We start from the raw sequence: 144,179 nt of genomic DNA on the forward strand, positions 1-144,179 counted from the left end.
AAAAGTGTGCTTATCGATTATATATAAATTTCTTTGTTGGTTCTCCTTTTTCTCTTCTCCTATTTATTTTTCTCTTACCAACCTACTCTCTTTTTAGTTTAATCTTTCTCTCTTTAGCGATGACTCTTTCTTTTGTCACCATCACTCTCTCACTCTCTCTCTCTCTCTCTCTCTCTCTCTCTCTCTCTCTCTCTCTCTCTCTCTCTCTTCCTCACCCCCACTCTCTCCCTCCATCACTGTCTTCACTTCTTTTTCTCTGTCCATCCCCTTCTCCCAAACTCTTTCTTTCTCTTTCTCTTTCGTTCTCTCCACCCTTCGTTCTCTAGGGCTCCCACATTCTCTCTTTAACTTATTTTTTCATTCATCTGTATCATTTTCTTTCTCTCTCTCTCTCTATCTCACTCTCATTATCTCATTTTTTCTTCTCAGCTCAATCTCCATTACTATTTCATGGCATCCTCATTCAACATTCATTCAACGTTTCACTTCCTCTTGAGCTCATTCTTTTTCCTTTTGGCTCATTTTTTCTTTCTATACCAGGTCAATCTCTATATATTTTTCTCCCTCTCTCTCTCTCTCTCTCTCACTTTCTGCCTATGTTGCTCTCTCTGTAATCTTTAACTCATTCTTCATCATTCTTTATCTCTTTAGCTCTCTTTTTCTTTCTATCCCAAGTCAATCTCCACAATTTTTAACGCTCTATTCCTCTCCCTAACACTCTCTCCCTCCCTGTCTTCACTCCTTTTTCTCCGTCCATCTCCCTCTTTCTAATTTTTCCTCTCTCTTTTTGTCATTCATTCTTTCCACCCTTCATTCTCTATGGCTCCCCCTTTCTCTCTTTAGCTTATTCTTTCTAACATGATGTTTAGACTTAGTTCACACAGTAACAACGGGAGAGTGCCTGGCAAGCTACTGCGCCAGAATTAAGATTCTAAACAGCTTTTGGACATCTTTTTAAAATTTACAAATTTACCTTGTTTTCAAACTTGAAGATTTAATTTACAGACTTTAATTTATTCTTAGTAATTAGTTATGTACCATTTTTTTAATTTATTCATTTTGTAAATATAGTGTTATCTTGTGTAATTTTTAATATGTAAATAATTAAGGTTTTAAGTTGAGATAAAAAAGTCAATAGCACGAGCGGGATTCGAACCTACGATCTTCGGCTAAATAGCCGCTGCTCTACACTTGAGCTATCGTAACCTCGATCCACTCGATATCGTCTAAATACATGACATTGAAAAATGGCAAAAAGGAGGGAAAAATCAAAAGGTGGGGTTGAGATGGGAAGTTGGTGTCTGAGTGGATCGAGGTCACGATAGCTCAAGTGGTAGAGCAGCGGCGTATCTAGCCGAAGATCGTGGGTTCGAATACCGCTCGTGCCATTGACTTTTTTATCTCAACTAAAAACCTTAATTAATTGTAATATATTAATTGTTAAAGCGGACCACGAAATTAGTGAACTTTTGTAATTAATGTTCATTTATTTTATATTGAGATTACCATTTACATGTAATCGAAAAGGGAACCTTTACATGAACCTAGAAATAACAAAACTATCATTTCTGATTGGGTTTTTCAACTTTTTGTATATATAAACAGAACAATACAAAGTATCGAAATGAAAGATAAGCAGTTGACACTAAAAAAAAAAAAAACGAAGTATCAACTACAGGGAGGCCAATAGGCTATTCTGGATCAGTAAATAACAAAAGGATATCATCAAGGATATTACCCTGAGAAACTCCTGGCAGACGGAAAAAACCGTCCATTACCAAGAGTGTCACACAGCATCTTAGCATACCAGGCGCATTCGCTGCTTCCGCAAAGTTGAGCCGGCAGTACTTTTTCAACGGTGGCATGGCTGAATTGTAGAGAGTATCATTTGACCTTCGAATGAAGCACGCCGCTTACTGTAAAAATGATGTGTAGTTTCATTTTTACAGGCTATAAAAAGAAAGCAGGTTTTAACATGACGAGGAGCCATTTTTCAATTGGAAGGACACGTTGCCATTTTCTTTTCAGCTCGTTGAAATTAATGCCAATGCCTACTGACTTGTTGAATTGGTCGGTATATCTAAGTACTTGTGCTAAGGAGTATTCCCAATTTTCCGAAAAAATTGTCCTGTACTGTTGAATTTTGTTCCATTGTGAGTTTGATGGTGTTTCCCGGATTCCACATGCATCCTACCATCAACATGTAATGATTAACATGTCCATTTCTCATAATAATAGTCCATAGTTATTATATAGATCTTCTTTTTGTATTTTATTATGACTTTTTAGGGATTTACTTGCGCTTAAATTAAATATTACCGGAATGTCCAAGGCGGTTTTTTTTATTTCCCTAAATTTGCTTTCTGTTACCTCCATTTGTCGATGGCCTTCAGTTTGTACTGCTACAGTGCAGGCCGGCTACACTGCCTGCAAAATGAGCTAACATAAAATACTTATCATCAGTATGATCACTCTTTTCTAGTACACAGAATACATTCTCAAAGTCTTTAATGAGAAAGATCATGACTAAGACATAGAGGTATCTAATCATGCATTACACATTACAAGAGATAACATGATAATTAAGCATTACAGAGGTTGGTAAATGGTAATTCCTTTTTCCTAAACTGATCAGCCCTGATTATTAGAGAACGACCTATTTAAAAACTTCGTATATCAGAAACACTCAACGGAACGTTTTTATTGCATCATTCAAGATGGAAGATAAGCTTTCGGTTAATACTGAATAATCAATGAATGGTCATATTCCTGATACAAAAATGTTATCGATTTCGAGTATATAAGTCATATTGAAATTGCAACATGTTTGGAATCGAATGTAAACATTTGAAATAAGTATATTTTGAATACAGACTTATTAGACGCGAATTCTAGGTCGTATCGGCGAGCTGACCCTAATATGGACTTATATAATAAGCTCAAAAATGTCACAGCACTTACGTATCTCAAACAAATATTTATTTATTAACAGATAAATGCCCACAACCAATGTAGTGTATATACAGATAAATACTGGTAGGTATACTAATCAAACACAATAAAATATACAAATGGTATATATATATATATATATATATATATATATGTGTGTGTGTGTGTGTGTGTGTGTGTGTGTGTGTGTGTGTGTGTGTGTGTAGAGAGAGAGAGATTAGTGACCGTTAATCGATAGTAATTCACATATCGTGAGATGCGGTCGGGTGTGATGTAGGTTTCAGAAGAACATTTTCTTTATCGTGCCAACGTTTCGATCTTTTATTGAGATCATCTTCAGGGCTCAAAGTGTTTATCTTCTGTGTAATTGTGCCATCCTTGCGTGTCNTGGCACGAGAGGGATTCGAACCCACGACCTTCGGCTAGATACGCCGCTGCTCTACCACCTGAGCTATCGTGACCTCGATCCACTCGGACATCAACTCCTCATCTCGACCCCACCTTATGAGTTTTCCCTCCTTTTGCCATTTTTCAAATGTCGTGTAGCGGACCACGAAATTAGTGAATCTAATAAATTACATTTATTTTAATAGATTAACGTAAGTACAATAGACATAAACACTATACAGGGTGTCCTTTTTAGATGGTCCGGCTGAATTTCTTTTCAACCAAACACGCCATCAAAAAGACAAAAATTTTGTGGTCTAGTCACAAAATTTTATCTTTTTTGTAGAAAAATTGTACAGGGTACCTCACGCCCAGTTCAAAAAATTTCAAAGTTTTAAAATTTCAAATATGACTACATATATTTGTAAAATTTAAACAATGTTTAAATCCCAAACTTTGAAGATGATCTCAATAAAGATCGAAACGTTGGCACGATAAAGAAAATGTTTTTCTAAAACCTACGTCACACCAGACCGCATCTCACGATCTCGGAATAATCATTGTCTAACGGTCACTAAACACCACACATTTCTATATTTGTTACGTTCAAAATTTTCCAATCAAATGAGATTTGATACGTACGACTGTTTTATTGTTGTGGTGGTATTGCGCGTCGTGCAGTCAAGTTGTACTCCCAGAAATTTCCTGTTCGCCCCCGAGTAAACCACAAAACGCTATTCGCAATATGAGGAATGATAACTTGCTGACCCAACACCAAGAAGCCAACAGCGTAATTTCGAAGAGGACGTGAATATTTTACTGTTTGTTCGCGAAAATCTGAATTCCTCTGTCCGAAATGTTGGACAGGTTTTAGGCATTTCAAAAAGTAAAATTAGAGATGTACCCTGGGCATACTATTTTCCGTAGAGCCCTCATCGTATCCAGGGACGTCGGACAATGATTAAGACAAGCGTCTAGCGTTCCTTGCACAAATGTTTTGGGAGGAAGAAGAAAACGTTCTTCTATACATTCTATGGACTGATGAATCCATGTTCACCTCTAATGGCATACTAAACCGTTGGAATTTTCGAAAATGGGAAGAGGAAAATCCGAAAATGTCGTACTTTTGTCATCATCAGATAGTTCACAGTATCAACGTTTGTTGTGGACTTTTCGGAAATAAATCGCAAAATTGATTTCTACGATAATAATTTAAATGGTGAACAGTTCCACAATTTTTGAGGGAGGTTTTACCAACATTATTAAATGATGCATCTCTGCGACAACGACAAAGGAGGCTTGATGGATGAACCACACGCAATTCTTTGCAGGAAAGGCGTTATTTGAATCGTCACTTCCGGGATAGTTGGTTGGATCTCATGGCCCGATCTGTTGGCCCCCTTGGTCAACAGATTTAACTCCACTTAATTATTTTATGTGGGGACATTTAAAAAACAATGTCCACGCTAATCTTAACCGAGCAACCTTAGTTGAAAAACTGCGTCTAAGGGTAGAAAATGCTTGTAATTAGAGAAATTAAGCCGGGACATCTAAAAAGGACATCCAGTAACCATGATAAAATCTCATCACACGGACACCTACGTCGTTTTGCCCCCATTAGAAGGGGTTTGTGTGTGTTCTTGGTATGACCTAATGCGCAATCTGGTAAGTATGACTTTTCTCTTTTTAGACCCAGCCTCCGCAGGCCAGGGAATGATGTCTGACTTCTTCAATGCAGAACCGATTTATTCGTTTATCATTTTAACCAACAGTAATTTAATTGCTCATCGTTCAGAAATGTCATCAAATGTTATAATGAAAAATTGCTCTTCGATGAACTTAAGTTTGTTTTTATTAATGTTGGAAATACAATGTGGTAGTTGGATAACAAAAATAAAAAATAATTTAGAACGGTGTGTTTCATCTGAATTACAACGTTTTATTGTTAAGCTTCCGAGTACAGTAATTTTGATGATCCTACGGATTAGCCGGTTGACCCTTTGTCGACCAGGTGTGTCTTAAAAATGTATAATTTCCTTTTCTCATGGTGTAAATTACTCTCTCCGGCAAAGTACAAAGTCCAAAAATGCTAGAACCGTTAGTTGGCACCTAGCAGTCTAGAAGGTCCTCCCTATTGAATCGAGAGGAAATTCCTTTCTACTCCTTCCCCACCCTTCTTCGCCCTCATTGTTTTCCTTCACCTTAATACCCTGGATTTGGCAAAATCCTTTCTACCATCTGTTACCGCTTGCCACTGACTTCCAGGTAATTCTGAATAGTTGTTTTTATCTTGCGCCGTACCGGTACGTTTAAGTGTTACCACTTGTGTGAACGGCATCGCACAAACCATCCTGAAAGAGAAGCTCCAAAAGGCTATTAGCCAATTTTTAATTTACGAAAAACAATATTCGTAAACAATTAAAAAAAACTTTCCAGCCGTATCTATGTTTACAAATATCTCTCTCTTTAATATTTCAATTATGATTAATTGATTCAGAAATTTACTTAAAGAAACACTTGAGCCATTTAATCAAAACTCTTCCATAACGGCCAATTAGGGCGGATAATATTAAAATGATCAGCTTTATCTGAAACAAAAATAAAAAATAATACTGTCCAACATATCCAATTAAATTTGCCTAAAAAATGGCTAGACTAAATTGAACTGTCCTATGTTTTATATATAATTAGATAAAGAATGTATTTTTATTACATACCAAAAATTGAAAAGAGCAAAGTGTAAATAATAAAATAAAATACTTCTTGAATATAACCAAGTCAAGAAGGAAATTTAGAAAGGTTTTAAGAATAAATATTTAAACCTTTTAAATATAAAAGATAATTAATATATGTTTGAGTGTTAATTTTATTTTATTAAACTATTTGATGGATTTTGGTTATAGTTATTATGGATTTAGCAATTAAACAGCTTTCCGCACCAGTTATCTATGAAATAAGGGAAAACGTCACGTACAGCTCAATGCAGTGTAATTTCCTTTTCGTTTAATTTCAGTTTTGTCCGATCAGCCTTACATAATATGGTCCTCCGGGCTGGATCGATTCAAACGATTGTACCAATTCGATAGTAAAATCATCATATCATCTTCAGCCAGGGAATCAAATCATCACTAATCCTTTCCACTACTACATTTGGTAAACTTTTAAAGCATGTTTTCGCATTTTTGATCATGTTTGATCTCGTTCACTGTAATTTTATTTATTTTTCCCCTGACGAACAGCAAGATCTCTAGACGGCTCTCATTTATGTCTTTTCACGCTTCTACATCATTCTTCCCCTCTGCATTTTTTATCTTCTTAAAACTTGGACACATCTCTTCTCATCAATTTTTGCAACAATATATCATTCGTATAGAAAACAAGCATACTACCACTGTACTCTTTATCCGATGATAACCCATCATCATTCACATGGAAACATAGCCTAAAACACCAAGCAGTTCTAGTCTCGCAGATAAATTCGATTTTTCGTCAAGGTACATAGATACTAAGCTATTTACAATTGAAAATATATCGGGGCTTTCGGGGTACTCAACATTCCGCCAATGGCCACACACCAATAGCAAAAACTTAGGTTTCTGGTCGTCGAGGTAAGTGGATATTTCGTCGAGAGGACTCATTCAAATTCATTCAACAGTATTCTCGCTAATAAATACATACATCAGTAATTATAAGACATAAAATATGTGAAGAGGAAGGTTAAATTAGCAATTATCAGATATTGAAAAAAGTTATGCCTGTAATGCATCACTTTTTTTTTCATCTGATGTATGCCATGCCTTTATGGATTTATAAAGCCCCAGGCTCACTAGACGGACTGTCACCGGCGAGGAGGTCATTACACTGGGGGTACATTGCCGCCTACCAGATGAAGACGAGTGTGGCCTATCCTAAGCTTTGTTAGGATAATTCTTTCTTTATTTTCAATTTCATCAAAAGCCCTGGTTTGGCCAAATCTTTTATATTTTTTAATATTTCAGACAATTCAGCCTAGCGGCTTTGCTAGTTTTGATAAGTCAATTTTTTTATTTTTCTCTTAATGTCCACTGGACTGATTGGTTGCTTGACGTTGTCAGTACTTAGAAAATAAGTCCTTAAATAGCCATCTCCTGCTCGCAACTATTTTCTACTTACACCTTTTAAGCCAAATCCGATTTTTTATATAAAATATAAATGCAACATCCATTTTTGAGTATTAATTTTATTTTATTAAACTATTTGATTGATTTTTGTCTAAAAAGAAAGTACTTATCAGTAAATTATTTTAAGCATGAAACACGAGAAAATATAAATAAACATATAACAATTATACAAAGTAATTTATTATGCTTAGGGTGCCTGTTTCATCGACGCGATGGTTAACCATCATAAATTGAAACATAAACACACAAAAATAGATAAAATTTTTACAATAGTACTCGAAATATATTTAATTAATTTAAGTTTAGAAACAAAACAAAAATAAATAAATAAGGTCAAATTCATAAGATCAATTACTATCTTTATCTCTACTGTTAATTTCGTCTCAATTTAATTATTGTTTTTATGTATGTATTTTCTCAAGCTTTATTTATCATTATAGAATTTCAGTGTTTTTTTTTCGCAACAGAAGAGGTTATATGAACCCTCGGGGTGCCGGTGTTTTTGAAAAAAAAAACCATTTGTAAGTTTGTCGGGTTCGAATGCAGGGCCGCTGGATTCGAACCCGGGACCTTTAACTTACAGTTATGAGCGCCGTGTCAACGCCTAAACCGTTACGGCCACCGACGCCCCAGATATTTATAATTCTTTTCATGGTAATAATAAAATCTGTTTATAAAAAATAACTTACAAAACAAATTATTCAGAAATCGTGAGATGCGGTCTGGTGCGATGTAGGTTTCAGAAAAACATTTTCTTTATCGTGCCAACGTTTCGATCTTTATTGAGATCATCTTCAGGGCTCAAAGTGTTTGTCTTCTGTGTAATTGTGCCANAAATAACTTTTTAATTCTTAATGTTTTTATTATTTTAGGACCGGCGAACTACATTGGTAACCTCCAGCAGCCCTCTGTACTTTAGATTTGTATATCTTTTTGTATCTTTCTCCCGGTTGTATGATATAACCTGGATAGGCCCCACTATTCACGCAAATAAATACAGTTGTTCCAATAAATAACACACTACCTATAGTTACAAGGATGTATTATAATTAATGTACAATTACAAATATTTATAGACCTGATATATGGCAAATCGATCTGCGCCTGCCGTCGTGCCTCAAGGCCGCGCATAGGTCATTCGGGATGTCGTACTTCTTTCTTTGAAGGCTTAGTTCTTTGCAATCTTCATCTTTAAAGTATTATACGATGTGGAATTTAGTCAAATAGTCCTGTTTTTATTTTTATTTGTGAAACAATTTATGGAAAGACAAATTTAACAAAAGGACTCTTTGTAGCCTTTATTATGTGGTGATCGTGAGATGCGATCTGGTGTGACGTAGGTTTTAGAAAAACATTTTCCTTATCGTGCCAACGTTTCGACCTTTATTGAGAACATCTTCAGGACTCAAAGTGTGTGTTTTCTGTGTAGATCTGTCATTCTTGTGTGTCGTGTTTGAGGTGACAGTCTTGTAGTCTGTTATTATACAGGATGCCATTTTTAGATGCTTCGGCTCAATTTCTCTAGGACCAATGACGCTATCAAAAACAAAAAATACGTGTTTAATATTTTTTAATCTAGTTTGTTACCTTTATTTGGAGAAAAATTATACAGAGTACCTCACGCCCAGTTCAACTTCAAAATTTCAAATACGGCCCCATACATCGTGACACAATATCTTAAAGGGATTTTTACGCTGAAAACAATGGTGCAATTGGATTTTAAATTAATCAAAAACGAGAAAGTTATGGCACAAAGTTTGTAAAAACGCATTAGCATTTCGTTTGTCTCGTTGTTAATATCAATAATTTGCTTTTTCACTAAAGTAAAGATCAATGGTCTTTATTGTGCACATTCTGTCATTGTTTGTCAAACTCACATTATGGGAGCAAATCTTAATTCCTAGAAATAAATACATTTTAAAATAGTATCTATTTGTTACATTCAGTACTCCATTTAAAATCCTCTTTCCTTCCTTTCACGCTAATAAATTACAATTAATTAAGGTTTTTTGTTGAGATGAAAAAAAGTTAATGGCACGAGAGGGATTCGAACCCACGACCTTCGGCTAGATACGCCGCTGCTCTACCACCTGAGCTATCGTGACCTCGATCCACTCGGACATCAACTCCTCATCTCGACCCCACCTTATGAGTTTTCCCTCCTTTTGCCATTTTTCAAATGTCGTGTAGCGGACCACGAAATTAGTGAATCTAATAAATTACATTTATTTTAATAGATTAACGTAAGTACAATAGACATAAACACTATACAGGGTGTCCTTTTTAGATGGTCCGGCTGAATTTCTTTTCAACCAAACACGCCATCAAAAAGACAAAAATTTTGTGGTCTAGTCACAAAATTTTATCTTTTTTGTAGAAAAATTGTACAGGGTACCTCACGCCCAGTTCAAAAAATTTCAAAGTTTTAAAATTTCAAATATGACTACATATATTTGTAAAATTTAAACAATGTTTAAATCCCAAACTTTGAAGATGATCTCAATAAAGATCGAAACGTTGGCACGATAAAGAAAATGTTTTTCTGAAACTTACATCACACCAGACGGCATCTCACGATTTCCGAATAATTATCGATTAACGGTCACTAATCACCACACATTTTTACAAAACAAATTAATTAAGCGCGCAGGCTGAACCTAATCTGATTAAACCTGTTATTTCTGTGGTGGTTTTGAAAGCAACAGGTCTCCAAAAAGATGTGTGTACTTATTGGACGACTATTTTAGTAGATACGTGTTTCCATTACCGTTTGGTCAGTGTACAAGCGAATTCATAAAGCTCGTTAAACCAGAAATGAATAATTAAATAAAAATCATCTTAGGAGACTTATGTTTGCTTGCAGTCAGTAGTGTTTGGATAAAATGAAAATTATGCTAATATTAACCTATATAGGTTGCCCACACTTTAACGGTCTGAATGAAAGATTGAATCAGACTCTAGAAAACATAATTAGGTGTAAAATAATCCTTTCGGTACGATGAGCAATTAATTTACTCTCAATTCAAATGATAAATAAATCTGTTCTTGGCTGAAGAAGAAGAAGATAAATATATAAATTGATCCTCAAATACGGTTATACTACAAAACTGAAATCAAATCACTATACGGCGGTATGAATATTTTTCGAAATTACAGAATGTATTAAATAGAAACAGAATTACATAATATTTTTTAATTACTTTTTAATTGTTTCTGGAGCCCTAATTACTTTAATCTATTAAAACAGGTCTTATTAAACCAAGGTAGGGACGACGTCCTATCAGCCAGTACAGCTTAAGCCTATTTCTGTTCTTTTTTTCACGTGCTCTTTATATTTCTCCTTGGTATGAAACGGGATAAATCTGTTCTTGGTTGAAGAAGATAAATATATTAATTGATCTTCACTATCGATAGTGAGTAATGGAAGACATTCCACTTTTTTCCTTCTAAAATTTATATGTACAGATTTAAGTTTTGAGCCTGATTCTCCATTTAGATGTCCATTTACTTTATCTTGTTGGTATGGTATGGTAAAAACGGATACTAGGAAGAGGTGTTTGCGCTCCCCAGGCACTGGAGTCTTCCTTTGGCTTATTGTACCTTCCTAGTTCCTTAGTTCAGTGCAATAGACTCAATTCTTCTCCTTAGAAGTATCAGTCATTGACTTTCACTGCTGCAATTTGATTCCCTAAGTTTTTTCCAAACGTTAGGTTAAATGTCCATTGAGCTGTTGCTTCGTATTCGAAGATGATATGAGTGGCTGTTTCTTCCTCCTCATTACATAATCTGCAAATGGGATCATCTTGGTATGTACCCATGTTGTGTGGCTGTCTTCTCAGAGGCCAGTGACCAGGTAGTAGTCCTACCACTCCTCTGAGTTCGGCCCTCTCCAATTGCAGCAATGCTTTTGCCAGTCTTGGTGAGGGTTGTTTCATTATAAGTTTACAATGTCTAGCACTGCTAGAGTTTATCCACTTCTCCTTTTGTTTTGTTTGGATCCATTCTGCGACGGAGGATTCTATATTTGTTTTTGTTATCCCAAGTATAGGTTCAGGGCTTATGTATGGTCTTGCAGATCCTCCTCTGGACTGATTTCTAATAATGGGTGTCTGATTTTGTTGATTATGGTTGTATGCCCGAATTGTTTAGTCCTTTCCAATTTAATTGTTTCTGGAGCCTAAGTGAGCTTTTCCTACCTTCTCCTTGTATGAATATTTCCAGTTTCTTGTGCCCATTCTTTAGGTGTAGCTAGCTTTATTATTTTTTTTTTCTGTGGAATGTTTATTACTTCAAATAAGCTACCCTATAATAATATCAATAATAATGTGTAGTATTTAGTGATCGTTAATTAATAATTATTTAGAGATCGTGAGATGCGGGCTAGTGTGATGTAGGTTTAGAAAAAAATTTTCTTTATCGTGCCAACGTTTCGATCTTTATTGAGATCATCTTCAGGGCCTGGAATTTATAAACGTTGTTTAAATTATAGAAATAATATAAGATATGAAAAAGAATTTATACAATGATGTCCACAATAAAGAAATTTTAGGTTTAATCAAGATCGAAACCATTTATGTTTAATGGACTAATTGATCAAATTACCTATTTCAATTAATTATCCTTTTTATGTAAGGTTACGGTGAGATGAAAAAGTTAGTGTCACGAGCGGGATTCGAACCCACGATCTTCGGCTCAATACGCCGCTGCTCTAACCACTGAGCTCACGATGAATGTATCGATAGCTCAAATGGCTAGAGCAGCCGCGTATTGAATCTAAGATCGTGGGTTCGAATCCAGCTCGTGACTAACCTTTTTCATCTCAACCAAGTCCTTACAGAAAAAGATTAATTAATTGAAAGATCGAAATGTTGGCACGTTAAGGAAAATGTTTTTCTAAACTTACATCATACCAGACCCGATCTTTAAATAATCAATAATAACAATGACGCTTTATTTACGGTATATTGCCTTTTATAGTGAGATGTCCTCTTGAGGTCTGCAGGGTATTGAACCGTGTAACTTTTTCTTTTGTCTTTTTTCGCGGTTTCGTTCTGTCGGACACTTTTCGGCTTCTAACCAACTACCTATCCCTGACCCCCAACTGAAGATAGCAAGAAAACTTAACAGTTTCGATAACCAGGCGAAAATGGTTGTGACCGTCCAAAGAACTGTGCTACAGATAAATTATTCAATTAACTTCCTGGAAGATTCTGTGGGCTTTTGAGCAAAAATCTAATAATTGTCATTCCGCGATTGAATGGCATTAGCAGAAGGTTAATGTGACTATTTTCAAATAAAAATCATTAATAAATTAAACGAATATTAAAAATTCACGAATGTTGCTAACTTAATTATGCTACTGAAGGTATCACTGAAGCGTGAGTAGAAAATAAACTGATCTTGAATCAAAATTAAAATGTATGACAGTCAATAAACTCATTAGTATTCAAATCCGCTTATCTTTGCATTGTGGCATTGCTCGTCAAGATGTCATTTTACGTGTTAATCATCTAGTTAAAATGATAAAACGGGAAAGCTTTGTTGGGATGACCGTCGTTTTAGAGACATACGAAGTCGATTTTTTCCGATTCCCTCGCCTTTAGTCCGGGATGAATCATTCGTCCGGAGGACATCCTTGAACTCTTGGCAATTAGACAAGTTAAGCTCCGCACTACTAATTAGGTCGACCACCGCTTCAAGTATTAACATTACTAACAACTTCCTAGTCGGGCCGTGTCTCTTTAAGAAACCATCACTTGTCCTCCCGGTTCCAGCGAGGCATTTCGCCTGGAATCTGTAATGGCCTTGTCAACGGTTTGCCGGTTTTAATATGAACCACGGATCCCATTGTGAAGCGTTGTTGTATGGACTTCTGAAACGTTGAAGCCCCATTGTGAAATCGCTTCCCTCTTGGATTTTCCATTATTCAGATTTCCCACTGGCGGAATTCCGCGTTTATTTCATCGATTGAATATTCTTGCCTCTTTTATTGCTATACATGCCTCGGAATTGCATTGCTATGTGACCATATTGCCTCACTCGATGAGAATACGATTTTTACAACGGCCAAGGAAAACAATCTTAATCAAAAATATGATGGCTTTCTTTTAAACAAAATTAATTGTTCTAATAATTTAATTTTTTGAAATTCGAATATGTTCGATAGATATTACTATACCAAATCTTCTTAATATGTAACTTTCCTCAAGGTTCTTAAATTTGCTTTGCTTTATTGTGTTTTAGTTATCCTTGAAATAACAAGTGAACAGATAAAACCCTAAACTATATCGACGGGTCTACAAAATTTCTCCTAAATTATGTTTATTCTTATCATTCTATGATCTAGGGAGGCTTCATAGTTGTGAACACTATGACGAGAGTAACTATGACTCTTAACGCTTCGAGAGAGTCCAGTGGTGAAGAGAAGGATCGATGACGCGAAGACATCACCCTTTAGAATGACTTAGCCTCTCTAGATCAAGACAACTCCAACCTCCTCGAGGCCCCGCTGGGGTTGTCTCTTCTCTTTTTGCTGAAAGTGGGTGCTCACCACTTGAAGTATCTATACTTTTGCGATTTTGGTGGTGGTACCCGTGCACAGTAAAAGAGAGGATAACCGGAAAACTGGGACTATGCACGACATACTACAGGCACGAACCGCAATGAAAAGATAAATGAGAATCCATCCTCTGAGAGGATCCCAGTACCGCGCAGAGAGGAAGGTGCCAGCGGAACGGCATCGTTTATCTGCGAAGTTTGTGATGGAAGCTTCACAACAGTCATAGGCTTGTGTGTCCACAAAAAGCGCGCCCACCCAGTGGAGGCGAAGAGAGAAGTAACAGCCCAGCCTACAAAAGTGAGATGTACTGAGGAAGAGATGCGAATACTGGCGACAGAACAGATCAAAGCCGAAAAGAGGGAGCCAGAGAACAAAGATGGTTGCATTCCTGCATGTCAAGCTTTTGACAGGTACACAGGCATTCTCAATAAACTTAAAGGATTCCTACTAACCCTCATTCCCTTCACCCTGAATCCTATTTAAATGACTGCTACTTCCGAGTGAGTTACGGTAACGCACACTCAGATATGCGCGGGGGGGTTCACAAGGGAACAATTGCAGCAGTGAGTTTTCCAGTCTTGGTGAGGGTTGTTATAGCAACTGTGACTAGTGCCCCTAGAGTCTACCCACTGTTTTAAAACCAATTTGTAATGGAGGATTCTGTATGGAGGATTTGTTTTGTTACCCCTAGTATAGGTTCAAATGGTCTCCTCTGGCCAAAGTCTCTAATTTTACGTTACCCAAAATTACTTTGTGTCCTGGCACCCAATATCATCAGGTTATCGTGATTCCCGAGGTTTTGAAGAATTTGGATCAGTGACTTAAAATTGTATTAAATTAAAACATTCTTCTCTCAACACGGAACAGAAGAATGACACATCTACACGGAAAACAAACACTTTAAGCCCTGAAGATGATCTCATTAAAGATCGAAATGTTGGCGTGATAATGAAAATGTTTTTCTAAAACCTACGTCACACCAGACCGCATCTCATGAGGTCCAAATAATTAAAATATACAATTTATAAATAAATGTAATCCCGCTACTTATTGGGAGCGGGTTGTATAAACTCCTCCTTTTAAGTAACCCTTACAAGGAGGAAAAAGCATGAAAAATCGAAGGGTACTTCCCATATGAGTTTGATGCTTATATGTACAAAAACCACCCGATCTTGTTCCTGTGTTTGTTTTTTTGGGTTATAAGCTGGGCGAGACATAAGCACAAGCCTGCTTCTGAAAACAAGTGAAAGAGAAATACACTTGACGGACATCGAGAACGAAAACGACCAAACTACAGGTACAAATTATAAATTTATCACCCCTATGCATCAAGATATCTTGGAAATCTTTAACCACTGGCAAGCATTCTTGAAAACTGCTAAAATGATATGTTTAAAAGATTATTTTTGGAAGATAATGTATTTTCTGCTCTTGCATGGAGTTTTTACAATAAAATTTTTTTAATTTATTTTATAATTTTGCGAAAATACAAAATAATACTGTTGATCGTTAATACAAAATGAATCGAATTTTGCACTGTTGATAATTGTTTAGACGTCGCCAGCCGGGACAATCCCAAACGACGAGGCGACGTTATCTCAGCGTCTGTAATTCAATACTTGATTGTGCAACGGCCCGCGAGAACAATAGCGCGGCTTATGGAATAATTATAAAAGGTGGGACCCAAAAGTTGGCTTTCCGCCTTTTTTCAGGTAGAATAATATCGGGTGGAATTTACTGTTATCCAAAACTGAAATGTGACAGGAGGTGGGCATTGTCCCACTAAGGAGCACTGAACTTATTCCGCCCGATTAAAACCTTTTTACCTGTGGGGGACTTGCTTTCCTCTCGATCCCGCGGGAGCAGTTACAAATAGATAAATCGATTGGATTACAAAAACACAATTTTATTAATTTATGGCAGGAGATTATCTAAACCTAAAAGTTATTGCATTTTCACCATCCTCAAAATACCAAAAGTTTCATTCCTGTTCTACCCAAAAACAATATATAGATATTTATTTAAGAATGAAACAGATCTAACAAATAAATCTGGATTAAAATGAATAAAATACGCACAACTATTTCAATTAATTATTCTTTTTATGTAAGGTCTTGATTTAGTTGAAAAAGTTAGTGTTACGAGCGGGGTTCGAACCCACGAACTTCGGCTGAATACGACGCTGCTCTAACTACTTGAACTATCATGTCGTATTGAATCGAAGATCTTGGGTTCGAATCCCGCGCGTGACACTAACTTTTTCATCTCAACCAAGACCTTACATAAAAAGAATAATTAATTGAAATAATTAATATGATCAATTAGACCACTAAACAAATGGTTTCGATCTTTATTGAGACAATTTTCATGGCCTGGGATTTATAAATTTTGTTTAAATTCACTAGTTTTCGTGGTCCGGTTGACCAATTAATATCTTTCAATTAATTAAGGTTTTTAGTTGAGATAAAAAGTCAGTGTCACTAGCGGGATTCGAACCCACGACCTTCGGTTAGATACGCCACTACTCTACCAGTTGACCTATCGTGACTTCAATCCACTAGGGCACTAACTTCCCATTTCAAATTCAAAAGGTGGGTTTGAGAAGATTTTCAGATAATGAAGGTTTGAAGTTTGAAGTAATCATGTTGCCAGGGAGTAATCCGAATTGAAAATGAGTTTAAAAGATGGTTTTATCTAATTATCAGTTAAAGTTGGAGTGATTTCACTTCGTAAGAGCATACTATTTGCTAATTAGCTGAGTTAAGCCAATCTCAAAATAACTGGAAACTATCTATTAAATTGATTTCACACTAAAAACAATAATATTGACATTTGATTCTATTATGTAAGAAAGTGTCGAAGATCATACGTACAATTTGTCTAAATTTTGAAAACGTTTTAGTGTTAATGTCATAAAAAGTTCACAGTTTATTTAAAGTATACGTTTATTATACCAAGTGAGAGATTCTTGATGACTGCTTGGTCATTCGGTCGTTTCTGTTCTTGCCGGTCGACGTACGTCCGTGTTTAGGTCGCGTTAGGCGATTTTCGTCTTCTTGCCATATTCAGTATTTTCAGCGTGATTCCCCAGTAATCGACGGTTTTACATCCGTGAAATATGTGCAGAATGCTGGTTTCAAAGACTCAGGTTTATGTGTCTTCAGAATAGGTTGAGACGAAATTTGACCAATTTCTGTTTCTTAAGTTGCTTAACTTAAGCCAACATAAAGTAAAACGGTGATTCACAGTAGGATCTTCACTAAGAGGATCTTAACCTTTTCTAATTTTTATTTGGTGCTACCTCCTGGAAGTGAACCCTTTGATAATTGGTTACATTAAGTCATTAATCAATTCTTTCAACGATCAAATGTTTGACTGTTTAGATAATCGTACTGAAAATAAATTAATTCCATTAAAAATCTTATACAACTATACAGTCAATTGCATAAAATCCATAATAGAAACTAACCAATCCGGAAGTTGTTGCAGAACGTTCTTTCTTGTCCCTTCAAGGAGGGTCTTTCTATATCATTGTGATAGGAATGCGCTATTTTGCTGTCTTATTGTTGCCAAGTTTTGATGATTTAACTGGCGTATGAGTATATGTTTACTGTAAGTCTGGGAAATCTCTTCGAGTTGTCATTCCGTGTGTAAAAGTCGGGATAGTGTAAAATATCCTACAAACTAAACAATCCATTTTATTTAGTGATCTATTTGAAAAATGGCAAAAATGAGGAAAAATTCGAAAGGTTGTAGGTAGAGATGGGGAATTGGTGTCCGAATGGATCGAAGTCACGATAGCTCAAGTGGTAGAGCAGCGGCGTATTTAGCCGAAGGTCGTGGGTCGAATCTCGATCGTAGATTTTTCATTTCAACCAAAACCTTACATGAAAAGATTAATTAATTGAAGTACTAAACAATCTTGAACCATTAATGTTGTCATCCCAATTTAAAAACAAGTTTGTTGTAGTGTGATATTAAAACAAATGATAAAAAATAATGTGTGGTGATTAGTGACCCTTAATCGATATTTATTTAGAAATCGTGAGATGCGGTCTGGTGTGATGTAGGTTTCAGAAAAACATTGGCACGATAAAGAAAATGTTTTTCTGAAACCTACATCACACCAGACCGCATCTCACGATTTCTAAATAAATAAAAAATAATAATAAAATAAATGATAAACATAATAATAAAATAAATGATAAACATAATAATAAAATAAATGATAAACATAACAATAAAATAAATGATAAAAAATAAAATAAATGATAAACGAATTAAATAAATGATAAAAATAAAATAAATTATAAACAAATTAAATAAATGTTAAAAAATTAAATAAATGGTAAAAAAATAATAATTTTTGAATTTTATGTGTATTTGGCAATAAAAACATTACTTTCTTCTTCTTTTGGATCAATCCCTATTGATTCCAAATGTTGTACTTCTTCACTTCATGTCCTGTCGATGCCTTTCCTTCATGTTCCTTGTCAAGTTGTTGTCGGATACAAAATTTTTCCAGTTCTCCCTCCACAAAATATAGTAAAATTTTATTAGAAGGATTAGTATTTAGGACTAGCGTATTACAGCCGTCCCACCTCCAATGAGTTTAAAAAGTAGAAACAGATAGCATATTTTCACGTTTTGGATGCGAAAAAAAATGTTTTTTTTTGTACTCACTTTCATACCCATGGTGATATTTAAATTATTTTTTACTATTTTTAGAGCGTGTGGGAATTTACTGATTGATTGCCAGATTGATAAAAGGTCTAATATACCTGTTTATGCCCCTCTTAATAGCAGCACACAACAACGGTTACAATACAACAGAATCAATAGTTATTAATAAGTTTATTAGTTAGATATATAACTAATAATATTGAATGACAAGACAGTGTGTGTGTGTGTGTGTGTGAGAGAGAGAGAGAGAGAGAGAGAGAGAGAGAGAGTGAGTGAGTGAGTGAGTGAGTGAGAGAGAGAGAGTGACAGCGAGAGAGAGATTATGTAAAAATTTGAGATTCATGTCGGTAGAACGACGCTTCATGTTCAGCAAAGAATGTAAAAAAGCCTCTGGGATAAATGTAACTGCATTCACGCGTCTGCAAACATTGATTATTTGAAATTCATGTGAGCCACTCACGAAAATCCCTTGAGTTTACACAATATATCTTTTTTTCGTGAATTGTTACGAAGTGACGCTTTTCTTGTATTTTTTGTTTTATTTCCGTACCTTGCGGAAACCGCTCCCCCATACATAGCATTCCATGACTGCAAGACTGAAACATGTGCTAGTAATAACGTACTTCCAGATAAAAAACCTAAACAATGCAACATTTTGTAAAGAAAATTCCAACTTTTCAATATTACTTTTTTTACCCACCTCCTCCTAAAATTAACCTTAATAATAGTTTAAAAAAAAATGGTAGTTCTTATCAGAGTGGTTAGGTGCACTTTCTAATTTACAATCTACCACTTTTTCTGACCACTACCTACAAAACCAAACTACTTCTATAACAATAATAACAATTTTCCAAAAAAAAAAAGAACAAAAATGTAGTTAGTTTATTCCACTTATAATATAGAATAAAGTATGTATTTTATTGTATTGAATTAAGCATTCCATACACAAAGGGGTGATGTCAGCCAATTATCATTACAGTTTATCCTTTTATGTTGCAAAGACATTATGATGATGATGAATGGAGACTGAAAAGTTTTATGCTCCCCGAGAACTGCAACCTTCTGGCTTATTGTTCTTTTTATTTACAATAGTTCAGTGCAATCGACTTGATCCTTCTCCTAAGAAGTATTGTCTGCTGTTACTACAATTTCTTTCGTTAGGTTTTCTTTGTATCCCATGTTAGGTATCGTTGAGTCTTCCTCCTTATTGCATAATTTATAAAGGGGTCATATTTGAATGCATCCAAGTTGTGTAGATATTTTCTTAGATGCCTGTCACCTGTGTATAATCTTATCAGTTTTCTAAATTTTGCTCTCTCTAATTGTAGCATTGAGTGTGTCAGTTTTTGTGAGCGCTTTTTTATCATAAGTTTGCTGTGACTGGCTCCTCTAGAGTTTGACAACTTCTCCTGTTCTTTTTGGATACATTCTGATATGGAGGATCTCTTTCTTGTCATCCCAAATATACTTTTAAGTTTTATATGTGGTCTTGCAGAACTTCCTCTGGCCAATTTATTTACAAATTTACAGCTATTACAAAATTCCTTTGTGTCCTGTATCTCAATCAGGTTGTTAAGTTTCTCCAGGTTTTGGGATGCATCGCTGACTACTGTTAATGTGATCTTTTTACATGCGAATGCTTTAGTAGCTGTTTGACTATCTGATAAAAAAATAATAAAATAAAGAAATAATAAATTTTGAATTTTATGTAGATTTGGATTTTAAAACATTGCTATCTCCATCTTGTTGCAATGTTAACCAAGTTCAGAAGTGCTCTGAAAAGAGCACATCCTTAAATGTAACTTGAAAAAGGCAGTTTTGTGGTTCCCGGCAAGCCCTGCCTTTCGCCACCCTCGGAGAGATAGAGGCACTCTATCTCTGGCTCCGGTTGGCCGGTACCCTCCAGCTAAGGTACAATTTGTTCACAAACCGCGACCACCACGAGTCCAACCTCAATTAGTAGAGCCGCTTGGATACTCTACCCCCATGGTTCAGGATTATTTTTAAGGTGAGGCTGATCGCCCACCCGGAGTTCATACGAACCCCTACTGATGCACCCGTTGCGGATTCAGTAACCCGGAAAGTCTCTGCAGAAGCAGAGGGGGGGAGGGAAAAGGAAAGTGGTAAGGAAGGACAGGGAATGTAATAGAGAATGTTGCCTCCATCATTGGTTACCCCCAGGCACAAGGGTTGATGGTAGGATTTGGCCTGGGCCCACAAGGTAGGTGTCCCTGTGGGTAGAACAACAGTGTATTAACATATCACACTCTCTTCAGTGTGTTAACAATACGCACAAAAACAAAAGCAGACAAAAAACACAAAGCTAACTTAACCGACCGCATTCACATACACACCCGCGTAAAGACATACAAATTAGACAATCCATTTGATCTATTTGAAAAAGTAGGCGCTAAAACTGCTCAAATAAAATAAACAAACTTGGAATGGACTTCCCAAATGTGTGTGTGTGTGTGCGCGCGCGGCTTTTATTTTTGCTTCCCTCTCCCTATTTCAAATTAAAGTAATTAACAATTACAATTAATCGAAAACAAATGAAATGGCCACGGAGAGCTTTAGTGAAGTGTACTTCATTTTAATTCACTAATTTCGTGGACCGCTTGACCAATTAATACATTACAATTAATTAAGGTTTTTAGTTGAGATTGAGTCGTCGAGAATCCAATCCGATTACACATTTGAAAAATGGCAAAAAGGAGGGAAAACTCATAAGGTGGGGTTGAGATAGGAAGTTGATGTACGAGTGGATCGAGGTCACGATAGCTCAAGTGCAGAGCAGCGGCGTATCTAGCCGAAGATCGTGGGTTCGAATCCCGCTCGTGCCATTAACTTTTTTTCATCTCAACTAAAAACCTTAATTAATTGNAAGGAGGCAGCGTGACGAATAGAAAGAGAGAGAGTGAGAGAGAGGGAGAGAGAAAGAGAGAAAGATTGAGAGTGGGAGAGGTGGAGATTGATTGATTAAACGTTTTATTTAACCACCAGAGAGAGAAAGTGCGAGAGAGAGAGAGAGAGAGAGAGAGAGAGAGAGAGAGAGAGAGAGTGAGAAGGGTGTGTGGGTGTGTATATATATTCTTTATAAACTCTCCTGAACATATTTTTTAAGCCATAAAAATCAAAAATTTATTATATATCAAGATATTACACCCATCAACCATTTACATTAAAATCTACTCTCATTATCGTTGCAGTTCTGATGGTTGGTGGTTTAGTTTTTAATCTGGCATTTTTCGATCGACCTTTTACAGGGGACGTCCTGGCGAGACAACATCAAGCATAACTGTACGCCAACGTCCTCCAACGTGACGGCATTTTCTACCAGGCCAGTATTATATTCGGGTGATGGTTCGGGTCAAATGTAGTTCACGGAGTCTGGTAGAAAATATTGTTTTCGCCACCTATTTATAAACAAACCGAAGAACTGAACTGACGCCAATAGACGATTCGGGTTCGACCGGCGGGGAAAAATATTAAGGAAACAAGCTCAGTAACGAAAATCCGGTTGGAAACATTCGAAAGGACCTTTTTCCTAATACGTTTGTTCAATAAGCTTGTATATTAAACGGAAATAAATCAATCAAACCGAACCAAAAACTCTCTTTAAAAAATCGTGATGCAATTTATGATCTGAACTAGTCTCCCTTGTTCATTCGTGACTTGTCATTGTTCTACGATTTGTGTTGTAAACCAATAAATATGCCTTGAGGTTTGTTGTTTGACGTCATTGCTTTGCAAATGTTGTAATTTATAAACAAATGATAACTTTCTGAATATCTTTATAAAATTTAAAAGTCAAGATCTGTTCAACGTTTTACAGATGATAATTTTATTGTATTTCAATGACAGCTCATCACTTCTTCCTTCTTATGCCGTACTTTATGAAATAATTTGATCAAATTTAAAAATTTGAAGCAAATATCTAGAACTACTAACCATTCGGAGGCACATTTTATAAAAGCAGTGCTAAATTCGAAAATATTTCCTTTCTTAAGTCTTTAAACAAATAACGCCATTATTTATATGGAAAATTTTGAATTCACCAAATAGCAATCTATAAAACAAAATGTCAAGAGCAAAAATTCGATAAAAGATTAATTTTTCAAAACTACAAATAAACAATGCTTTACATGTGTAAATTGGATGTTTCCGATCATTTGTCTCCATGTCCTCGCTGTGCTAGCCTAATAGAATATTTCACATATACATCAGCGGTGTTGCATTCCAAAAACCCAACAATGTGTGGTATTGAGTGACCGTTAGTCAATGATTATTCGGAGATCGTGACATGCGGTCTGATTGACGTAGGTTTCAGAAAAACATTTTTTTTTAATCGTGCCAACGTTTCGATCTTTATTGAGATCATCTTCAGGGCTCAAAGTGTTTGTTTGCTGTGTAGATGTGTCATTATTGGGTTGAGTGTGCGCCCTTTATACGACACTCATTAATGACACATCTACACAGAAAACAAACACTTTGAGCCCTGAAGATGAACTCCATAAAGATCGAAACGTTGGCACGATAAAGAAAATGTTTTTCTAAAATCTACGACAATCAGACCGCATCTCACGATCTCCAAATAATCATAATACAACAATTATGAATGAAATTAAATTTCTTATGAAGGTAAATCTCAAACCTACCTTAAAGACTAAAGAAACTCTGGCGGTTCAGAAAAGCGATGAAGGGCGGACCAAAAAGGTGGGAAACGACCAACTAGGAGTTGATCACCTTCAGACCTTCAATATTTTTTCCATTTTTTTATTATAAGAACTATCGTAAACCTTTTCTTAAAGGTTGAATAGTCAATCACAAATAAACCTACTAATGTCTCAGGGCCTTGTTAAATTGTACGATTTTTCATTAATCAATGAATTTGAGAGTTACTTCGTCTTCAAGTTCCTTAATTGACTGTACTGACTTGAGTTCTCTCTGTGAGTTCCGTAAGAAATTTATGGAAAGGATTTTTCAAGTAGGTCCTCGTACAAACGGAACAACCGGGTTAACGCATCCCACGTGTTCTTTACCTGGCGGGCTGTTACCCATTGTAGCACCTTATGTTTCAGCTGATCCCCAGAGTTATTTACTACTGACACGATTTATGCACCGGCTTAGGAGATTTGGCTCAGATTCCGGGTAGTCGGAGGCAGATCTCCCTTCTAAAACCCGACAGTTGGACAGATCCTTGTCTTTCTCCGAGGGGGACATAAACGCGGGAGAAAGGAGGTTTGGGGTCGTTGAATAAGGATTAAACCACCCTATGGCCATCCCTTAGTACCGTCCGATGCAACCTGTACGTCTTAGGGAAGAACCCAAATACTGGAAAAATCAAAACAATTAATTTTTTATTCTTTTTCTGATCAATTTTCTTTCTCTCAGCTTTCAATTCTATCAATGCATTCCTATTAATATCTAGTCATATCCAAAGTTCTTTTTTCTTATTTACAAGCTATTAACTTGTAAAACCAGTAGGAGGCTTACAAAGTGCAAAGTAAAATACAGATAAATAAAATAAAAATAAAATACAGAATTAATAATTATTCAGAAATCGTGAGATGCGGTCTGGTGTGATGTAGATTTCAGAAAAACATTTTCTTTATCATGCCAACGTTTCGATCTTTATTGAGATCATCTTCAGGGCTCAAAGTGTTTGTCTTCTGTGTAATTGTGCCATTTTTGCCCTGCCATGGCACTTTAAACACGACACTCAAGAAGGCACAATTACACAGAAGACAAACACTTTGAGCCCTGAAGATGATCTCAATAAAGATCGAAACGTTGGCACGATTAAGAAAATGTTTTTCTGAAACCTATATCACACCAGACCGCATCTCACGATTTCTGAATAATCATCTTATTCGATTGACGTATGAAAAAAGTCCCAAAAAAATGGAATTACTGGAAGGCAATTGCAACCGATCCAGGATTCTGTTTTGACTCCTGACAGAGTGACAGGGCACTGCCACTTAAGAAACACATGCACCGGATAGGAGTACATACAGAAGAAACACTATGCAGATATTGCCAAGAAGAGGAGGAAACCACAGAACAGATTTAGATTTATGTTTTTGTGAAGGTGCAGATTCTTGCATCCAGGAGAGAAAAAGCTACAAGCAAGATCCTACACTAAGGAGATGTTAACAAGGCTATGGAGGTTGATTAACAACCTTAAGCTGGCCAGTGAGTTATAAAAAAAACAGGGGAGCACAATAGAGCAACTAAGATTGAGGTGCAGTTGGCACAAATGCCTTGTATACTGTATATGTCTCTAATTATGAATAGAAGCTGGTATGGAAATAAACCAAGGACTAGAATTCATACAAGCCTTGGTTAACATGATACTGTCTTTCAGGCAGAGACTATTGAACAATGTGCCAGTAATCTCAACAGCTGGGTATTGTCAATAAAAGAATAGCAGATAACTAGGTACCAATAAAAGCAATTACCTAATTGGTACTTGGTATTAATTGATCTCACAAGGTACCATTCTTGGTCCCATCCTTTACATAATTTATACTGCTGACCTACCCATACACCCTAATGCCGTTACGGTGGATGATCTACCTCGAATACTATCCAAGCTTCCTCCAACATCCAGGAACACCCTGAGCTTATTAAAGACTGGTGCAAAAAGTGGAGGACAAGTCTGAATGGAGAAAAATGTACTCAATGCATGTTCACATTGAAAACAGTCTTGCCCTATATTATACATGAACAAAGAAATACAGACTTCCATTCAAGTCAAATATTTAGGACTGTACCTAAACGGTAGACTGTCGGAATCCCTGTACAAGACCTAAAAGACAACTCAACAGAAGAATTGGACAACTATGAGGGTCAAAATCGGCGTTGACTGTCAAAACTAAACTAACATTATATAATTCTTTACTGCGACCACTTTGGACATACAGAGTGGAACTGTGGGTTTCTGCCAAGCCATCCAATCCAGTGCATCCAATCAAAAATCCTGTCAAATTTTCAAAGTTCCTTATTACATCACTAACGTCACTATCCCCAATGACCTCACCATTCCTTTTGTCAACTTACTGATCTGTTCCTGATTCCAAAATTTTTACACCAACCTCTTGATCCATCCTAGCCGTACTGCCCATGCACTTTCTACACATTCCCATCCAAGAACCCGCTACGTTGCCTTAACTGACGATGGCCTTGTGACCTCCTAGCCCCTTAATCCTTCACACTGAGTGCCAGCATTCGTAGTAGTGTCATGACCGTGTGAAAAAAAAATTTATTATCACATTTATAATATGTATACAGTACAAATAAAACAATTTAAAGAAACTTTGGTTCTGAAAAAAGTCTTAAGCTTAGCTAAAAGGTCTAGCGGAGTAGTGCTATGCAAGGTTGTAAAAGGGCAACTCCTTTTATTGTTTAACCTTTTATCAACCCACATCCAATAAAAATGTGCAGCAGTGGAACAGTTTAGCTTGGAAAAGCTATAAAAAGGTAAAAATGGTGACATATTTAATATAACATTTTTAAAAAATTGTATTTTGGCAGACGGGCGTTGATATAAATGTTCCATTGAAAAATAAAACCGTACATTAATGTGGAGTTAACAAGTAATAAAACTAATTTTGTACCAATTATAGATTTTATTTAAATATATATATTATATAATGGAACTTAAATAATCTTATCTCATTTTTTTTTCTTTTTTTAAATTAATAACAAATATACACCTATATAAATACAGTGGAATTATAATGATCATCTACACACATAGTACAATAAATTTGGGTCCTCTTCCGATTATTCTTAATCTAATTATATTGATCAAAGAAAGGCACACATCGACTAACTTTGGAAACAGAGGGGGCGTTATTTTACAAGGCAATTTTGATATACAATTGCTACAATGCTAACAATTTGTATAAAATCACATAAAAATTTATTTTTAAAATTCTTCTTCTAAAAGTTTTTAAAATACTTCACATTTAGATTTGTCTTTCTGCAGCAAGGGCATTAATTACTAAAGTCTGTATTTAAACAATTATTATTTTTTAATAGAGAACTTTTATTTTATTAACATATGATAGAGAAAATTGTGGTCCAATGCTACAAACCAAGTCAACAGTATCTGTATACAATAATTAGTTCACTTTACAACCCAAAATTGCCTGGTAAGAAAATAAATTATAAAGTAAAGCAGTTCAGAAAATACAAAATTTGACGTCGTTATATCCTTAGGTAAGGTGGGGTTTTATAAATAAAAGAAAAAAAATTGATTTATCTATCTTTCCGTACATTAAAGCAAACATGTAAGTATTTAAAAGAAGCTAACACAAACATGTTCTTATTATAGTTTCACTTTCCCATCCCGACGACTGCTTCGTCCATAAGTTCGTCATCAGTGATACAAGAGGAAGGCGAATGTGGAGATGGTATGACCATGTTTGGGAGATCTCTGCCAACAGGAGCTGGCGATTTTACAATGTGAACAGAAACGGATGGCGAACCTGGAAATGCGGGTGGCAGAGGGGGAAGAGGTAATGGTGGAGGCGGCGGTGTATTCCTCAGCATCATAAGCTTATCCCCCTTGCCGGGGGCTGAAAAGTCCAAAAGCATCTCAGCCGCTTCTTGAACAGTGCAAGGCAAATTGGAGGAAAGAGGCCTTGAAATGTAATCTTCCTCGTTAATCAACTCAGGAGGCTGCTGCTCAATAAATGACATTGTGGATATGGGTAACTCAATTTTAAGACTACTGAGTGTGTCATCCGTCGAGCCGGCATCTTCTGTCGATTTTACTGGGATGATTGAGATATTAGAAGTCTCTGCACCTTCTGTGCCTTTAGTGGACACTTTTGGACTCAATACAGAAATAGAGGAAGTGCCTTTTGGTTTTTGGTCTTCACTCCTTTGGTACCTCTCCTTTGGAGAATCCGAAGATTTCTCACTGCTTGTTTTTTCCTTTTTATCATCTTGATTAGAATTTCTTGCTGATAATTTTGGTATGTGATATTTCGCATCCAACTGTTTTATGAACCCTTCTACAATCAAGGTTTGATTTTTGAAATCATTTTCATCTCTGAGTGGGCTCATTTTCTTAGCATCAGTTTTTGACGAAGAGAAGACTGACTTCTCAGAAGAACTCTTTGATTTTGGCTTTTCCCTTACTCTACTCTGATCCGAAGAGGTCTTTGGAGAACTGCCACCTTTTCCAGATGTCTTTAGCAAACTGGTTAACGAGCCTGATCTTTTAGAACTAGAGTTGGAGGAAGAAGATGATGTTGAAGATGTAGAGGAGGCTGAAGAACTAGATGAAGATCCGCTTGAAGATTTCAATCCAGGTGAGCTACTCTTCTGACTTGTAGTATGAGTTTTTCTAACACTACTACTGCTGCTGCTTGAAGCTCCAGGTTTATTCGAACTGACTGTTTTTGGTGAACCTGATCCAGAAGACGATGATGAAGATGATGATTTAGCCTTTGAATCTTTAGTTCTTGTTTTGTTTATTGTTATTTTCATACCATCAGAACTCGGTTTCACCATGTATTCACCTGTTTTGTTTTCACCAGGTTTTCCACCACTCCCACTATTGTTGTTGTTGTTACCACTATTTCCTGTAGTACTTGCCTTTACATCAGATTTACTCGAACTACTACTGCTGCCGCCGCCACTTTTTTCCTTTTTTTCTTTAATGGTTTCTCCTTCTCCGCAAGATTGTGCTGACTTGAGTTTGTCAATTACTGCGGATAATGAATTTTTTTTGATTCTTGACTGCCCTGAGGAGGACTTACCCCCATCTCCTGTCTGAGGAGGTGTGGTGCCCCCTGTTTGCAACGACTGAGGCACGTCAATGTTCGTCAAATCGAGTTGTTTGATTTTCACAGAGGAAGATTTTAATTTAGGACTGGAATGGCCTGAGGAAAAACCCTTCCGGTCCTTGTCTTTGCCCTCTTTACTTTTGCTTTTCTCCTTGCTAGGTGAGCTCACAGCTGATTTTAAAGTCGAAAGACTGGGTTTACCCGACGAAGATGATGACTGGTGTTTTGGAGAAGAAGTCCCATGCTTGGGACTAGAAGTTAAACTGTTTTTTGGACTAGATGTACCATAAGCGGGAGAATGTTTTGGGCTTTGTTTAGAAGATTTGGAAGCACTAGAGGGACTTGATTTTGCCACTAGTACTAATTGGTTTGAACTGGTCGGGCTACTAGAATATTTTCTAATGTTTCCCGATGCTGGAGAAGAAGGGCTCGGAGATGAAGAATCCGCTGGTTTAATACTGACTGAAACAGGTTTAGATAAAGGGTCTGGCTTCGGGGGTACTTTTTCCGGTGGGCCCATGGGACTGTCTTCTCTTTTTCTCTTTCTTTTCCTATCCGTCCTGGCTTTATCTTCTCTACTTCTGCTGCTTTTACGGTCTTTTGACCGTTCCTCTGATACGTTTTTTGACGAGATAGGCGTTATTGTAATAGAACTTTGTGTCGGGGCCGGAGCTGCTGAAGAAATTGGAATGATCTCAATACCCGGTCTCCTTTCTAAGCCCATTCCAGAAAGTATGGAATTGAAATTATGAGTTGTCATCGATGACGAGGATATTGGCGTTATGGAAACTGAAGGGGGTACAAGATTTTTATTCTCCAAGTCAAAAAGAATATCCGAGGCTGATTTCTTTTCGTCTTTTGACTTTTTTACCTTTTTGATATTACCTTTTAAAATCTCTTCCACATCTTCAATTTCAGGAGGGTTACCAATAATTACTTCTTCTATATCTAAATCTGAAGCTTTATCACAAGTTGTAGAGTTCTCAAGATCACAGAGAGTTGAAAATTCTAACCCAGAACTAGAAGTAGGTGTTGGAAGTTCGACTGGCTCCCGGGAAGTCGGTGTTCCCAGAGGAGTCGAATCATTACTAGAACTGTCCTTGTCGCTTCTCCAAGATATATCGCCTGATCTTCTTTTCCTTTTTTTCCGTTCGCTACTTGCCATCCCAGACCCTCCACTTCCAGTATCAAGTAGGCCAAGGAAGTTTTTTCCCTGGAGATCAGGAAACGATATCGAAGTCTGGCTTATAGACAGCTCGGAAGTTTCCATCGGGCCAGATGAAAAACTGTCAAAGCCGCCACCAGGGGAATCATCAAAAGAACCGCCTTGGTGTACCAAGCTTAACCCCGGTTCTAGCTTAATTTTCACATCCGGGGTGAAATCATTCCCACCCTGATTCCCGCCTTGTCCACTACCTCCGGTGCTCCCTCCAAGCCCATTATAAAAATTGGTCATTCTCTGACTCTGGGCATTCCATTGTTTTATTAGAGACCTCATTGTAACGGGTATTGAAAGGCATCTGAAACATTCATATAAAATTTCTTGTGAATGTGAAAAAAAATTTAAAACAGCCAAAACATATCTACTAGTTTGTTTTCTTTATACTGTCCAGAAATAATGACAATAAATAAAAAATCACTTAATTTTGTTGTTAATTGATTAAAATGAATATTTGATTTCTGATATATAATAAAAATTATCTACCACTATAACATATAATTATTTTCAAATGAAATTATAATGAAATATTTAATTTTTAATAATTACAAAATAACAGAACAAACCTTTGAAAAACTGTCGTTGCATATTCCGATGAAGTAGAGCCAGATTCACCAGACGTATAAACTTTACACGTTACCCTGTCTATGCTTGTCAAATCGATCTCGACAGTTGCCATGCTCTCTTCAACTGGGTGTTCGAGGGAAATGCTGAGGTGTTGCCAGGAGAGAGGGGTCACTTCAAGCATGATCATGCTCTCTAAATCTAAAAAAAAATTCACATCAGAAATCCAATTAAAAAATTTTTTTTTTATAAACATACCTTGTTTTGTATTTGGTCTGACACAGCTAGCGACGACAGCATTGAACAAGGCCTGCTGTCTTAGATATGTTATAATCTGGGGTACGTGGTTCGGATGTGTAAAAGGTATACTTGAAACTAACACGGCATCTAAGCCCCTTCCTTCAGTCATCAAGTAACAGTGATGTTGGTCCCCTACATTCTAAAAAAAACAAGGTAAATAAAATAACCTATATATTTTGTTAGTGTTTTATCACTTACCACAAAGAGGCCTCGTCCGTTTGCCGAGTCTGCTTTGCCTTCTGATATATGTTGTGAGATTAAGCTCAATATCGGATGAGATCTGCTTACATCTGCGCATTCCAACTGAAAAAAAAATTAATTAATTTAAAAAAAAAGAATAGTAATCAGTGGAAAACGAAATTTGTATACTATTTACCTGAGTGACAGCTTGAATGCTGTTAATAAGTGATAGACATAGTGGCATCGGTTTATTGAGAGTCAATACAAAACATCCTGTAACTGTCAAGCTGTTAGATGGGCTGAGAGGAGCATAACAGGGCCAACTGGAAAAAAATAAAAAATAAAAAATTGTAATAAATTATTAAAAATTATCATGTAACAACAGCATTACTTATTATCTCGGTTAATAGTGACTAGAGGTGCAGTTTGAAGTTTGTGGGCTGAAGAGCTTTCCATGCAGACGGAAACGGACTGGCCAAAGCCGAGCTTCCCTTCTGTAGGTAACTTTCTAACAGTACGGGTCATGGGATCCAGTAAATCGTACGGAGAAACAAAAAATGTTAATTTCATCGCATGGCCTGTAAAAACAGAATTAAATGACCATTTTACCACAAATAAACTTTTCATTTGTACCGACCTCCCCTTCTCTTTTCCAAATAACCGACTGGTGACTGATGTATCATTGTTAAAGTGTCGTTTATGTAAGAGTGAAGGGATGCCAGGGTTAGAAGATCGGTTTCTAATGATGTCAGAGCGTCATAAGCTTTACATTTTACCTTCAATCACAAATAGAAATTACAAATTTATAAAAACAAAGTGAAAAACAGTAAAAATCGACTACCTTTTTCTCAGCGTTTATTTGATAAATTGACGCAAATCCTTCAAGTTGGGCTGTAAAATCTGCAAAATCCCTTCTTGTCAGGCAGGCTACCAATTCATCACAGCTCTAAAAATTTATCTTACATGTAATTCCATCAAAGGATAACAAATATTAAATCTTAAGAAACTGAATTTGAAAACTAACTTGTTGCTCGCCATGGCCTTCATGATGTATTTTGACATCTTTAACTCCACCGTTCATTTCTAGAACTACTTCTAAATAAAACATATCTGAAGAAATGAAAAGATCAAGCCCAGACGGTCCAGTTACAAATTTTAAACTGAAAACGTGGTAAAAAAAAATTGCATAATATAAAAACATATTCGGGTAAAATACAAAATATGTCTGGGAAAAGGAGAAAACTTACCCGAGCTGCCTTGTGACACTTTCTAGCCTTTCGATCATTGCCTGGTGTGTTGTAACTTTGATGTTCTGTTGCAAAGTGTCAAGGCATTTTTGAAGATGTGAACGTTCAATGTTGTCTATAGGATACCGTTTTTCCTAAATTAAAAAAAAAAAAATTACAAGACTGAAGTGCTACTAAAAAACAAAAATTCAATACTTACGAGCATAGTCAGCCTCAGAGTTTTGGAACTTTCAAAGAAAGATCTATACTGATTTGACTTTGCTCTTAACTTCTCCATCAACATCTCCATCTGCCATTCTTTGCTCTTGTCCCTCCCTTTAAGGGCTGTTTAAAATAAGCAGTTGTTAATGCACAAATTAGAAATAAAACAAAAACACAAATTTGTTTGAATAAAAACAGACCAAAACAAGGATAGGCAGACCAAAATTAAGATTTATTCTAGTATTTCTGTTATTTAACTCCCCAAATTTAGAAAGAGTTTAAGTGATTTTAATTATACAACACTACAAAAACAGGATCATTGGTAGGCATATTAAGAAAAGTATGAGTGGTAAAAAGGACCAAGAATACATCCCTTGCAGACATGAGAGTTAAAAACAATTAAAATATATATTTTTACCACTAATTGTTATTATAACACTTTTCCAATCTTGAAAGTTTTGAGAACATTACGAAGAATTTTAGTTTGGACTGAGGAAAAGGATATTACGTTAATAAAATTAATTTATAAAAGCAAGTATGTTTTATTTTTAACATTTATTTTTCTACTGTGTTCTTCAAATTATTACAGAATTCGATTAATTGAAAATTGTGTGCAACTGGCCTTGATTCATGATTGACCTGTCACCTATAGAAGTAATATGTATTTCTGAAAAGGGTGGTGAAACAAAGAAAATTGTTACATATTATAAAATGTCTTACACTTCCTGAATTTGAATATATATTTTCTTTTTTCTCTATATTTGATGCTTAGTGATCACAATTGTCTATTTACCATTCTCTTAATGTAATGGTGGCCTAAAAAGCATCTGAGAGACCAACCCGACAAAAATAGGAAGACCAAGATTTTCTTGTTAGACTCAAATTACAGGTTCATCACCTGGCAAAAGGGTGAAATGACAAAAATAACAAGGATAGTCATACCTTAAATGGTCATAAATGACCAAACTAGGTTAAACTAGATTTATTTAGAACTAGGTTTATTTAGATGATTATTATGATTATGTGGGTTAACAGTGTATTTGTTGTAAATAAACTGCTCAATAATGAATAAGGATATTGCCAATTTTGTAGTTTTTACTTTCACTAGCATTTTTATTTTATTTTTATTAAAAACTGTATTAAAATTTATTTGAAATTATTGTTTTTTACTGAAGTAAAATGTAATTAAGGGATTATGAAAAATAAAATAAAACATTAATTCCATAATTTTGTTTATTGGACACAATATTTTTTTAAAGCAATTCGTACAGTGTACAATGTCTTCTGTTAGCTAAAACCTCTGGGCACCGTTAGGTGTACTGTCAATAAAGTTGTCACTAATTTCTAATTGTCTAAGGAATTTTGCTCTGTAGATGCTGCAACGCTGTGATCAGTTTTTGTGGATCAACTGGCTGCAGATAATGATCGAAAAGCCTTCTCTGCAACTCATTCAATGTGCTCAATGGGATTGACGTCTGGAGACAGTGGGGGAGGGGCAGATGGGAAATTCCCAGGTTTTTTGAACATTGATGAACAACTTTTCCTCTATGAGGTCTGGCATTGCCATCCAGAAATTGAAAATCCCAGCGAAAGGGATCCCTGATTTCAGGGATGTATTCCTCTATTTTCTTTGTTTCTTTAATAACTCTGGTGCTTGGTTTGCCTTTAACAATATGGAGTCCAGTTCGTCCTCCAGTGTAAATTCTTCCAGCCCTGAACATTACACCACCTGGGGCATTATACACAACCCCTGTTCTCAGTAGACTCATCAGAACCTGACCACTATACAGACAGAAACACAAATCAGTAAACATAACAGCATTCCAATTAGTGTTCTTTCCTAAGCACCATATTCTCCTGAGTTGCTAAACGGCGGGCTGTTGCTGCAGGTAGTCTCAAGGTGTATACTTCATACAAGCAATTACGAATGTGTTGATGGCCTTGCCAAAACATCTTGCAATTAATTTAGGATCTGGCAAGCACTATGGAAAGGGTTCCGTCTTGTAGCGATGACAATATTCCTGTCCTCCCTTAGCATCATAATCCACTATCAGGCCTACTATGGGCACTTCCAGTCTCTCGGAATCGGGGTAAAGCCTGGTAGATCATGCCTTAAGAAACATCAACTGCGTTTGCAATACACACTTGCCAGTGACTCGATGACTCATTCTTACAATAATATTGGGAAATTCTGGTTCATTCATGTCATTCCATTGTTAAAGAAAATACAACCGGTTCAAAATGGAGAAAAGATGAGAGAAGGTGTTTGTTTACAAATTTAGTAATCTTCATGTTAACTATTCTTAAGTAAATCCATTATTAAAAATGAGGATTAACATTTGTATGTATTTTCTATTTTGTTTTATCCAAGAATGTATCATTTAATTTAAATAACATTAATAGAATAAGAACAAATTACAAATATCCCAGTTCATTCTGGAGCAGTTTATATAAGATGGAATAACATTTCTTGTACGGTGTTTAGCTTATTTTGCCTGGATTTTTGGATTTCAGATTACTCCACCAAACTTATCTTCAGCTTGGCTGGCAGTTCTGGGTGATCCTATAATCTAATCTTTATATAATTTGGGGATTAAACAGCTTTACAGGTTCTAGGGTTGTTTATTCATGAATACCATCCATGAATTTACATTATTAAGGAAACGAACGTCTTTGACAAAGTTTTACCATGGCAGACTAGAACATATTAAAAGACTCATACTTAATCATCATCATCATCATCATAGATGCCAATATGTGTTCCATGAAAAGCATGGAAAAAGCAAGAATAGCCATACCAAAAAATATGGTAATTCATGTGTGTTAAGAGTTGTGTATTTGTAAATGAATGAGATGGAATAATTCTCTCATATGGCGTTGAAGCTCATTTTCTCTGAATTTTTTAGATCCCAGGTTTCTACACCTAGACTAAATTTATCCATCAGCATTGGTTGGCATTTCTGGGTGATCGTATAATCTAATCTTTATATAATTTGGGGATTATGCAGCTTTACAGGTTCTACGGTTGCTTATTCATGAAAAAAACAACCTTGAATTTACATTCTTAAGGAAACTTTGACAAATTTTCACATGGCAGACTGGAACATACCAAAAGACTCATACTTAATCATCATCATCATCATCATAGATGCCATGTGTTCATGCATGAAAAGCATGGAAAAAGCAAGAATAGCCATACCAAAAAAATATGGTAATTCATGTGTGTTCAGAGTTCACAGTGTATTTGTAAATGAACGAGATGGAATAGCATTGCTTATATGGTGTTGGCGCTTATTTTGTCTGGATTTTTTGAATCCCAGGTTTCTCCTCCTGGACTAAATTTATCCTTCAGCTCGGCTAGCAGTTCTGGATGATTGTTTAATCGAATTTTTAAATAATTTGAGGATTAAGGAACCTTACAGGTTCTAGTTGCTGTTTATTCATGAAAAACCTCCATGAATTTACTTTCTAAAAGAAATGAACGTCTCAATATGTTACATGCTGGAAAGAGGCTAAAACTTAAGCAATTATATATAAGATAAAACGAGCCGTAAAATAAATAAATTGGCAAGTAAAGAAGATAAGATTTGTGAGGATTGAGGTGAAAAACGTTGTGACAAAAGTCGAAGACCGCCCATAGCGAATAGGCGTTTTACTATTTTAAACCAACTAGGAATTTAAGAAGGCCCGTTCGCCGGTCGATTTCCAATAAATTTAAAACTCATTTTGACTAATTGATCGAATTTTTTTTCAAATCCGCCGAGGAATTTTCTAAAAATGCCGTACTCACAGGGGATGGAAGAGGGGATCAAGCCCTCCATTCGGCCGACTAGTCGGTCCTAGTTTCCATTTCGGCGGCCGTTTGGAAAGCGGGGCGTCCATCGTTGGGCCGTTTCCGGCGGGAGGCGGCGAAGCACCCGTCCATCAAACTTCCGTTTTTGTTCAATTCCCCCGGCTCGGAAAGAGAAAAGCGACTGCCACTGGAAAATAGCCGAGGCGTAGCCGTTTTGCGTTCGACCGAGTACCAACTGGGAAAACCTTAACGAGGCCGCAGCCGTGTTTACAACCGCCAGGCTGGCCAACGCACTTATCATTAATTTCCCTTTTTAATAATTTATTCCCTAATTATATTTTAACAAAATTTACATTGTAATTCATTTAACTTATACCTTATGATAAATAATCAAAAATATCAACATCATCATAATAATAATACAATAACTTATCAGTAATGAACATATTTAATAGTTTCGAAGAGTTTCTACCCTCCATCAAAGTTTCACATTTATGGAATTATTTCACCCAAACTTTTTAGTGTTACTTTATAAAATAACTAGCTTTTACCCACGACTTCGTCCATGCGGGACTCTGTTATCTGTTTTAATGTACCTTTTCAATACAGAGTGCTAGTATGGCTTTCTAATATAATGTCTTGATTCTCAAATTCTCCTATTCTTAAGCTCACTTCTGTCTAAGTATGGTAAAAATGTGTTTCTTAGTGAACGGTTGTTTCATAATTTTTTGAAGTCGTGAGGTGCAGTCAAGAATCATTCATCATTCTTGACCACTCCTCACGACTTCGACAAAATATGGTAAAAAATTGTACAACCACTTAAAGATGGAACTTCAAGAAATTCTTTCTTAGCGGCTATCCGTGTCGTTATAAGAATGCACTGTCAAAATTTTGGCGATTTAGATCCACTACTTTGGGCTGGGCATTGTCTGTCAGACAGTCATATACCATTTTATATAAATCAATAAATAAAAATTTAAATAATAAACAAATAAATAATAAATAAAAACAGCTTAATAATAAAAAAATTATTGTGGAAACCTTTTTAGTGATTAGTAATCAGAAGAAATCTACTTTGTTATTTATTTTTAAATTATGTAAAAAATTCAAATAATTTACAAAATGTTACAACACACTAAATATTTACCATGTTTTTTTTTTACCAATGGTAATATATTTACTACACATTTGGCTAAAACAAAAAACATAATTCACAAGCTATAAAATTTTATTAACTGAGTAATTGTTTTTCAAAAATTTTCAACTGGCTGATAAACCCGTTGTTCGGCTTTATGCATGGTCTCAATTGTTTAAGATATTCGTACGCATCAGTGAAAGAACAACATTTTTCATTTATGATATAAGCGATAACAACAGATGCACTTCGAGAGACGCCGGCATTGCAGTGGACATATATTCTCCCTCCTTCTTCATTCGCCGCTTCTATCTGGTCAAAACAGGTATCCAGGTGCCTTAACAGATTCGCTTCGGGCAAATCAAGAAGCTGGACAAACTTGTACACTATGTTTGGAAAATGTTGAGGTTCAATCCCTAGGCTGAGAACGTGTGTTATTTTATTTTCCTTGAGCAACACCCAATCATGAGCGACATCCTGGGATCCCATGCATAGCCAGGGAAACACATGAGCAATTTGTAAATCTGGTTTTACATCTACGACATATCCCGGCGAATTGTTAGAAGTCTTTTCCATCCTGCTAACTCCCTGTGATGTCTCCTCCATGTAAGTATCACCAGTTATAGTCGTCACTTTGGTTTTTGTATGGTATAACTTATTCCGTTTTACTTTCAAATCTTCTAGAAAACTCATTCTTTCTTTACAAGATCACTTTCATTGTATTCAATATTTTGGAGATAAAGACCAAATCCGGGGACTACACAGACTTTTCCATTCCATGAGGACTGGTGAGGATTTGTCAACATAAACTCTATTTCTGCTGCATTCATTCTTCCACTTCCAACTGCTATTAATATAGAAACCATTCGTCGTACCTAAAAAAATACTTCTTTAATGGAAAAAAATAAATAAAAAATGACAGTTTATTTACCTGCTTGTATAAAAATGATTTTCCAGTAAAGTGCAACTGCCAGAAATCAAAATGTTTAACTTCAGAGCTGTCCACTTGTGTTCTTCCAGGTAACAGTTCGATCGACTCGATATTTTTCACAGGATCGACATCTGGGTGCTGCAAAGCCTTATGCATAAAAGTTGTAAAATTATGGGTGCCAACGAATAGCTTTGAGGCCTCTTTCAGTTTTTCAATGTCAATATTTAGTGTACTTAAACAAAAATGGAAATGACATAATATATACTATTTAATTAATTAAAATTTGCATTTTATTTATTTTTTTATGTAAGGTCTTGGTTGATGTTACATAAAAAGAATAATTAATTGAAGTCTATATTTATGATGTCTATAGCATTTTTCAGGCAAATGAAACTTTTTTTCAATCAAATGAAACCTTTTTTCAATCAAATGAAACTTTTTTCAATCAAATGAAACCTTTTTTCAGTCAAATGAAACCATTTTTCAATCAAATGAAACCTTTTTTCAATAAAAGGAAACCATTTTTCAACCAAATGAAACCTTGTTTCAATCAAATGAAACTTTTTCAATGAAATGAAACCTTTTTTCAATCAACTGAAACCTTTTTCCAATGAAATGAAACCTTTTTTTCAATCAAATGAAACCATTTTTCAATCAAATGAAACCTTTTTTCAATCAAATGAAACTTTTACAATCAAATGAAACCTTTTTTCAATCAAATGAAACCTTTTTCAGTCAAATGAAACCATTTTTCAAGCAAATGAAACCTTTTTTCAATCAAATGAAACTTTTTTCAATCAAATGAAACCATTTTTCAATCAAATGAAACCTTTTTTCAATCAAATGAAACTTTTTCAATCAAATGAAACCTTTTTTCAATCACATGAAACCTTTTTTCAGTCAAATGAAACCATTTTTCAAGCAAATGAAACCTTTTTTCAATCAAATGAAACTTTTTTCAATCAAATGAAACCTTTTTTCTATCAAATGAAACCATTTTTCAAGCAAATTAAACCTTTTTTTTCAAGCAAATGAAACCTAAAACCTAATGATAATAATTATGAAGAGGAATAAATAAATGACATTATAGTACTAACAATAATTTTTATGATTGTAATGATTGACTCGTTTTTATTTCTCTGCTGCTTTGACCTATATATTTAATATTACAATCACTACAATTGAGTTGGTAAACCCCGCTTTTTGCCAAGTTGTCTACCTTGTCTTTAGGTTTTGAGAGGATGTTTTTTAGTGACCCCGTACTTCTATATATTTCAAGGCCTCCTCTTCAGCCACTTCAATTTTTCACCCTCAAGTTCTCCCCAAATTGAAGTTATATTTGCCTTTAAATATGTATGCATATACATAGATCATTTTTGTTGTTGTAGTAACATTCTGTGATCTTCACTGAGTGTGTTTAATGTATTATATATTTTAGCAAACACTACTAAAGAAGACAGCTCACAGAAGATACATTTATAATAATAAAAATTATTTTCTAAATCAAACTGAACGTTTACAAAACTAAATTATTATATTTTCTAATTTATATATTGTATTTTTTTCTAATACAATTTTTTTCTTCAAAATTTTCAGTTGACGTAAACTAGGCAAACAAAAATAATCTGTAGAATTTTCTTTAAATAAATATTAAAATAAAAACATTTCAAAGTAAACCATCAAACTCATTCTCATTAATTTGATATTTGTTTATTTCCTGTAAAGAAACCCAAGAAATAAAAAAGTTAACAACCAAAAAAGAAGAGTAAAAAATTCAAAGTAAGAGTCAATAAATAATTTTGGGACCTTGGCGGCCTGTGAACATTTGACACAGCGCTCATCCATTATAAGTTAAAAGTCCTGGGGTTGAATCCGGCGGCCCTGCATTCAAACCATACTTACAAATGAGCTTTTTTTTAAAAAAGAAAAAGAAAAAACCTGAGGGTTGATATGACCTCTGCTGTTGCACACCCTTGTAAATTTTTTTGTTTGTTTTCATTTTTATATATGCCACTTGTGACATATTGATAGTATTATATCGGAAGAATCAAAATTGGATATTTTTTAATGGCCTAATGATGTATGCATACTATTCAAGATCTGAGATAATTATTATGTGTTTGCATATTAGAGGGGGAAGGGCATCGTGAAAAAAAGGTTAGAGGCGATGGTGAGAATCGAACCTACAATTGCAGGGTCTACGAGCCGAGAGTCTTTCACACTAACCACTCACCTGCCACAGTCCCCCAAATTGGATAATTTAGTTTAAAAAATATTTTGTGACCTCAGAACTACAGCCCTTGAGCTTATTGGCTGTACGAAGTAGTCTTTGTAAAAATAATCTACATACACATAAGATTTATGGACCAAAAATACATGGCAAAATGGGAGAAATTTTGAAAGGTTGTAGGTTGAGATGAGGAGTTGGTGTCCAAGGGGATCGAAGTCATGATAGATGAACTGGTTAGAGCAGCGGCGTATTGAGCTGAAGGTCGAGGTTTCGAATCCTGCTCATGACACTAACTTTTTCATCTCAATCAAGATCTTAGATAAAAAGAATAATTAATTGAAATAATTAATATGATAAATTGTGATCGCTAAACATGTACGGATTAATATCATGCCATATTTCATATTTTCATCATGCCACAGCCTGTAAAATAAAACTTCACAAAAATAAACTTACTTAATAAATAAGCATCTGTCTTTTTCAAGTATAGGCCAAGGAAGACAATGTTTTTTATCTGAAATGATTGATAGACTTTCCGGTTTGACAACAGCGAATCTGTACAAATATTTCTTTCTCACTGCTGAATACCTTGCGTGAAACTCATCTGGAACTTCTTTCAAAGACAGAATTCTAGAAAAGGATAAAAAACAATTACGACTCGGAAGGAGAAGTGCAAAGGTGCAAGTCTTACCTAATATCAAAATCTTTTTTTGTTAGATAATAATTAAGGTTAGAGATTATCTCTTCAGTCGTGTTTGGACGTACAAACTCTAAATCAACATGTGCAGCAGCGTGGAGTGCATGCACTCCCTGGTCTGTCCTAAAACCAACGGATTAACTTTATTCTTTTTATGGCACTGCAGTGATGATTACCTGCTCGCAACGTAAATCTTCGGCGTGTTCAAAGGTTTGTTAATAATTTTTAAAAATGCACTGTCTAACACGCTCTGCACTGTCTCGAATTCGAACACTGGCACGCCTTTATTGAATTGTTTCTGCACACCCCTGAAGAAAGACGCATTTTGAGTGCCTTCCGAGTCCGAGTACACGTACTCGGATAAAATTGGTGGAAATATTTTCAAGAAGAATTACCAGAATAAGAGAACTACCTAAATCTTGTGCCGATATATGAGAAATTGATTAAATATCTTTTCATATTTTCAAGCAGATCAAAGATGTATTGTGCATAACCTCCTAGCTGGTTATAAAACGCACACGGCCTGTCAACTGTCACGCCTTATCACGTTATCAACCGACTTATCATGAGTGCATTTTCTATTTTGAAATAAAAAACAATAAAATATTTTAATTTTATGATATTAGCTCTTATAGAGTGACAATATACGAGTAAGTATATGGTTATTTAAGTTATAAATTCAAAATTATACTTGATTGTTCTTTTCTTTTTATATAAGGTCTTGTTGACATGAGAAAGCTAGTGTCACGAGCGGGATTTGAACCCATGACCTCGGGTTCGAATCCCGCTCGTGAGATTGGCATTTTTATCTCAACCAAAGCCTTACATAAAAAGAATAATTAACTGAAATAATTGATATGGTCAATTAGACCACTAAACGTAAAATAGATTATTATATTTCATGTTTAATAAACAGAGGAAAAGCTGCAAAAGTGGCAATACATTTGAATTAGGATTTATAGAAACTGTAACTATGAAATAATAATATCTGGTGGTTATGAGAAACATGGTAAATAATATGACATTATCACTTTGAAACTTTATTATAAAGATAATTTTACCTCTTAATATCACAAAACCAAAGAAAGAAATAGTGTGCTTGAAAATATAGCTTTTTTTTTAATGCATTAAGTCTTTTTCAAAAGCTTGAAAAAATTGAATTTTTTTAAAAATACAATAGTGAAAATAACATTAAAAAAAAAACCCTTAAAATTTAATAGTGATACACCTTTTTTTGAAAAATATATCGGTGCCTGTAATTTTATTTATTTTTTATTTTTTGGCAACGTCCTCATTGTGCTTGACCCTTGAGAGGGCGACGTAGTTCACTTTTGTTGTCAGATCGTGCCATCCGAGGGGTCCCATCTCGCAGTCAGCGCATATGAGGTACTTCTTGTCGTCCATCGTGTTTGAAAAGCCCATGTTTTCAAATGTGTACATGTCCAACACTTCCCAGAAGTCTGTGAGCTCTTCGGCCTGCGACTCGTTATCGCCCTTTTTGTGTAGATAGGGTAGACTCATCTGAATGAAAATAACATGAGATTTAAGAAAAAAAAAAGTAAAGTAATTCTCTGAATCGTAAGATACCTGAATTGATTTGTAAGAGGCGGATTTCGAGTTGAGAATTTTTGAGGGGCAACGGGAGCAGAAAACTGATACCTTGTTCTTTCCTTCTTCAACAACATCTTGTAAATTGATCATTGTTTGTATAAAATTTTCTAAAATAGAGGGGAAAAATAAATTATTTTAGTTTTGAACATTAAAAATAACTATGAAACTAATTTTTATTTAGAGCACACAATGGTTAAATAATTTTTATTTTACCATATTTTATTCCTTTACAGTATATAATAAAGACACTTTACTTTTATTACTAATTATTATAAAACAAAGGCGGGGCCGCGGTAGCCAAGTGGTTAAGGCATCAGACTCTCGGCTAGTAGATCCCGCGGTCATGGGTTCGATCCCCACCGTCGCCTCTGGACTTTTCTGACGCCTAAGGGGACCGATGGCCGCAATTGAAAGAAATTGACATGGCACTCATCAATGGAAGGGGTGGGATCGGATCTCAGCGACCCTGAATTTGGTCCCAACCCCACACCCTGATGACGACGGAGTACCCTTACGCTAAACCCATCTTCACTGATAGATCAAAGATGCCAGAGGGTGTGGGCTGTGCTGTACACATGGAAGGATAGGTTGAAGTTATTTCCCTTCCCCCACAGCGAGCATTGAATGCCATATCCTTTGCACTGAGTGTAATACATTGAAAACAGGAAAAAAACTTATATAATATGCACGGATTCACTCAGTGCAGTCTCAGAATTCAGGAGAAAAGCCTCAGTGGATCCACTAATAAATAAAATATATGAACAATTAAAAGGGATCAATGCTAATAGAAAGAAGGTTATGATGGTCTGGATTCCCGCCCAGACAAAGCGGGTAAAGCTGCATGAACCATCCATCCTGACGTCCAGCAGATGTGGTAAGATTAATGAAAAATAATGTAAAAAAAAATGGAAAAATTGCTGGGCACAGACTTCTGCCAAACTACGACAGATAAAGATTGGCATTGGCCTGGTCCACAGAGGCTGGATAAAGGGGGGAAAGGCTATACTCACATGGCTATACATAACATAGGTCATACTAGGCTTACAAACGGGCACTTGCTGGCAGGAAAGAGACTGTATCAATGCCCTTATATATTGAAAGAGCATATTGAGTATATTTTTCAATGCAGAAAACTAGAAGCCTGCAGAATGAACTACTGAGTCCTTGCTGACCTATGCGTGTCCTTACATCAGTGAGCATGGATCGCTTTTTCAGACCTCAGGGCTATAAGAGTTTTTAAATGCATATAGTATGTGTTTATGTGGTACGTTTTATGTATTGGCTTAAATGTAAATTATTAGCATAGAAGAGGGAATTATCCCACACCCTGAGGAAAACCGGTACTGGGCTGACAAGACCAGACTTGTTTTGTTATGGGAGATGACAAGATATCGGGATCGTCAGAATATCCAGTACCATGCTACAGAATGCCGCTCTCTCACTGGCGGGCCGCGGTGTTTGTGCATTGCAGGGGTTTTTCTACACACTATCAGGGTGTAGTGCAGGGGGAGGGGGTCCCATCATGAAAAGCTTTTTGGTCTTCTCCTCTTAACTCCTAGCTATATGTTGCATTTTGAGACATCCACAGACCTATAATGGTATCTACACTGACGCATTGCTATAAGTATGCCCCTAAATAACAAATTCTGGTCCTCCCACTGACATACTCTATTTTCTTAATATTTCACTCAACATAACTTAAATAATAATGTGTGGTGATTAGTGACCATTAATCGATAATTATTCAGAAATCGTGAGATGCGGTCTGGTGATGAGTTTCATGTTTATTATGTGCACATTTTAACCTCGGCTGAAGTGGTGCGGAGATACAAGGACGCTGGTAATTGTATACGAAAAGAAGAGAATTAATATAACTTAGCTATATAACAATATAATAATATAACAAAGCTAGTTTATAGCATTAGAAGAATTTCTTTTCATTCCATTCATATTGAAGAAATTATGTTAGTATATAGACCACATTTTTACTCACGAATAATCTGGACCTCGGTATGGTCTTGACCAAAAAAGTTTGCCAGAGTATACCGTGATCCAGATTATTCGTGAATGTGCAGAAAATCGTCTTAATTTTTCTTTGATATGTGACAGCGGAACAGTTGGCAACTTAATTTATAACATAATTAGCAACCAGACATGGCTGAGTCATACGGTCTTGGTCCAACAAACACAATCGTGCAGTACTCTGTGCATTCATTCAGCAGAACACAGCAGCCCCGGTTGGTTCTGTACTAATATGAAACTGACTTAGATCACCATGTCAAGCTAAAAACGTGTAGATTGATATAACATATCACAAACTTTGCAATTGTCAGATTTGTTTTCCTTAGTAAATCAATGTATTTATTGGGTTGTCCGGAAAATAATGCAGGATTTTGGTATTAAACAAAAAAAAAGAAACTAGTTACTTTAAAGCAATGTTCTTTAATCAAAATAATTTCCCANGAGTAATCCTGTAAACGTAAACAGAATATTTTATATAGATTTTTTTTAATGAAAACTTAAAATCCTGCATTATTTTCCGGACAACCCAATACAAGGATTTGTAAGAATTAAAAACGTAACATTGTATTTACAAATCCTATGACGTCTTTCAAGTCAACAAAAAAAGTATCGAAACTCGTATTTAATTAATTAATAAAATATAAATTAATTTTACCAACTACTGGTCCTTCTGTTGTCGTCTGTGCTGAAGGTTTCTGCAGATTTGCAACCTTCCAGAAAACAAGGAGGTTCTACACAGAAAAGGGACAACTTTTCATCTTGAGTTAATGCTTTGTTAAAAAGTGTTTTTTTAATAAAATATTTCAGTTTTGCGTACAAAACAAGAGGAAACAACTGTAATTTCGGTAGGACATTTCAATATTTTTAAAGCTAACAATTTTTAAAACAAACAAAATCCCAGAGCATGAAGTGTACAGTTGATCATAAGTATGTTCCATGAAGTAGTAAATTGATGTTGATTTTCACTAATGCTAATTTATTACTAACAAATATGTCAGATCGATGAAATATTGTGGCTTTCCCGATTATATGATTTAAGGTTAAAGATAAAAGAAGTAGCTACAAGGCCTTTTTCATCTCAACTTGAGTAGAGCTACTAGGCTCCTCTGATTTTATAAATTAGTTGCTAACTTCAGATTGTTAATCATCCTCCACAGCTGATCATCTTCTCCTAGTTGCAAGTGCATCTACATGGGTCCTCACAGAAAGATAAAATGTGATCTGCTGTCTACTATTCTTTCTAGAATCTTCACAGTGTTTTTTCTGTTTGTACTACGATACGATGCACTTGGCTTCTTAGGCAGCAGTGCCCTGTCAGAATTTCAACGAGAAGCCTGGTTCTGTTGCTGTTACTCTCAACTTCCTTTTTAAATCTTGCGAATGGTTCTTCCAATCGTTTCGTGTGTCTCATGCCTAAGGCTTCCACCTGGTTTTGGACTCATTAAGGATCTTATTTTGGATGTATCCTGTTTTGTGACAAGATGCTAGACCTCAGTAGGGTTTGGTGCCTAGAGAAATCATATTGAATATTTTTTTGGGAACATTGCCTCTATGTTCCAAATGCTCAGGGACTCATGCCAGGGTCAGGCATTTATATGATTTAATTATTGTCATGTTTGATTTACAGGATAATGAGTTCTGGATTTATTACCGAGGCTGAAATAGCCGAGCGAAGAAAGCTAAGGCAAGAAGAGTGGGAAAGAGTCCGGCAGCCAAACCAGCCATTAGGTACGTAATTATATTTTTTAAAGCACTTTAATCTATTTATTAAGTTTGATATGCAGAGGCCCCTGAAGAAGATTATGATCCTAGATCTTTATACGAAAGGTTGGAGGAGCAAAAAAAGAAGAAGGAGTTTGAATATGAAGAAGCGCATCGATTAAGTACGCCTTTTGGGATTTTTTTTTTCTTGTTTATTATACATTACATTTTTTTTTTTTTTTTTTTAGAAAACATGATTAAAGGCCTTGATGATGATGAAGTCGACTTTCTTGACCTCGTTGACAGATCGAAGATGGAAGAAGAGAGGAAAAAGACTGCCGAAGAAGAAAGGGAAATGGCTGATTTTAGGAACAGGGTCGCCTCGCTCCAAGAGCAGGGACTCGAGCAGAGGATTCATAATGAGATCAGGCAGCCGTTGAAAGTCAACAACAACATTAAAAGGTTTTATTCAATTTTTAGATGGTTGATATTACATGTGGAGTCTTTATTCCATCTCAATTGTACTTGCCATTTATTTTATGTTGTTTTCTTTTCCTGAGCTTTAGTATAGACACTGTAGCCTGTCATAATGTCAGATCTATGGCGACACAATATATTTGTTAATTTTACTTTAAAAATCAGGATTAAGTCAGAATTTTGAAAATAAATTATTTCTGATATAAAATTATAATATTGAAGGCTGATATTAATTATGCACCTTGGGGCAAAATTGGATAAATAAAAAAACTCAACTTTAAACCTTAGGTAAAAATTCAATTTTTGCAGAAACCATTTCATCAAATTCAATATAGACTAGTACACAATGGCATATCAATCCAGGGATGCTGTTATTTATGTTTTTATGTGTGATGAGTCCATAGTAACACCTTAACTGTTCTGACTACTCTGCAATATCAATGTAGTTGTCCCAGTAAATTTATGTAATTATATCTTACTTTCTGGTACTTGACAGTTTTTAACACAAAATTTAGGGCACTTGCTGATTATTGACATCACTTATGCAGTTATTCACATCTGTACATTACATACATAAGACAAAAGGGATTTTCATAAGTTTAACAGGTTTTAATATACTTTCACATTGACTGATTGGGGGGAAAAAAGACTCAGACTTAATCCATTATAGATGCCAACAGCTTCCTTACTGGAGGGACCGGTGTAGCTGAGTGCTCATGATCCCATAAACTTCAGCCAACTCCCTAAAATGAAACAACCCAGATCCACCCTGGAAGACAATTCTGGCTGACCAAAACGGATCATTATCAAACTACAGATACATGTTTTTGCTAAATTTTACTTTTCCTATTTCCAATATGCAGTGATAGGATTATTATTTTTTCAAAATGGAAAGTAGTAATTAATAAATTTGATTATTATTATTTTGAATAAAATAATGTGCACTCACTCATATAAAATTCATTAAAATAGTTACAATGCTATATTTTCAGTGGTAAGGTTTCCCAATCGAAACTCTTAGCAGGAGCGGTTGTTAAAAAAAGGCCAGTCCCTACACCAGCGGAAAGCGAACCAACTAATAAAAAAAGAAGTCGGAATGAAACAGAAGGTAAAACTTGATGTTTCCCTCATGTCTTTGTATTTACATGAATTTGTTTTCAGATAAACCAGATTCCAGATTTAAAAAAAGCGAAGTGACCACAAACGGTTCTGGTAAGGATGAAGAAAACCATGTGGTGAACGACAAGAAAGGTGTCGTTCTTAACCCAAAAGTTTTAAAAGAAGGTAGTCTTACTTGCATAGGTATACTTCCTGGGATGGGAACTTACGATGCGTCAAGCGATGATAGCGATTGCAGTTCGGAGGCCGAAGAGCATTCTGCTCGGTTCGATTTACTCGGACGTCTTATCGAAAATGAATCTGAGAAGTATGTAGATTTGTTTTAACATTATTTCATATTAGCCACCTCCTGTTAATTAAGAAAATTTATTTTATTTTCAGGCAGTCTAATGATAAACACCATTCGAAATAAGGAGAATGACAACAAATTTGAAACTATATTTGGTTTTCTTACGTTTCTTTTTTAAATTTTGGAATAATACTCTCGCCATTCGGTACATAAACAGATCTGACTAATCTTTATTAGGAAACAGATCAAAGTTTTTATGATCAAATGGTGTTTTTTTTAACAAGTAAGGTATTATTTGTCTTGAAAATTTCAATTTATAATTTAATGTGGGGATATTTTTATTTTTTGTTATAAGCTAACTGTGTTTCATAATTTTAAGGCTTTTAAATATTTTTTGTTTATTTTATTTTAACTGTCCAAAGGTGATTCCAGTTATTGTTTAAAAGCCATACAATTAAAAACGAATCCTATTCCACTTCGGACATTCCGAAGTGTTATGTACATATATTACAGTTATTTTATAAAAAATTTTGCTTTACACATTTACATATCATAAGTGATATGCTAATTAATTTCACCTCTTCAATAAATAACAAGAATATTGTATGCAATCCATCCTATAAATTCTGTTGCTACTTGAGGTATTTTTTCAGGTAATAGGAATGCAAAAATGTTAAGTTATTTTTATTAAATAACCCTCTTGCATTATATTCTAATGTTAGCACTAAGTAATTTTGCAAGAAACTGTGATATAAAAGAGCCTTTAGATTAGATTGGCAGCTTAGATTCACAGAGGTTAATGGATTTTTTTTTGTACAATGAATTTTAACTCCTGCATATGTATTAAGGTGTGTGTACAACAATGACCACTCATTTATGAAATCATAGATATGAAATCAGTAACAGTTGTATTATAATTTAAATAAATGAAAGATTAATTAATCAATATTATGTTATCTCAAAAAGTAAAATTTTGGAATGTGCATTCTGAAAATAATTCTGTGCAAAAGGGTGTATTAGTTGTTTATTGATTTAATTAAATTCTATTTATAAAAAAGGGTGTTTTCCTTTATTCATAAAAAATTGAAATTATTCTTTTCCATAAGTTCACAAGTACATTAATCAGCAACAAACATACTTGCATTTTTCAAGAATTTGCTCTAAGAAACGATAGAAAACTTAGCAATTATAAGGTTTTTTGTGTATCTTTGCTAAGATATTTTCTCTGCACATATACATATAATATAAAGCAATAATATAGCTTTTACATGAAGTATAACTACAGAATGTATAGGTAATTTACGTATACATGATATTAGGTATGATGAAAAGATGTATTTATTCACAAAATTGTTTATTTACAAAACATACAAACTATATGAAGCATGTTTTAATATTAAAAGGTTAAAATGATTTGGACTAAAAATATGTAATTTTTATCCTTTGTACAAAATTATTCTATAAAATTACCAACTAGAAGTATTGATTCTATTGAAATTTGTAAATAATATATCACATTTATTTAAATTTATTTGCATCTTATTGGAGTTCGTATAATAATCTATATTAAAATATTGTATTTACTTTTGAAACTATACTCCGAATGGGAAAATTTAAAGTCTACAGTTATATTTTCATCGGAAGAAATTTCGGACAAATATTTTTCCAGGGTCATTTCATCCATGTCTATACTGAAGAGATCAATCACCAGTTCGAGTTTCTTAGGTTGGTTCCCTTGTAAATTTTTCGTGTAATTGACTAGGCTCATAGGCAAGTGTATCTTAATGTGTTTCAATGATTCCATTTTCATTAAGTAATGCAGATCATCTTGCTTGTTCACATCTATCTCTAGGTAGGTCAATCTTTCGAGTCTTGTTAGAAGCTGTTTGGAAAAATTTGAGCAGTTTCGTAACACGAGCGTTTCCAAGTTTCTGAAACCTTTCGAAAAAATATCATCCCATTCGTTTTCTTCTACATCGGAATGCGTTACTTTTAAGTGTTTTATCGGTAAGTGTGAAATTTTCTTGAGATCTTCTGCGTTTATGTAAAATGCATTTTTCAATATAAGTTTACTGCAGTGTGAGACTGCAAGCGTTCCTAGACCTGTGCAGTCGATGTATATGCATTCTGCTGATAAAAACTCGGTATTTCGTTTGATTGGAAGTGAAGGGTAGTACAATTCAATTTTATCGTCGCCGGTACATTCGATGCAAAGTTGGCTGAAAATTTCTCTATTCTCTTTGAGAAGACTAAGCCCAACTTTATTCAGATCATCTGACCTTTCAATTTTTATTTTTAGGTTCCACAATAAAGCATTTGTTAGTAGTGTTACGACGTGGCATTTGTTTAATTGATATTTGGCGATTGTGATACTTTTGAGCTTTTTTGCACATTTTAAAATTTTGAGCAATGTCAATGGTGGCAATGTGTCTGTCTCATCAGCTCTCAGTTCAAGAACTTCAACTTCTGGAACAAAAAATATATAAATAAATATAAATAAAATAAATGTTTGTTTACAATTGTCATGTGTGTAAGTAATTTAGGACTATCAAAAACCGACATTACTTTCTGATTAATCCATGTACAATACTGATAAAAATTATCAGCGCTATTGAAAGTGATATTTAACCATCGTGGGAGAAAAATAAATAAATAAAATGATTATCTTAAGTTTGTAAGTACTCATACCGTACTTACTGATTCTTAAGAGTCCTGGGTAATGGATCTAAAAGGCATTTCCATCGGGAATGAAATCGTTTGTCATTCAGACCGTGCGTTTTCCACGTAATTTGACCGAGTAGGGGTTTTCTTTCTCTAAACAGACTACAATTGAATTGGGCTTGGCTGTTTTCCCCTACTGACTTTCCAACTCGAAAGAAATGAGCAAAATATTTTAAAAAATTAAACCAAACAATTAGATTCATAATCTCACGTAAAAATTGTACAGTTTGCTAATAAATAAAAAAAAGTACTAGAGGCTAGATTGTTCCTAGTGGTAGTTGTTCAAAACACAGTTTAAGGCATTAAATGTTTACGTGTCAGCTTCCGAGGTAAACGGCAAAAATAATCAGATCCAGGCGTGATAAAAAATGGTCTCATCACATACCAACTGCTCATCCAAATTCTCTGAACTGCGAAGAAGGAACGATAGAGAAAGTGAGAGAGAGGGTTTGAGTGAGAGTGGAAAGAGAGAGAAATTTTTTTTAGTTTGTTCTACTCAGTGAACTGCAATTAACTACTAACTAATTAACTACAGTTAACTACAATTTTCTTCCTAAAGTGAAATTGGTTATTGGAAAATTATCGGATACTTACAAATTTTACAAACCAATTGTATTATCTAAACAGCGAAAAGGAGAGGGAGAGAGAGAGAGAGAGAGAGGGGGATGAGAGTGAGAATGAGTGAAGGTGAAAGTGAGAGTGAGAGAGGAGAAAAGAGAGAACGTGATGGAGAAAGTGAGGGTGGAAAGCGAGAGAATTTTTTTTAGTCTGTTCTAGTCAGTTAATTACAATTAACGACTAACTAATTAATTAACTAACTAATTAATGACTAACTAATTAACTAAGTTAACTATAATTTTCTTCCAAAAGTGAAATTGGTTATTGGAAAATTGGGACATAAAAATTTTGTAAAAAATACAAATGATCTTACACCAGCTTCATCGGATACTTACAAATTTTACAAACCAATTGTATCATCTAAACAGCGAAAAGGAGAGAGAGGGGGGGATGAGAGTGAGAATGAGAGAAGGTGAATGTGAGAGCGAGAGAGTGAGTGTGAGAGAGAGAGCGAGAGGGAGAAAGAGAGTAAGAGAGAAATGTTCTTTTAGTTAATATCTTTAAACAGAAACAAGTACCACTTTTCTTCCTAAAGTGAAATGGGTTATTGGAAAATTTGCACATAAAAGATGGCAAAAAAAGAATAATTACCTTACACCAGCCTTATCGGATACATATAAATTATCCAAACCAATAATATTATCTAAACAGCGAAGAGGAAAGAGTAGACTGACATGTTTTCTACAAAAAAATGTGCACACGCAAAAAAGGAACTTTTTCGTATACCGGGTCCACCCAGACTCACTATTATCGCAATAAGTTTTGGCAAAACTATAAATTTAGAAAAAGTCTTCCAAAAGAAGAAAAAAAAGACTTTTTTACAGGTTGAGACGACGAAATATTAAACCAAATTAAAAGCATGACAATATTCGTCGATTCGAATATGACAAGGAAATTAACACATTTAAAATATCTATTAATTAAGAATGGATTATGATAAAATAATAATTAACGATAATAAACCAATATTTTTATGTTGAGACCAATTTTTGTCAATGTCAATTTTTCTAGTTCGATGGTCATTAAATATTTAGTTCAATCCTGTTTCTTTCTTATTTTTTTCGATACGGAAAGCCGACAATAAATAATAAAACTGGTAATCAGAAGAATAATGTTTAATATATGGCAAATAATGTTTTTTTTTCTTAAGCAGTGTATCGCTGCTTTGAGACAAGTAGCCAATCGCGTTCGTCCCGATGAAGTGAAATTTCAGAAATGTGTTCAACCCTTTCTCAAGAAAAGATTTTTTTAAATTTTAATTTTTATATAGCGAAAGGGTAATCTGATTGATGAATAATTCAAGCTTAATTTTACTGCTGCAAAACTGCGCTCTGTTATTTTTTCAAAATATACTCTAATTGAAAACAATTCCTTTGCACAAGGTGATCTCTTTCTTTCTCTCTCTCTCTCACTCTCTCTCTCTCTCTCTCTCTCTCTCTCTCTCTCTCTCCTCTCTCTCTCCCAACACATTTTCACACACACTCACACGCGCGCCCGTTCGCACGCATACTGTTCTGAAACGCTGAAATACCAAACCAACATTGGTAGAGCAGAACAGGATGGATAGATCTTCTAACAGACGTCAACTCAAGTTCATGAAAATTTATTTAGCACACGAATACACACATGGCTTAAATCCCGCATTTCAGTTAGTTACCTTTGCAAAACCGCAAAACATCATCGGCCCTTTTTTTTCCAACAATGCAAACAAACGTCTCGCCTTTTTTCGGAAACCTGGCCGGCCATCTGTACACGCATTTGCCTTCCCTTTGCAGAACGTTGTTGGCCGCGTTGTACCAAAGAGCCGAGACCCCGCTGGCGGCCAGAAGCTCCTCGTGGTCCAGATGGCCGAGCACATTTTCCAAAAGTTCCAGGGGACACTCAGCCCAACCGTAGGTTCTCTTCATCACGGCCTGAAACAATACAAATCCATACAATGACACGACAACGGATAAGATGATGTTTTTGGTAGACCCGATTAGATTAGATTACTTACACAAATGGTCCTTTACCCTCCTAGCATGCGATTATAACATCTTTTATTTTTTCCCAAAGAATTATTTGAACCGTATAAAAACCCTTCGTAAATATTGGAAAGAAGAAGTTAGAGAAAAAGTGAGAGAATTCTAGTTACAGCGTAGAAGTTTCTAATTTCAATTTAGTTGGTGACACCATTTACAATAATGCTTACAATCTAAAAGTTGTTCTGAAAATATATTAACAAAAAATATAATCCGTTCTTCGAATGAAATAATCTTTTACTAATAACATAATATTAATTACATCATAGCTGCAAAGTGTTCACCGATTTGATAATGCTATCATTTATTAAATAACAGAAAGATTAGTTGTATTAATTGCCCTTCGAATCATAGAAAGGGTGTCTTTTGAAACAGTTTTTAGTTTGCAAGATATTGCACTGACGATTTAATGCACCAAATTACATTTTTTCTTAGTTAGTTTTATATTTATTATTTTTTATGCTTAAAAACAAAGTGAAAATACATACATCTTTTTATAATGCGCTTCAAGGGACTGATACCGGAACGGAAAATGGGCTAAAGGAACTCCGCTAAGGGTCAACTCCTACTGGTATACTAACTGTTCCAAAACCCACAAGGGTACGGGAGCTGTAGTCTTCGGGATGAACCCAAAGACCGAACTGACGATAAACCTAGGTAAATATGCTCAAATCAAAGAGATTGGACAATGCGTCAGAGAAATAAAAAGGCTAGGAATACATTCCTGGAAGATAGCCATGCTCTCTGACAGCCAGGCAGCACTAAGGGCTCTAGCTTCGTGCTAGGAGGAAGTGAGGAACTGCATGGAGGCCCTGACGGAAGTGACACTAATGACCTGATCGTGGCATGGGTCCCTGGGCACTCTGGGCATAGAGGCAACGAAAAAGTAGACTGGGTCCTGAACTCTACTGTGGCTTAGCACCCTGCCACAAAAAAGGATACATCTTAAAATGGATCCTTAATGAGTCCAAAACCTGGTGGAACAATGCAAACAGGCTTGAGGCAGTAGAAGAGATAGAAGGACCATCCGTAAAACTCACAAAAAAATACTGGAAGACAACAGCAACTGAACTAGGATTCTGGTTGGACCCCTAACAGGGCATACGTTCCCACTCGGGTCGCAGTGTCTTTTATTAACATTGAGGTTCTTTAGCCGTCAGGCCTTATCACACGTTTAGATTCTCAACTTAAGAGCGACTCACCTCCACGCACAGACACTCTGCTTCTTCCGTGAGGTTCTGTGTAGAAGCCCGCAAATCGACAGAAATGTTGACGTCTCCCGCTTGCCCCTTCCGAAGGGGTGGGTTCACGTTGTACACTTAACCAGTGCCGCGCGTAAAGGGATACCCAAAAGGTGGTCGAAATGCATCGTCCTAGTCTCCCACGCACTCCCTAGATAGAAACGACAACTCTATCTCCATTGGTGCAGGGGCTCCGCTAGCGTCAAAAACTCAGGATATTTTCCGGCCGCGGTTTCGATTTTAGTAGAATCTCTAACCACCCCTAGAGGAGACCATGCACTGGTAAAGGCAGCTCTGACGGCCGCCACCGGACAAGCACCCGCCCCTGTCTGACAGGGCATGCCACATAAGAAGGCATATGCACCAGATAGGAGTACAGACAGAAGAAACACTGTGCAGATACTGCCAGGAAGAGGAGGAGGCCACAGAACACATTCTACGTTTCTGTGAAGGTCCATGTAGGTGCAGATTCTTGCAACTGGGACAAGAAAAACCACAAGTAAGATCCTACACTAAGGAACCGGTGGCAAAGCTATGGAGGCTGATTAATAACCTGAGCTGGCCAGTGAGTTATAAATAACAGGGGAGTACAATAGAGCTATTCAGGTCGAAGTACAGTAGGCCTTATGGCCGCCTCTTTTATCCCTATCCATACAGTGCGCTTCGTCGAAGTTTTCAACTTATAAAATTTTCCAAGACAGTTTTTTATGTTTGACATTGGCCGATTAATCAATCAATCTGTTCAATCACTCGCGTATTTTTTACTTTTCATTTCTCAATCTTTCTTCAGTTTGGGAGCCATTTAAAAAATAAAATTACGTTCGTAGTACCCAAAGCAGGAGTTCTATTTTAACTCCTTAACTAATAACTTCTAAAATGGGTTGAAATCATTGATACCAACTTACTTTAGTTGTTAGGAATGTGCTGGTCCTCCTGTTCTTTAACATGATCTAAATCATGTAGGTCGTAGCGTAATTTTTCAATATTATTTCACAGCAATATAACTGATTGTTTTTTAAACCTTACGTGAAAGCGATTGTTCCATTAAAAATTGCCTGTTAAGTCAATTCGACAGATAAATATTAAATAGAAATTGTTTTCACTCAGTGAAGTCCATCCATCACATCTTCCAATTATTTTACTAGAAAAGCTCAAAGAAGATATTTTTGGTTGGTGGCCAATAAACAGGATTAGAGCTTTTGGCAAGATCAGCTGCTCAATCATTGCCAAGATATGACCCGACGCCCGAATCGCTTAGGCGCTTATGTTTATTGGTATCTCATATCTCCAACTTTCCAAGTTGATGTACAACTAATATTTATTTAGAGGATTTTGATTTTTTTTGGTTTCAGATTAAGTGACTGCGTCAAAAGTTTAATGCGGCGGGACATAATTTCCGCCGTGATGAGGCTGTACATTTAATATTGACCTCAATTGTGAATGATCGATATAGAAATTTTTTTGCGAAACTAAGCAAGGTTATCGTCGTACGTATTATATAGCTGTCACATTTCAAATAACTGTAATGTTGGATTTGGTTTAACGAAATTTTCAAAAATAATACATTTTGAGTATGGTCTAAAATCTTTACAATATGAAGTTTTCTGCTTTGTAAATCAAATTGATTTATTTTTTATTTGATATCTTTTACTAAAAATACTCATAATTACAAGCATTTTTATATTAAACTGAAAATTACTCATTATAAAATATAAAATCGTACTCTTTTTTTCTTGTAACATTTAAGGAACGGTCATCAGACTGTCTGTCAGAGTCTTCAGAAACTTAAATATTACCTTTCAATTAACTAAGGTTTTTAGTTGAGATGAAAAAGTCAATGTCACGAGCGGGATTCGAACCCACGACCTTAGCTAACGCTAACCTAGATACGCCGCTTTTCTACCACCTGAGCTATCGTGAGTTCGATCCACTCGGACACTAACTTCCCATCTCAACCCCACCTTTTGAATTTTCCCTTCTGTTTGCCATTATCTCAACTAAAAACCTTAATTAGTTGAAAGATATTAATTGGTTAAGCGGACCACGAAAACTAGTGAATTAAATATTAACAATTAATAATTAAAGAAAGGAGAAAAGATATACTAAACGGAATATAAAAATAAGCAGTATGAACAATCCATTAGGTTTCGTGGGCCGATTGACCAAATAAATTCTTTTCAATTAATTAATCTTTAAGTAAGGTATTGGTTGAGATAAAAAATCAGGTCACGAGCGGGATTCGAACCCACGACCTTCGGCTAAATACGCCTCTGCTCTACTCACTTGAGCTATCGTGACTTCGATCCGCTCGGAAACCAACTTCTCATCTCAACCCGCCTTTTGAATTTTCCCTCCTTTTTGCCATTTTTCAAATGTCGTGTAATCTACTTGATTCTCGGCGACAAATGAAATTGCCACGGTTTATTTAGCCGAAGGTTGTGGGTTCGAATCCCGCTCGTGACAGTGAGGTTTTTATCTCAACCAATACCCTACTTAAAGATTAATTAATCGAAAAGAATATGAACAATTAGAAAAGTAAAAAAAAACTTAACGAAAAACTGATAATTAAATTCTTTTAGTAAAACGTCATCTGCATAATAAAGATGTTTTAGGGAACGGAACCAAATCTTTCCAGTTACCACACTAAGTAATGAAATAACATCATCAACTGAAAGATAATCTTTTTGAAGGAAACACATTCTTTGAATATCAGTATGGATACTAAAAAGTGGAAAGCGTTTTCCATTTCATTAAAATTACATAAAGAACATTTATAGTTTAAGTTTGTCAGCCAGGATTTGTAATTGAGATTCAGCGCCTCTCCCCGAACTTTATATTCTGCTGAGAAGTTTTTACTCTTACTTAATATTATAATTTAAACGTTTGTACCGTTCGTGGAAGTTTGCTCTTCTTGCGAGCCCTTCAAACCCTTTTTTCTTTGACCCTGCGCAAATTTACCCAATGGAAGGTTAGTTTGACTCGTCCAATATAAACTGGGGTGTACATCTATGATAGATGACTAGGCTGTAGTCAGTTTTTAAAACAAAACGTTTTATACTTAATTATTTCCATAGCTACTATATAACTTTAGGCTTTCCTGGCTGTGATTTAATTTATTTAAAATATAACAAAACTGAAGTTTCAGGGTATAAGAAGAAATTGTGCCTCTTCCCGTTTCTAAATAAACCATATAGTTTGGAGTATTTATTAGTCTGAATAGCTTTTTATAAAGAAACGTTGTAATTTTCCCACCTTTTCATAAGGTTCACCACCCAAGACCTGACACTGACCGCATTAACATTTTATATTTAGCTATTAAACTGATGTGGGTATTCGTGATGAAATCCTTCGGAACAGTTCCAATACTCCGTTTTCCTGCTAGTATTTTTTGTCTGAAGTCTGAAGTATAGTAGAACTTAACTGAACACTTACATATTTATAATTTGCTACCACCTGTATTTCCCTTTTCCTATACAGCCACTTATAATTTTAACAGTTCCTAAACACCACGATCTTTGTTTTGAATTTTTTTAAAATTGACGCGAAGGCACCACTTCCAGCATGTTCACTCAACCGTCTATCATGCAGTTACACTCAAGTCATAGGCGTACAGTAAATGCATCGTAAGGTTAAATTTATGTAGATTTATTTATTAATATTTTAACATTTATTTCATCTTTTTCAGATTAAAATTACGAAATTTAAATTTTTTTAAATCATAATCGACTAGTACAATAAAACATTTATGTATGTTCATCAATATTTTAGCGAATATTGAATGTAAACAACTGAAAAAACTAAAAATAAACTATTTTTTTATTATTTATTCAAATTGTGATTAACGGTAGTAATTAAATTTAGATACAGGTTTTTTGTTCGATGAGCAATTTTAAAAATTCCAACTTCGATTTGTTTGCTGAACACTAACGTTACCAAGATAGCACAATTGATTAAATAAACATCAAAAATCATATTTTTTTGTCAAAAGTACGTATAATTAATTAATCTTTATGTAAGGTATTGGCTGAAATGTAAAAGTTAGTATCACTAGCGGGATTCGAACCCACGATCTTCGGCTAGATACGCCGCTGTTCTACTCCTTGATCTATCGTGACTTCGATCCGCTCGGACACCAACTTCATTTTCATTTCATTTTGTTCATTTCAACCAATACCTTAACTAAAGATTAATTAATTGAAAGAAGTTATTAAGTCAATTAGATCACGAAATATAATGGATTTAGTACGTGTAATATAATTACAACTGTAAACATTACAAAATATTGGTAAAATTCTGATAGTTCACACAATAATCTTAGGAAAAAAATTATATATTTTAATAAATATAAAAAAAATCATCAATTAAAAAAAATAGTTATGAACCTATGAGTAATATTTTACATTTTTGGACCACAAGCTTTAAGATCACAAATTTAGAAATTATTATGGGGAAAAATGCCTAAATATATAAAAAAAAGACGAATGTAATTAATTTTGAAATGTGTGGTGATTAGTGACCGTTAGTCGATATTTATTTAGAATTCGTGAGATGCGGTCTGGTGTGATGTAGGTTTCAGCAAAACATTTTCTTTATCTTGCCAATGTTTCGATCTTTATTGAGATCATCTTCAGGGCTCAAAGTGTTTGCCTTCTGTGCCAGGGCACTCTCAACACGAGACGCAAGAATGGCACAATTACACAGAAGGCAAACACTTTGAGCCCTGAAGATGATCTCAATAAAGATCGAAACATTGGCAAGATAAAGAAAATGTTTTTCTGAAACCTACATCACACCAGACCGCATCTCATGAGTTCTAAATAAATATTAATTTTGAAAATTACATGGTTTCGTTTATTCAATAAAGCCTGTTAAGTGATTATTTACAATTTAGCCCTTAATAATTATTTTGATCTGGCTATTTTTGCTGGAAATGAGATCCAGCTGGGCCATTTATTTGCCTCATCCTGCTTATACATCTCATACAGCACTGAAGATGACGAAATGCCTAAACATTTGACAGGCCAACCCAGTGAGAATATCGAAACCAAAGTGATTGGTAGTGACTGAATTACAGGTTAATCATGCCAGAAACAACACAGGGAAATCTCAAAATTATTTATACTACTTACAAACGTATAATCTTGTAGATTCTGAAAAAACTATAAATTAGTTCCCCCCACATTTTATCTAAAAAATTGTCATCGCGCTGGAAATGAATATATAATATTTTCAGATTGTAAACATAGCCTTTTCTTTAAAAACTTCGGAAATATTTGCTCATGAAGAAATTACTTAAAATAAATAAAAACAAATATAAAGATTTTCAATTATTTTAATTTTTTTAAATAATTTTCAATGTACAAAACGATTACTTAACGTTTATCAGGATATAAAAATTACTGGTAATTATTTACTTGTTATTATTAATGAAACAAAAGCTATTTGCTATATTTTAAAAAATCACAACAATTTGATACAAGTTAAACAATATTTCTCCATTAATAAAAATGAAATACAAAAAATGGTTTAGTTTGGCTTATTATCAATAAAATTACTTACTTTTAGAGTTATGTAAGAAATAGGTTTCTTAATGGAAACGTAACGCCCATGTTGCAAGTCTAACATTCTCGCTTACTGTCATTATCATCATGACTTTCATGATTATCTCGTCTTCTATGATAACTAGGCCTCCGTACCCGGCAGTGCGAAAGGTAGAGACACGGTTTTAGAATAATCAGCCAGGATAGTCTTAGCTTAACGGGATTTCCCTGTTTGTACATATTGCACAGTTACCGGCCGGCCGGGTTGGACGGATCGACTGTCCGTTTATTTAGGAAATGTTTTCCAGACTGCTGACGTTTCCATAATATAAATTTAATGCCGACTGTGCACGTTTGTTGTGGAAAACAATGGATTTTTCCAGACTTTCCAGCAGCAAAAAGCAAAACATTTTTTTGAAACAAATAATACACGAATTTTTACTATGTACAACCCTGTTGCAAGTCAGTTCATACACATTTTTGTTGTTAGTTTTTCTAGCTTATGTGGATATAGTTAAAATTGATGAGATTAGATTAATATATACAAAATAAAAAATTCCTATTTATGTGCATACAATAAGAATTGGTAAGCTGAAATTAATGTGCACATAGTAAAAAATTACTAGTTTATGTGGATATAGTGAAAATTGATGAGATAAGATTAATATATACATAGTAAAAAATTCCTATTTACGTGGATACAGTAAAAATTTGTAAGCTGAGATTAATGTATACATAATAAAAAATTACTAGTTTATGTGGATATAGTTAAAATTGATGAGATGAGGTTAATATATACACAGTGAAAAATTCCTATTTACGTGGATACAGTAAAAATTGGTAAGCTGAGATTAATGTATACATAGTAAAAAATTACTAGTTTATGTGGATATAGTGAAAATAAATAAGCTGATATGAGGGAGAGGGGGGGAGAGAGAGAGAGAGAGAGAGAGAGAGAGAGAGAGAGGAGAGAGAGAGAGCGAGAGAGAGAGAGAGAGGAGAGAGAGAGAGAGAAATTTACTATTTTGTGTTTATATACCGCACATAAAAAATAAATAAAGAAGACAACCAGGTTTTTGCAGGAAAAAATGACCAACTTTAGAAAAACATATATACTTTCTCAGCCTTTTAAGTCACAGGCCTGCACTACGTCCTATTTTTTTTTTGAAAATTTTTCGCTGAAAAAGACGGCTTCTTTGTTTAAATGTTTTCCCAACTTCAGTCATTCATCCGTAAATTCAAAAATTCGGGAACATGTTAATTTTTGCACTTTTTACGAAAACTTGAAATTGAGCTGTGGAGCCAGGAAATGGTCCTTTTAGCAATCGATAGGAAATTTTACTAAGCTTTCAATCGGCCACCTTCCGCTTTACTCGAGGTCTCAACCGTTTTCGAGTTATTCCCGATTTTTGGACAAAAACGTGGTTATTTACGTGTACATTGAAAAAACCTTAATAATCTTAGTCTTTCCTTGATGTGATTTAATGTATTTAAAATATAACAAAATTGAAATTTCAGGGTGTAAGAAAAAATTGTGCTTCTTACCGTTTCAAAATAAATCACATAGTTCAGTGTATTAGTTTTCAGTGTGAATAGTCTTTTTTTTTGTTTTCTTAAATTCACGTTTTTTTTGCCCTAAAGTCGGGAATAATTTGAAAACGGTTGAGAAATTGGTCAAAGTGGAATGTGACCAACTAAACACTTATTAAAATTTCCTATCGATTTTTTTTTTTAATACCTACTATACAATTTTAGCCTTTCCTTCCTATCATTTAATATATTTAAAATATAACAAAACTGAAGTTTCAAGGTGTAAGAAAAAATTGTGCTTCGTACCGTTTCAAAATAAATCATAGTTTGGAATATTTGTTTTCAGTTTGAATAGCTTTTTTTTTTTTTTTTTTTTTACAAAGAAACGTAATTATTTATGTGCTCATTGAAAAAACCGGTCAGACACTTATTAAAATTTCCTATCGATTGCTGTAGGGTGCCACTTCAAGGACGATTTTCTGGCTCCACCCCTCAATTTGATGTTATCGTAAAAAGTGCAAAAATTAGCATGTTCCCGAATTTTGAATTTACTGAGGAATGACTGAAGCTAGGACAAGACCGAGAAAACAAGAATTTCCAAAGTTGACTTTTTTTTTGGACAGTGTAGCAAAAATTGATAAACTAAAATTGAAAACGTTTACTAGTTTATGTGGATTTAGTAAAAATTGAAAGTTGGGATTAAGGTCCGCCTGTTCTCCCTATAGTTCTCGATTAGACGCGTTTTTATGCTATGAAATATTTTATTTTTATTCGTAATACGTTAATTCCTAACAATTTATTCTACATACTCTAATTCTGTATTAAATTAATTACCATACATAGTACGGTTGATTTAAAAAATTGGTGGAACCCGAACTCACGACCTCTGGATCAGTACTCCCCCCCATCGGAAGGCGGGGGTTCGATCCCCTCTCGTGATACTAATTTTTCAACTCAATCGTACTTTGTATATTAATTAAAGCAAGTAAAGTGGTTAATACGACCAACTAAAAAGGTACAATAAATTTTAGATTAAAAACGACCAGCTTCAATTGGAATTCAATTTCTTCGTCGAGCATTCGAGGATTAAATCCACATCTTTTGAAGCTTAATTAATTAATTTGAAAGGTTAGCATATATGGGAACCTAACCTGTTAAGTTATTAATTAAATTTCTAAGACTGATAAAAGGAATTCCTTCTCTTAATAATTAGGCTTATCCCTAATCATCATCACTAATTATATCGGAGAAGATATATATATATATATATATATATTATAGNAAAAAAATAGCCCTTTCTTGGCCCCTACTCCTATCACTGTTTGAGTGTGTGGAGGGGCAATGGCGGTTCATTTAAATCTGAATGTGACATATATATATAAAATACTTTTATTGCAGTATAAATTGCATTATATACATTTTCCAAGTGTAATTCAAGCTTTTAGATACATTTTTTACATTAAATAAACTTCTTTCCGATAAGGTAAACCAATTTTCAAACCTCATTATATTTTTTTAAAAACGTGACAAATACAATGCAGTTATTACATTTGTACGTTAGAACGGCAGTTTAATTATACAGAATACATCACCAAGCTGATTAAGATTTTTCCAATAAATGCGTATGCCTATTAAAACAGTGTATTCGTAATTTCAGAGTATGAGTTTATCGACAAAAATTGTTTCCTTGCTGTATATTTCGTGCGTCAAAAACATTCATTAAAATTTTTGAAAATAAGTTTTTAAGGTTCATTACGTGTAAGTTGTAACTTGAAATGTTCCCCTGAGATGCAGGTACTTGTACAACCCTCAGGCAACGTTAAACTTACAGCTAGGAGGTAAAATTAACTTAGAGTATAACACAATATGCCAACGTTGGTAAACTGAAGTTAATTGGTCTTAATAGCCAATTTAAAATTCAAGAAAACAGTTAATATTTAGAGGTTTTATTTTATTTTTTTTATTTTTTTTTGAAGAATGTGTTAATTTTTGTATAGATTTTAAATGTTTTTTAGCATCTGTTTGTTTAGTGCCGTTTAATAGCCAATTTAAAATTCAAGAAAACAGTTAATATTTCGAGGTTTTATTGAATTTATTTTTTGTTTTCATGAATGTGTTGATTAAGTTTTGTACAGTTTTTAAAAATTGTTAGCATCTCTGTTTGTTTAGTGCCGTTTAACGGTAAATAATTCATCTACGGTTGGTTGGTATGACAAACGCGTTTCGAAATGTCGCCATCTTATTTGTTGGGTCTGGGTTATAATCAGGATGAGACAGGTGGTAAGATTCAACGGGTTCTCCATTGAGACACGCTGAAGATGGCGAAACGCCGAAACTCATCTGACAGACCAACCAGAAAAAGTTGTTAGGCAGACCAAGATGATCTGTAAGGATTAAATTACAGATACAACACTCCGGAAACCACAGGAGAAAATCTCACGCTTTAAACAATTGCTAAAATTTGTGTTTCTCTGAGGCAACATTGGCACAAGTGTTAAATATTAAAACTGCCATTTGCCTCACATTGATTTTATCCCTTGCCCAATACTAGAAATATGTCTGATAAACCAAAATAATCAATTTAAGACCAAATTACAAATTCACCTAGATTCTCATAATTTAGACTTGATAATTTTTAACAAAAACAAAGAAAATCCAATCATTTTATATGAATTTAATTACATTTAAATAAAAAAACGGATATCTTAAACGGTGCTATAATTATGTTCCGTGTGTTTATTTATTTGAAGTTTTAAATGAACCCATTATGATTATGTGGAGATCGTGAGGTGCGGTCTGGTGTGACGAAGGTTTTAGAAAAACATTTTCTTTATCGTACCAACGTTTCGATCTTTGTTGAGGTCATCTTCAGAGCCTGGGATTTACAAACATTGTTTAAATTTAACAAATACAAATGTAGGATGTGGAAAAAAGTGAATTTAAGAATAATACATCTACACGGAATACAAACACTTTGAGTGAATACAAATACTTTGATTGAATCTAAAAAATTTCTAGCATTGTATAAATTCATTGTATTTTTAATTTAAAATTTTCTTGCATTGTATAAATTAATTTTTTTTCTTTCACATCCTGCATGTATTTGTAAAAGTTAAAGAATGTTTATAAATCCCCGGCCCTGATGATGATCTCAATGAAGATCGAAACGTTGGCATGATAAAGAAATGTTTTTCTAAAAATGTGTGGTGATTAGTGACCGTTAATCGATAATTATTCAGAAATCGTGAGATGAGGTCTGGTTTTTCTAAAACCTAAGTCACACTAGACCGCATCTCACGATCTCCAAATAATTATCGGCTAACGGTCACTAAACAACCCACATTATGTATTAGTGGTCTGATTGACCAAATTATTTCTTTCAATTAATTATACTTTTTATGTAAAGTCTTGGTTGAAATGAAAAATTTTAATCAAATAGTGCCACGAGCGGGATTCGAACTCACGACCTTCGATTTTAAATCGTTTTTAATGAAAGGCAAATTAAAGTTAGCTAAATTTGTTTTAATTTTAGTTCTATGAGTGAAAATTGGATGGTTTTTGATTAAATGGACGATTTACAATAGAAATAATCTAATTGGGTGCCCTTCGCCTTTCACTGGAATTTTTTCAAGCAGTGGCCATTCCTCTTGTCGGCATGTTGTAAAATTTTCGCTGCAATCCTAATTCCAATTATAATAATTAAACACTTACAAGCAAAAGCGGAATCCTTTAATTGGAGCCTTTCTGTTACAGTTGTTACTTCTATGCACGGAGCTCCGAGTAGAGCGAGCCTTTCCAAACTGTCTCTCACAATTACTCCAAGGAGGTTTTGAAGTTCTCAATCCCTCAGGTAGTTAGTTAACGGGAAAATACTTTGACGCGGCATTCTCTTTATAACATTCCGGGGCGAATTACTCCTTATTATACTAGAGACTGAGAGAATTTTCATGCTAATAGTAAGGAAAACAAAAATTCTGCTTTTATAGCGTAATTTGGTCAAAAATGATCGTTAGGTAGCTGACAGACAAATAAATTTTGTTTAAAGAGATAAGCTCACTCTCTACTTCTCTTTCACTCCCTCCCTTTACATTTTCTCAATTTCTCTCTCCCTATAATTCAATCTTTGAATCTTCTTGTTGGTACACTCCCTTTCTCTCTCTCTCTCTCTCTCTCTCTCTCTCTCTCTCTCTCTCTCTCTCTCTCTCTCCCCCCTTAATTATTCAGAAATCGTGAGATGCGGTCTGTTGTAATAACATGATATAATAATGGTAATCAGGTCGAACCATTACCCACGTTTTTTCCCATTGTCGGCCCCTTTCGCCCCAAAGAAGCCGACTCTTCATATAAAAATGTCTTTCTATCCCGACTTCCTTCCCCACCCCTTCAAAATACATAATATATTCATAAATATCTCAATGTACATGTACATGCAATATCCCACTGGCACTCTCAACACGACACAAAGAATGACATATCTACACGGAAAACAAACACAGATTGAGTACAAATACTTTGTTTGAATCTAAAAAGTTTCTAGCATTGTATAAATTCATTTTTTTAACGAAAATTTCCTAGCATTGTATAAATTTATTCTTTTTTTTATCGAAAATTTCCTAGCATTGTATAAATTTATTCTTTTGTTAATCTAAAATTTTCTTGCATTGTATAAATTCGTTTTTTTCCTTTCACATCCTACATGTATTTGTAAAAGTTAAACAATGTTTATAAATCCGAGACCCTGCAGATGATCTCAATGAAGAGCGAAACGTTGGCACGATAAAGAAAATGTTTTCTAAAACCTACATCACACCAGACCGCATCTCACGATTTCTGAATAATTATGGACTAACGGTCACTAATCACTACACATTTCTCCCCTTAATATTTTTTCTCGTTTTCCCCCTCTCTTTCTATCTCTCTTTGTTGCTTACATTACATAAATTTAATAGCATTTATCAAACTACATCTTCTCATGTCTGCTCATTTCCTTTGTTTGTCGAAAAACAATTTGGCACACTTATGTTCTTCCCTCCTTTGGCCTTAAGGTCAAATTGCTATATCGGACCGTTGCTCTACTTTTTTTTTATTGATCGATTACGATTGCACACTAATGTACAAATTCAGCGTACCACTCAATTTATTTAGTCTAAAATTAAATCTATTATCTTTCCACCTTAGTTACAGTTAATTGGAATCCATCGTAGTCAAAATAAACGGTAAATAATGTTATGTTTAGTTTTGTACTGATTACTATCATTTGGGCAAAAAGTAGCGTTATGCCCATCCATTCTGCTTCGCCTAAAGATCGTTTTTAGTTAATCTTTTTGTTTCTTTCTTTTCATTTGGTATCATTCTTATTCTTGCACCTTTTTCAATGGCTCCAGTCAGGCAATTGAGTGAGTATGATAATGTCAGGGTCATAACATTATTACAGGAAGGATACAGCCAGTGCGACGTCGCCAGAAGACTGAATTTAAATCACTCTACAATAAGAAGGTTTCTTAGTGGCTTCAGAGAAACAGGGTTCACATTAGAAGGCCAGGACAGGGTCGACCTAGGTCAGTCATCCATCGTCAGGCTCTATGAAGCTGCAGAACTACGGAAATGAAATAAGAAATCTGATAAGACAAGTCCAAAATGTTTCGATTTCCATCAGAAATGTAGTGTTCTATGTAAATAAACTCAGGACCCGGCACCTATTGACCTCTTTCTAGTACAGCTCAGGAAATGGCAAAGAACGTGTGAATTGGACATTGGAAGATTGGGGACGAGGTCTCGTTACAGAGGAGGTGAAAGTTGGCCACAAATCTTCAGATGGGTGTAATTTCATATGGAGACGCTCAGGAGAAAGATACGCCCCATGTTGTACGGTTGCACAGTTGGCATTCCCTGGTGGGTCATTGATATTCTGGGGTGGCATTGAAAACGCTCGCACCGGATTGGCTGTTGTGTGAGGAAGATCTCTTCAGTAGTGACATTTGCCTCCCACATCGGCGAGAGATTCTTGCTAACGCAGGATAATTCCACATTCTACAGCACGTGTTGTGAATGACCTGACAGAAGTTGGAATTGAGTACGCGGCGTGGCCTACTCGAAGTTCATATTTGAACCCTATAGAACACTTCTGGGAAGAGACGTGTACGACGGCGAAACCAGGTCCTAACAACGTAGAAGAGTTGGCAACGGCTCTTCTTGATGAATGGGACAGAATTCCTCAGGATTTTACTAGAAATCTTTTGGAAGGAATGCAAAGGTGTCCAACGGACGTGATTCATGCTGTATATGAAAATATTTGATATTAAAGTGGTCAAATTTTTTTTAAATATTTTATTGTCATTTATTTATTGTCACGTCATTTAACGGCTTCCATGATAGGTATGGATGAGAAGTTGGTGGCCGAGTGGATCGAAGTCACTATTGGTTAAGCAGCGGCGTATTTAGCCGAAATCGTGGGTTCAAATCCCGCTCTTGACACTGACTTTTTTTTCTCAACCAATACCTTACATAAAGATTAATTAAAATAAGGATGAATTTTAAAAGCAGTCACCAGAAGGCTAGTGAGAGTAGATCGGTTCCTAAACATCCCGCCGTCTAGGTTCTGTACTACTGGAGAGGCATCGAGTAGAAAGGCGACTATTCCCAAATCATCATCTAGCTAAAAACAGTTGAACAATGTGAAAATGTTCCACAGAATAATGCCAGTTTGGTTTGTCAGTGAACGTGTGCGGAGAAGACCTGGAGAACACTTTGCTTCACGAGCCATGCGTGAGTTTTCTTTTCAAAGACAGTTATGGTATGGGGTCGAATCAACGTCCATGCTCTGATCATCATGCAAAACGGATCTTCTGGGGATCCATTCGTTCCATTTTTTGAGGACAGCTTCGTGTTAGGGCATGATCATGTTTGACAGCATTTAGTTCAAGTTGTCACCCATTACTTAAAGGATCTAAGGTGGCCATTCACGATTGCTCCAAGCAGTCCAAACGGAGCGACGCCGTTCCACAAACCACGTCATTGGCAAAACTGAACTGGCGTGCCCGGCTGTGCCGAATATTCGACCGGTCCAAACTCCATCACGCCACTCCAAATTTCTACGGCGCGACGACGGCATGGCGCGTTCGTGAATGGGAAAACCTGGCGTGGAGGGTAGGGATTTTGGCGCGCTGGCCTGGTCGTGAATGAGAAAACCCTCGTTTTTTTGGCGCAATCTCCGTCTTTCTGTCACTGAGCAAACATCTCTCAAAAAGTCAAAAACGTTTGTTCTTTATTGGTAATGGCATCCATTCGAGATTTTATTGTTGAGGTGATTGAATTGTATGAAAGTTTACCATGTTTATGAAAGTGGTGGACAATGATTATATTACCACGATAGAAATAAAAGAAATCCGATCCTCAACCAGTTGGTCGACGTTTTCAAAACAAAGGATACAAATGCAATGAGAGATGCGGTATTGACAACCCCTAACAATGATCAGAAATCGTAGGAGAGAACTTAAGTTCTTTGTAGTTCATCCCTGTAGCGAGAAATCGTAATGTGGTTGCCAACCTTTCATGTAGTGATGATTTCTCTCATGGCTGTCTTTTGTTTTCTAATCAAGGGGTAACAAGCTGGAGTAAATATAAATAAGACGTTAATCTTTTTTTTGTAAGGTTTTGGTTGAAATGAAAAAATAGTGTCACGAGGGGATTCGAATCCACGACAATCGGCTAAATACGCCGCTGCGCTAACCACTTGAGCTATCCTGACTTCGATAGTTCGATCCACTCGGGCACCAACTCCCCATCTCAACCTACAACCTTCCGAATTTTCTCTCTTTTTGCCATTTTTTGGTGTCGGAGAGGATCGAAGTCACGATAGCTGAAGTGGTAGAGCAGCGGCGTATTTAGCCGAAGGCCATGGATTCATTCCCGCTCGTGGCACTAGCTTTTTCATTTCAACCAAAACCTTACAAAAAAGATTAAATAATTGAAAGAAGTAATTTGGTCAATAGAACACTAAATATAATGAATAAATAAGATGTTTCATCCATCCTTAAATAGTTCCTCCAATCAGGGGGTTAAAGGGAAAGATCTTTCATCAAACTGATGTGGATATTACGGCTTCTGTTCAGGAGCCAGTTCTTACACCATTTCCTCTTCGATTTTTTACTTTTAATATGTAAATAAACAGAAAAGTAGCACAAGAGATCGTCATCCATTTTGAGAAAGTAATTCACTCGTTGACGTTCGGAGCGACTGCCTGTGGAGCGGTCGTGAATGCCCCCTCAAATTTCAGGCACTCCAAATGGAGCTGTACGGCTTGGCGCGGTTCCATTTGGAGAGATCGTGAATGGCCACCTTAAGGATCTCCACGATGAGTTGGCCTGCACCTTCTCCTGACATGAATATCATAGAACTCTTATGAGACATGAAAAAAAGATGGGTTAGGCATCGTTTTAAGAATGGGCTTCTGTTTTTCAAGAGGAAATCTGATTGCATATTCACTCCATGCCGAGGATACTTAAAGCTTTCCGCGAGGCCAGGAGATGTAACATGTGTTATTGGAGCAAAGATAGGTAATAAATTGTTAATTAAATTTTAATCAATTATTAAATTATTTTTCGGAATTTTGTGGGATTTTCTTTCAAACCATCATAATTAAATAATTTTTATTAGCATCATGAATTTTTGATCTCGTATCTTTTAATTAATTTAATAATTAATAAAAAACACGTATAGATTGAAATAAACAACAAAATAAGAACTTCTGGTTTTTTTTTGTTTCTGAATGCATAATATTTTACTTAATTACCAAAAGATATTGATTTCATGAATTTCAGGTACTTAAATAATTTTGATTGTTCAAAAAATTCAAAATTATAAAAGGGAAACCAATAATTTTTACTGTTTAATTTGGGATTGAGCATTAATTTTTGGTATCGAAAAAAATATTATTTATAATGTGTGGTGGTTAGTGACCGTTAATCGATAATTATTCAGAAATCGTGAGATGCGGTCTGGTGTGATGTAGGTTTCAGAAAAATATTTTCTTTATCGTGCCAACGTTTCGATCTTTATTGAGATTCCTGAAGATGATCTCAATAAAGATAGAAACGTTGGCACGACAAAGAAAATGTTTTTCTGAAACCTACATCACTCCAGACCGCATCTCACGATTTCTGAATAATTATTTATAATTATAAAGGTCTGTTACAGGAGACCGTAAATTTATGCTTTTGTTCAGTAGAAAGAAACGAAAAGTTAAATCATTTTGGCTTTTTTCTCCCATTTATTTGTTGATACAATGGCTAGCGTTGAGATAACAAAAGAATAAAGATGTCATCCCCTTCCCTAATGGAATTTTCTTTACCTTTGATCAATAAAGAAATCCTTTGCCCGTCGGAAAGTTTTCTTCCGAACAGCCTGGAGAGGACGCTAAAAGTGATTTCTGTAATCGGACGAACGGTTATTGAAGAAAAATGCCTTTTCTTATGTAGGACGGTGGCCCTTTTTTTTACTGAGGGATCGCTTCTGGACCACTGAAAACAAACTTGCCTGGATGAATTGTCAAGGGAATTTCATTGTGTCCAATACTGCTTTTATACTTTCTACCTTCAAAAAAATCAATTTTTATTGTAGTAAGTTCTAATAAAATGTGCTAAAATCAACTGAAAATGGTATACTTGAAAATTAATTAAGAAGAATCCTTGAAATATGCTTCAAACGATTATCTTTAAAATCATAGTCAAATCTGATTTCATGAATTATGCAAAGCAAAGTAGACAAATAAAGATGTTCATGTCCGAAATCCAATTGAAAATTTGAGACCGCCTAAGTGTATAATTTTGCCCGGAAGAAACATCCGTCTAGCGAGGAAGACCTGATTAGGTATACAGATTGCGGCAACCGCCTATTTATTTTTCCGGGAAATCATGTCTTTACTAGAAAATAGTAGCATATTTTAAAAATATACCTTATAATTTGGCAAAAGTATGTTAATTAAAGTCTTTGATCTTTTTTTAATTAGATCTATTGAATTTCATCTAAGTAAAAATACCTCTATACGGTCAATAATCCAAACCAGAATATAACCGAAGTCGGTCGATATCATAGTAACTAATTTTAGTGACCATTAATTCTGAAAGGGTGGATTGTAGCTCAGAACAAAAGTGTGAAACAAGCAGCGACGATTATCTGAGAATCTAGGTAAAAAAATCAATTTTCAACAAACTCCCAAATTATTAAAATTTTAAATTTTAATTATAAATTTATCTGTATTTTTAGGACAATAAAAAATGTTAGAAATAAATAAATTCGTGCTAATTGGGAGAAAACATGATCGTTTTGGTTCATGAGCAGTTTTGCTGTTAAAACAATCATTCTGAGTGACCTTACTATTCATGTGTTTCTAGTCTACCTTTTTTAACCCAGTACAAGAAAGACGTTGAAAATTAAACATAAACCAAGAAATAACAAGAATGAATAGAATAACATTTATCATAGTGTGTCACAAGCTTTAGGTATTATAGACACAAAATGTTCACAAAAATTTGCATATATACATAACATTAAAGTTTAAAAATAAAATTCACCAACTTCGTTGACAAACTTAAAAGATTTGTTAAACATATTCAAAGAAAAGAACTTGCGATTGTTGGGCTAACTATTGTAAAGTTTGGACATCCAGTAATTTGTACAATTTTCTGACTTTTTCACTCAAGTGTAAGAACCATATAATTTTAAAGCGGTACGGATGGAATATTTATTTACGTTATTTACAGTTAATTAATCGTTTTACTTTAGGTATTTTGGTTGAAATGAAAAAGCTAGTGTCTCGAGCGGGATTCGAACCCACGACCTTCGGCTCAATAAGCCTCTGCTCTAACCACTTCACGATAGCTAAAGGCTTAGCAGCAGCGTATTGAAACGAAGGTCGTGGGTTCGAATCCCGCTCATGACACTAGCTTTTTCATTTCAACCAAAAAACCTTAAGTAAAACGAAAAATTAATTGAATTAATTTGGTCAATAAACAACTAAATATGATGGAATTATTTACATCGTCAAATTTATTCCTATTTTTATGTAAATCTCATAATAATAAATATAAATACATGGTAAGGTGAGAAGGCGTAATTTAACATTTTTTTAAAACAATTTTCTTATACCCAAGATTGAAAATGACCCGAATTCTTTTTTGCTGTGCACAGATGCTGATTGTCCTCAGACAAGTATACTATGCGTTATGCTTAAATAAATAATACCCACTTTTAATTACTTTTAGGGTACCTGATTCATGACCATATAATAGATATATATTAGAGTTCAGTCTTTCACAATGATTACTCCAATTCAGGAGATGATAACTCTTATTAATCCTAGAAGCTTAACAAAATCCGCATTGTTAGTGACCCCATACAAATTAGAAGAACTAGATCAAATGTCTTTCTTTTATCCTTGGCTAAGATATAACACATTCGCAGGGAACCAATCATCCATCCTTCAAATAGAACTTTTATTGTTGTAGTTTCTAAAAGATTAACCAAATGATCTCTTTTAATGGAAATTGTTATATATAATATATTAATAATAGCATCTGCGTAACCTGTTAAGGAAAGTTCCAGAAACCTCGTAAAAATGTCATTAAATGCAGAACCGGACACCAGATTAGATCCTATGGTACATCAATTTATTCAATCTTTAGATTGGAAAATTGTCCTCCAACACGCACCATTTTGTCGTCGACCAGTAACATTTGACTGAAACAGACCGACTGTACCCTCTGGCAAACCAAACTTATTCAGAAACATTTCAATGTTGTACTAACAAAATTTAGTACAGCATCTTGTAAACTAACGATTATTCGGAAATCTTGAGATGCGGTCTGGTGTGAAAAACATTTTCTTTATCGTGCCAACGTTTCGATCTTTATTTAGATCATCTTCAGGGCCTGGGATTTACAAACATTGTTTAAAATTTAACAAATACATGTAAGATGTGGAAAAAAGTGAATTTATACATAAACGTACATACGTATAAATTCACCATACTGATTTGTGTCCAAAAAATTATTTGATTACAAACCAACAACTGTTGGTTTAGAATTTTCTCAAAGATTTTAGTAAAAACCGGCAAAATAGTTATTGGTCTATAATTTGGCATAATCATATTATCACCTTTTTAAAAAAGTGCATGTACAACTTCTATTGTCAAAAACTCTCGAAATTTAAAAGTTTAAAGAATGGTTGTATGATATAAACAATAATTTAAATAAAAAGAATTTATGGCCCTAAAAGTCAGGTACATTAGAGATTTTAAGGTTATCAGTAGTTTCCAATACTGTACATGCAGAGCAAGTTTTAAAATAAAATTAACCACACTGAACGTCACAGGAAAATACCAAAAATTACCATTCATTGTATTAAGTGACTGGACGGTAAGAAAGATTTTAGTAAAATGAAGGCACATTAATATAACAAGGTTTAGACATACAAAGAAAAAACATCTGTTTTTTTTTTTCATAAAAGTAAGTACAGTAATTTTTGTCATACAGGAGGGCTTTAAAGTCTAACATCAGGTCAAACAAAGGTCAGACCACCTCAAAACACATTTTTTCATTTTAAACTTAATCAAAATTTCAATGATTGTGCGGTATTTAAGCCCAGAAACGCAAGCGTGTCAAATAGACGTTGTACTCGGTCACATTGGTCCTTTTATACTAATAATGTGTAGAGATTAGTGACCGTTAATCGATAGTTATTCAGATATCGTGAGATGCGGTCACCGCATCTCACGATATCTGAATAACTATACTAATAATATTGATAATTAACTTTATAATTAGATCATAAAAGTGCTCAACTGACAAGTTTTTAAGTTGATAACTCATAAATTCAGAGCTGTTTTTCAAAAAAGTGACATTTCTGTTTATGAAATGGTTGTATTATGTAATTGTTTATACTATTGCAAAATTCGTTAAGTAATAGTGATTATGTGTCGGCAGAAATAGGAAACATGATTTCTAAACAGGCATATTGTTGAAAAGAAAAATAAGAAAATAGATCCAATTGAGAAATTCGGTTAAGTCTGTTTTTATACTAATTGAAAGGCAGATAAAATTTAAAAATCTTGGATCGACTGGCTATCCTCGTTGAATTGGTAAGACAGGCGCGGGTCGCTCTTGCGCCATCAGCAGTGTTGAGTCTGGGTGATTTTTGTGAAGTCACACATCCTTCTTTAATGTCGAGAAGGGTTGGTGGAAAAAATATTTTCTTTTATGACGAACGCATTTTGGGTTATTCTAAACCCCACGCAAGAATGGCACTAATACACAGAAGACAAACATTTTGAGCCCTGAAGATGATCTCAATAAAGATCGTAACGTTGTCACGATAAAGAAAATGTTTTTCTGAAACCTACATCACACTAGACAGCATCTCACGATTTCTGAATTCAGCTACGCCAATATCATTAATCAAATTCAATATAGATAACATAGTTGTTCAGATATCGTGAGATGCGGTCTCACGATATCTGAACAACTATCGATTAACGGTCACTAATCTCTACACATAGATAACATATATATATCATTACATTACATTCCACACATCAAATATTTTTCACATAGTCTAATTATCCAACAATTTAGCTTTCCTTTTCCTATTTTTCCCTTTCTATATAATCCTGAAAGGATAATCTGGCCGAACTAATTCCAACACATTGTTTCCCTTCGTCGGCCCTTTTCACCTCAAAGAAGCCGACGCCTTATACAAAAATGTCTTTTCTACACCGACTTCCTTTCCCACACTTCAAATTCCAACGTATATAAACATAAAACAGCAAATCTCACTGGCCCTCTCAACACGACACGCAAGAATGGCACAATTACACAGAAGACAAACACTTTGAGTGAGTAGAAATACTTTGATTGAATATAAAAAATATATTTTTAAATTCACTTTTCCACATCCTAAATGTATTTGTTAAATGTAAACAATGTTTGTAAATCCCAGGCCCTGAAGATGATCTCAATAAAGATCGAAACGTTGGCACGATAAAGAAAATGTTTTTCTGAAACCTACATTACACCAGACCGCATCTCACGATTTCTGAATAATTATCGATTAACGGTCACTATTCACCACACAATATTCATATGCTGAGGCAGAGTGTAGAAATACAAAATAACGTCCTGGTATTCTTCAAACACACCGAACCTCAAGGATGAAAAATATTTACCATCCACAAAATGGTCATACAATAGTTTAGTCGGGGGCGTCGGTGACCGCAACGGTTTAAGCGTTGACACGGCACTCATCAATGTAAGGTAAAGGTCACGGGTTCGAATGCAGGGCCGCTGGATTCGAACACGGGTAAAAAATAAATAAAAATAGTATAGTCTTAATGTAAAGAACGGAATATGTAATTGTCATCTTAATGATATAATTTTTATTATGTAACATGGACTTTTTTAAAAACTTCGTGTTTGTGTGTGTGCGCGCGCGTGTGTGTATGTGAGTGTATATATGTATATAGTTTTTTTTGTATTAAAACCCCTACCAACTTAGTGGTATTGTGTCATGGTGGTTGTAGGTGAACACATGTTGAACTGGTCCTGGGTTCCAACTACACTCGCGGGTTTCGAGGAATTTTTTCAATTTGATAAAAGTTCCTCACTGAAGATGGGGCAAAGCAGAAACGGGTTTGAGTAATGTCGAAATCCGCGAGATTTGAAAGTCCTAGTGACAGTTCAACATTGTCAGTCATATTAAGCTTTAAGTGTTGTCTTTATTTGTTCATATGTATTTAAATTTAATCAGCATTATCAGGATTTCTTAATTATTTCTGTAAGATTGGATTTTGCTAATAAAACCGAGTAAAATATATTTAAATCATAAGGTTATGGCCAGGGAGTCTAAAAAATCTGTAAATTCGATATGTTGATTTATTTGACGTAGTAAATAATATTAATACTCTTATGTTTAGTGACCTAATTGACCAAATTACTTATTTCAATTAATTATTTTGTTTTATGTAAGGTCTGTCTTGGTCGTGGGTTTGATCCAGCTCGTGACACTAACTTTTCCACCTCAGCCAAGACCTTACATAGAAAGAATAATTGATTAAAATAAGTAATAAATAATTTCAGTTAATTAAGGTTTTTAGTTGAGATAAAAAGTCAGTGTCACGAGCGTGAAAAATAGCAAAAAGGAGGGAAAATTCTAAAGGTGAAAGGATCGAGATCATGATTGCTCAAGTGGTAGAGCAGCCGCGTATCTAGCCGAAGGTCGTGGGTTCGAATCCCGGCTCGTGGCACTGACTTTTTAATCTCAACTAAAAACCTTAATTAATCGAAAGATTTTAATTGGTCAAACGGACCACGAAAAGTAGTGAATTTAGTAATAAATAATATTTGGAAAATGATAATCGTTTCACCATTTCGGTCTGTTAGACAAGTTTATTCATCTGGCCATGTGCTTCAACGTGCTTATTTCCCTGACAAGCCACCTCTGGATGGAAAGACAAAAGAGCCTGATATACTAAACGAGTCTGAACCAAAATGATCGGAAACGAAGAAACTACTAGTTTTTCAGTTCACACCAAAAATAAAGAAAAAATACAGGAAGACTAAGTAGATTAGTTACCGGTTAAATATTATTTTCAATGCTAATTTATAAACATACAAGAGTGGTAAAATAATACGTTTGTATTTATACTTACAAAATAAATATGAATGTATCCCACTGCACGTCACGTAAGTTATGTAAAATGTTGTTGTAAAACACATAAAATTTCACACCCTGAATACACATTTTTTAAACCTAATTATATTTTGCTACTCACCTCGGTTTGACACTATCAACCTCCGGATTGAACTGAGAGGATCAAAATAAATCATCCTAGGTTGATGAACTCTCGCAATTAGAATTACAAAAAATGAATAGAAAAGGAGAGAAGGAGGGAGAGAGTGGGTGTGTGAATGAGAAGAAAATCACACAGATAGTTTAAATAGAATACAGCCGTAGACCCCACTCCGGCGTTGTTATTAAAATGACCCTGATTCCGCGCTTTATTATTTATTACAACTGAGATACGGGCTATCTTCGTTTTTTCTCGCGGAAGTTGATTTTGTGGATGACGCGTTATTCGACCAGTTGTATGATTTTAATACTAGGCACATGATCACAGAGTACGGTAAAATTGCAGTACGCTGATTTTCACCATATTGTGAAGTATGAACTTTCGGTTAAGACTTGTTGAACAGAATCAGTCCAACATTATATTGCGTTGACATAATAATCTCACTGGGAGAACCTCTGTGGCCACCCTGAACGTTTTTCATTTAGAACTGAGCCAATCATTTTGAACTTTTGTAAAATATTTCAAACCGTGCTGAACTTTATATTTGACAGATTTGTGTCTTAATCCTTGAAAATAAATTCAATAAATAAACTCACCCGTAATATAAGGGTGAACCCTTTAGATTTCGTGGTCCGATTGACCAAATAACTTATTTCAATTAATTAATCTTTATATAATATATTGGTTGAGATAAAAAAGTCAGTGGCATGAGCGGGATTTGATCCGCCACTGCTCTACCACTTGAGCTATCGTGACTTCGAACCACTCGGGCACTAACTTCCCATCTCAACCCCACCTTTTCAATTTTCCCTCTTTTTGCCATTTTTTAAATGTCGTATATTCTATTTGATACTCGGCGACAAATGAAATGTCTACGGAGAGCTTTAGTGGAGGTATACTTCATTTTAACTTTCGTGGTCCGTTTGACTAATTACTTTATTTCAATTAATTAAGGTGTTTAGTTTAGATAAAGCTAAAATAAAGAACGAAACGTTGGCACGAGAAAGAAAATGTTTTTCTGAAACCTACATCACACCAGATCTCATCTCACAATTTCTAAATAAATATCGATTAACGGTCACTAATCACCAAACACACGTTTTTCTAAAACCTTCGTCACACAAGACCGCACCTCACGATCTCCACATAATCATAATGGGTTCATTTAAAACTTCAAATAAATAAACACACGGAACATAATTATAGCACCGTTTAAGATATCCGTTTTTTTATTTAAATGTAATTAAATTCATATAAAATGAGTGGATTTTCTTTGTTTTTATTAAAAATTATCAAGACTAAATTATGAGAATCTAGGTGAATTTGTAATTTGGTCTTAAATTGATTATTTTGGTTTATCAGACATATTTCTAGTATTGGGCAAGGGATAAAATCAAGGTGAGGCAAATGGCAGTTTTAATATTTAACACTTTCCGGGCCAATGTTGCCTCAGAGAAACACAAACTTTAGCAATTGTTTAAAGCGTGAGATTTTCTCCTGTGGTTTCCGGAGTGATGTATCTGTAATTTGATCCTTACAGATCATCTTGGTCTGCCTAACAACTTTTTCTGGTTGGTCTGTCAGATGAGTTTCGGCATTTCGCCATCTTCAGCGTGTCTCAAAGGAGAACCCGTTGGATCACCACCTGTCTCATCCTGATTGTAACCCAGACCCAACAAATAAGATGGCGAAATTTTGAAACGCGTCTGTCATACCAACCAACCGTAGATGAATTATTTACCGTTAAACGGCACTAAACATACAGAGATTCTAAAAATTTTCAATGGCAAAAAGGAGAGAAAATTCAAAAGGTGGGGGTTGAGATGGGAAGTTAGTGTCCGAGTGGATCGAGGTCACGATCGCTCAAGTGGTAGAGCAGCGGCGTATCTAGCCGAAGATCGTGGGTTCGAATCCCGCTCGTGACACTGACTTTTTTATTTAAACCAAAAACCTTAATTAATTGAAAATAAAATTTAACAACCCTTTCGTGGAACTGTACGCAATGTCTCATTGGGTTTTTGGCATTTTCAACTACTGGATTTATCTAGTCTAATACTATTCAGTACTATATACATTCATGTCAACGGTATAATGATGTATAATCAGAAAGATTAACTTGTTTAATGCCGTTTGTAAATAATGATGATCTGTCAAATGGTGAGCTTTCTTCGTTTTTTATGCTGGGTGATGGGCTTGTAATTTGGTCGTTACAACTCATTTTGCTAATCCTCCTGGGTGGTCTGTCAGACGCGTTTCGGTATTTTGTCATCTTTAAGTGAAGTGTGCCCTTAAATAATTTAGTCTTATGCGATCTCCATCCTACATGTGGCAGCCACTCTCAAAATCTCCAGGGTGGCGGGATCGAGCAGAAGGAGACAAAGCATCTGTTTATTTTATAGTAAATTCTGACCTGAGCAGGTGCACTTTTGGCTGATGAGTAGAAGCGACCCGAAGGTGTGAGCTTATGAACCGTCGGAGCTATCTGTCCCGTGGAAGAGGACCTTGAAACCAGAAATAGTGGATGGCCTCGTCCATAAATCCACAAGTGCAAAAATGATGAAATTCAGCGAACAAGAGTGACTCGTGGTGGGGGCGACCTGAAATGGTGAGCTTCATATTCACGGCACTTTACCACATGGAGGAATGTGGTCTCCTCGCCGGGAACACTGAGATTCAAAGGTGGAAATGCTTGCCAAATCTGTATCCTTTTTTAATGTTCTTCAGTCTAGTCGCAACTCTTGGATACAAGAGAGGGCCGTTCAGCGGAAAACAATGGTGTACCGAGGATGTCAAGGGCGGAAGGAATTGTTTTTTGAACATGCCGACAATCAGTCACACGTGGAGATCAGTGAACCAGAACCTGTCTGAAAATAAGGGGAACGACCGATTACCGACCCTGTAGTATTAGCCTATTGAGTTTGGATTTGTAGAGGTATAATAGTGACACTCTTGTTGGGTACTTAAGGTTCGATGCTGTCATTCAGGGATGGTTATTAGAGCACTTTATCGACCTGCTGGGCTCCCCTGAGGGTAGTGAGCAATCCACTTAAATCAAAAGCCGGAGCCGGTACGTTATTCGGAAGTTCTCAGCTGGAAGAATTCATCCAATCTGGGGTTAAGGAGAGGTTAACACTATTTGTCGAAACGTTAGGCAAATTTTTTTTCAGCCCTTTTGAGATTCTCGGCGGCTCACGGTCAGGCGCTCAATGCTGGTCCTCCTCAGTAGGGGCAAGTGAGCAAGAATCTTGGTCCTTAGGGATCGAGACTTTTTCTACATGTCAATTAACCACCTTGTTATAAACAAACTACTGACAAGGCCATACGACAGGGGCTTTCGAAAAAGAACAATATCTCAAAGGCGATGTGAAAGCCAAATTTTTCCACTTTCAGTTATCTGATCAGCAGGGTGAGGCAGATGGCGAACATGTGTAATGTGGGGTGGTGGTGTTTCAGAAGATTTTCAGGAGTTGGTCAAGATTTCTTATTGCACTTATTTTTTATGTATCTCCCAAATAGTATCGTGGCGGATTCTTTGTATGTTAAACTAAAGTCGTGTAAAGTTGTAGATGGCGAAATGCCGAAACACGTCAGACCAATTTCCAGCCAGGATAGGCAAACCAAAATGATTAGTAACGACCGTATAACAAGTTAATCTCCGGGGCGACGAAATCTCACAATATAATGGAAATCTGTACAACATGACAAAAAATATTATAAACAAGTTAGATTAAGTCAGAAAGGATCAGATAGATTGTCAAATATAATAATATTCTCTTGACTAATGAGCATATGGACCAAACATCATCCATCTTAATGAAAATAAACTATATTTGTTGTGTTGATTTTAAGCCAATATTTCAGAAGGTATAAGTTATTATTTAAATACAATCCGTACTCGTCGGTAAAACTAGTCAACTCTTAAATGATAAACGGTGGAGTGAGTACGTTGATCAATCTTTATAAAAAGATAGTTCCTACTCACAGGTTAGCTAAGTGTAGTCAACTCTCTTCTTTATGCATATGGCATTTGATGGCTGAAGACGATTCAAAATTTAAGTACTTACGTTGACTCTGTCAAATAAAGAACAAAATAGAAACCCACGAAGATGGCGGGATGCCTAAACTCGTCTGACAACCACCCTAGCGAGAATAGGCAAACCAAAATGATCGCTAACGGCCAAATTATTTCCATTATAAGAAACCTGTGTTTTTTAGCGACCATGAGTTCAATAATTTTGTTTAAGTCGTGAGGAGCGGTCAGGAATGAAGTGTTTAAAAAACACCCTTTTCGTTTTTGTCGACGCTTCGACCTTTATTGGGGTCATCTTAAGGGCGTGGGTGAATTACAAACCATACGTGGAATGGAAAAAATACAATACAGGTTTGAATAATACAAATTTTGATCCAAATATTTCATACACATTTACATTAACATAAAAAGCACACACTGCATTAATTACAGAACAGATACTTGGAAATTCAGACGTAGCTACGCCATCATAAAGAGAATAAACCTGTTAACTTTATTTTTACATTTTCCTTTCTTCTTCCGTTATCTTCAAAAATAATTAACTTCCATTCTTATATTCATTACTGTGCTCATTGAGTAAACTCCGAATCACAATTCCTACACAGAAAATCCCCATTTTCTACTTCCTTTGAGTCAAATAAAACCGCCCTATGATCAAAGAAAATTCCCTAGTTTTTACCGTCTGACCAGATAAAATCAACATAATTCAAATTAACTTTTCACAACAATAACCTTTATAAACTTTATGTGGTATGAAATACTTGGCTAGAAATTTATATTATTTACATCTGAATTGTATTTTTTCCAAACAACATTAATTCAGCCAGGCCTTGAAGATGACCTGAATAAAGGTCGAAACTTCGGAACAATATGAAAAAGTTGTTTTTTTAAATACTTTATTCCCGACCGTTCTTCACAACTACAAAAAATTGTAAGAAACTTTATTGACCAAGTGGTTTGTTAACATCGTTTACAGATTAGATTTACTTTATTGTTTTATAGAATAATTTTATAATTATAATTATTTAATTATAGAATAACTAATTTTTAACGATTAAATTGGTTCAATGTGACAATACTTTTTTGGCTGTCATAACTTACATCTTTTTTACTTTGAAATTATTTTCCAATTTCTAATAAAATAAAACTTTTCGGCATCTTTGAGATTAAAAAAAAAATTAGCTGTGCCACTACTTTGCTGACCCACTGTATGTATGTTTGTTTTAAGTTTCAGCTTGTCTGAACGGTCGGGGGTTCGTGGTAGGATGGTGAGATGAAAGTTGCTTAGTTTGTCTTTCAGTCTTTGTTTCTAAATGGCCAATGTTCATTGTATCCGTCTTTTATTTATCTTCCTATCTGCCTGATGTTTTTTCTCAGCATACGCATGGTACTGTACAGATGCCGTTGTGGTCTATTTGGTTAGTCTTGTCTTGAATTGTTCAGTGCAGTTTTTATTCCTAATTTCTTTTAGTATGTGTTTGTGTGATATGATGATGATGATATGTGTACGTTATCGATATTGAATTTGATTACTCAGTCGCAGCCACGCTAATATCATTAATCAAATTAAATATCGATAACATACACATATCATCACATCACACAAAACATATAAAACAATCATCACATTTCACACATCAAACATTTCTACATAGTCTAATTTTTCAACAATTTGGCTTTCCTTTCCCTAATTATCCCCGTCTATATAATCCTGAAACGATAATCAGGCCGTACCATTACCATTTTTTCCCATTGTCGGCTCCTTTCACCTCAAAGAAGCCGACTCCTCATATAAAAATGTTTTTCTATTCCCAACTTCGTTTCCCACCCTTTCTAAATTCTACATACATATAAAAGTGTGTGGTGATTAGTGACCGTAAATCGATATTTATTTAGAAATCGTGAGATGCAGTCTGGGGTGATGAGGTTTCAGAAAAATATTTTCTTTATCGTGCCAACGTTTCGACCTTTATTGAGATCATCTTCAGGGCTCAATAATGATCGAAACGTTGGTACGATAAAGAAAATGTTTTTCTAAAACCTACGTCACACCAGACCGCATATCAAGATCTCGAAATAATCATTAACTAACTGTCACTAAACACCACACATTTATGCTTTTTGTTAATATAATTTTGCACTAAAATGTAATTAATATATTTTTACTCTAATTCATCAATTTTATGTTTTAAGGTTTTGTAAACATTGTTTAAAACTAAGTTTAAATCTAGTTTATTTATTCTTAGCTTGCAAGAAAATTTTACTTATCGAACTACGTTCCAGAACTATTTAGATATGAACTGTTGACTCTCAGCTGAAAACAGTCCAAAACCGATTTTCGCCCACGTTAATTTTTCAACAAAGGGCTTTACAAATTAGGCAAAAATTCCCTTTTAGGCGGAAATTGGGTCTAAGTATACAGCGCGGTGGCTGTAATGGCAGTTATCATCGCATTACTTAAACAGTGGAATCCAAATAGTGCGGGAATTGCCGTAAGCACGCTTTCACAATGGATCGCCTTCCTTAATTAACAGTTCCAATTTACTTCCGTTTAAAATAGCCAAGCAAATTAGATCTTACGATTGATAAGCTCGCTACCACCCTCAGGATAAATTGTTATCTTTTGTTCAATGTTTATTCTTTACGCGTTTTCCCTTTATGAGGTATAAACGCTTTTATACATTCAGAGATACCATTTTCGGGAAATTATACAATGTAAATGCAATTAATTTTTGAAAAATATGTGTGCGTAATACGTTAATCTAAGAATAAAACATTAGTTGTGCAAAATATTTCTCTTTAGTGACAGCGTATCTGTTGCAATTTACTTAATTTGTGTTACAATATCGTTTTGGCATTTCGCCATCTTCAGTGCTTTGATTGAGACTCACCCTGCTCCTCAGACACACTGAAGATGGCGAAATGCGGAAACGCGACAGACCCACCCAACGAGGATAGGCAGTACAAATTAATCGGTAACGACCACATTACAGGTTCATCAGCCGCACACCTTCAATGGAAGCCTTTACAAAACAATAAAAAAAATTAAAAAGCCAGACTGAGCAAGAAAGTATCAAAGAGTTGAACAAATACGATAAGATTCAGTTGTATCAAACACGAACTGTTGTAACCAAAAAGCATTTCCTTCTGGCACGATCTCCCGTAGTACTACATTAAGTACATAAACACACGAGTGGCTGTATAAACTTAAAAAATTAACGTTTTATATACTTGCTACTGGTATACTGATGGTTCAAAAACGAATAGAGGTACGAGAGCTGGAGTCTTCCGATGGATCCAAAACCGAACTGAGTTTAAACTTACCTAAATACGATACAATTTTCAGTTTGAATAATACCAATTGAACACTGCGAGAGAATAAAAACTGCTAGGGACACATTCCAGGAAGATAGTCATTTTTTCCGACAGTCAGACGGAAATTAAGGTCTCGGCCTCATGTGATGTTAAAGAAAAGTGGTATGGAATTATATAGGATCTTTGGCAGAAGTCAGTTTCACCAATGATACAACTCTGTCATGGGTATCTGAGCATTCGGGCATAGAGGCAATGAGAAGGCGGATATGATGGCCAAAAAAAAAGGAGCCAATAAGAATCTTCCAGGCCACCACCCAATCGTGGCCTAGCACCTTACCTCAAAATAGTTCAAGGAGTCCAAAAGTCCAATACCGGATGAAATAATACCCCAGGTATGAGTGGTACCCCAAGAGGTTCATAGAAGAGACATTCTCAAGACTTACAAACTAATTACTAGAGGATAACCACAACGAAACCAGGATTCTGGTTGGATTCTTGAGAGGGATCGGCCACCTAAGAAGGCACATGCCCGGATAGCAGTACAGTCAGAAGAAATACTGTGCAGATACTGCCAGGAAGAAGAGGAGCTTTTGATGTGTCTGTAAGGGTTTATGTACATTCTACAATTAGGAGAAGAAAGCCGCAAGCTCGATTCTAACTGAGGAGCCGCTGGCAAGAATATAAAGGTTGATGGTAACTGATGGTAGTGAATTGTCTCTTTTCTACATGCATTTACATAGCTTGCTAAAAATTGCAAAGATTCCCAGTTTTGAAAAAGAGAGACGAATCGGATATGTTCTATCACAGGCCAACAGCTTTGTTGTCGATGTTTGACAAAATGACCGAAAACCACTCTACAATAGATTGCCTTTATTTGCCAAAAAATCTGATCTATATCTAGATTATCTAAAAATGAATTTGGGTTTAGAAAATCACTTTCGACAGACGTCTGAGTAGAAACAATAGTAGCACAGTCGAATCAAAATCAAATAAAAGCAAAGTAGTGGGCTTATCCTTGGACCCTTCCAAAGCTTTAAACTTGGTTGACTATTACCGTTTACTTTGCAAAATGGAAAATATTGGAATTCGGGGGTCTTGCTGCTTTTTACTTCTTATATGCGCGTCTTTTGTAAAGAGATTTAAAAAAAATTAAAAATCCTGATACTGCCTTGCTTATATATTTTCTCCTTACAATAGATTTTTCACAGAGATTAACTATTTTTTTTTTTAATATTTGCATTTCTTTCCCAAAACAACCGCGTCTACAACCTCTCTTAAAAGACTTCTGCCCACAGGAGCATCGGTTTTCAGGAGACCAATGAATACTTCCAGTTCCAGAAAACTTAGTAAGGCCGACGGAAGTTATCCAGGAGTCCAGGAGAAATTGCACCTAATAAGTAATAGTACATAAGGACTTATTGCTAGATATGATCGATGTCAAACTGCACAAGTTTATTTATTAACACACGCGTTTTTAATATAGAAATTTTTAAATAGATTCCCGTTTGTTTAAGGATAATGAGATTCGGTAGCGTCAGCGTCGGCGGCGTTCAACCAGCGAGTCCCTCCTAACTCCACTTAAAAGGCCTCTCAAGTCTCATGCATATTAACAACGGATTCCCGAGTATATGCTTTGGTAACTCAACACCCCGCCCATACCTTTGTACTTGAATTCCCGTCTAACATTAATTATTATAATTGGAACTTTTGGCGAATTTAAACGTAGTCGTGACTTAACAGTTCTTCTGGAAGCCGAACTGACAATTATTGACTTATAGATTGCCTTTTAGAGTACTTTATACAGTACAGACGTCAAAAATAAAAACGTATACTGAATTTGCACAATGTAAGATACAATGATTATTTGGAGATCGTGAGATGCGGTCTGTTGTGACATAGGTTTTAAAAAACATTTTCTTTATCGTGCCAACGTTTCGATCTATATTGAGATCATCTTCAGGGCCTGGGATTTATAAACATTGTTTAAATTATACAAATACATGTAGCATTTAAAAAAATGAATTTATACAGTGCTAGAAATTTTCGACTAAATTAAAGTACAAAGTGAGTACAAATATTTTGATTAACTCTAAAATTTTCTAGCAATGTATAAATTCATTTTTTCATGCATCTCATGATCTTCAAATAATCATTAATTAACGGTAACCAAACATCACACATTATGAGTATTGCTAATTTGAATAAAAAAGTCATAAATTGCATGCCTTTTTTGTAGATCTGGATGATGAGTTTCATAAGGTTGATCTGTATCATTTCGAGCTATTCATGCTAGGCGTTTCAATAAGATGTTCTAGTTGTGGTTTATAATTTCTGCTTGTTCTGTATTTTTGATTTGTATTTTTTCCTGATGAGTATGGCAGCAATCCTTTGGATTGTCCAGGTGAGGTCTCGTTCATGTGAATCTCTCATTCAACAAATTTGGAAATTTGAACCAATTTAACCTGTTGTTCGGTTGTTTCTGATCTTCCTGCTCTACTAATCCTCACTGGTGTGACATATCTCAGTTTTTTCATCAGCAATGGTGTGTTTGTTTAATATTTTGAATATTAAATAATAAAATAAGGAAAAGATAGAGACCAGAGACTTTTTTATTTGCAGCAAGCAAAAAAAAATATCTTCAAACGCACTTCAGTTTAAATGTTTATAGTAAAAGGACTGTAGTGGTGGTCAATATGTTTATCCTCTTAAACAAAATCTTTGCACTTAAAAAACATTTTAACTATCATTAGATTGGCCTATATATATCTATAGATTTTTGAAAAAGGAAAGGCCTTAGTAAAATCATCCTAGCATTTGCACCAATTGTCCACAGTGAAAAAATAACTCGTGCAGCAAAAGATAAAAATTACTCACAAAACACTATCTTGGGTTAGCCATTTCCATGAGGCATAACATTTCACTACAGTGGAAACCAAGAAATAAAATATCTGATAAACATGAAACAAGAAATTGTTACAAAACATATCATTCTCCTTTCTGCTAATGTTAGACAACTCCATACAAGTTTTATATTGATTATAGTTCAATAAATTAAGGTTTTTAGTTGAGATGAAAAAGTCATCGTCACGAGCGGGATTCGAACCCACGATCTTCGGCTTGATACACCACTGGTGCAAGCGGACCACGAAAACTAGCGTATCGATATAGTTTAGTACAAGCTCAGAAACACACACACACACACACACACACACACACAAAACCTCTAAGAAACTCTATACATGCGTTATTCCATGTCTGATCTATGGAGCACAAACATTGACAAAAAATAGTCATTGAAAAAAAAGACTGGAGACAACTCAATGACCTCGTAGAAAGTATGATGAGAGACACTGGCAAAAAGAAATGGACAAAAAGTCATAAATTGGACCGCTACAACACCTACACTGCTTCTAGATAGAAGAACAAGAAAACGACCAAAGTAGAGGTGGGAAGACAATATTGCTGACTTTGTGGAAGGAACTACGAGAAAAAGAACAGTGGACAGAGAAATTTGGAAAAATGTGGGTGAGGACTTTGCCCGAAACAAAGCCTGATTTTTTAATCGTATTAATTATGTTTTACTAAACTAGAGTGGAAATATGCTGGTAGAGGATTTTTTATTGATAAAATTACCAAATCTTTACTTTTGTAACATGTTTAGACGCATTCACAATCCATATAATGAGTTGGGTTGGCATGTAGAAAAATGGTCATTTCTGGCTAAGGTAAAGTCCCCTGTCAGTTTACAGGTCTTTTAGTTTAATTTTACCTAAATACAAATATAGATTTTAGTCATGTTAAGGAAGGTTTTAGCTGATTTTTAAAGCCTAAATTGATTTTAAAATATTTAATTGTACAAAAAATACTCCATCGACACTAGTTTAGATTAGATTATTAATACTGTGTTTAGGTGGATGGAGGAATATCCAGTACACCACCGACTCATCAGAATGGGTGGAATGTATGAATGTATTTATTTGTGTGAAGGGCTTATATTTTCGGACACTCCTATTATTAGGTGTTTAATATTTTGCTATACAGGTCAGTTGGCCTGGCAGGAGCTTGCCGACGATTCTTTAAAATAAAATCTGAAGAAATACGTATTGCATGAGTCATGTTCAGTTAAAATCTGGGTTAGTGATGCAGTTGGCTGAATCTGTTCCTTCAGTCTATCAGCAACTTAGAGAAATATTTTTGGTTTGTTGTATTCCAGTTCTAAACTCATAGAAATGATGAAGGTGGGGTGAGTAGATTTACTTTTCGGAAATGATGGATAAGCCATCATTTACAAAAAGTTTTCTAAAATCATGTCAGTCGATGCTCGTTTGGCCAATTTGTTGGCTCCTTCTTTCTCTTTTATTCCGTAATGAATCGATACCCAAACTAATTCTATTGGGTTGTCCGGAAAATAATGCAGGATTTTAAGTTTTCATTAAAAAAAATCTATATAAAATATTCTGTTTACGTTTACAGGATTACTCAGTCAACACTTATTAATCCTCTTCCAAATGATATTGTTTGTTTACCTCTGTAGCATTCCGCTACTTGGAAATAATTCAGTCATCCTTATAATGTCAAAGCGAGAATTTCGTACGATTTTCTTTTACGAGTTTAAACTCGGCCGAAGCGGAGCCCAAACGGCTAGAAACATTAACCAAGTCTGGGGCGAGGGTTGTGTAAATGAGTGCACTGTGCAAAGGTGGTTTAAAAAATTTCGGGAGGGAGATTTCAGCCTTGAAGATGAAGAAGGTCGTGGAAGGCCTTCCTCTCTTAATGATGATGTTCTGCGATCAGTGGTGGAAGAAAACCCCAAAACAACTGTTCGAGAACTTGCAGAGCAACTCAAAGTCAGTAAAACGACCGTCGCTGACCACCTCAAGGCGATTGGAAAAGTGAAAAAACTCGAAAATTGGGTTCCACACTCATTAAACGATCGCCAAAAAAATCAGCGCTTTGATGTTTGTGCATCACTTCTTTGTCGAAACAAAAATGACCCATTTCTGGCCAGAATTGTTACATGTGACGAAAAGTGGATTCTCTACGATAACACTAGACGTTCTGGACAGTGGCTCGACAAAGGAGAAGCTCCAATACATTTTCCAAAGCCCCCAACTCATCAAAAAAAGGTAATGGTTACGGTATGGTGGGCTTCATTTGGTTTAATACACTACAGCTTCTTAAATCCTGGCGAAACCATCAATGCTGAATCATACTGTAACCAAATTAATACCATGCATCAGAAATTGGCAGTAATGAAGCCCTCTTTGGTCAATCGGAAAGGGCCCATTTTGTTGCATGACAACGCTCGACCACATGTGTCACGTGTAACGTCACAAAAATTATTGGAGCTTGGCTATGAAACTTTGCCTCACCCACCCTACTCTCCGGACCTCTCGCCTACTGACTACCATTTTTTTAGACACCTGGACCACTACTTACAACACATAATATTCAAAAATCAAACGGAACTGGAAAATGCATTTATTGACTTTATCAATTCTAAAAATTCTGAATTCTACTCAGACGGAATTAATAAGTTACGTTGGGAGAAATGTATTGAGAGTATGGGAAATTATTTTGATTAAAGAACATTGCTTTAAAGTAACTAGTTTCTTTTTTTTTGTTTAATACCAAAATCCTGCATTATTTTCCGGACAACCCAATAGAATTAACCATCAGTTTGACTAGAGCTGGAATGACTTTCCTTATTTGTTCAGGTTAAATTCTATGATTATCATAATTAATTATCGATGCCAAAGACACTCGATTGTCATTCAAAATGATGAGCTCGATATTACTTACAACCCATTCCAAGTCCCTCAGAATGGCCAAAAGTTCTGCCTGATTATTGGAACATGCCTGATGTAGTCTGTATTTTGCTTTATACATTATAACAATCGTTAAACATAAAAAAATTATACATTATAACCATCGTCAAACATTAAAAAAAACCACAAAAAAAACGGTGAACTCTTTAGTTTGGTTATTCAGAAATCGTGAGATGCGGTCTGGTTTGATGTAGGTTTCAGAACATTTTTTTATCGTGCTAACGTTTCGATCTTTATTGAGCTCTGACGATGAGCTCTCAATAAAGATCGAAAGTTGGCATGATAAAGAATATGTTTTTCTGAAACCTACATCACACCAGACCGCATCTCCTGATTTCTGAATAATTATCGATTAACGGTCACTAATCACCACACATTGTTACTTTGGCTTGCTTCCATCAATTGAAATTCTTAGATCACCAATATCACCCATAATATGTTAAGGAGATGATGATTTGAGCTGATATTGCTGGTCGATTAAATCTTAATATTTTTCATGAATTGATTTGTCTCAAACTCGCACTTTCCAGTGAAAGTTCTAAACAATTAAGGAAAACCCAGGTGCGATTGTTTCCATTATTAACTTTCTCAAAATAATCAGATGAAAGTTCAGAATATCGGCGGAAGCAAATTGAAACAATCAATCACAAACCTGCTAAAGTTAACTTTACCGGAAAACGCGTTTTTTGGGTGAGGCTAAAATGATGTTATCACTGTTCAATATTTGAAGCGTCCAGTTGATTTTCTTGTTCAAAATCCTGTTTTAAGGTTGGTCAAAAAGTCTTAATAAAGAATCCTTCTGTAAAAATGAAGTTTCATTCAGGAAAATGTTTTAAAAAACATTGTTTGGGCAATATCGCGTAGCAATTAGTTATTTTATCTCTCCTCTCACCAGATAACCAATGTTAAAAAAATTTCACCAAGTTTTTCCATTTTTTCAGCATATTTCGGAACTTTTTACAATACTAAAGCCAAATAAAAAACCACGATCATAAAAATTTGTACAGGCTGAGTTTACATGTGTCTGTTCTGTAACTGATGTTGTGTTTATCTCTGTTGGTGTAAATCATTCCAAAAATGTACGTTTTTGTTTGTTTTATTCTGTGTTTAACATTTTTGGATTGTTGAAATCAAAATTGGGTTGGTGTTCAAAATGGTGCGTAGGCAGTGTTGTAGGATTTTGTTTGGGTTTTTGTAATCATAGACATGTTGTTTTACCCTCTTATCCAGATATTTAGATGTAATTCCGATGTAAGTGCCCGGACAATTTATACAATGGATTATGTAAATTACCTCAGGTTTACTTGTTATAGGAGTGGGATCTTCAATTTTGGAACAAAGGGTGTCAATAGTTTTATATTTTTTGAAAGCTATTTAAAGAAAAGAGTGTGTTTAATTTGTGTGATAGGCCGTGAACGAATGTAACGTATATGCATTTTGGTTTGTCTGTGCTTGATAGAATTGACGTAGTGTTATTAGTGATGATTATTCGGAAATCATGAGATGCGGTCTGGTGTGATGTAGGTTAAAAAAAATTTTTTTCTTTATCGTGCCAACGTTTCGATCTTTATTAAGATCATCTTCAGGACTCAATAAAGATCGAAACTTTGGCATGATAAAGAAAATGCTTTTCTGAAACCTACATCACACCAGAACGCATCTCACGATTTCCGAATAATCATAGACTGACGGTCACTGATCACCACACTTGACCAAAAGGATGTTCAGTGAGGTCACAACAGAAACGACAAACTCTTTAAGTCTTTGCCGAGCTTTCGACGATTATATCGTCATCATCAGGGCCTATTTATTTTAGCAAAATATAGCAGTTAGAAACATGTTTTATCCAAAAATTCACTAATTTCGTGGTCCGCTTGACCAGTTAAGTCATTACAATTAATTAAGGTTTTTAGTTGAGATGAAAAAAAGTTAATGGCACGAGCGGGATTCGAACCCACGATCTTCGGCTAGATACGCCGCTGCTCTACCACGAGGTCACGATAGCTCAAGTGGTAGAGCAGCGGCGTATCTAGCCGAAGATCGTGGGTTCGAATCCCGCTCGTGCCATTTACTTTTTTTCATCTCAACTAAAAACCTTATTTACATGTTATATCATTAAAAAAATACAAAAAACAATTATTTATCTTACTTTAACTAGATGAGTGTTTAAATATATCTGGAAAACAAGAAACTGCATATGTAATAATAATTAAAATTAGGTGAAGCTAAATATCTAAAACAATGAACATTGTGGAGTTAAGTAAAAACAATAACACAATATAATATACAATAAAAATGTAAAAATTATTTAAAACCACAAACGTGGTCCTACAGGTTACCTCGGTTACACATAACTATAAATACACGTCTCTTTTTCTTAAAATAAATAATAAAATTACTTTTTCCCTCAGGGCGAGGGACTGTTCCCTGAAGGAAAACAAGTAATTTTTAAAGAGTTTGTCGTTTCTGTTGTGATCTTACTAAAGATCCTTTTGTTCAAGTTGTTCAACAAGCAGGTCAATACATTATCTCATCTTTAATCACCACACGTTATTAGTGATAGTGGATGGTGTTAGTGTTGAGTTGTAGTTGTTGATTATTCTGTTGATTATTTGTTTAAGGTAGTGATTTTTACGTAAGAAATCATATATCTTGTATATCTTTATGTGATATGATTCATGGCTCAGGTTAATAATTCAGTGAAGTAGCTCTTTGGCCGTGAATATTTTGTATGAAGGGGATGGTGTGACGTATATTTGAGGTAGCAATCTGCGTTTTTTTGGTTTTTGATATCAATCTGGGATTAATGTGCTATCTGGTAGTTTCATCAAGAGTTTTTTAAACTTTTTGTTTTTTACAACTGCATTCTTCGACGCAACAAGTAAAAAAGATAATATTTACATATAAACATATCAACGGTAGCATGAAAGCTTGAACAGTAACCATCCAGTGATGGTAGCCGTTAGTAAATCAATACGATGAGCGGGATGTACTCCATCTAGGTGACCGATGTCAACTGTTAAGATTGTCGCGGGCTCACCGACGCTTCAGTCTTCTGTTTGGTAATGAGGTGGATGACAGGTTTTTGACGAAAGGGTTCGGATGGTGAAGCAGTTTGGAATGGAACGTTTTGTAGCGGGATTGGGCTAGCTCTGTAACAAAAGGGACATTTAGGTCGGTATGGATGGTGTGATTGGATACATAGAAAGGGGCGTTGACTATTGTTCTGAGGATTTTAGATTGAAGGGATTGGATTCGATTGAGGTTGGAACGCTTAGCAGTCCCGTAAAGTGTAAGTCCCTATGTCCAAATGGGGGCCAGGAGGGCAATGTAAAGTTTGATTTTGTTTGTTAGTGAGAGTTTTGATCGTCTGTCGAGTATCAAAGCTCGTTTAAGCATGAAAAATCGTATGTTACAGACTGTGCACTTAAGTCGTGTATGGGGGTTCCGCGTCAGTCGTTTGTCCAGGTAGAGTCCGAGGTATCGTACATGGTTCGCAATTGTATACTGTCGCAAGGTATACTGGTGGGAGTGTTTTCTTGTTTAGCGTAAATATTCTGTTTGTTGATTTGGTTTCGTTGATCTTGATTCTCCACCGACGGAGCCAGCATTCTAGGATGTTTAGGTGCTTTTGAAGATTATGGGAAGCTGTGACAGGATTTTTATCAGGAGAAAGGAATGAAGTATCTTCGGCAAAGGTGAAGGGGATAGTGTTAGGTTACATAGGTAGATCGGAGGTATAAATTGCATAAAGGAAAAGAGCGAGCACGCTGCCCTGTGAGACACCTGCTAGAATAGGATGGATAGGAGACAATGAATTTTTGTGGGATACTTGGAAGTAATGATCGTTAAGATAGGATTTTAGGATAAGGTAATAGGTTGCTGGTAGGATGTTCTTGAGCTTTCACAGCAGCCCAGAGTGCCATACTCGGTCAAAGGCTTGGTGTATATCTAAGAACACACCCGGGCAATACTGTTTTAGGTCAAGAGATGTGGAAATAACGTCGATTATGCGATGTGCTTGTTGTACAGTTGAGTGGCAACTCCGAAAGCCGAATTGGTGATGAGGAATTAGGTTTGTAAGAATTTTTAGAGTGTTTCTACAAATGCTATTGTTTTGTTGTTTTCGATTTCATATGTAAATTGTAGGCGTGGGTGACCGCAATTATGTCTGCAAGTATAGGTCCTAGGTTGTCCTACCCGTGGCTAGGCCAAATAGTTGTTTGTAAAAATGATTGTTGTATATAAACTATCGGCTAATACAGCAGTGTCGAACCATTGTTAGTTATGAATGATGTTTTTTGAAAGATTTGTGTGTGGTGTTATGTTGGGCCATTTATCTTTAATAATGTTCAGTATTGTGTTATTGGAAAGTTAGTGAATAATTATTCAGAAATCGTGAGATGCGGTCTGGTGTGATGTAGGTTTCAGAAAAACATTTTCTTTATCGTGCCAACGTTTCGATCTTTATTGAGATCATCTTCAGGGCTCAATAAAGATCGAAACGTTGGCACGATAAAGAAAATGTTTTTCTGAAACCTACATCACACCAGACCGCATCTCACGATTTCTGAATAATTATTGATAAACGGTCACTAATCACGACACATTTCTTAGTGAATGATGATGAACAGCCTAGTAATGTAATTTATAAAATCAATTGTATAAATTGTCCGGCAAATTACATCGGAACCCAATATCTGGGCAAAAGAGTAAAATTAATAATCTTATATTATATTATATATTTTGTATGTATTGAAAAATACTCAAACAAAACCCTACAGCATTGGCTACCCACTATTTTGAACACCAAGACAATTTTGACACCAAGAGTCGGAAAATATTAAAAACAGAACAAAACAAATATAAATGTCACTTTTTAGAAATAGTTTACATCAGGCTGTTGCAGATGGAACGCGGGAGGTATTTAACTTTTATTCAAAATTTTATTATTTTTTATATTTGGATTTGTAATTTTTTTAATTCTATTAATTACGACTTAACATTGAAACCCATCAGGCAAAATTTGTAATAAATTCAACAGATTCTTTGGATTGGAATTGATTGGAAAATTGCTCGCAACAACAATCAGACGTTTGAATTGGGCTTTTGCTGCAGCTCCTGTATAAATCTCCTTGGAGAATTAGTAAGCAGAGTGGTGTTCAGATAGTAAAGAATATGAGATTACTTGATTGTTAATTAGGATTTTAGGCGGGGAACTAAGTCCTGGTGGGGTTTTGTAATTCGGCTTTGATTCAGTCTCGAGTGTTTACAATAGCTTTTGAGAAGGCTATCAGACGATCTTTCAGCTCTTGACGTGCTCTGAAGCTTATTATACAATATCAAACACTAGAAAAGCCCCGTATTGTACAGAGAATTGTGGTGTTTTTCCAATTGTGTTTCATTACTTAATTGCGTTTTATTGCTTTTGTTTTTATGTGTCTTCAGGACAAAAGCGTCAAACTGTTTTTGGACGAATTGAGTTAGGCGGGATATCCTGAGTGAATACACCTCGGACAAAACGTCGGTTTTAGCATTGATGGACGGTCGAGGTTGTCGTCGGATTGTAAATTATCGTTAAACGTAATAGAATACACGTACGTGCTCAGGACGGATTCAAATTTATGTAAAACAAGGCGGTACTATTCGTTGATTAATTAGTATTGAAGCCTATCTAAACGGAGAGCGCATCCTTATGCGAAACATGTTCGAGAAACTCTTTGGTCTATTATATATATATAATAAATTGAAGTAATTCTTGTAAAAGTTCTTGTAAAACAAAAAGATTTTTATAATTATTTAATAGAGGCATTTTAAAGATTTCTTCTATTTACTTGTTTGTTGGTGTGTTTTACTTAGTTACAATTTAGTAAAACGTTTGTTAATGTTTCGAATATTTTCTATTGGTTGTTCTTTAAAGTCCATATTTTGTAAACTTATTTGATTAATGTGTGGTGATTAGTAATCGTTAGTCGATGATTATTCTGAAATCGTGAGATGCGGTCTGGTGTACGCAAAAAACAAACACTTTGAGTGAGTAGAAATACCTTGATTGATTTAAAAAAATATATATTTTTTTCATTGTATAAATTGACTTTTTTTCACATCCTACATGTTTTTGTTAAATTTAAACAATGTTTGTAAATCCCAGCCCCTGAAGATGATTTCAATAAATATCGAAACTTAAATTCACTATTTTCGTGGTCCGCTTGACCAATTAATACTTTACAATTAATTAAGGTTTTTAGTTGAGATGAAAAAAAGCTAATGGCTCGAGAGGGATTTGAACCCACGACCTTCGGCTAGATACGCCGCTGCTCTATTACCTGAGCTATCGTGACCTCGATCCACTCGGACATCAACTCCCCATCTCTCAGTGGGTTCGAATCCCTCTCGTACCATTAGCTTTTTTTCATCTCAACTAAAAACCTTAATTAATTGTAAAGTATTAATTGGTCAAGCGGACCACGAAAATAGTGAATTTAATGAATTAAAATGAAGTACACTTCACTAAAGCTCTCTGTCGCCATTTCAATTGTCGTCGAGAATCCAAACCGAAAATTCATAAGGTGGGGTTGAGATGGGGAGTTGATGTCCGAGTGGATCGAGGTCACGATAGCTCAGGTGGTAGAGCAGCGCCGTATCTAGCCGAAAGTCGTGGGTTCGAATCCCTCTCGTGCCATTAGATTTTTTTCATCTCAACTAAAAACCTTAATTAATTGGAAAATATCCAAACGTTGGCACGATAAAGAAAATGTTTTTCAGAAACCTGCATCACACCAGACCGCATCTCACGATTTCTGAATAATTATCTTATTTGATTAACGTATGAAAAAAGTCCCCAAAAAATGTTTTTTTTTATTTCCCTGCACCCCAACAGATGCCTCAAGGCAACATTTCCACAATTTCAAAATAGTAAGATGTCCCGAAAATGTTAAAAAAAAACAAACAAAAAACAGGCACAATCGTTACAGAAAAAATGAAAGGGTTAATAACAGAAGAACAAATTCGGTTATCAAGGAGCAGACACGGTATCTCTCCCCACAGCAGTAAATACAAATAGATTCATTATTGTCCTCTACTGAATTTTCTATCTGTTCAGTAATGTTTATATTGCATATTATTTTTATTATTATTATAAATTATTATTATAAAATAATTCAAAATAGTTCATTTTTTAGAGAAAGAACATTCCAGTTCATCAGAGACTTTATTTAATCATTTTTAAATAGGTATTTTTACATGTGCGAACAAAAAGTAAAAACAATAGATTTCAATATTTAAACCTTACGTTTATACAGAATACTGTTTTTTTTATGAGAGTAAAAATGACCATATGCTGACCTGCATGTAAATAGGAAGGGAGCTCGGTCAAACTGCCCAAGGGACGAGGTAAAAATCCGATAGTGCCCTTCTGGGGCTAAAGGACAAAAAATCACGTATTACCGTGAGAGTATCTCCCTAATTTCTGCCTTTTCTCAACTGAGTCGCAATTTGTATTTTACAAAAAAAAATTATCATACTCATAAAAATAGCCTACACATTTCTTCCCGTTGAATGATGAATTTTAATAGGAAATCTCTTTTTGATGCTAGTAACCACAATTTTTTTAAAATAGATTTATAAAATTATTATTACTTTTATCACCCAATTATTAATTTTACATTGATCTAAACAATATTAGTTAAATTTAAGTTTCATCAACTGGTGTCTTTATTAGTTTATTAAAGTTCAAACTAAGTTTAGGAAGTAAGTTCGTAGAGCTTGGTCCTCTACAGTCGACTCACAGCCTGCCGTTGTTCCTGTCACCGGTTCGCTTCGATACTTGGATACTCCTGGATAAGAGATTTTTGAGTTTTGCCATATCAATTCAGTAAAGTTGATGAATATCTTTATTACTTTATTATTTATTTACTTTAGCATTAACATTCATATTTTAACTGTTAACTTAGATATTTTGTTTTGAAAGCCTCAACTATGTCACTCTTTTTGGAATAGCAGTATAACTGCATGTCATGGAGGTAGATCGGTTATAAATGAAGATTTTTTTTCTGGTTTCACAAATTGGAATTTCTTTCCAAAAGCCAATAGTTGTCTATATTTATTTCTTTTTAATATGTACACTCTATTTCAGTTTAGAATTTAGCGTTATACCTAGATAATTTACGGTGTTTCGTGTCGGTACTATTTTTCCGTTTATACTGATCCTAATTTTTCTGCTTGTAAAATTTGCTTATAGACTGATAGTCATTTATTTTAATTTTTCAGTGATTTGTTGATGCTTCTATACTATTTTTCTATTGACAGGGCGAATGTCATAATTGTGTTTTTTATTGGCGATAGTTTACTGGTAAAAAGCAGTAGAGGTCTTAGGACGTTCCGCTGGGGAAAACCAGCCTTTATTTCCAAAATTCGGTTTCTTGCTTTATTCGGAATAGTCCCTCTGAGATGGAGGAAAAGAGAAATTGGGATTTTTTTTAAAAGTGTATGTATTAAATTTTCATGTTAGATTATACGAAAGGTTTGAGATTCGTTCAAAAGCGCGGTACAACAGATAAGTTCCACGAAGTGCTGAAGTAAACCGACGCGAATAGCAGTGCGATATAATGTTTATCTTTTGAGTCTCTTGTAAACTCTCAGGGGCTGTGAATCGTTTTGTTTGTAATTTATTCTGTTTGTATTGTTTATATTTAAATAAGAATTAATAAATTTTTTAGACGGGTGTCGGATTGGCTTTGAAATGAATAAGCAGTAATAAAGCTAACGAGAAAGGTTGAAAAAGATCGAGATTTATTTTTTGTAACAATCTTAAATTTAAAAAGTATCAACGAAGAAAGATAGAGTAATGGCAATTTATTTAAAAACTTCATTCAGAAGTTTATTTAGAAATTGTGAGATGCGGTCTGGTGTGATGTAAGTTTCTGAAAAACATTTTCTTTATCTTGCCAATGTTTCGATCTTTATTGAGATCATCTTCAGGGCTCAAAGTGTTTGTCTTCTGTGTAATTGTGTCATTCTTCCGTGTATCATTTTTCACTTTGATCCCTGAAGATGATCTCAATAAAGATCGAAACGTTGGCACGATAAAGAAAATGTTTTTCTGAAACCTACATCACACCAGACCGCATCTCAAGATTTCTAAATAAATATCGATTAACGGTCACTAATCACCACACATTCATTCAGAAGTTTTTCCATGCCTATCTATCATTGTAATTTCGGCCACCTTCAGGGAAATTTTTTTAATTTTAGTGGCGCATTAAATAATTAATTTACTTCTACAAATCATTTTTGGATATTATCTCAAGACTTCTCGTGTTTTGAGATTCTCATAATTCAGGCCTTTCCGAAGTTCAAGTTTTATTTATTTTATGATCCACTTCTTTCAGCGTAACACATTAATGACCACAAAATAACGAAGTTTTCTTTATAATTACTTATCTTCTGACGAGTTTACAATATGCTTATGGACACAGGATATCGGCAAGAAAAAATTACTCAGCCAATCCATCCTAAAAAATTCAATTTTTTCATTGGTATAAAAATTCGAATTAATATTTAAGGGTTTTAAAATTTCCAATAGTTTTGTTTTTTGAACAATAATGTTTATTGTCTTCCTTTATTCCTTCTTTTGTTTTTTGTAACTTTTAATAAATCGTTTTCATTTAATAATATCTTATATATTATTGTAATGTTCTACTTAAAGAAAAGAAAAGAAAAAGATATACATCATAACCATAAAGTACATATAAAACTATACAAAGACAGAAACCCATATTTATAAGAAGTATTATATTTAAATTACTTTAATTTACTTTTTACTCTCAGAGTCCATTGGCAAATACTCGCAGCCTCCCCTTGAAAAAAAAAGAAAAACTTGCTATTATTAATGAAAAATTTATCAGGATGAAACAAGGTTTCTAAAATAAATATATACAGATGTCATTTCGATTTATTTATACTAATGAAATTTACAATATTATTACACATGTTTTAGAATAATTTTAAAAAAGAAAAAGAAAGTTTGATCGTCAACATTAGTATAAACTGTGGAAACAAATTAAAAACTATGTATACTTATAACCTAGAGTATTTTTCTTTGGGTAACTCCATCCAAAAAAAGGAACGTGGTAATGTTATACACATATATACTTTGGTTTTAAGCATATATATGATTCTATGTACGTTTTACGTTTAGATTATATTTTGTCAAACATTCCACAGTACACAAGATTCAACCCTGTATACCTGTTCATCATATATATAATATATATTGTTTAAATTAAGATTTTTTTCTCTCAATAGAATCCATTCACACAAACGCAGTGTTACAGAAAGTACAAATGTGCTTGGACAATACAATACCATCTTGGATTATTATAAATTTAATTGGACAAATAATTGTTCAGATTACAGATATCGTTTATTTAAAAGAAAACAATAAGCGGATGTGAATTAATTTCATGTATCAATTTTCATTTTCATTACAAGTGTCCATGTCACTTCACAGGTGTCACACAAACATATATAATTTTTTTTCAATTGTTCATTAAGTTTATTCTTTGTGTTGATTTCACAGATTAAATTTATATAATATTTACAATTGTATACAGTTCACATATTTGTTTTGTTTTATAATTATATATATTTTTAAATCTATATATAACAAAATTGGCAACGCAATGAGCGATTTCATATTTTTATATACATAGTAAAATAACTGATTTCTCGCTCCGTACAGAGTCAAGTACATTTAATTTAAAATGTTTTATTTACATTGATAGGATTTCTTTTTTTATAAATATGATTGGTTACTATTTTTTCCTCATCCTTTCCATTTGTTCGACTTACGAAAAAATGTGAGTTAGGGTAACAAGCATCTTAATTCAAATTTTCTCGGGATGGAATAGGGATTTTGTCTAAGCCCGAGTACATAGAAAAAGTAATATTAATTTTTTTTTAAAGAAGAGAGCATAGGAAAGTTCTTTTCTTAAATTACACATTTAAAACAATTATTAACTATATAAAAGAAAGACAGACCCTTCGGTTAAAGTTTATACAACAGCCCGATCGTCCGAAACGCATTTACCAACCAGAAATACAAGTTCTCTTTGAGACCTATGGAGATTTACGCCCTAGTGGAAAGAGTAAAGGCCCAAAAAGCGTTCTAATAACAGACACGCACCCTTGAAATCACCTTTCACTTAGAAAAGTGGATTCTGATTGACAATAATCGGGCGTTCAAAAAGAGTGAAGAAGCTGCGGAAATTTTTATGAAGTTTACCACGGGCTAATCATATCTCTCAAACCTGGTCTTATCGCAAACGTAAAAATATATATGTTCATTTCATATATTTTTAATGAACCACGACTAGGTGTGTCAAGTGTTTTATGCCATTCTAGTTAATATGGATTTCTATAAATTGCCAATTATTGTTCTATCAAATACTGAATATCTTCTAAACAAAATATGTTAATAATTATTATTATTATTCTTTATGTAAGGTATTGTTTGAAATGAAAAAGTTAGTGTCACGAGCGGGATTCGAACCCACGACCTTTGGATAAATATGCCGCTGCTCTACTGAGTGGTTGTCCGTGTGGATCGAAGTCACGATAGCTCAAGTGGTAGAGCAGCGGCGTATTTAGCCAAAGGTCGTGGGTTCGAATCCAGTCCATGACAATAACTTTTACATTTTAACCAATAACTTACATAAAGATTAATTGATTAAAAGAAGTTATATGGATATTCGAACCACGAAATATAATGGATTATTATTATTGCTAAATTATTTATTAAATTATAACTGCGCTTTCAAAAAATTTTAATGACTCAATAATAAATTACATTGTACATAATTCAATTTTTATTTGTGTAATTTTACAGATTGAGCGATAAAAAAATGCTGGTCAACTAATAATGCTAAAAATTCTAATTTTTTAAATTGTTTTTAAATTGTGCGTCTGTGAGATTTTTTTAGTTTGAGTCTGATCAGCTTTATCTTCCTGTTCACTATTTTTACTTTTGATACTCAGGTATGGATTTTGTAAACAGGATACTTCTTTAATTTCTTTTAATGAGCATTTTTGTATTTTTAATTATCTTAAGTCATATCATTGAAGGAATTTTCCTTTTTGTGGTTTTCGGGGAGATGGATTCACAATTTGGTTGTATTTGATGTTCTATCTTAGATGATTTGTCTGAAGAAAAGCACGATAAAGAACATATTTTTGTAAACCTTCTTCATACCAGACTACATCTCACCATCTCCAAATAATCATTACTTAACGGTCACTCGCACCACTCAATTTTAAATATTCTCCCTCGGTTTTGACATTCATTTGTATTTTATATGTTCCATTTTTCTTACTTTTTCTCTTACATTTTTATTTACAGATTATTTGTATTTTTCGTAGGTTATGTATAATCCACTAGTTTTCGTGGTCCGCTTGACCAATTAATATCTTTCAATCAATTAAGGTTGATTGATTAAGGTTGAAATGAAAAAGTTAGTGTCACGAACGGGGTTCGAACCCACGACCTTCGGCTCAATACGCCGCTGCTCTAACCACTCTATCGTGACTCGATGGCTCAATTGGTTAGAGCAGCGGCGTATTGAGGTCGTGGGTTCGAATCCCGCTCGTGTTACTAACCTTTTCATTTTCACCAAAACCTTACTTAAAATGGTTAATTAACTACTAATGTTTTTATCTGATCGACACGGTTCATTTACTGAGTTAGTCAGTTTTTGCTTGGTTTATTGACCAGTTCCTCACTGAAGATGGCGTGAAGCCGAAACGCAAATTCGTGAAATGCAAACCGCATCAGTATCGATCAGTTCAACATGTTCCCATCCATGCAGACAAACAAACACTGCCAATTTTTTCCAATTTTCAGTTTTATTTTCAATTTAGTAACAGAGAAATTAGCTTGGTTTGAATGTATATGTTTTAAAAATGTAATGAAAGATTAAGCATAAATAATTGTGCTATTTTCAAACTAGTAATTTTACAAAACTGCCTTTTCCTACGAATTCACTGACTTATGATGCTTTTGCTGGAACGAAGTCAAGCAAACTGTCAAGTTTTTAAGGGGACATGAACCGTTTATCATAATTTTGATTTTTCAATTTCTAAACGATTGAAAATTATCGTTTTAGTAACTTCATTAGGCTGTGTTTAATTCAGTAAACTGTTCAGTGCTTTTATAGGAGAATTTTTCAATTAAGGACTTTCATCAGGCGAAGTAATTAACAAAGTTGTGCAAAATACTGTAAACAATGAAAACAAAATTAAAGTTTTTTTGTGTTTTGTTTTATAGAATAACCATCAATATTATTGACCTGAACAATAAGCTGTCGAATGCTTGCGAAAAAGGTTTTTCTTTCCCGCCCCCTCCAGCCGTTTTTAAACATCTCTCGCTGTAAAAATAAGCGGGAAAACTTTTACAAAGAGTTTACAAGTTTTTTTGTACCTTGTGGCCTGTTCTCCGACGGCCGGCCGAACAGAGTGGAAGGGTTTAGATTAGAATAAAGTTTCCACCGACACTTTCTATATTATTTCCCAAGAGGTCTTCATGCCGGCTGGCTCGAGGAGAGGGAGAGAAACAGGTTGTGCTTAGGGTTATCTATTGCAGCTTTAAGGGGCTTGAAGGCCGCAACCAAATTACGAGACTGCTGTTAAATTTGTTGCTGGGAGCAATATCGCCGACCGCATTCGCGCCTTTACTGTTTGATTGTCTTTCAGGCAATTCCTCCATATCTTCTATGTAATTTAGCTTTATACAATTAGGAATGTAAAACATCTAGATATATCTCGACTATGGGATGTATAGTGATTTTTTTTCAGGAAATTAAGAACAAAAATTACATACAAAATTATGCAAACATAAACTTCAATGCTCAATTCATCATAGAATAAATAATAACACCCTATTTAGTTTTTAATTGTTTTTTGTTTTATCGAGTCAGCCTTATCTACTTCTGGATATAAATGTAAGAATTCTCGTCTGGGACCAGGGCATATTTTATACACGTTTCCTACTCACTACTTATTGACTTATCACAAAAACCTGCCTAACCGACCTTTAGAGTAAGGTGAGGCAACGAGTTCTCGGATGTTAAATAATTTTGCTGCCGGTCTTCCACAAGAATGCATTCTTGGTCCAATCTTTTATATTATTTATGCCGCTGACCTACCTATATACCATAATACCGTCATAAGTCATCACCATCTACGCGGACGATACCGCAAAGTTATCCTCTATCCCGAATCCTTTCTAAGTCACCTCCAAAATCCAAGAACACCTTGAGCTTATCGAAGACTGGTGCAAAAAGTAGAGGACAAGACTGAATGAAGAAAAATATACTCAGTGTACGTTCACAATGAGAAATCAGTCTTGCCCTCCATTATACATCAACAAAGAGACACCGGCTTCCATTCAAGTCAAATAGTTACGACTGTACCTAGACAGCAGACTGAAGTAGAATCTCCTTTAACCAACGACTGGGACAACCATGAATGACCTTGGACCGAAATCTGACTTGAGTAACAAAACTAAACTACCCTTATACAAGAATTTAGTGCGACCAATTTGGGCATACTGGAACTATGTGGTTCTGCCATGGCATCCAATCCTTTTTATCAAAAGTCCTCAGACAGTTGGTCAAAGGTCCTCACTGTCCACAACGAACACTCCTTTAGCCAACGTTCCGTTCTTGATTCCAAATTTTCACACCAACCTCTCGATCCATCCTAGCCCTACTGTCGAGCCCTCTCTATACATTCCCATCCCCAGAGCACGCCACGTTGCAATCAATGGCCTCGGGATCTTTTTCCAGCTTAATCCCTTACACTGAGTGCCAGCGATGGCATGTGTCCTCCTGGTTAAAACGCTAGGTTAACGCAGTGACCGTATGATAAAACGTTTGGTCATCACATTTGTAATATAATAAAGGTAGGGTACAAATTAAAAAAAAAAAATTATATATAAAAATTATCATTTGACTACTGCATCAATTCTTTTATGCATTTCTGATGGTATTTATGCAAAAATTAATATATTAGTTTATCAATAAATATTTTATTTTTTATATTTTTAGTAAATTTCTTCTAACACTTTTCAATTTTTTTAACTAATAGAACAATCCTTTGCATAATAGGATTTAAATTTCCCATGTTGTAATATAACCTAATTATTTAAATTATATTGACTAATATTATGCAAACGAGACAAACAAACAAATACATTCTATCATAATCTAATCTAATAACGTCGAATATGCTTATACAATTATAAATTTAATTGTCTATATTGTATTTGTTTAAACCAATCGAAATGTGATGTTGTTTATTAAATCAACAGTTCTCAAATACAGAGTGGTTTTAATTTAATTTATATACATAAACTGTAAAGCCTAAAATTTGAAATCTCAGAAAACCGATTTGCAATTTAAATGTAATATTACTCGCTGAGATCACCATCAAAGCTTTGTTTTAATTGAGCGATTTATAACACTTTTTTGGCGGGGTTGATTTTGATTTTAGTTTTTGAGGTAAAAATGTAAGAGGCGAAACGCAGCGACAACTTCGATGTGTCGTCCGTTAATAATTCCGACGAGGTACTGGTATACCAGTTCGTGCTCCGACGGTACATCCAAGGTCTCGGAGGTCTTTTACAAATTTAAAATTTCCACCGAAAATTTAGAGTTAGCGCAATGCTAAGCCACCCCCGTGTATAACTGTAACTCGAGCCGATGAATTATGGAGAAACGAGAATGTTCTCAGCCAAGGGGAAATAAGGCTGCCGAACATAAACAATGCTACATAACAAAGAGCGGGTACGACTTTATTTCTTGCGTCAGCTTATTGTCACTTCATAATTAAACTTTACGTAAAACCGAAGCTCCGAACTTCTTGTATGACTTCTACTGAACTCTTATGCCAAATAAATAATATGAAAAAGAGAACGAATTTCACCTTTGTGTTTGCCTTTTGTTTCTGAAACTTGATAAAACTTAAAATGATAAAGCTTTTTGTTTGTTTGTTGTTTTTGTATATGTTACTATAGTTATGATATAATGTATTTGATATTTAATACGAAACATATATTAATATTTGCTTGTATTATAATGTTACTTTCAATCGTGGGCTGGGAATAAAACGGATTATCAAGTTGCAAATTGAACATAAACGACAACTTGAGCTTATGAAATGTGCTTGTATAAAATCTTATGGTTACGGCTTTATGTTCCATTACTCTTTCCATATATTAGTCGGGCGTATCATTTTACGCATTAGACGTTGTTAGCTCGAGTAGTGCGTACGATTTCGACTTTTATCACTCAGTCTGCGTTGTATAACCGTTTTCGAAGGGCGTTCGATTCTTACACAAATATTTACAATTTACCTTATACCATATTATATCTAATTAATTACAATACATGTTTCATCGCTTTATCTCGACCCATTCATAAATATTTACAATTTTTCGCTCTCTTTGTTTCTCTTTTTGATTTGTTATATTTTAAGCTCTTCTTGAAAATATAAACGCTTTTACACGTGCCGATTTACACAAGTTTTAAACGGGATACGAACAGAAAATACACAGGAGGAAAACAAGTCCCATCCACACGATAAATTTTATAATGGAAATTTTTACTAACCACCTTATATTTTTTTATTAATTGAATTTTCATCTAAGTTTTAATAATTTCAGGGGATTACTATGTACAAGACAGGGGACTATGTTAATTGCATTAAGTTTAAGTGATTTTCATGTAGGGTGGGATCGGGGGAGTGGATTTTTATTTAATTTCTTACGAGAGATAAATAATTTTAAGAGGTCAAACGGGTTTTTACGGGGACAGGGCGCTGGCGATTCGTTTTCGCCGCAGCTGTCGCCTTACGCAGCGATCGAGGAAAGCATGAGCGGAAGCAGGATGTACCAGACTGCTGCTGAAATTATTGGACCTGAAGAGGATGACTTCCGACGAGAAATGGCAGCCATCTTGTCACCTGTAACAAAAAATTACACATCTTAAATAAAAAACCAAAACAATCACTGACTGGGCAAAACTAAGGTCAAAAAACAGCAATTTTAGTTACAAGATAACAATTTTAAATTGCGAAAAAGTCTGCGGGATATTGCTTTCCAAAAGAATATTCAAAAATTCAGTACATTTAACTATTTTTCATTTGAAGCAACGTATTAGTTTGTTATTTGTTTTTAGATATTATTTGCCAAACATCACTACACCTCGAAATCTCAGTGTTAATAAAATATTAAACACTTAGCGGAAATTTTCTATTTTAATTCAATAAGTCATTATCTTTAAAACTACTCGTTCAGTTCAAATCAACGTAGTTGTTCCAACCGTTCTTTAAAGCAAATGTGGAGAAACGTCAGGGTTATAAGCAGGGAGAGGCAAAATATCCGAAGGTCAAATGCGAATAAAAGGCAGGAGCGTTGTATCGTGGCATCATCCCCTTTATATTTTAAAAGTTAATACATTCTAATCATCAATTGCGATAAACTAAGAGTTCTTGCCATCTACAAGCTAAGTCGCACCTGATCTGTATCTAATCCAATACCTGGTATATCCCAGTTTGATAAGATCTAGCACAATGACAATTTTTAAATCCTTATTCCTAAAAATACGTTAATTTTTGTATTTAGAAACAAATTACATCGGCTGTCCGATTTGGGCTTTTTGGGATACCTACTGCTTGCTGATGGCTCTAATCTTGGCTGTACTGTGCGCCATAGTGTGAATATACACTGATATAGAAATTTAAAGCACCATACACTTTTTTTTTAAGTTTAAAATTAAATCCATTATCTTATTCCTTTTTAAAAAGATAGTTCCTACTCACATTCTTTTTTTACATTAGTCAAGCTAATTAGCAGCTACCAACGGTTTAGGCGTTGACACGTCGCACATCAGTGTAAGGTAAAGATCCAGGGTTCGAATCCAGCGGCCCTGCATTCGAACCCGACATACTTACAAATGGGCTTTTTTTCAAAAACACCGGCACCACGAGGGTTGATATCACCTCTGCTGTTGCGAACCCTCGTAAAAAAATTAGTAACTATCGTAGTCAAAATGAATAGTAAAGATTTGTTTACATTTGCACTAATTAATCCCATTTACACAAGTAGCATTATGCCCTTTCATTCTGCTACATCTAAATATTAATCGTTAATCTTTTTCCTTCGATTTCATTTGATATTATTCTTATTCTTAACCCTTTTTCAATGGCTCCAGTCAGGCATTTGAATATGACAGTGTCAGAGTCATAACATTATTGGAAAAAGGATAAAGCCAGGTCGAATTCGCCAGGGGACTGAATATAATTCACTCGACGATGTAAGGGTTCTTCGGCGCTTCAGAGAAACAGGGACAGATAGACGACAGATTCATCCGTCATCAGACACTACGAAACCGTTGCATTACGAGAAATGAGATAAAAAAAATTTGTCAAAACAAGCCCGAAATGTTTCCATTTCCTCCAGGACTGTAAGAAGAAGGTTCAACAAAAATAACCCTTAGGGCACCCTTTTCTTACCACAGCTCAAAAAATGGCCAGGTTTCAATTCGCATGGGAATTGGGCATAGGAAAATGAGGAAAGAGTTCTCTTTATATATGAAGTAAGAGTTGGCCTCAAATCATCAGATGGACGTAATTAAATATGAAGATGTTTGGGAGAAAGGTACGCCCCATGCTGTACGGTTCCTCAGGTGGCATTGATGTTCTGGGGTGGTCCCCGAATTGGTCGTTGTACGAGGAAGAGCGGTACTTACCAGACTTAATCAAAGAACATGAAGTGCTTTTGCCCCTCACATCGGTTATAGGTTTTTGCTAATGTAGGATACTTCCATGCCCATAGAGCACTATGACTACCTCATTGAGGTTGGAATTGAGTGCTTGGGGCCAGCACGATGTTCAGATTTGAACGCAATTGAACACATTTGAACCATCTTAAGTGACGACTGCGAATCCCACGTCCTAACACTCTAGAAGAATTGGAAACGGCTTTTCTTGATAAATGTGAAAGAAATCCTGGATTTTACCAAAAATATTTTCGTAGGATTGCAAAGGTGTTTAATGGGTAATTCGTGCCAGAGGTTGCATTATTTGGTTTTTACATTTTTATCTTTTTGATTTTTTTGTTCTTTCGTTTTTTACTTAATATTTCTTTTTTAGAATTAGGTGTTAAACATTTTCTTTTTATGCCTTATTTTTATAACCAAACCTATTTTTGGTATGCAAAATATGAATACCTTAAAATTTAAGGTTGGTCCTTTAGTATAATTAGAATCTATAGGTGCCATGGAAATCTGTTGTTCTAAAATTTAATTAACTAGTGAAATTTTTTGGTTTGTGTAGAATGAAACTGGATTTTTTAAACTGAATCGGTAGAACTTCTTTCAATCTTAACGGAATAATTCCAATTTGTGTGAAGCAATTATGTCGTGATTGCTCGATTCTCTGATTTGAAGAACTAAAGCTAGAACAGGACCCGCATTTTGCTTGATAACAAAACAATTCCGCCGGGAGTGAGAAACTAGGTCAGGCTTTATAAGTGGCCGGCTCTTTATTAACCGAGTGGGGACAATTCTGATGGCTGAAAGCCCTCTGCTGTTCATTTGGTCCGGTTAAAGTTCAAATCTTGATGCCACTTGTTTTAAATTTAATCAACAGGTTTTGCCCCTGTCGGAGCGGCTAATCGAATTTTCCCATCCGACGGATGTCCCTCCTTTAACCTTGTTATTTACGACGATTGAAAAATCAAACGATAACGAACGTGTTCTTGTTACGACTTTCAATATTCTTGTTACCAGACCCGACGCTTGTTAGAAAGGTGACGATGTGATAAGCCTCATTTATTTTTATTCAGATTTCCATTCTTTGCCCCCTTCTCCCTATTTAATCATATTAACGATATTTTTTTGTTACCTTGTTCCAATTTACTGAGCCCTCATGGCGAGTTTATTTAGTTATTTTGGTGAAGGACATGAAAAACATTGTGGTCATTAAAAAAGCGAGACTCTCCGTTTTCAATTTACTTTAAAAGCAAAATTAATAATTGTCATTTAAAATTGTATTGCCTCGGGCAATTGATACTTGACTATTTCATATAGAAATAATTGAAAAATATTTTAATATTCATAAGAGCTCTCTAATAACTCTAATTAACTTTCTGTTGGGGAATTGAAACAACGTTATAATAATTATTGTACATGTGAAATATACAATTGTACTTAAAACACATCTTTAATTAAAAACACTTGTACTGCTTAAAATTCCCAATCGAACATATCAAATGCGTAACAATTATAACAATAAAACTAATCCCATTTTACATAAGCCACCCTTTACCCATACTTGCCTTACTGCAGGAATGGAAGAGGCACTAGGATTGTCACCATTTCATACAAACATCCAGAGCATAGATCTTAGAAAAGTGCAGAAAGTATCTTGGTAAAAAATTAAATAGTAAAAATAAGTAAAATTAGTGATAAAAATGTCTAACAAAATGTTACTAAAATAAAACTTTGGCAGATCCTTCCAAAAACAAATAGCAACAAAAGATATTTGAAGATATAAAAATCCTCCTAAAAAAATAATAAAATAACTCATAGAGGGACCTTATTATGATACACAGATGGACATAAAATGGAACATGGAATAGACAGGAGTCAAAGCTCAAATTACGACCTAGCGATACCTCCAGGCTCCACTTCAATAGTCCAAGATGAAATCTATGCAATAAAACTGCTCTAGAAATATTTCAAAAGGAATAAAAGGTAAACAGACCTATTTCCATACCCAAGAAACTCTGATTGGCGTTTAGCTCCTCTAGGAATGCCTAAGGCTACGATGGATGCGAATTCTGATGAAATTTTGTTCTGAGGAGTATGTCCGAATTCCTCGTCAGAACAAGGTGGCTACATTGTGCGCATTTTTTAATAGTCAGTACATTTCTGCTTCCCAGCAAAATGGACGAACTTAATAGATTTTTTTAATGTTTTTTTTTTAAAAAGAAATTGTGAAATGGGGTCTGATGCCAACGTTTCGATCCTTATTGAGATCATCTTCAGGGCCTGGGATTTACAAACATTTTACATATAACAATTACATTTTGGATGTGGAAAAGTGAATTTATACAATGCAAAATATATTTTTTTATATATTCAATCAAAGTATTTCTACTCACTCAAAGTGTTTGTTTTCTGTGTAATTGCGCCATTCTTACGTGTCGTGTCGAGAGTGCCAGTGCGATTTTGCTATTTTGTGTTTATATACGTTGGATTTTGAAGGGGTGGGGAAGGAAGTCGGTGTAGAAAAGACATTTTTGTATAAGGCGTCGGCTTCTTTAAGGTGAAAAGAGCCGACGAAGGGAAAAAATGTGTTGGTGATGGTTCGGCCAAATTATTCTTTCAGGATTATATAGATGAATATATAAAAAAATTTGAATATATAAAAAAATATATTTTGCATTTTACAAATTCACTTTTCCACATCCAAAATGTAATTGTTATATGTAAACAATGTTTGTAAATCCCAGGCCCTGAAGATGATCTCAATAAAGATCGAAACGTTGGCACGATAACGAAAATGTTTTTCTGAAACCTACATCACACCAGACCGCATCTCACGATTTCTAAATAAATATCGATTAACGGTCAGTAATCACCACACGAACTTAATAGTTTTATTTTCTTGAAAGTCCGTTGATTAAGCTATTGTTGGTAGGTGGTGGGAAAACAGGGCATGTTACACTTATTTTCCACAAGAGACGAAAAGGGAGAGTTTCAAACTTAATGCTAGTCCCTTAAAAAAATGCATGTTAATCAATGTATGTTTAACGGTCATAATTGACCATATTAATTAAAATGAAATTTGAAAAATGGACAAAAGGGGGAAAATTCGAAAAGTTGTAGGTTAAGATGAGTTGGTGTCAGACGTGATGGAAGTCACAATAGCTCAAGTGGTTAGAGCAGTGGCGTATTGAATGGTAATGGGTTCGAATCCCGCTCGTGACACTAATTTTTCGCCTCCACCAAGAACCTTAAATAAAAAGAAATATTCATTAGAATAATTAATACAGGCAATTATAACCACTAACCAAATATGGTTTATTGCTAGTGTCGATTTCTTGAGCAATCTTCTTCCACTTTGGACGAGAAATATCTTTGTTGTGATATTTTTTGTCGATCATGTTCCACAAACATGATTCTCAAAAACAAGACTGACCAGTTTATCTACATCCATGGTGAAATATTAAAACTGTATAGATAAAAACGTTAGAACGCACGAAACAATCAAACTGGTTTGAACGCTCAAATGATTCTGACGACATCGTGCGTGTTCTGACATGCACTTCGCTGAAAGTAAACACTCTCTAACATATCTCCAGCTGCTGGGAAAAGGTAATCAGGTAACCCTAATATGGGTGCCAGGATACGAGGTGATTGAAGAAAATGAACAGGCTTACAAGCTGGCAAAAACAGGGGTAGGCCTTCTACCCTTGGACCGCAAATTGGCATGCTCTAAGGAATGCTAAGAGCGAAACTAAACAAAGAAGGGAGAAAGAAATGACCTCCCATTGGATAAATTCACCAGATGCAAGACAGTCAAAGAATTTTTTTATCATCTCAACCAGGAAAACAAAAAGCTATCTCTCACTAGCAGGCAGTTGCTAGAGAAAACAATAGGTGTTTATTCCGGCAACTGCCTCTTTCATGACGAAGCAGAGACATCGGAGCATGAAGTTTGGCCAGAAAACGGTACAGCCTCTTCAGAAAGGCGAATATGGCAACTAAATAAATTAGTGAAGAAGAACTGAGTAATGTCTTAAATTACCTTAAAGGTTGTGCATTTTTTGAGAAAAAAACAAAGAAGGGTTAAATCTACAACAGACACAAAGACAAACTGGTATTGGGCAAACTTACCTCAGTCGTAATAGCAAAACTATATTTAATAAGAGCTTATACAAAAATACTTTCCCAGATTTACCGCAAAATACTCGTCATAACAGCAGAACCTGATGTCTTTACAGAACATGATATTCACTACAGAACAGTATAAACTTACTTGAGCTAAACATTGCAAACACTGTACATCAGCCCGACCAAAAAACCAAAAGTTCCTAACAGAAAAGACAAAACTGAGTGAACTGCCAAAATTGGACACAAAATGAAGCTATAAAATAATGACCGAAAGACTAAATAAAGCTCTAATAATCAATAAGAAAGAAAAAAACGAACTAACAACAATATAAAAAATATAGCACACAATATCAACAACACAAACACAATCAAAAAAATAATAAACAATAGGAATACATGAAAACACAACGGTAACATAAAATTATGAGGAAATGGACCACATTCATATACATAATGGAAGAAACGTAGAATTTAACTAACTAATTGACAAATTAGGAATAAATACAAACATAATTTTAAACTCTTGAAATAAAACATTTAGTCCATTATTCTAGTCAGATAAAAGGACAAGTAAGAGAAAAATATATAAAGACAGATAAAAAGTATATTCAAAGTAAAAGTCTATTTGGGAAAAAAGATGGAAAATTAAACTGCGCAATTCACTTCAACAATACAGAATACAGGCTCGTTTGAAATTATTGTAAGACAAAAAAATGGACATATTATAAAATTAAAAAAATACAAATCCAACACATTCAACTCGAATTCATAAATTAATAACAGCTCACAGGAATACAGCACTCTACGACCATAAATTTTTTTAAGTTTATTAATTTTTAATGCCATGTGTACTAACTGCATATATGTGTAATGAGCTATTTACAATACGTTTCTATTTTGACAGTTTTATATCTTCAGGAGAGCCAGCAACCGTTGTTCCAGTCCCAGTTTTTCTCAATAGATACATACTGATTGCACAAATTGAAAAGGAAAAGAACATGCTTTATCCATCAAAAACATCGACAGACAAAACAGACAGATATATTTTCCGTGCTGTTTTCTCAAATAACGTTGGAATATAAAGACAATCTGAAAAAATCCGTGGGGTTGATGGTTTCGGTTTAGATATTTTAATCTTGGGAACGCCAGCCTTCGAGATGAACTCGGGCCAGTTCACCCTTCAGCGGTCGATGATGAACTCCTCGAGAGCTTAAGCCGGGGATTAACTGCATGCGGATTATGGGTCACAATCGGGGCATTAAATGGCACCGTCCTCTTAGACAACTCCGCACTTAGTCAATCCAAGATCAGACGCCCGATACTTACAAGAATGAATATTTCTGAATAGATCAACCTCGCAATAAAACCGAATGAAACAGTCGGTGTAACAGCTGAATGATTGTGAAAAACAAGAATTAAAAAATTGAAACTAGAATACACCAAAAAGGATTTTGCGAGATGTAGCTTGCAAATGGCAGACACTTGCAGGTTTACTCACAAGATTGACGATAAGAGTGTATTGAGTTTTAAAATAAAAAATACTTTGCTTTCATCAACTATGGTGACGCAACGATACAACCCTTCTGCCTTTCGTTTGCGTTTGATCCAGCACAGTTCAAACATCGCCTCACCCTTCTTATAACCTTAACGCCACGCCACTCACAAATGATCCAGAATACAATGGACGGTAAAACACTCCATGGATTTACCATAGGCTGCGAAATATACATTTTATTATAATTATAAATTAACTACAATATATTTATATTTATATATAGTCACACACACACACACACACACACACACACACACACACACACACACACACACACACACACACACACACACACAAAGGCTTGTGCTGTATTTACCATTTTTTATATAAAATGTATGACCTTTTACAAGAGATACATAGATACAATTTATGTATGTAATTTTTTTGTGTCATAATTGATTATAATTCGTAACAATTTACATTATGTTTACAAATTATACTCAAAAATTAAAAATGGCTCTTCCGTGTTTTCTCAGAGGATTTTAATTTAAAAAGAAATTGTTCACCTTCCTCATCTCAGGCAGCCGTGAAGCCGCGAGGGGAAAAACACTAAAATTAACCCTGCCCTGGCTGACAAAACGGAGCGTGAAAAATGGGAAACCTCTCATTTTTCTTACAGTCTAATTTTTATTCCAAAGGCTGAGTGGGAAAAATGCTCCAGCAGGTAATGGACGGCACGCAGTAGATTTGCTTGGAGTCTTATCACTTTGTCTGGTGATAAACAACTGAACACTCGCTTTTCCTCTCTTTAACTATTAACAGGAAAAAAGTCCTACTCAACCGCAATAAATTAAAAAAGAGAAATATAATGAATTAATTGTACAAATGGTTATTTCATATATCAATATTGAAATTAATTTTTAAAAATGAAATTTTAAACTTTCCTTTTTCACTATCTCATATTATTACACCCTTTTTGTCTACATCTCACCAAATCTATAATAATTATGTTACTTTTGTCACGTTTACTATATCTATTTATTTCTTGCCAGTGTTTTTCGATATAATGTCTTTAACTGTTTTTACTTTCTTTGTTCGTCTATATAGTTTTCCAATTATCTTTCTCCCTTTTTTTTATCTGTTACCAACCTTGTCGCTTCATTACGTTCTGTCTTTCTTTTCTTTTCTTGATTGGCATTCTTAAGTGCTGTCTTTCATTTTTCTCTATCTCTATTTACGCATCCAACGATATACAGTTCTACTCAATTTTTTATGTAAATTATTTTTTTGGCTTCAATTTCAGAAGTTTCTCTTCCTCTCTCTCTCTCTCTCTCTCTCTCTCTCTCTCTCTCTNTTTTTCCTTTGTATCTTTATCAACGTATTTAACGACAAAAATATTTTACCTTTGTTCCTTCATGGTTTTCTCTATAACCGTATTTCAACCTATTTTTCTATCTAAACCCTCCCTATACATATTTTCTCTTTTGATTTGCTTCATACCCCTCTTTCTACCCTACGTACCCCTCTTTCTCACACCTTCCCGTTCTCTTTTTTTCTCTCTCTCACTCTCTCTCTCTCTCTCTCTCTCACTCTCTCTCTCTCTAGTTTTTTTGTAAATAGGTATAAGGTAGGTATATTACGTAGGGTAAGTTCTCACACACGCAAACACACACACACACACTCTCTCTCTCTCTCTCTCTCTCTCGTTTTTTTTTGTAAATAGGTATAAGGTATATAATACGTAGGCTATGTTCACACACGCACACACACACATACACACACACACACACCCACTCTCTCTCTCTACTTTTTTTGTAAATAGGTATAAGGTATATAATACGTAGGATAAGTTCAGTTAATTGAGGGTCTTAAAATTCTATAATTTTCCCTTCTACACTATGTTTGCTGTTGTACAAATAATGTGTTTTGTTTTATTGTGGTTCATTATATAATATATGGTATTAGTTTTTTTATAAATTAATTACAAATTGAAGAACGTATTTCAATGGCATATACTGTTTTACTTTATCTAGAGGTGAAACGCGATCAATTAACTAAATTCACCACAAAAAGTCTATTATAAGATATCTTTTGTTAAACAATGGGATCAAAGGAGTATCAAATCGAAGTCAACTGCAATATAATATTTGAAACTTTACATTTTGCATGCCCAGCCCTGTAATAAAGTAATCAGTGTTGTTGAAGTAGCTCGGGGCAAAAAGCGTTCTGCTTCTGAAAGTAATTTTTTAAGCACGGCTTGGAAGTAAAAGCGGGTTGGACAGCTTTGAATTATGACCGGCAGTTTTCAGGGTTTCGGTTGAGAATCACTTCAACGTTTCAAGAAGATTGAGCCAGGTTGGCGTAACACTTATTTTTTTATATTAGTATCGAAACAACTTTATAAAGTTTGTACGATAAAATTTAAAGTTTATTGATAGAGTTAATTCGCCTCACGATGCGCTATAATGAACGATACGTCGTTAAACTACTTCGGTTCTTAAAACGGCCCCCGGGCGGTTCCTCGTTAGTGCCCTTTACGAAGGAGGCGGCGCATGTATGTAAGATTGAGCTCTTTATCCATTTCCATTCCATTTCCTAGTCGCTTCTTTTGAAACGGACCTGTTAATAGGTTTCTGCAGTTAAGAACAAAGCGATCCTTTGTGCATTTTTGTCTTTCTATCCTTTTTATTGAAATAACGAAGCCATTACGCAACGTACGTTGAACCTTCTTTGCCAATAGTTCCCGCATGACTTCAATCAATGTCAGTAGTGATATAATTGAGAGAACTTCAAAGGAAATTTGTTTTGAATATTTTTGTTGTCAATTAGAAAGTTTATAAGAATAGTTGTTTATAAATAAAATGAATTTGTACGTGAATTTTTAAACACTTTAAAACTGAACATTTAATCATCCTAATAATTCCGTCGAACCTTTTCCTTTTTTTTAGACCGCCGGTTAAGTGAAATGTTTCATGTAACGAGCATGGGTGAACTGTGAACTAAAGTTGAATGGGTTGAAAAATCTCTTTTTCTTCCGCACGAGTCAAGCCTGAAATATGGGAGTTTACGAGGGAAAAACTGGCATAAGAGGGTCCTGGGCGGTAGGATATTGCCGGGCATGAGTCAAACTTCACGATGGTACGAGAATGGTTTTCATTGAGAAAGATTAAATTTGCCGGCAATGTGTAGTATGAAATTGCTTGTCTTATAAAAATATAAACAAAAAGGAATGGAGAATACGAGTTATAAACGAAAAGCTTCATAGAGCTCGGTTTGTATGATGATACGCAACTTCTTAGAGAACCAATTTAATTCGAATTCAGCGAATCAGAAATGTGAAGGCTGATCATAGACGCTTGAATGGTCCGCTTGTTAAAGCCAAATCATTCAGCATGCATGGGCAGAAGGTGTGGTTCTGAAGATGAAAGCTTGCCAGTCATATTTCTTATACTCTATAAATTGTACGATCGATAATGGTTCTTTACCTGAGGAAAAGCCAAAGCAAGGTACTAGCAAAATAGTGATAAACACATGAACAATTAAACAGTACAGATATTGAAAAAAAATCGATTTGAAATGGAAGAAAACCACGGATTGTTATTTCGTTAGTTTTAAAAAGATAAAAGTACAATAGACAGGCTGGAGAAAAATCGGTTCATCGCTAAATTTTGTCACATATAAATAGTATACCTGTATGTAAATAGCTGAATATATAAAAATATGTGTGAATACAAAATTGAACATAGAATTGATACATATATTGGTACATAGATGAAAAGAAAAATGAATAATATAGGTTTAAATGTTACGTAGGCACAGGTATTGGTACGTAATTGCAAAGTTGTATGAATGGATAAATTTAAAAGTAAATTCCCAGTCATTTGAACTTACTGTGGGTGGGAACTATCTTTTTAAAAAGATTGAACAACACACTCACTCCACCATTCATCATTTCTGTTTGCTTAATGTGTACAAAAGAGGCAGGGGCATCGGAAAATGAGTAACTTTTCTTAAGTCATACTGTCTCGGAAGTAGAACAGAGAAAAATTCTGAAATTTCTAAAATAGGTGCCTTTCCTTTCATTGAGACTTAGCAAGTCTTTCCCACATTAAATTCCATAATTAAGGTCCAGTATGGAGACAACAAAAACTACAATAAATATAAAATAATTTAATATTTTCGTCCATTAAACTATTTTTAATACTTGATTATAGCATAAATATTCAGATATCGTGAGATGCGGTCGGGTGTGATGTAGGTTTCAGAAAAACATTTTCTTTATCGTGCCAATGTTTCGATCTTTTATTGAGATCATCTTCAGTGCTCAAAGGGTTTGTCTTCTGTGTAATTGAGAGTGCCCAACACGACACGCAAAAATGGCACAATTACACAGAAGACAAACACTTTGAGCACTGAAGATGATCTCAATAAAAGATCGAAACGTTGGCACGATAAAGAAAATGTTTTTCTGAAACCTACATCACACCCGACCGCATCTCACGATATCTGAATAACTATCAATTAACGGTCACTAATCTCTACACATATAGCATAAATGCTAAATTCACTAGTGTCGTTGCCCACTTGACCAAATAGTATCTTTCAATTAATTAATCTGTATTAAGGTATTGGTTGAGATAAAAATGTTAGTGTCACAAGCGGGATTCGAACCCACGCCCTTCGGCTAAATACGCCCCTGCTCTACCACATGGCCACCAAAAATGGCAAAAAGGAGAAAAAATTCAAAAGGTGAGGTTGAGATGGGAAGTTGGTGTCCGAGTGGATCGAAGTCACGATAGCTCAAGTGGTAGAGCAGCGGCGTATTGAGCCGAAGATCGTGGGTTCGAATCCCGCTTGTGATACTGACTTTTTATCTCAATCAATACCTTAAATACAAATTAATAAATCCTAAAGTTAATATCAAAAATAAATCATCACTTCAACTTTGACAGTTAACCTTTTTTTAATGTAATTTATAACTGAAAAATCTCTCTTTTATTATAAATTAAAAAAAAATATGGAGGAATTTTCATTTTTTATTTATCTTTGTTTCGACAAAGACAAAGGAGTAAACTCGACATTTTAGGGCCTTCCTAAGTTATTTGACGATCATTGTGTCATGGCAGGAAGCGAGGAAAAACCTATTCTGGCAAATGTCTGGGTTGACGTTTTCATCATGGACCTGTTTGAATGTTTTGGAAGGCGACTAAACGTCGCCAATTTCGAACAAAGGAGAGAAACGATTTACGTATCTTTTTATTCCCAACAGTTTGGTTGTCTTCCAATGAAAATAATCCACGCTATTAGTATAAAACTTATCCCTAGAAAGACTCAAGTTATTAGATTTTATGAAAGTGGTTGGGAAAAAAATCGGTTGAACGATAAAATATGTACGTAGAGCGAGAAATATTTAAACAAATTAAAGTCTAGGGATGAAACTTTTTATTCGTTAACAAGAATTTTTTCAAATTTAAATTATATGTAAATTCTTTCAAACTAATAGTAAGAAATTTAAATCGATTATTTTTTAATTTGACCATAGTATTTTGAAAGAAACTGCCTCAGTTCATTAAGTTATTAAAGATTATATTCAAATATAAATATCTCGACCAATACCGTTCATAAATATTAATTAATTGAAAAATTTTAATTGGTCAATCGGACCACGAACTGTAATGGATTTAAAATTATATTCATAGATCGTGAGATGAAATCTGATGTGACGTAGTTTTTAGAAAACATTTTCTCTATCATGACAACGTTTCGATCTTTATTGAGATCATATTCAGGGCCTGGGACTTATAAACATTGTTTCAATTTTACGACGTGAAAAAGAAGGATTTATGCAATGCTAGAAAATTGTCAATTAAAAATTTGTGGTTAATATCTCACTGGCTTTCTGAACACGACACGCAAGAATGGCACAATTTCACAGAAGACAAACACTTTGAGTGAGTAGAAATTAGAAATACTTTGATTGAATATAAAAAATATATTTTGCATTGAATAAATTCACTTCTTTCACATCCTACATGATTTGTTAAATATAAACAATGTTTGAAAATCCCAGGCCCTGAACATGATGTCAATAAAGATCGAAACATTGGCACGATAAAGAAAATGTTTTTCTGAAACCTACATCATGCCAGATCGCATCACGTTTTCTGAATAATTAGATTAAAAACTGAATTTATAAAATGCTAGAAAATTTTAGATAGAAAAAATGAATTTATTCAATGCAAAAACTTCTATTCACTTAAAGTGTTTGTTTTCTGAGTAATTGTGCCATTCTTGAGTGTCGTGTTGAGAGTGCTAATGAGATTTTGCTGTTTTACGTTTACATTCCTTTGATTTTGAAGGGGTGGAAAACGAAGTAGGTATAGAAAGACATTTTTATATGTGCAGTCGGCTTCTTTGATGTGAAAGGAGCCGATGATGGGAAAAACGTTTGTAATGTTTCGGTCAGATTATCTTTTCAGGATTATATAGACAAGGATAATTAGGGAAAGGAAAGCCAAATTGTTGAAAAATTAGACTATGTAGAATGTTTGATGTGTTCTAAAACCTACGTCACACCAGTCCGCATCTCACGATTTTCGAATAATTATATTCAAAGTTGTATGAAATTTGGTTCAGTTTCGAACTCCTTAAATCCTTGTTCATTCAATGCAGATGGAATTTTAATGAGCGTAAGCGTGGTTTTAGCTCGTTGATAGGGCGAGTACATTGGATTTATATCATTGGATGAGTTGTACAAAGTGAATATTTCTTTCCGTCTACAATTTATTTTGAATTTGTGTAAACATAGAAGATAAAAGTTTTAATAAAAACAATGTTTTAATATTTATTGAGCACATGAATTTTTATGTTGTAACTTAATAATTATCTGAGTCCTATGTGTGAAAGTTGAACTTTTTAAACATCATTTTAGGTTTCAACAAGATAAAGGGATGTACTTTTTTAAAGAAGGGAAGTTTTTATATTTACAAATTATTAAATTTGACGTAATTTCACCGTTATTCTGGAAAGTTATCCTCAGTCAAAGAAGGATTTTAAGAAGTCATCAAATTTAACTTAATAAGTTGTTATAAGACTAATAAATCTTGAATAAAAAATAAATTACAGTTGTTGTATTTTCATTTTTATATCAAAAAGGGATATAAGGGTAAGTATTTTTCTTTAAAATATTTAGATTACCCATCTTTTCTCAAGATTTATTGTTGGCTAAATTTTTGTAACTTTGGTAATTTTATTTAGAAATCGTGAAATGCGGTCTGGTGTGATATAGTTTTCAGAAAAACATTTTCTTTATCGTGCCAACGTTTCGATCTTTATTGAAATCATCTTCAGGGCTCAAAGTGTTTGTCTTCTGTGTAATTGTGCCATTCTTGCGTGTCGTGTCGAGAGTGCCCTTGGTAATATTTAGAAAAATAATTGTTATAATACATATTTATCTACATATCAATCCATTCCGTTCATTCTTTTTTTTTCTCTACCTCACACTCGCACTCTCTCTCTCTCTCTCTCTCTCTCTCTCTCTCTCTCTCTCTTTCTCTCTCTTACTCACTCACTCTCTATCTATCTATATATCTATCTAACTTCCTCTCCCTCNTCTCTCTCTCTCTCTCTCTCTCTCTCTCTCTCTCTCTCTCTCTCTCTGTGTTTATGCATTTTTAAGTGTTACCTTTTCTAGTATGTTGTATTCTTATTGTGTCCTCTGTCTATGAGTTGTTTCAATCCTAATTTGTTAAATAGATTTTTTAGTTTGTACGTTTATTACGCTGTGTATGTGGTTGTTTTTGTGGTGTCCATTTTTGTGTGGGCTTATTTAAAATCATGTTTATGATATTTATTTTTTTGTGGGTGGTACTGTTTTTATTCTATCTGTATTTAAAAGCTGCCATTTTGTGTTGGTTGTGCTGTTTGAGTTGGCATGTAATATCGGTCGCTGATGTTTTTCTTGTATGGATGAACCAAAAACTGAACAAGCCGAAATGCAAAATGCTGACGTGCTGATGCACCTGTCAGACAAACACAAAGTGAATAAGGAGACAAATTGAGAAATGACATATTGCGACCAAATTGCAGGTTCAGGGGCAACGGTGGCTGCAACGGTTTAGGAGTTGACATGGCGCTCATCAACATAAGGTAAAGGTCCCGGGTTCGAATCCAGCTGCCCTCCATTCCAACCCGGCATACTTATAAATGGGCTTTTGTTCAGAATCACCGGCACCCCGAGAGTTCATATAACCTCATAGTTGAAATACCCTCGTGGAAAAAAATCAAGTTCACAAACTCCAGGACGAAATCTCGAAGATTAATTTTACTAGAAAATTTTAAGATAAAATATCTATATTAATTTCATTGCCATACATTTGACTAAAAAGAACGAAGAAACGATTCGCATATCCACAAGAAAAGTTACACAACTCAACAAAAGACAATTTGAAAAGAGAGACAAATGGAACTTTACTTTTTTTTTTACTTTACGTACACGCCATTGGTTGTTAGCAATAAAAATTGTCATGATCCATCAATATTGTCATTCGTTTCTCTAAAACTTAAGTGAAAACACAAAACTCCTGCTTCACTATCCCTAAAAAAAACTGCTCCTTTTTGAGCCCTATATTGGTTCTCAGTAATTTAAGTTAGTTTGTTTGCTGGTGGTGATCAATTAATTGCCAATGAATGAAAAATATTATTTTTTCTGTGATAGTAACAGACAACATACAAACCTAACAAACAAGCATAAATAGCCATGCAGTAAATTTTGGTAAGATTATTTTTTACGAAAATGTGCTTTTTTCATGGGATCAAGGCTAATTGGTTACTTAAAATACAAAATCAATCAATGAAATAAAGGTTTTATTTATTATTAAAAATACTGTAATTAAAACATTAAAAATTTCGTTGAAACTATAAAATAATGTAAAAGTTGAAAGTTACATTGTTAACAATTATGAAAAACAATATTATAATTAAGAATACTAAATTTTTAACCATTTTATCAGCTTATACTTCATTATATAAATACTCAATTAATTATACACAATTTCCTAGAAATGAAAAATTTGTGTCTCAGGCGAGATGCGAACCCAAGTCTTTTGGCGGACTTCTCGTATCGTTCGAACCCCGCCTGTGACACAAATTTTTCATTTCTAGGAAATTGTGTATAATTAAGAATGCTATTAAAATAAAAGAAATGAAAATAAAATAATTCACGAAAACTCTAGATCAAGGTATGGTCTTGAAGAAAAAAGCAAATGCAGTTGTTACTGTCATCGTTTCGACCTATTTTAAAGTTATCATCAGGGCAATATTAATTTTCCATTACGAAAAATTAACTATTGATTTAACAATTGTTTTTCATCATGTGAAAATGTGACTTCGGTACAGCATAAAATCCTTCACTAAACATGAAACAAACTGACGTAGCTCGAAACGTGCCACTTTTCCCACTTTTCCTCATAAATAGTGACAATGATGCTTTAAAGCTCAACACAGAATTAAGATATGACACTTTTCGTGATTGGTGACAGTACGTTCCCGCCAATTCAAAAGTGCTATCTTAGTGTAAAGAGTTCACATCAAAATATTTAAGTAATAATTTGTAAATAATCAGGTTTTTATAAATTTTCGACTTGTGTCACTTTTCTTATGGGTGTGCGATATGTTCCAAATATGGAAAATATTCAAACAATATTGTTAAAAATATAATTCACTAGTTTCGTGGTCCGCTTGACCAATTAATATATTTAATTTAATTAAGAAAAATGGCAAAAAGGAGTGAAAAATCAAAAGGTGGGGTTGAGATGGGAAGTTAGTGTCCGAGTGGATCGAAGTCACGATAGCTCAAGGAGTAGAGCAGCAGTGTATTTAGCCGAAGGTCGTGGGTTCGAATCCCGCTCGTGACACTGACTTTTTTACTGACTGTTGACGAGTGGAAGTAGACGTGTCCTTTTATATTCGCCTTTCTCTTCCATCTCACTTCCGTCTTTTTTCATTTCATCGTAGTCAGAATTCATTGAAATTATCACATCTGCATTATCATCGGTCGAGTTCGTCGAACGGAAAAGTTAAACATCAAACTTTTCATCTTTTTTAAACGAAACGCTTTGTGTTTTATGTGCTGGTTCAATTCCGTTCCGGCCGATTATTTTTTCGGTCGGAAAACGGATTGGACTCAGCTGTAAGGTTAATAATTCTGAGTCTGCTATTGCAAACCGTAAACGATTTGGAGGAGCGCATTAGAGAGATAGTGAGAGAACTTCGCCCAAGCTTTCAAAGGGAGTGGCATTCCACCTCGGTTGAGATGAATCCTATTCCTAACGTGTGCTCTTAAAATATACGAACTTTTGTCATTCATAATTATCAAAATTCATATTTATAATCACATTTTGTTATAAAAGTTTTCTTTTCGCTTCAGAGTTGAAGTCGTGGAAAAAACATTAGCAAAACCAAGTCTGACTTTGATTTGTCCAGGTCGAACGGTGCCTGACAAATGTGTCGATTGTTTTTGAATTCCTGACAGCGTTGTTCACATTAATGTCTCGTATCGTTGGCGGGGAAAAAAACCACGTCCGCTTGTTGTCACGGTGTGAATGGTCATTTTCAATCGCGTTGATCGCATTAATATCAACGCTAGCGGTCGAAAACCTTTGATTCGAACGTGAGCCCGGCGAGATATTCCTCGGCTCCCATAACCTCGTTTGATTTGCATTTTGATCGTTGTTTGATATTTATTTAATTCGGAAAAAGTACGGTTCAGCTCGTAAAATGTTCATGGGACGTGTTTGCACACAATAAAACACACATGAGAGGAAAGGATGGCAAATAGCGTTGGAATGCAATATCTCACAATTCCACAAGATTCACATTGAATGAAATTAAATATTTAATTGGGTTCTCATCAAATACGATTTTTTTTCTTCATAAATCTAACGACCTTTCAAAATATTTACAAATCCTTGAAAAATTTCTTTGGCTGATCTAACAATAAAACCAAAAGATTAAAACATGAAATGACATTACTCGTTGACTAAATTAATGAATTATAAAAATTGCGAAAGAATATTCTTATTAAATGATTGAAATCATCTAATTACTGAAAACTTCAACAATTTTTATCAAAACTGTGTAATTCTTAATTATTTCAGACAATTACTGTAATTAATATAAAGTCAGATTGCAACGCAAATATAATATAATGATAAACAATAAGGGGGAACGAACAAGCAGCGAAGTTATCCACGACGAAACCGCACGATCGTACGTCTATACGTCCAGCAGATTTACAAAGTCGATTGCTAATGATATAAAAAATGAATGGAAAATCCACTGGAACAAAAGAAACACGTCTATATCATAACACGTCTATGATTATAATTAAATAATCATAAAAAATATATCGATTCTTGGCCTGCGGAGGCAGGGTCTAGAAGGGAAAAGGTCATACTTACCAGGTTGCGTAGGTCATACAAAGATCACACACCTTCTAATGGGGGTTAGACCAGTTAGGGTGTCCATTGTGTTGAGGGCTTATCACGGTATAAGCATTTCATAACAGTCAGCAAAGAAAGAAATGACGAAAATGACTTATGGCCGCGGCCTTAAGACACCGCAGGAGGTACAGGTCGCTCAATATATAAGGGCCATAAATACAATATAAATATAAGCCTTCCATTTGCGCAAATAAATACATTCACTCCAATAAATATGATATATGGTACATGGTATCATCTAGCAGATTTACAAAGACGATTGCTAATGATAAAACAAATGAATGGAAAATCCGCTGGAACAAAGAAATATCTAAATTATTCAATCTATTCAAATTAGATTAAAAATATATATATATATATATATATATATATATATATAAAATGTGTTATTATTGGAGAGAATGTATTTATTTGCGCGAATGGAGGCTTATCCCTCATATATCCCGAAGGGTAACCAGTATTCTGGGATAATGTGAATAAATGAGTGAATGAAATTTATTAGTGTGTGGTGTTTAGTGACCGTCAGCAAATGATAATTCGGAAATCGTCAGATGCGGTCTGGTGTGACATAGGTTTTAGAAAAACATTTTCTTCCTTTTTAAAAAGATGGTTCCTACTCACATTAAGTTGTTTCGCAACATTCCGGATTTCCAGCCCTTTAGCTCATCGTCTAATCGTAATAATATTAAGGTATTATTATAATTATTTTATTTTTATTCTTATTTATTTTTTAAATTTTTTATCTTTAATCACTAATTTACAATTAATTTCTTACAGTATTTACTATTACAATTGTTATTTCTGTTATGATTCCCGCTTTTCGCACGTTCAAATTGAGCGCCATTAAAAAACCCAGCTCCTCATTGGAACGTCGCGTTGGCGGGGATATCAGCGGGTTCACTTCTGCAATTCATGTCGAGAGACGTGTTTGTGGAAACCCTTCAACCTGACGATGAGCTAATGGGCTCGAAATCCGGATTGTTGCGAAACAACTTAATGTGAGTCGGAACCATCTTATTTTAAAAAGGATTGAACTCCACACTCACCCCATCATTTATAATTTTTAAATATTTTCTTTATCGTTCCAACGTTTCGATCTTTATTGAGATCATCTTCAGGGCTCAAATTGTTTGTTTTCTGTATAGATGTGTCATTCTTGTGTATCGTGTTGGGAATAACGATAGTAGTAAGTAATAGTAGTAATTTATTAGCGTGAATGGTTATCTGATCTCCGATTACCACGAGGAATATCGAGTACTCAAGACTAGAGTGAATGAATGTGCAAATGTAATTTATTACCATGCATGGAGAGATAATACTTTAATTACCCTGAGGACTATGAAGTACTCTGAGGTAGTTAGTATGTAGTCTCGCGTATGGGTGAAATTTATAAGCGTCAATAAAAGGTCATCTCAGCATTATTCCGAGCAATATCGAGTACTTTTGGGTAGTTTGAATGCTAGCCAGACTATCATGATTTTATTTATTTCTGTGAATTTGTGTTTGTTATTTGTGTTATTTTCAATAAGATTGACCCGGCCCTGATGTACCGAAAGGCTTGCAATAGGTCAGAGCAAAGAGAGAATTAGTTACTTTTGTAAAGTAAAATATCGCGACTTAGCTGGAGAAAGAGAAGAAGAAATTAGTTGAATTAAAATTAAAAAAAAAAGAAAAAATATAAAGCAAATTGCGACTGATGGGCATGAATTTTATTTTTCGAACTTTCTATTAAGCTTTAAACTAATTATCAATAAACAATTTCGTAATTACCTTTTAACATGAAAGGTTACATTGCTTCTATCGTGTTGGGTTTTTTTAAATAAATTAACATTAAATAAATTTAAACTTGCAGGATCGATTTTGCAACCGTAAAATGATACAATTCCAATTTTTTAGTCATAATTTGCATTTTTTTCTTAAATAGATTTATCATTTAATATTGAGAGTTCCAGCTTTTATTTTATTTTTGAAAAAAACAACATTTGTTTCAAATTACAAAAATATTTTTTTACGTAATTTAATTTATTTATTGTTATCTATAAAAAATACATTGAGCATATAATATAATTATGCAAAAAAGACAGGTTTGTCAGAAAAGGAGACATTGGAGAGACAAACCAACCAGAGCTGGAACTCTCTTTTATTTAATTAGGTGGATTAAATCCAAATTAATGTCACGATGCCATCGTCGTTTGGGTAAAGAGTTGGGACTATCCTTCAGGAATGTTATTTTAAGGATGTTTTATGGATAATTTGGGTAATTATGTAGAAAGGAGACGGGGAACTTTAGACTGAAAGGATTGTATTCGTTGGATGTTGGAGTATTTGGCATGATGAGTGTTTTGTAAGCGACTAGTTTGTTACGCATGCTTCGTGTTGATTTTGCTCCCAGTAGGTATCTGAGTATTTCGTTCTTTTGTTAAGTTCTTGTCGTTTTAATCTTGCATGCGGGTTCCATGTCAGTTATGACTCTTAGTACAAGGTTGTGAACTTCGTTGGATGGTGGCCATTGGTGGGTTAAGAATAAACAATATTCAAAAATCAAAACCAACCGACAATTATCTACTTTTTGCTGTTTCGTTCTAGAGTCACTATTTTATCGGAAGTTTCGTATAGGCTCTTTTTAAAGGGTGGGGGGGTAGCTACTAAATTTTGCAAGAAACATTGGAGATGGAAAGAGGATTGAGGGGTATCAATTTGTGCTATACGGACCTCTTTCTAAAAGGTTGGGGTTAAAGTGGATTTCAGAAAACCCAAAATAACGAACGCATCGAAGAGATGTTTTTTCGTTGAAACAGTTAACACGAATACAAGAGTTTCAAAACTACCGGCTTTTATAAGAAAACAATTAGACATCCATTTTCCGTTGAGGGAGAGAAATAAAAACTACATAGCAAAGAATGTGTGGTAAAGTGAGATTGTGTGAATACACACACAAATCAATCACAAATCAAATTGTCAACTCAATAGACATTTGAAAATATTGGAAGAGGCAGATGATTTGATTATTGTAAAAAAGAAGAGGAAATCACAGTACATGTCATGTGTGACTGCAAAGGCATAACAAGGAGAAATGTACTCACGATAAAAAACAAAACACAACAAATTGAGAGAGTGATTGATTGATTGGAAGAAAGAAAGAAAGAGAGAGAGAGAGAGAGAGAGAGAGACAGAGAGAGAGAGAGTGAGTTAGAGAGAAATAACCGAAAAAATATAAAATATGTATTTAATGGTTTTTATCTGTTTGGATAGAAAATATAAAACCCAATTGATGAAAAAGTATTATAATATAATACCTGTGCATATAATGGTTTTTATCTGTTTGGATCGAAAATATAAAACATGATGAACAGTTATTATAATGTAACATATATAATAATATNATATATATTATAATCATATTTTTAGGGTCATGTACCACATATTTATCTGTCCATTACTGACAAATCGTATGCTATTAGCAAGCCTAGTTTTGATATAATATTATAACCATTAAAATTAAAAAATTAAAGTGATTAATGGAATTTGTTATTGTTGAATGTTATTAACATCAATTTTATTATGAATCAATGTATTACAAATTGGATAAAAACACGATAACACTTACTCAATATACAAATCAGAGATGATGTAAAAATCACTTCTCGTAACTGTTTAGTACAATTATTTTTGTATCGCTACAACATTTATTATTACAGATGTATAGATGACATCAATCGAAAATTCCTTAATGTTTTCTCTAGATTTTTCTAATGGAGCTTAAACATGAACTCGTGAAACAAATATAATATAAAACGGTAATTTCTCTTCCTCGTCCTTGTTCTATTCACCCTCCAGGGCTCCTGAGCGGCTCGACGAGAATGGGCGGTAAATTCAGGACGGCCCTTATCTCGTGCCCATTACTACCCTCTCCAGACCATTTTGGCTAGCTTTCACTTTGAATTATTCAAGAAATTAGATGGAAGAGGCGGAGGATTTAAGGACCGGAGGGGGACGGGATTTCAGGGCGCTCACCTTCGGACACGAAGACGTGTATGTACGCCGGCTGGGTGTTTGATGCGCTACATGTGTAATTGCCACTGTCAGTGTATTTGGCGTCGTGGATGGTGAGGTGGGATTCGGTCTTTTGACCCTGCTCCGTCCTCACTTGGACCCCGCCCCTCGATGTGTCATAGTTGATCATCTTAGAATTGTGGTACCACAACACGTACTGCGGCGGTGTCGGACTCTGAAAACAAAAAAAAAGGTTTTGTTCATATGAATTTTTTGGTAGAGTAATCAAACAAATCACAAAAGTTGGCACGCGTACAATTAATAATAGTAAGGCATAAATAAAAACTCACGAGAAGAGGTCACGATGATGGGAAACAGAAAGGCAGGAGTTTATCAATTTCAATTAATTTAACTTTAACTGAATTCAAGCAATTGCGAAATATATCTATTTCAATAGAATAATAATTCAGCAATCTCATTATCCTCGGTAGGGGTGAATTTAGTCCATATTCTGTTTTGTAGTGTGGTTCCTAAGTGGTCGCTGAGGCACACATAGCGATAAATGTAAGTTCAGGATATCAATGGCCCCATTCCACAATTTCCAACCCCAAATGAGATCGGTAAAACTACGACGGGAGCTAAGCGACTCAAGACCAAGCCAGTTCAGTCTTTCCAAGTAATTCAGGTGTGCAAGACCAAATCTGAAGGCCATTATCCTGGTTACTTTCTTTTGTACTTTTTCCAAGTCGCTAATCTCACCAACGTAGTAAGGGGACCACACGACACTTGCATATTCCAGATGGCTACGAACGACGGATTGATATAATATTTTCACTGCCAAGATGTTTTTAAAATCTCTAGCAATCCTAGTAATAAAGCCAAGATTGCGTAGAGCCTTACCTCGAAACTGTTTGATATGTCACTGAAATCACCCTTTCTGCTGGAAACGACACCAAGTCAGAGATAGTGTCAACCTCTTCCAATCTCTGCCCATCAACGAAATAGCGAAAACAATCAAAGTCCCGAGGTCGGATATTTTTAGAAAATTTAATTACTTTGCATTTGTTAATATTCAAAGGAAGACTATTATGTCCAGTTCCCTCTGTAAACCAACGCAGTCGGGAGTAGAAGACACTGAATTAAAAAAATTTAAATCATCCGCCAATAAAGAAAACTTACAATCTTTGAATATACTACAGACATCATTGAAATAAACAAGAAATAATATGGGCCCGGAGTGAGAACCCTGAGGTACGCCAGAAAATGTAGAAATCATATCCGATACAGAGTTATTAATGAGAACAGAAAAAGAGAAACCAGATAAAAATGATTCGATGAAGGATAACAAAGGATCACCAACTCCAAGGATTTTCAACTTAAACAGAAGATTATCAATGTCACCTCTATCGAAGGCCTTGGATAAATCGGTATACACAGCGTGAACACTATTTCCATTCTCAAGGGAATTAACAATAAAATCATAATAATGAAATAAATTTGTACTCGTGGATCTACCCCTTAAGAAACCATGCTGATTGATGTTAACATATGATCGAAAAGCCATGCTAAGGGCCTCAGCAAGAATGGAATCTAACTTCTTGGCGAAAACAGAAGAAGCTTTAGATGGGTAAAACCAATTTTAACCTAATAAAAAAGCTCAATTCAAAAATTCAATGTGTTTTTTTATTAGGTTAAAGTTGGTTTCTACAACTTCTGTGTTGGCTCTTTTTTTCTTTTGTTTCTGTTTAGTGTAGATATTTTGTCCAATTTTTCTGCTTTGGTTGTTCGCTATGTTTATTATTTATTTTTTTATGTGCTTTGTATTATTTTTTTCATTGTGTGTTTTTTTATTAAGTTAAAGTTGAGAAATAAATTTTGCCCAGAGAAAAGTTGAATTATGCTAGATTAACTCCATTCCCCTTTTTTCAAACCATCTCTACAATTTCCCTATTTGACATAGAATTTTTGAATTTTGGTTCGGTGTAATTAAGGAAAGGGTATAATTTTAATTTTGTCATGGTGTACAGTCTTATTTTGTAGAACTCCATAATAAGATGATGGGTTGGATAGGCATTTATGAAGTCAGACGCGTTTCGGTCTATTATAGACCATCTTCCCTTTATCTTTTTTTAAATAAAATGGTTTGACGGCTTTCACATCGTTATAAGTTCGTATGTGGATGTCTGAACGATTATGGACTCGGTCTATCAAGAATTCCTCTTCAAAACGAAGGGTCCTTCTTAAAGGATGTTTAACGCTCTTTTCAATGGTTTTTTGGATTTCAGGAAAAGGGATAATTCTAAAGCTACGAGTATGTCGGAAACCGTAGATAGCTGAAAAAATAACATAAAATGTTTATTATCACCGAAAGGGTTGAGAATTAGATCATGGTTCTCTAGTTCTCTCTAAACTGTTTTGTTGCATTTAAGGTGTATAAAGCATCTGACGAAATTGGTCGTACGAATAGCGAACCACCCTGTATAATGTTAATTTATGTAGAAATTTAACATAAATACGGGAAAAAGTTTAACTAGTGAACAAAATATAACTTAAATTTGCTGGCAGTAACCAAAACGTTCCACGTATGTCAATCTAATTGATGGTGAATCAGAGCAAAAGGCGTCTCATTTGAAAACTCAATGTAAAAAGCAGCCAATGGAATTTGAATAACAAAAATATTAACAGAAAATTCCCCACATATCTTAACGGGCGAATCGAATTCCTGAGATCTAGATTCTGGGAGAATTTTAGGCTTTAACGGCGTTGCCCGAATTGTTTCTTCACTAAATTCCGACTTGTTGTCTCCGGGCCAGATATCAAGTCCCAGGGAAAAGGGTTTATCCGTGATTTGGGACAGAAGGAGAACTGATTTTCATAGTGTTTAGAGTCTCCGGGACAATCTGAATCTGCCGCTTTTTTCCTTTTATATAAAAGACATTGCCAGCAACATGGGGAAAAATCCAAGGATAGAAACTTTCTAATGCAATAAAGCATTAAAAGTGAGTTGGAGGTAATATTATTTCATCATGGTCTGCCGTTTTCTCGATCGTTTGGTCGGTTTTCGACGTTTCGCCATCTTTGGCTGTCTATTGTTGTGTAAATTGTGTTCTTTTCATGTAATTCGATAAAATAACAAAATGTGATAGTATAGATGGACCGGGATGAACCGGCACAATTAATCTACATATTTCTCAACTTGTACAACATTTCATAATATTATAGAATAGTCAGGGAAATTTATAACAATGATATAGAAGTTTCCCGGTACTAATAATAATTGTATTGTTTTTAAAAAATGATTTCAAGTGGGGGTATAGTCATAATTTTTTGTCTACAAATGTACTCTACTTATCTTTCTGGTTTACGACTAATTCAGCCTATTTCTACTTTTATCTGAGTTTACATGTTGTTTACATGAGAAAATGCGTTCTTAAGCATTGAGTTATGTCGTGGTCAACTAGTGCAAAATCTAGTAGAAAACATAAAAAGAGAAATCTTTGCAAAGACAGATGGGCGATTTAGACGAAACCATTTGCTTTTTCAAGCAATTTCCCATGAGTGAAATATTAAGTAGTGAGCGATCAACCTCCCGTTGGATGAAAAAATGTAGAATGTCCCTCGAATGCACAATTTGATCCTTTGTGATCCCGCTCGTGACACTGACTTTTTTTGTCTCAATTAAAAACCTTAATTAATTGAAAGATTAAATTGTAGTATAGAATGGATGGGTGGTAGATCTCGTCCACCACTCTTCTAAGGTAAATTCATAAAGTCATTATGATTGATGCCATAATTCTAATATAATAAGTAGATGTTTGTATTTATTAACCGTGTAATTCATTATAAATGGAATACAGGGTCGTAGAATGATTGTGGCAAGTCGATCGAGACGGCACCGAAAAAACGGACCATTTTAGATGGCAATATTTTGTGGATAGTGTTATAGAAATAATATAATAATATTGTGTATTAATTTTGTGTATAAATTAGCATTTTGTATTCATGTACAGTTGAATCAAACTTCTCTTTACTATAGAAGTATAAAGTTAAACATTTGTTAAAATGCATGTACGTGATTTGGTTCTATTTTATCATAATTTATTGATTTTTATTGATGTTCAAATCAATAAACGACTGATTGAATGTTAATTCACAACGAATTCAAAATCACTTTGCATAGACATGTAAATAATATGAATAGGAAAAACCATTCTATAAAATTACGGCCAATTGTACGCATTATATTTTATTTATATTTTCTGCCCAGTTCATATAAATCAAAAATTATACCTAGATTGTTTTCCAGTCGGCAAATAGCTTGGTCCAGTTTTGCCTATCAGATTTGATGGATTGTCACATTGTTTAAGTATGTTCAATTCAAGTAGAGGGTGGAAACCGATGTACTTCGGTCAAGAAGATTTAAGTCGGAAACGACGGAATCAACGAGTAAATTTTCATCGTGATAGTGTACAATATTGGACAAAACATTCCCCGTCCCTGGGAAAAGTCCCGGGTCTTAAATAAGTTTGGCGCAGTTAACGAAAGCCTTAAGTACCTACTAAAGCTTTCATAACAAGTTTCTATCCGGCCAACTTTCCAGTTCCGTTCGCCAGACTTAACACGGACTATGTCCAACTGAGTATAAATCGATAAATAAATCTAATAAATACAGAAAAAAGAAGATAAGCAAAATTTCTACAGCAACAAAACAAATAAAAAAAATATTCTATTTATTTAAAAACTATTATTACCGAACTTACTGCAACTGTTTTGTTTAACGGATTTTCTTCTCCGGTGGCACGAGAATGCGGTCTTTTCGATTACAACCGACAAAATGCGCTTTCCTTGCGTGCGCTTAAAAGCAATTTGTTTCTTATAGGCTTTGCCAAATTATAAAATAATCAGTTTAGTATTTATGGAATGGGAAACCGTTCCATCCTCGTTGAAATGTGGCTCACGCACTGCAATAACTTACAAGAGAAAATGGCAACGCGTGCAAGGGTCTCAAAGGTTATTCATTAAAATTCAACCCGTTTCGCTCTTTTAATATACCCGTCTTTACTGGAAATTAACAAAGATTTTGATTATTTTCGATCATGACAAATCAAACCTACAAGAAAGAAATACATCTGAGATAGGTTCATTCCTGTCTTTAATTTTTGCGAGATTGAAAAGATTTATGTTAATTAATTCTGAATAAAATTATAACGCGATCTGAGGACGAGTTAGGGTTGTAAATTAATATTCGGTATAAATATTTATCTTTCTTAATGTTCTAATTAAATATTTGAACTTTAAAACAACTCAACAAGAAGGCCGGTGTTAATACAAGATTCAATGTATAATATAGATTACTCAAAGCTTGAGAGTAAGCATTTTACAAAATCTCTTAAATAAATGTCATTTATTCTACTTCCACAAATTTTCCAGTATTAGATAAAACAAATTTAAAATTACGGATTTATATGTAAGTTGAAATCTGGACACGTATGTGCATACATACACGCGTGTATAGAGTTGTGCATATCACTTTCGCAGTCCATGGCAATTCAACCTTATGAATTGTACAATAAATTACCGGCATGCCTCGTGAATCATCCACCTCGGATGTTGGCAGTCCGGGGTCAGACCTTGATCTTATCCGTCCAGGTGCCGCGATTCCAAGGGCTGTCAAAAACTAGGTCATTTCAGCCCCCAAATGCAATCAATTCCTAAATCCGTTAACACATTCACTCACCTTTAAATACATTCTTACTTATTTTCATACCATACACTCACTTAGGGTGGTGAAGTACTCGATATTCCTCCATCATCCTTTAAACCTTTTATAGATTAACCTATTTGAGGATCATCAGGTTTCGCCTCTCAATCGCCATAGCGCTCTCTCACTACACATGCGCGCTAATAAATACATTCACCTTCAACGCACGCTATGTCCACAAATCTATCAGTACTACATACACCCCTATTTCCTCCAAGATATGGAACGTGTGTCAACCTCCTATGCCCAATTCTTAACCGGGTGAAGATTATCCTTCTGCTACGAGCTAGGCCCACCAAGAGCCACCCATCTCAGTGCTTGTTACGCGAGAACTTCTTTGCCTCTCCGGCCCACCGACGCTGCCATTTTTATAAATCATTTTTTTTTAATTTAGCATCAGCGTTTCGGATTTTAAGATTGATTTTCTCTTTCCGTTGATATTATTTCATTGTGATTAACCTTTCTACATTTTGTATAGTATTATATTTATCTGTATTTGCCCGTCATCTTTTACAACATCTTTATTTTTATCAATTAGACGATCTTTTTTGTCATGTCATATTGTATTTATATTCTCTCTCTCTCACTCTTTCTGTCTGTCTGTCTGTCTCTCTCTCTCTCTCTCTGTCTCTCTCTCTCTCTCTCTCTTACTCTATCTATCTATCCATCCATCTATCTATCTATCTATTTATCTCCAGCTCTACCTCAGATTCTTTCTGACTGCACCGATTCACATAATCACGCTTTTTCAACACTTCCAAGTTCTTTGTACCTTCTTTAATGTGTAGATATACTATTGTATCGGGTTGTCCGGAAAATAATGCAGGATTTTAAGTTTTCATTAAAAAAAATCTATATAAAATATTCTGTTTACGTTTACAGGATTAGATATTGTTTGTTTACCTCTGTAGCATTCCGCTACTTGGAAATAATTCAGTCATCCTTATAATGTCAAAGCGAGAATTTCGTACGATTTTCTTTTACGAGTTTAAACTCGGCCGAAGCGGAGCCCAAACGGCTAGAAACATTAACCAAGTCTGGGGCGAGGGTTGTGTTAATGAGTGCACTGTGCAAAGGTGGTTTAAAAAATTTCGGGAGGGAGATTTCAGCCTTGAAGATGAAGAAGGTCGTGGAAGGCCTTCCTCTCTTAATGATGATGTTCTGCGATCAGTGGTGGAAGAAAACCCCAAAACAACTGTTCGAGAACTTGCAGAGCAACTCAAAGTCAGTAAAACGACCGTCGCTGACCACCTCAAGGCGATTGGAAAAGTGAAAAAACTCGAAAATTGGGTTCCACACTCATTAAACGATCGCCAAAAAAATCAGCGTTTTGATGTTTGTGCATCACTTCTTTGTCGAAACAAAAATGACCCATTTCTGGCCAGAATTGTTACATGTGACGAAAAGTGGATTCTCTACGATAACACTAGACGTTCTGGACAGTGGCTCGACAAAGGAGAAGCTCCAATACATTTTCCAAAGCCCCCAACTCATCAAAAAAAGGTAATGGTTACGGTATGGTGGGCTTCATTTGGTTTAATACACTACAGCTTCTTAAATCCTGGCGAAACCATCAATGCTGAATCATACTGTAACCAAATTAATACCATGCATCAGAAATTGGCAGTAATGAAGCCCTCTTTGGTCAATCGGAAAGGGCCCATTTTGTTGCATGACAACGCTCGACCACATGTGTCACGTGTAACGTCACAAAAATTATTGGAGCTTGGCTATGAAACTTTGCCTCACCCACCCTACTCTCCGGACCTCTCGCCTACTGACTACCATTTTTTTAGACACCTGGACCACTACTTACAACACATAATATTCAAAAATCAAACGGAACTGGAAAATGCATTTATTGACTTTATCAATTCTAAAAATTCTGAATTCTACTCAGACGGAATTAATAAGTTACCAACACGTTGGGAGAAATGTATTGAGAGTATGGGAAATTATTTTGATTAAAGAACATTGCTTTAAAGTAACTAGTTTCTTTTTTTTTGTTTAATACCAAAATCCTGCATTATTTTCCGGACAACCCAATACAAAAAAACCACCCTTTAAGTGCCTTTTGAAATAGTTTTCACTATCTCAATCAGGTTTTATGCCAACCTAAAAAAGCTAAATTTTATTATTTGTTACACTATCACTTTTCTGTTTACTCTCTTTCAATTCACTCTCTCTCTCACTCCCTCTCTCTCTGTCCCTCCCTCAACCCCTCTCTCACTGATTCACTACTCACGCTTTTTCAACCCTTCCTACTTTACGTTGGCACTTAATGTAATATACAGCTACATCTAAAATATTTCAAAATCGTCCTTTAAGAATTAATTGACATCGTTTGCATTATCTCAACCAGTTTTTAGGCCATTCTAAAACAGCTAAATCTTATTGTTTGTTTACTCTATCACTTTTCTGTTCACTCTCTTTCAATTCTCTCTCTCTCTCTCTCTCTCTCTCTCTCTCTCTCTCTCTCTCTCTTTTTCACCCTCTCAACCTCTCTTTATCTTGTTTTAGATATCCCAATCTAGAAAGAAAAGAAAAAAACTGTTTATGTTTTTATGGATCTCTTTACCATTTTTCTTTGCTAAACTGTTCGTATATATATGTGTATATATATATATACATACATAAATATATATATACATACATACATAAATATGTATACATATACACACATATACATATACATATATATATATATATATATATATATATAAATTTTGCACTATTACTTTCTTGCTTTGTCTCTGAGGCTTATCACCCGTTCATTCAGCATTACAATATTTATGATAACCTCTATCCGGTTATCCTATCTTTCTCTTAAAGTTCGCCATATTTCGAGAATTTCCTTGTACAATAATAATATTAACTCTAAAGCCATGGGTTCGAATCCCGCTCGTGACACATTTTCATCTCAAACAAGATCTTAGTTAAAAGAATAATTAATTAAAATAAATAAAATGGTCAATTGTGACCGGTAAAGATATATATGTAGCAATATTAAATAGATTTTAGGTTCATTTAACATAGTATCTTTTTTCTATTTCTTTCTCACAATTTCTTTGGCTATTGTTTCCTTTCACTATTCCTCTCTCTAATAATACCTTTATTTCACTTCCTCAGTCTCGCTCTCTCTCTTTTTCTTTCTTAAACTTTTTATATCTCTTTCGTCCTTTTTCTCTTCTGTCACTTTAAATAAACAAGTATATATATTTGTATGCAAATATATACAGAGCTATCGGTATTGAAACGTCTCTCTACAAAACATTAGTAATGCGTCAAGTTGTGCCATTACTCGGTAAAATTTTCTTAGCTATTTGTTGCAATTATTATTATAATTTTCAATTATTTAAATCATTTTTTTAATTAGAAGTTGCTAATTTCTTAAAATAAATTATTTAATTTATTCATCCTCAGTTTTTTGAATTTATTAAAGCTCTTTTCCTTCAAACAAGCTTAGAAAGGGAGTAATAAAGTAAACAGAATAAATGAAATTTCAGTAAATTTATTCGTTCATTTAAAATAATGTAATCTTTATCTTGACAAGCCAATATTTCACAGGATAATTAAAAAATAATTGTTCAGTTGTTTGAGGCCGAAGGGACATGACAGGCGGCAGCCTTGTTCTAACATGTTTACCACATGTGACCCAGTCATATTTCAGTTTTCGAAGGTGTTAATCAACGGAGATTAAATTAGGAGCGAACCTTTCGCGAACTAGGCGAACAAGACAAGCACATTAACCCGGTAAATCTGTGTTAAATTCTCCCCCGGGATGGAATCTTGACAGATCCCGTTAAGTCATGCTTTCGAGGAAGGAGGGACGGATTTGGTCGTATGTCGCGTTTATGAACGGGCGATTTTTATCGGGGACGCATTTTCCTCAAGCGGAACGGCGTCCCGGCTGAAAACAATTCCGATTTATTTGTTCCCTCTCAGCCCATAAAGGGCGTATTGGAGGAGCCGATTCTTGCCGTCGAGCCTGTTTGTTTTTCCATGTGTTCGGCCACGACCTTTTGTCCCGGCCACTTTTGTTTTCATATCTCCCGACCGGCTGTCATCGCTTTTCGAATTGTGTCTGACTCGCTCAGAAACAGCTTTTGGGCCTATAATCCGCTCTAGGGTCTGTATCGCCGATGGCCAAACTTGCTACAACAATGGTAAATACGATATTTCTTTCAGCTTACTGACTGGTCTTGCACGGAAAAAAGCACGTTCGGCAACCCTTGATCGAGCGAAGCAACAATTATATCAACTGAACAGTACATTGGAACAAAAATAAATTTAATTAAATGAAATTGTTTTTCCTGGTTGTATTTTTACCCTTTAGAGTAGAAATGTTGTGCTCTATAAACTATACGAATAAATTCAAAATTATGGATAATAACTAAAATAACAAAGAAAATCGGTATAACATAGATAGAAGACAAAGCAGGAAAAAGAGATAGAGAAATAGATATATAATTTAATATTCCTTCCATTAATAATTATATTAAAACAGGGAGAGAGTGAGTGAGTGAGAGAGAGAGAGAGAGAGAGAGAGAGAGAGAGAGAGAGAGAGAGAGAGATTAAGAACTGGAGAGGGATTATATACATATATATTTGTTTATGTAAAAAATAGGTACGAAAAGAGAAAAAAAGAAAAAGCGAGAGAGAAAGTGAGAAAGAATACATACATATACATTTGTTTATGTAAAAAATATGTAGGGAGAGAGAGAGAGAGAGAGAGAGAGAGAGAGAGAGAGAGAGAGNGAGAGAGAAAGATTGATAACGGGAAAGGGAGTATATACATATATATTTGTTTATGTAAAAAATATGTAGGATGAGAGAGTGAAAGAAAAAGAAGTGGAAGGAAGTGGGAAAATAGTGATAATGAAATGGATGAACAAAGAGAGAGAGAGAGAGAGAGAGAGAGAGAGAGAGAGAGAGAGAAAGAGAGAGGGAGGGAGAGAGCGAGAGTGAGAGAGCGTGAGAGAAAGAGAGTGAGAGAGTGAGAGAGAGAGCGAGAGTGAGTGAGCGTGAGAGAAAGAGAAAGAGAGTGAGAGAGAGAGAGCGAGAGTGAGAAAGAGCGTGAGAGAAAGAGAAAGAGAGTGAGAGAGTGAGATAGAGGAGAGAGAGTGGGACGGAAGGAGAGAGAGCGAGAGAGGGAAAGAGAGAGAGCGTGAAAGAGAGAGAGAGAGAGTGAGAGAGAGAAAGAGAGAAGTAGAGAGAGAGAGAAAAAGAAAGACCTTTCACCTAACGTGACGTATATTGTACATACTTTTATACCATTATACTTTAAATATGCAGCAATTTTTGCAGATTCTTTTGGACTTTACAATTTTTAAAATGTTTTATATATTTTTATTAAATATTTCACGTTACAAAAGTATGTATTTATTTATGAAAGAAAAATATGTAGGGAATATAAGGAGGGAGTGAAAGAGAGAGGAGAGAGAGAGATAAAGAAATATCTAGATAATGAGAGAATGAGATAGAAGTGGAGATAGAAATATAAATAATATGTACTCTTAAACCACATTCACACAACTGCATTTATCTGTACTTTAACTCATATTGGATAGACATAAACATGTATTACTGACGCGCACATATACACTCATAAACACATATCTACAAGCTACACGTGGCAGCAGAAGTCATTAAGTCGTTCTTTTTTAATCCAAACCAGACGAAAGATTGCCTGAGGCATGAAGACAAATGTTTTTCCTATATTCTTCTAGCTATCGCTTTGGTGAACCGCCAAGAGGCGGGATTCGACGAAATGCGGAAGACAGGTAATTTTTTTGATTGACGGCTTTTCATTCAGTCCCGCCCCCGCCCAAGACGAATTTCCCTTATTTAGTTTGGTGTCTCTCTTGTGAAATTTAATTCCCAGTTCGAATATTATTATTTATACCACAAATGTAGAAGTAACATGAGTTTTATGTAAAAAAGGGATGTTTCTTTTTCAAAGACAACTATCAATAAAATCCTTAAGAAAACGGTCACACATCCTACAGATCAGAACACAGGAAATTATTTAGATCATAGGGCAAAAGAAAGTTATAAATGAAAAGAATTTTAAGAAAGAATAAGCATTGCGTGTAAAGATCCAACTAAAGAACATTCCTTAAAAACATACAACTTCACGCCTGTAAGAACGGCAATCCTTTGAAACGCTTTCAGCCAAGGGAGGCGTGAATCGTTTCTATCAATTTCGGTTATCACCCAACCGGATATGCAAGTTTGCATACATAAAAAAGAAAATGGAAGAGAAAAGGATCGAACCGTGGGCGTCTGACGTGGGTTAGGGCGAGAGAACGGACGGTTTTAATGCAAACCGTGGGAAACCTTTCATCTGTACGGTATAAGTCATGTTAAAAGATTATCCGAAGTTTTGCCGCCAGACGGAAAATAGATGTTTCCCATGTCCAATGTTCGTCAGTTGAAATTTTGTTTAAAGCTTTGTGGAATTTAAAGAGTTAAGAAGAAAAAAGGACAAACAGGAAGTGAGATTAGTAATTTTCACCTTAGCAATTTTACAGTATTTTTTCAATATTCTGTAATTGATTACATAAATAAATCAATCGAGCGTATTTTAAGCATGGAAAAACAAAGAAATTATCACATAAATTGACAAAATTGGTTGCTCAGTAACATACCCTTCACTAATTTTGCGTGATAGAAATGAACTTTCTTGTCACAGAGGATGAAATTTGGTATCACAAGATGACTGAAAATATCGGAGAGGTGGTTACAACCAGGAATTTTCGAAAAATCGACTTAACCTGGTCAACCGAAAAGAACCGATACTACCTTTATGACAACGATGGGTCGCCGAAGTTTCAGGTATGACTGTGCAAAACATAAATTAATGTCTGGTAGATTGAGGACCCTTTATACTTATCATACGTTTTCGAACCACCCTTCATTTTTTCCCGGGTTTGGATAGTTTTAAAAAAATGAAAAACATTGAAAACTTCCACAAATCTATGTTTTAAGCACTTTTCTAATTGTTGACATCCAATTCATACTAATGCAAAACGTCTGTTCATTTGAGAAGATTTTTTTTTGTATTTGTTATGATTTTTAAAACTTTTTAACTTAAAAAAAAGGGTTTTAGAAGCAACAAGCTAATGCGATAACAGACATATTGAATATTTAGCCTGTTACAAACCCAGAAATCACCCAGCTCTGACACCTCTTTACATTGAGGCAATCTCCAGATCACAACCGCTTCGAATCGCGTGTGGGATTCCAGGAATGTTGGGAAAAGTTGGTTAGATGAAGTTTTACATTTTTGTGGACGTTTTTGTATCGGGATTTAATACTGTCATTTACGAATAGGATATGGAGTTCACTGAGGATTGTTTGCTTTGAAACTTGGACGGGACAGTTTAATATTTTTCTTTGTTTGTTTTGATTTTTGTTTCGATTGATTGGATTTTTCCTTGTTCGTTGATCCATAAAGTTCAATTTCTTAGTGCATATCGGTTTTCGGAAGGTTTGTAAATGCTGAATTTTTTAGTAAGGTGTAAGTT

The 144,179-nt window shown here is 34.8% G+C and overlaps 6 protein-coding genes across 14 annotated transcripts in view; 1 reads left to right on the plus strand and 5 right to left on the minus strand.

Moving 5' to 3' along the window:
- Positions 1-26,996: 26,996 nt before the first annotated feature.
- On the minus strand, positions 26,997-36,302 carry LOC106662248 (mediator of RNA polymerase II transcription subunit 1-like). Its single transcript, XM_014386175.2, has 12 exons — positions 36,046-36,302; positions 32,254-32,378; positions 32,055-32,188; positions 31,832-31,967; positions 31,649-31,753; positions 31,445-31,583; positions 31,199-31,385; positions 31,004-31,130; positions 30,826-30,930; positions 30,586-30,766; positions 30,330-30,528; positions 26,997-30,064 (listed from the first exon to the last, which is right to left on the minus strand). Exons 1-12 carry the CDS (start codon positions 36,074-36,076, stop codon positions 27,085-27,087), a joined length of 4,449 nt encoding a protein of 1,482 aa, XP_014241661.1. The 5' UTR covers positions 36,077-36,302; the 3' UTR covers positions 26,997-27,084.
- Positions 36,303-37,416: 1,114 nt separating this feature from the next.
- On the minus strand, positions 37,417-41,602 carry LOC106662227 (tRNA pseudouridine synthase-like 1). Its single transcript, XM_014386136.2, has 6 exons — positions 41,454-41,602; positions 41,218-41,349; positions 41,036-41,164; positions 40,801-40,974; positions 38,115-38,346; positions 37,417-38,058 (listed from the first exon to the last, which is right to left on the minus strand). The coding sequence occupies exons 1-6, from the start codon at positions 41,498-41,500 to the stop codon at positions 37,873-37,875; spliced, it is 900 nt and encodes a 299-aa protein (XP_014241622.1). The 5' UTR covers positions 41,501-41,602; the 3' UTR covers positions 37,417-37,872.
- Positions 41,603-41,605: 3 nt separating this feature from the next.
- On the plus strand, positions 41,606-48,944 carry LOC106662228 (protein FAM192A). Of its 3 annotated transcripts, XM_014386140.2 has the most exons (8): positions 45,403-45,519; positions 46,302-46,402; positions 46,459-46,557; positions 46,624-46,837; positions 47,845-47,960; positions 48,014-48,064; positions 48,155-48,278; positions 48,353-48,944. In XM_014386140.2, the coding sequence occupies exons 2-8, from the start codon at positions 46,306-46,308 to the stop codon at positions 48,381-48,383; spliced, it is 732 nt and encodes a 243-aa protein (XP_014241626.1). In that variant the 5' UTR covers positions 45,403-45,519; positions 46,302-46,305; the 3' UTR covers positions 48,384-48,944. The 3 variants fall into 3 exon arrangements, with proteins under 3 accessions (XP_014241625.1, XP_014241626.1, XP_014241624.1); XM_014386139.1 differs by lacking the exon at positions 45,403-45,519 and adding an exon at positions 41,606-41,691 and having other exon boundaries at positions 48,014-48,278; XM_014386138.2 differs by having other exon boundaries at positions 48,014-48,278.
- LOC106662229 (guanine nucleotide exchange factor MSS4 homolog) lies at positions 42,135-45,442 on the minus strand. Its single transcript, XM_014386141.1, has 3 exons — positions 45,330-45,442; positions 42,629-42,759; positions 42,135-42,562 (listed from the first exon to the last, which is right to left on the minus strand). The coding sequence occupies exons 2-3, from the start codon at positions 42,740-42,742 to the stop codon at positions 42,314-42,316; spliced, it is 363 nt and encodes a 120-aa protein (XP_014241627.1). The 5' UTR covers positions 42,743-42,759; positions 45,330-45,442; the 3' UTR covers positions 42,135-42,313.
- Positions 48,945-49,723: 779 nt separating the features above from the next.
- On the minus strand, positions 49,724-77,921 carry LOC106662226. Of its 5 annotated transcripts, none has more exons than XM_014386134.2 (3): positions 77,755-77,921; positions 53,257-53,512; positions 49,724-50,726 (listed from the first exon to the last, which is right to left on the minus strand). In XM_014386134.2, the coding sequence occupies exons 2-3, from the start codon at positions 53,504-53,506 to the stop codon at positions 49,822-49,824; spliced, it is 1,155 nt and encodes a 384-aa protein (XP_014241620.1). In that variant the 5' UTR covers positions 53,507-53,512; positions 77,755-77,921; the 3' UTR covers positions 49,724-49,821. The 5 variants fall into 5 exon arrangements, with proteins under 5 accessions (XP_014241620.1, XP_024081185.1, XP_014241619.1 ...); XM_024225417.1 differs by lacking the exon at positions 77,755-77,921 and adding an exon at positions 71,281-71,522; XM_014386133.2 differs by lacking the exon at positions 77,755-77,921 and adding an exon at positions 65,643-66,102.
- Positions 77,922-103,573: 25,652 nt separating this feature from the next.
- LOC106662312 (neural cell adhesion molecule 1-like) overlaps positions 103,574-144,179 on the minus strand; it is a 489,063-nt gene continuing 448,457 nt past the window's right edge. For all 3 annotated transcript variants that reach the window (XM_014386331.2, XM_014386329.2, XM_024225418.1), the window contains 2 exons: positions 130,911-131,124; positions 103,574-107,961 (listed from right to left, as the gene is read on the minus strand). In XM_014386331.2, coding sequence (XP_014241817.1) covers positions 107,849-107,961; positions 130,911-131,124 — 327 coding nt within the window. In that variant the 3' untranslated portion in view covers positions 103,574-107,848. The remainder of the gene's footprint in view (positions 107,962-130,910; positions 131,125-144,179) is intronic.

Source organism: Cimex lectularius, unplaced genomic scaffold (assembly GCF_000648675.2).
Source record: "Cimex lectularius strain Harlan isolate CLEC.00 unplaced genomic scaffold, Clec_2.1 scaffold51, whole genome shotgun sequence".
Classification (NCBI taxonomy): domain Eukaryota; kingdom Metazoa; phylum Arthropoda; class Insecta; order Hemiptera; family Cimicidae; genus Cimex; species Cimex lectularius.

Coding starts and splice junctions, on each gene's coding strand:
- LOC106662228 (XM_014386139.1), top strand. CDS start 46,306: ATGAGTTCTGGATTTATTACCGAGGCTGAAATAGCCGAGCGAAGAAAG. Junction 46,838..47,844: donor GTCAACAACAACATTAAAAG/GTTTTATTCAAT, acceptor CTATATTTTCAG/TGGTAAGGTTTCCCAATCGA. Junction 47,961..48,013: donor AAGTCGGAATGAAACAGAAG/GTAAAACTTGAT, acceptor ATTTGTTTTCAG/ATAAACCAGATTCCAGATTT.
- LOC106662229 (XM_014386141.1), bottom strand. CDS start 42,742: ATGATCAATTTACAAGATGTTGTTGAAGAAGGAAAGAACAAGGTATCA. Junction 42,563..42,628: donor CCTCTTACAAATCAATTCAG/GTATCTTACGAT, acceptor ATTTTCATTCAG/ATGAGTCTACCCTATCTACA.
- LOC106662226 (XM_014386132.2), bottom strand. CDS start 60,486: ATGTTAGACTTGCAACATGGGCGTTACGTTTCCATTAAGAAACCTATT. Junction 53,513..60,420: donor TTTCTTACATAACTCTAAAA/GTAAGTAATTTT, acceptor GTATTGTTTCAG/GCCGTGATGAAGAGAACCTA. Junction 50,727..53,256: donor TGTTTTGCGGTTTTGCAAAG/GTAACTAACTGA, acceptor TTTTTGTTCCAG/AAGTTGAAGTTCTTGAACTG.
- LOC106662227 (XM_014386136.2), bottom strand. CDS start 41,500: ATGAAAAGATATTTAATCAATTTCTCATATATCGGCACAAGATTTAG. Junction 41,165..41,217: donor AAGATTTACGTTGCGAGCAG/GTAATCATCACT, acceptor CGTTGGTTTTAG/GACAGACCAGGGAGTGCATG. Junction 38,347..40,800: donor GACAGATGCTTATTTATTAA/GTAAGTTTATTT, acceptor TTTTTGTTTAAG/TACACTAAATATTGACATTG.
- LOC106662248 (XM_014386175.2), bottom strand. CDS start 36,076: ATGGAGGGCTTGATCCCCTCTTCCATCCCCT. Junction 30,529..30,585: donor CAGACCAAATACAAAACAAG/GTATGTTTATAA, acceptor ATTTTTTTTTAG/ATTTAGAGAGCATGATCATG. Junction 30,065..30,329: donor GCAACGACAGTTTTTCAAAG/GTTTGTTCTGTT, acceptor TGAATGTTTCAG/ATGCCTTTCAATACCCGTTA.